Consider the following 134,459-nt stretch of genomic DNA (forward strand, 5'->3'; position numbering starts at 1 on the left):
GTAACATGCAGAGTTGCAGTTGGATGTATCCAGGAGTCTTCTTCAGGACGAAGATACGTACGATGCTTGAATGGGTCCCCTCTGCGTAGTCTGTGTTTTGTGTTTTAATGTTGTTTTATTGTTACTATTGTTTTACAGCATGGATGGGGTTAAACTGCCCCCTCCAGCTAAAATAGTGAGAATGCCTTGTCGGCAGCTAGTGATTATTGACAGATTGAATGTTGACCACGTGTTTGAGAAAGCTCGTGCAGAATGTGGTTGAGGGGTAAACTAGGCAATTAATAGCCAGTTAATCCCTCGACCATAATATAAAAACCAGCAGCTTTTGTTGATCAGGGTTGGGTGTTCAGGGATAAGGAACGAGACAAAGACGTGAGTGAAAAAAAAAAAAAGATATAACCTGCAATTGCTACAATTAGGCTAGTACTTGTTTGTTTGAGTGTGTGTGTCTCGCTGTCAGTTTATTTTGGCCATCATGCCTTTTATTTTGTGTTTTGTTTTGTATAACTCTTTAATTTATAATCACTTTTACTGCGCTTCAACACGCAACAATAGTGTCTGTCTCTTCCTGGTCTGATGTCACCACCAAGCCAGCTGTTCACAGTCCCCATTACAAGTGAAGGCTCAGTGGTTACTTCATGACGAGATGAGAGTCAAGAGAACAAGAGTCCAACAGCCCAAGAGAACAAATTCATGCTTGTTTTGCTTTAAATATGGCACCCAAAGAAGAGTTTACTTTGGTGATCCAATCACTTCTGGGTAAAACAGGATGCTAATCCCTGTCCGAAATCATTAACACAGGTAGTGTCCCCTCCTCCATGGACAGAGAAAACAGAAAAACAGTAACATTTAGTTATATTGACCATAAAATAATGTCAGTTTCATTCTCCTAACTAGATTACTGTTACAAGCATGTTAAACAACTTATACAATAATCAAAGTAAAATAATTAAAGAATTTTCATTTTAAACTTCATTAAAAAACAAGAAACATTTCAGTAAGATTAGTTGCTAAAAGCATTGTAAAACCAAATTTATCAGTTAAGTTTTACGTATTTGTTACGTTTCAATCTCATAGTTTTAGTAAATCTAAAACCTTGAGACTGTTAAACAAGTCAACATTACATCCTCATAAAGGGCTGTTTTTCAATTAACTTTTAGAATAAGGAAATTAGTCATTTTTATTCACTTAAATGTTCCATGTTTCATGGTAACAATTCATTTCATGAGTGAAAGTCGGGCCATATCCACCAGGTGTCGGACTTCTTACCCCTTTATAGGAATATAAATGTCTTTCGGACAGACATTCTTAATTTTATAAAGTACATTCAATTACAACTACAAATTTCTCCCACACTATACAACCGAGACCGACAAACCTCAACTGGGTTTTTTTTTTTTTTTTTTTGCTGCCTTTTAATTCCAGGTGGATTAATTGACCAAATTGATTAACTGATTGTCCAATCAATCAGAGCCCCAGTTTCCTCCACACCAGCCACGTTCTCACATGACTGGAATAAAGGGAAACTAAGTAATACAATGCAGGGATATATATATATATATATATATATATATATATATATATATATATATATATATATATATATATATATATATATATATATATGCACACCACTCACCTTGCCATAGGCCCTTTAAAGTATTTTTCAATAAACTGAAATGATGTGTGATTGAAGGTCGTTGATAGAATGGACATAACCGAATGGGTACACCAGAACAGGATCATACCACAAGAGCTGGAGTAACCTTCACCAACTATATTGTGGTATTGTGGTCAGTAGCAATTATCCTGAGCAGAAACCAAGATTTAGCATTAAATAATTAGCATTGTCATCCAATTTGCAGACAATGCATTTTCAATTTGCATGGATAACATGGATGCCAAACTCTATATTTGGTCCACAACATCAGAACCCAATATAGGAATAATTATAATGGAATGAATGGGTGGAAATCAGTCAAGGGACTAAGACAGATGCGGAATTGCCTGTATATGTTTTCTGTTATTTAGTATGAGCTAATAGCAGGGCAGGAAAGTGGTCAGTAATGATTTGCAGTAGAAGATACACCACACCAAATAACTTTCTGTTTAGATGGTACAAAACCAGAGGAAACTGATAACATACTAGTTCTTCAAGTGGTTTTCATACAATCCCAGGATATGTAACTGATTAAAAATAGGTTATTTTCATTAGTGAGGAAACTACAGAAATAATTATGTATAATAGCATTAATATTATATTAAGTATGAGTACATACTGTAATAAACCTATAAGGAATATCAACTCCTCATGTGACTTTGTTCAAAACAAAACATTATCCATTATGCTTAGAAGTTGCAGCATAATAATGAGCAACTTGACATGAGTATGAAGCATCACAGGTATCGTAACTAATGTATTTTTCTTCTTGTCTAGACTAACGTCAGTCTTGGTAGTACTGGTGACGTTTTAAAAGCCAAAAGTTAAAAGCTTTCCTGTGCCCTCAATAGAGCTTTGTCTTCGCTATCAGCACAGCTGATACACCTGAGAGCGATTCTTAACCTGTGCCCCTGCCACTAGTGGATATATGAAATGCACCAGTAAAAAATACCACAGATAACAGACATGGTAGTTCATCCATCTACTGGAGGCACAGTGTAAACTTGACGTAAACGGATGTCATGACTGAAACAGAAAATGAATACATTAGTTAGCTGTTATTTCTCCTTCCATACCAACAGCTCTTTAATCAATACCGAACATTTTATTAAGCATCCTTATATAAATATTGGTTTCACAAAATTAGAATGGTTGTTACCTTTTTAGCCTATGTTGAAGTGATTTCCTGTAAAAAATACTCTTGGCAAAGTGACATGAAGGTGAAGTCCGTTTCTTACCTTTGGGGAATATAAACAAACACACAACTAATTTACTATTAATACAAAAGGTCTGTGCTCAGATAAAATAGAAAAAAAACACTACAAACTATGGAAGGTTTTAGTAAACAGACACCACGAAATGAGTGTAAACTCAACATGATGAGATATTGCACACCAGAACTGACATGCACAGTGAAGATGAATTCATCTCCTGGGCACTTAGTTTAGTTTTTGATGTTGCATTTTAGTCATTTAGACTTATCTTTACTACTTATGTAAAAACCTAAAGCTCAACGATTAGACATCTCTTTCAAAAATGAAAAACAGATTTCAGTAAAGCCAATTCTCTCATGAATACATTAGTTTCTCACTCCATGAGGAATGTAGACTCAACCCATATGAACCACTGTGGCAGAGTGGTTTACTGCAGACAATCTAGTTTTAGAAATGCCCTCATAGGTCAGGAGGGAGATTTACAGCCAAGATTAATTGTATTTCTGTCACAACCACTTATATAGCCACCTGGTAAGAACTCATTAAATATTTGCACATACATATTGGTCCTAGCAATCTGTTAAACAATAAACACATAGCAGCTATACTCTCAGGGTCAGTTACAGCATACTTGTGGTTTTTTTCACCTCAAACAGAAGTTTGCTTGACACCAGAAAAACAATATCAGTTCGCAAGAAGACTATAACCTTATTCACAGTACTTAAATAATATGTGACCATCACATAGTTTCACAGTGTGCTGATGGTGCATCGTTTAGGGGGTCAGATTTAGTACACTGCAATCTTGACCAAGATTAATCTATTGCTTATTCTAATATGATGACCAACTTTTGTGACACTATAACAGTGGTATAAACCTTAATCCAATCAAATGGATCAAATTCACTTAAACCCCTCCCCCCCCATGTTTTGAGGTTTGAATGCTACCATCTTCCTGCAGTCACATAGTGCTTGTTTGGCGGCAGCGTTATGGTTCTAATAGCATTTCACAGACACCAAATTAGTCCCTGACTTCACAGTGCCTGCCTGTCACTTTATGATAAGTAATGTGAATGTTACCTGAGAACAGATGTAGACAATTGACGCCCAACCCCGGCCTGTTATAGATGTCATACACCTTTATATTTCTATTTCATATTAGTTAATTACAGCTAGGCAGCTAATAGTAGACTTCTACAAATCAGGACACCTTATAATTCCATTAATGTAGTCACTGTATATTGTTGCAGAGCAGAAACTATTAAATTACAACACTGTATATAAATTGTAGGCATCAGCCTTTTTTAATTATCAGGAATTGTTACACATCTAGTCATACGAAATTACTGTACAGTAAGCAATGCCTATAATAGAGGTAAAATAGTCTCTCCTCGCGATATATATATATATATATATATATATATATATATATATATATATATATATATATATATATATATATATATATATATATTCCAACTGCACTGCCACAGAAGTAATTATTGATACTAATCTCTAATGTAATCTTTCCTGAGTTATTTTAATCAACATGTAATCACACTTGTAAAACCTGTTACAGTATGTACTGTATCGAAACACAACCCAATGTTGCATTGAACTAAGCTTTTTTTTGTTTGTTTTGTTTTTGTCAATGCAGTACTTTATTAGGCTTTACTCAAGTCAGAACTGCCTATTCATTGTTTTAATGTAATTAATCAAGCTGCAGTATTTTCAACAGCTACAGTATTTAGCATATCGAACGGATTATGAACAGAGTGAAGAATTTGCCATACAAAACATACGCAATGTTGCATCCACTGGCTGAAAATATCAGCCAGATCCTATGAGCGTACAATAGTTTGTCATTTACTTTTAGCCACTTGTGTTTGTTATACTTTATTCGTTGTGGCCAAGTAGAAATAATGTTGCACCAAAAACCACTAATTGAAACATACAGACGTGAAAACCCCAACTCCTCCTTCTAACGTATTCCGAAAAGATTCTGTAATATCTGCCATGTTCACGTGTCTGCTCTATGCATGAAGTGCATCAATGATTTATATTCGTCTTCCACCAGAAGCTGAGTATTTTTTCCACGTCCTTCCTACCACGTAAGATGGAACAGAGAACAGTACTCAACGTTTTGACGATTCTAGTCTTAGCAGCATTTCCTGCTGTGGATTGCGTGAAAGGAAAAAGAGGACCAAAACTAACAGCTAAGGTTGGTATTATAATGTTCCTGATGTAGAAATGCAGATGAGTAGGTTTAAAGACATTAATAACAACAATGCTGTGGCTAACATGAGCTTATGTGTAGCCATCTCTGGCTCACTTCAACAACAACCCCAAACATGCACGTTCTGCGTGACCTACGCTAAGCATCATGGGAACAGTAGTTCTAGTTGTTAACACATAACAACACATCTTCCTTCCTTTAAAAGAAAACACTTGTCTCTTTGTTTCTAAAGAAAACATGTGCCCAAACAAAATCACACTTGTTTCTTTTTAAACTCAGAATGCAATTTTCCATTACCTATACGTAACTTACTATCCCATTTTTTTTTTTTAAACTTCACCCTTATCTCTTAAGAGGAATAACATTTGCTTAGAACTGTTTATATACATCAGACCTAAACAGCTCTATGGAGATACAGTAGCTTGTATGTTTTTTTTTAGTTTTTTTTCAAATGAGCAGTCCTTCAAGACATATTGTATAAAACACTGTCCATTTGCTACTCAGCAACTTTCAATAAGTCTCTCTGGAGGTCTAATAGTCCTTTTTGGTCTACTGTACTGCTCAGCTTGTGCCCTAACTAAAGCTGTTAACCAATGTCAGTGCTGTTCAGGTGGTTTTGATCAGCCTGTTCACTGTTGGAGTGTTGTGACACTTCTGGAGCATGACTGTCTTGAGTGTCAGTCTCTTTGACTTTTGGTTGGAGTCCCAGGTCTACGTGGTTCCTGCGCAGTGATGTTCCACTCTCAGTTTGGATCTCGTAGGAACGCGATGCAACCTCTCTTTGCACACGTCCTTGCTGCATTCAGGTGCCTGTGAAGTGGTCTTGGAGACGAACTTGACCTCCAGGCTTCAGGAAGGGTAGGTGTTTTGCACTTTTATCGTGATGCTGTTTTTGTTTCTCTTTCTGTTTCTCTTTAGCGTTCCTCACTTTGTGTGCTCCCTTTGGTATCAGCAGGTTCTCGTGCACAGGAAGATTGGTGCATATGCATTGACCCATGAACATCTGGGCTGGAGACAGACCATTCTGTAGTGGCGAACTCCGATAGATCATTAAACTCCTCTGGAAATCCTCGTTTCCATCATGTGCCTTTTTCATCAGACCTTTGACTACTTTGACTGAGCTCTCTGCTAGGCCATTGGACCTTGGATAGTTAGGGCTTGAGGTGGTGTGCAGAAAACCCCATTCCTTGGCAAAAGAAGCGAACTCACCACCCACAAACTGTGGTCCGTTGTTAAAGAACAGTTCACATGGGACCCCATGTTTCGCGAAAAATGTTTTCAGGTACGTGATGACTGCTCTGCTTGTTGTAGATGGTAATGTAGCAACTTCGGGGTAGTTAGAGTAGTAGTCTGTAGCCACAATGTGACTCCTCGCATTACAGTCAAAAAGGTCTACTCCAACTTTGTAGTAAGGTCTTTCAGGTACTGGATGATGTGTGAGGGGCTCAGCTTGCTGCTTGGGTCTGTATGTGAGACATATTTCACATGAAGCTGTAGTCTGGCTGATATCCTGATTCATTCTTGGCCAATACCTGAATTCTCTCGCCCTCCGTTTGCATTTTTCCTCACCCAGGTGTCCTTCATAGACCTTTTGTAGCATCTCTTTGCAGAGTGTTGCTGGAATGATGTATTTATTTCCCTTGAATATTATGTCATTCACGACAGTGAGTTCTGCTCTGCATGTCCAGTAGTCCTTTATTCTCTGTGGACAATCATTTTTCTGTACAGGCCATCCTTTCAGTATCGTCTCTTTGAGCTTGTTCATAGTCTTTTGTTTTGATGTCTCTTGTCTGATCTGCTCACTTCTCTCAGCAGACACCGGCAATTATGTCACAATCATGTCTACATAGGCCTGTATTTCTGCACTTTTCTGTGTGTCTGCCCCTTTATTTTTGTCTACTGCTCAAGAAAGTGTTTCTGTGGCGAACATAAACTTTCCCGGAGTGTAGATCATTTGCACATCATACTTTTGCAGTCTGATGAGCATTTGTTGTATCATCATAGGACAGTCAGTCAGAGGCTTAGACATGATTGCCACCAGTGGTTCATGGTTGGTTTCCACTTCGAAGGCTTGTCCGTAGACATACTGGTGGAACCTTTCACACGCATATGTTCTGGCCAGTAGTTCTTTTTCTATTTGGGCATATCTGGTTTCCGCACTCGTCAAAGCTCTGGATGCATATGCAACAGGTTGACAAGTTTGTTCATGCTGTTGCAATAGCACTGCTCCTAGGCCATATTGTGAAGCGTCTGCAGATATCCTTGTGCTTTCCAGCGGGTCGAAGAACTTTAACACTAGCTTTTCTGTGATTGTCTTTTTCAGTGTTTGGAAGCATTTCTCCTGCTCATGTGACCACATCCACTAATTTTTCTGCTCGAGAAGACATCTGAGAGGTGCTGACTGCACTGACTGCTCTGGCAGCTGCGGTATGAACTTGGCAAGGTAAGTCACCATTCCTAGGAAGCGTCTGACATCATCTTTGTTCCTTGGACATTCCATGTTCTCGATTGCTGTTTTTTTTGGGGGTCTGGCTTAACTCCCTCCTCTGAGACAAAATCTCCCACAAAGGTAAGTTTTTTCACACCAAACTCACATTTTTCTTTGTTTAGTTTCAGATTCACCTTTCGCGTCAAGTCCAACACCTGTCTCACTCATTGATCATGTTCTTCTCTTGTGGACCCCCAAACGATGATATCGTCCATCATGGTCTCAACTCCTGGTATGTGATCAAATATCACGTGGATCATCTTGTGGTAAACCTCGGGTGCTGACAGAATCCCATATGTCAGGCGAAGAAATCTGTATCTGCCTTCAGGTGTGTTGAAAGTGCACAATCTCAAACTTGCCTCGTCTAATTTAATTTGCCAGAATCCAGACGACGCGTCCAGCTTACTGAACCATTTCGCACCAGCAAACTGTGACATGATCTCCTCTCTGGTCGGCAACTTGAAATGCTCTTGTTTTATAGCTTTGTTGAGATCCTTTTGGTCTAGACAAATCCTGAGCTGCCCATTCTTCTTTACAACTATCACCAGCAAGCTGACCCAGTCTGTAGGCTCATCTATTTTCTATATCATTTGCAGTTTTTCCATACGTTCAAGCTCCTCTTTGAGTTTCCCTCTTAATGTGAACTTTCCTGCAGACATGCACAACTGGAGACACTTGGTCATTGATGTGTATTTTGTGTTCACCAGTCAAACATACAAGATCCTGAAATACATCCCTGTACTCACTCAGTAGTGATTCCTGATCATTCTTGGCCTGTGATGTTACTACAAAGACTCTCTTTAACAGTTTGAGCTTTTCACATGTGCTGATTCCCAGGATAGGCTGAACACTGTTCTCCACGATCAGTAGCTGTGTTTTAAACTGCTGCTCCTTATGTTGGAAAGTTGCAATGCAGGCCCCCTTAACTGGCACATTTTCTCTTGTGTAGTCAGTAACCTTGAGTTTCACAGGGTGGATCTTGCTTTTCACTTTCAGTGTCTTGTAGCCATCCATCGTTAGTAGGTTTACCTGTGCTCCAGTGTAAAGCTTGAATGGTATAATAGTCTCATTCACAGTCAATGGCACAATCAACTCAGCTTTCTCAGCATTGCAAATCTCTACAGAATCACCAAAGAATTCCACTGGCTCCACTTCTACTGTGTGAACCTTTGTGTTTGTAACCTCAGCTTTACAGCATTTTGAGAAATGATTCTTTTTCCCACAGTTATTACATGATTTGCCATATGCAGGGCATGACCTGGGTTTGTGACTGCCCGCACATTTTCCACATGATGAATTTGGATATTTCTCTTTTCTTTGCTTTTGCTTGTTAAAGCGTTTAGTGTGCTGCTCCTCTCTCTTTACTGCATGCACGGCTGTCTCGTCCCTGCGAAGCTCCTTCGCTTGCGCTCTGGAGGACTCTGCTGCTCTACACATATAAACTGTTTTTTCCAAAGTTAACTCCTGCTCACATAATAATCTCTCCCTGAGTCCATTATCAGGTATACCACAGATTATTTTGTCTCTTATGAGTGAGTCTTTCAGATTTCCAAATTCACACTTTTTGCTAAGTGCATGCAATTCAGCCAGCTATTGATCAAAAGTAATTCCCTGCTTCTGATCACAAGATCTCTCAAACGTAATGGTCTGTCTTGGAACAAAGTACTCCTTGAACTTAGCCATGAATATATCCATTGTCAAGCAGAAAGCTATTATAAATGTCCAATACATCTTCCCCAACAACACGCAGGAATATCGAAGCTTTCCATTTTTCATAATTTCCCCCCTGCACCACTAGCAGCCAAATATATGTTAAATCTCTACTTAAAACATTTCCAGTTATCAGCTAGGTTGCCAGTCAGTTGCATAGGCGTTGGAGGACTGCGTTTATCCATGACAACATTTCTAGGTACAGCTATTTCTCTTGCTATGGCAAATTGCTCTTAATTGTCACTGTTGTGCATACTTTCCATCACTTTTGTTAGCTAGCATCATACTGTTTTTACTACTCACGCTTCCCTTATGTAGTAGCGATTCTTCTTATCTTCAGCTCTTTTCTTGCGGCATTTTGCAGAGTCCTTTCTTTGTTTGCTTCGTCATTCTCGCCAACCCAGCGCTTCTAACACAATGTTATGTTTGTTCTTTCTTTAAGAATGACAGACCGGGAGTAGGTTTAAAGCCTTTAATAATAACAATGCTGTGGCTAACATGAGCTTCTGTGTAGCAGTCTCCAGCTCACTTCAACAACAACCCCAAACATGCACATTCTGCGTGACCTACGCTAAGCATTATGGGAACAGTAGTTCTAGTTGTTAACACATAACAACACAGTTTCAATCGGTGATTATAAAGTAAGTTTACAACATCAATGATATGGTGCATTAATGTGGTAAACTTATTTTCTAACCGCCCTGTAATACAGATGGTGCTACTACAGAAACCAGACTCAAACATCTAAGACATGCTGATTAATTTATCAATGTACTACTAAGCGTGTACATGGAATAATATTTTGAATCAATCGTAATTAGTAATTATAATTTTAACATTCCAAAATGATGTCATTTTCTATATACTGCACCTGTGATGTGTCAATTATTACCCCCCCTCCCCCCGTAACCCTGTGAAGAAAAAAAAAAACATTAGCCACTCATGTTCTAAATAAAACCTGATGCACATTATTATGCCAGTTATTTATATTACTCAAACAGTATATGTACTTGTTTTTTTATTGTTTCAGGTGTTCTTTGACATCCACGTGGGAGAGTACGAGGTTGGCAGAATAGTTACTGGGTTATTTGGGGAAGTTGTGCCAAAGACAGTGAACAACTTAATTGCCCTTGCAACTGGTGAGGTAGAGTATGAACAGTTGTAAACTGAAAGCTTATGTGTGGTAGTTCATAGCATATACAATAGATTGCTATGGTTTCTGATCATTATTATTTATAATCTCTTCTAACTCTCTGCTTAGCCAATGTATGGATATATTAGTCACATGCAAGCGGCTGCTTTTGTGTTTATTGGTGGAACCTGCTTTGTAAGTAGCAAAGCCACCTTGTGATCCTTTCCGTGCCGCGTTGACTAAATGTATGTTGTTTTAACCAGTATTTCACCTCTATGCCAAGTGATTCCCATATACATAATTGAAACCTCTCCCAATCATTGTTATGATATAAGTAATTATAATAGTATACACTTAGTGAATTAATCCTGGTATTATCCATTTGTCTGCATTAGTTCTGCTGCAATAAATAACTAATTTGGGCCTCATCTGGAAAGGGTCCAATGCAGTCTGAATGTTTAACATCAACAGCTGCTTGTGTTTTTTTTTTCTTCTTTATGTGACGTTTGACTTGAAAGCTGCACTGCACAACCCTACAATTTCTGACAAGATAAAAAAAAAACTAGCTGTGGTTAAAGCACAGTTCAGTTGTGTAGATTAAACATCATACACCCTGTTCACACTTGCGGTTTAGGCCAGCCCAGGGCCGCATTATCTCATGTGTGAACGCTCGAAAAATGAAAAGGCGGTCCTGGGCCGGGTGAAATTTAGACCAGCTTTTTGATGCGGCCTAAAGTACCAATGCCGCCTCAGGGCTGGCCTATCTGCCTGTGTGAACCCAACACAGGCCCTGGGCCGGCCTTAACGCGTCAGTGCAGTGACCTACCTCAAACCACTCCCCTACAAGATCGAGCGTAGTAGGTCAAAACAATATCGGTTTTAAGGGGTAGCAGCTGGGATGATGCAGAAATGAACCCTTAGCAGTCCATTTATTCAGCACTTGTCAGGTGCGTCAGGTCCAATTTATTTTCACACGCGCTGTTTTAAATATTTTTTTCTCCCAAGAGTAAAGCAGGTTTAAAATGTATTGAATCGCAAAAGGACAGTCCTGCATCTCCAACCAAGCCCCACCCCTTGTTCGTTGTATTTTTCACATACCTCTTTATAGACATGCATACTGATAAATCCTTTCCCGATCACTCATTTTATCACCAAACTCCTCAATAATGCGATCCAAGTCAATATCTCTGTGGTGAAAACATGCAAGTTTGTCCGAAAACTCTCGAAAATACTGAGTAGCAGGCCAGAAATAAACCCACCATGGATCTTGGATTTTATGGAACCTATGGCAATCTCCAGCCCAGAAAATAGCAATGGGGAATGCATTGAATACACTGACACTTTTGATGATGATGATGCTGGGTCAGTCATGAATGGTAAGTATTTCTTCATCATACAGCTTTCATTAAAAGATAAAACTTGCGCTCTCACACTCTGTGTATGTGTGTGTGTCTGTGTTTGTGTTCGGTGTATGTGTGTGTGTCTGTGTTTGTGTGTATACACATAAATTTTATATATATATATATATATATATATATATATATATATATATATATATATATATTATATATATATATATATACACACACACACACACACATTTAAGATTGTAGCTAAGATTGTAAATCTCAATATTGATAAATCATGCATATGACATTATACATTCAGTCACCATTAATATAATAATCTGTATTGTGACTAATGTAATGATGTACACATCCTTGTTTGCTGCATTTACACATGATACAACATGATCGCTTCATTCCACAGTAACCGACTGCACTGTCAACACACACCTTTATCGTATTATCTTATGCAATAAGTACAGTACAAACAGTGTTGCAAAAAATAAGATTGCCATATTTACGTCTGCAAATTTCCCAGCTCAATCTCTTATGTTGACTTCCGGGAATGCGGTATTTACATCACTGTTTACATTCCCGACAAGCACTTCGCCGCAATTTAGGCTTTCTTTTCAGCCACATATGTGAACACACTTAGGCCCCCTAAAACCTCATCTGTGAACAGAAATTTTAAGGCTGCCCAGAGACAGCCCAAGGCCGACTCAGTAAGTGTGAACGGGGTGTTACATTCAAACTGTTGAGCAATCTTAACCACACTCGCTTACAATATGCAAAAGAAACCAAAAAAAAAAAACAGACAGCAGTATTTTCCGTGGACACTTCAGCAATGCATATGAGGTCACCTGTGTAACAGTTCAGTTCGGACAATATTTTTCTTGTTTTAATTGTCTACGGCGATCGGGCTGTCTAATTTCATAATTCACCTTTCCTAAGCCTGAATCACTTCATATGGCCCCTGCCATTTAGCACATAGTTTTGATTCTGGTGAGGGAAGCAGCAGCATTACCTTGTCTCCAGGTTGAAAGGTTCGAATTAATGCATTTTGATTGTAATGCTGCTGTTGTCTGTGCTGAGCCGATTTGAGATTGACCTGGGCCAAACGACCAACCAAATCTAGGCGATCACCAAGTAGGAGCACATGTTGTATTTTCCATGATCAGTCAATATCTCCTTGGGGATCCCTGCTCTAGCCATAATCTGCACAAGTTCTTTGGCTATCGCGCGGCACTAGTGGACCTCAATGGAACTGCCTCCAGGTTTCGTGTTGCCTAATCTACCACCACTAATATATGCATATACCCAGAGTCAGAAGGTAGCAAAGGGCCGACTTTGTCCATTGCGATGCGTTCAAAGGGGGTGGAAATAATCGGCAGTGGGACCAAAGGGGCGGGGCGCACTCAACCTGATGCTACTCGCTGGCAGTCTGGGCGAGGTGCCCCACATAAGGGATATCATGCACCAGCCTCATGACCTCCAGCCAACAAGAAGGGGGAACCAATAATTGTGTTACAGGCTGTCCTGTGCCCATGGCAAGGTTTACCCTATACAGTAATTGCCCCACGATAATGAAATGTGGAAATACTAGTGCCCCAGCGCCTTCAACATCCTTACCTTCAACAGACCAGACCTGTCCCTGAGAGTGCACGAGTGAGGGGTTGTTATTTTGGCCCCACACTATGTCCACGCTTGAGTGCCACATGTCTGGTATATTGATAGGGGCAGGAGTAACACCTGCCCTTGATGGCCCAGTAACCTTACCCTCTCGGTCACACTGCATTCCAACCCCTTTTGACTGGCGTTTGTTACCATTATAACAGGCTCCCACCAGCCCCCAGCCTTGTCTCATTAATGCTTCTTCCGATTTCTGCATCCTTCTCTCTATTTGTTTTTCTCAGGCAGAACAGAGGAGAAAACATTTCAGTTTGAAAGGGAAAAATATTACCAATCATTTCACTTTCGGCTTTTTCAGCCACGTTTACGTGTGCGGTCGGGACTGCCATTAATTTCACCAATTCTTTATAGTTTGGCAAGTCTTGACCCAGAATAACTGGATGTGGTAGCCTTTCCGCCACCCCAACTACCAGGCGACGTTTTATCGGACCGATCGATAAATATGCTTTGACTGTGGGGTATGTTGCCATGACTCCATGGATACAGGAGATAGCTATCTGACCTTGTGGCTGCCACAACACACAGCCCAAGAGAGATGCTCTAATTAAGGTCTGACCACTCCCTGTGTCCAGTAATGCATGGGTTTTCACATTTCCCAAAATCACATTAACAGGCCCCTCCCGACCATTTTTCCCCCGCTTACCTACATCGGATGCCATATTGCAGAGGGACACGTCACACTCCATCGCAGATGGGCATAACCTGGCCTGATGGTGGCACCTAAAACAGGTAGGGGGAAAGGAGGGTACAGGGCTTAGGTATCTGTCCCACTGCTGATATGGAAACGGGGCGGGGTAGCACCTCTACCTCAGCTGGGGGCCAACCTTGGTCACCATGGAGGGGAGAAAAAGTTGCCCATTGGGGCCGGTGATCTAGGAGGTTGTTGACCTCGTCCCGGTAGTGGGGTTGGAGGTGCAGAGAGAGGAGGTGATGCTTGGATGTGCTGCGGTGTTGGAGCGGTGAGTAGCCTGGGCTGGGTTGACATCAGAGAATCCACGAAATTCTCCTCAAGTTTCGTTGCCTGGTCCAGGGTGTTGGGGTTGTGGCGCCGTATCCACGCCTGTGTCTCGGCACCGACCACATGGCAAAACTGCATAATGACGATGGTCTCCCCTATCTGCGCACTTGTTTTCAGCGCCAGGGTGAGCCAGTATACCATGTGATCACAGAGCTGTTGCGCCACCACTCTGGGGCGTGTATTCAGGGATCTCTTGTACTCCCTGAGCCTCACACAATGGGTTTCCTCCGTGATGTTAAGACGGTGGAGGATGGCTAGCTTTACCAGGTCATACTGAGCGGCGTCATCATCCATCATAGCCTGGTAAGCTGCCTGTGCCTCTCCAATCAGGTAGGGTCCTAACTGGCTTGCCCAGAACTCTCTGGGCCATGACATACATTTTGTGTGTCCTCGCCTTCGGGGCCACCATGATAGGTCCCACTGATGCTGTGGGCGGTATCGCCAGCCCGACCCTCTCAATCAGCGCTGTGTACCTCTCCTCTCTCCATCTCTCCTCAGACTCCTGTTTGCTGTCCAGCTGCTCAAGCAGCACTGACAGTGTTTGCGTAGACCATCCCACTACTAACACCACGTGTGGCAAAGTGGTGCATAAATACAGGTGAGTGCAGTGCAGAGAGGATTAATCACACAGACAATAAATAACAGGAGCAAGGGTGTTTATTGAAATTATGTCAATGTCCAGAGCCTTATGGCAAACACCTGTAAATAATAAATGATGGAAGTGAGTACAACAGCGTGTATCACTTCAGTTTATAAGAATCCCACGGGTTTAACCCACAACCAAAAGTTCAGTTTAACACACAAACAATAAACACAAAACACAAACACAGTTCTTAGTGATAGTGAATAAGTGCTCTTGGTATCTTACAGTTCTCTGTGAAATGCAGGGGTGAAAGTGATGTCTGGGTTTATGCTGGCTTTCGCTGCATCTCTGGATTGTGCTACTGGTAGTCTGCTAAAAAACAGACAACAGTTAACAAACACTAAGAAACACAAGACAAAAACTCACGCTTCACAATATGGCAACACAGACGCCTTGTAGGTTTAAAACACTAACCATTTACCAAGGAACACATCACTTCCACTACGCCCCCCTATTTATACCCTCGCTCATGACCCCTAGGTTAACGAGCGCATCTGCTCCTCCAATCCTCAGATGCCACACCGTCTCCTGTCCTAGTTATTGAACTTGGGTGCCGTAGCTCAGCCCCCTTCCTAATGACTGACTTCATGTATTTACAGTATAATCGTAAATCTCAAAAAACTTCTCACTTCTAAATCTTTTATAGTCATGTTTGTATTACTTTAGTATAAATACATGTTAATTTGGATTCATATGTTGTTTTTTTCTGACTTTATGTGACTGAAAAGACACACATTTGCCCGTTTTCCCATTGGAAATAGTGATATTTTGAAATATCACTGTCCTGGTCACAAAAGCAAAGTTTGTGGGGAATAATGGCCATTTTCTATACTTTTGAGGCATAAGCAATTAGGAAATAACACTTACTACCCAGGAACAAAAAAATAAATAAAAATTTGTTACACGGTGTACTTAATGATGTGGTTGGAATAAACATGTGGATTGGAACAGAGGAAATCTGAGTCATGTGATTATGAACATATTATATAGTAAGCTTGTTGTGATATGAACACTTGTGATTATGAACAGATTATATAGTAAGCCTGTTGTGATATGAACACTTGTCACTTGGACTTTTTTCATGTAGACTTTCTGCAGTTATGAGGAAACCATGACTTCTGATAACTACATGCCTTGCCTTTGATGCAATGTTTTCTACAGGCTTTGAATCTCACTAGGATCTTTTTGGATTTCTTTAAAATATTCTATGCAAACAATACTTATTTTGTTCATTATTCTTATGACGGTCAGAAAACCTTACAATGCACTCTGGAATACTAGGTATTGAGCTAGTAAAAGTTTTGTAAAATAATTGCACTAATTTGAAATCTTAACAAAGCAAGATGGTGATGAAGAAAAGAAAAAGTAGCATACAGATTTTTAATTTCACCAAGTAGTTCAAATAGCTTAGGTTTGGGACTGTGCCATGAGCATGACTATAAATGGGTACGTCTAACCACATTCTCTCTGGCATTGTTTGTTTCAGGAATGAGCATCTATGCAGTGACATTTCCAGATGAGAACTTCAAGCTGAAGCACTTGGGAGTAGGGTGGGTCAGCATGGCCAATGCAGGCCCAGATACCAATGGTTCCCAGTTCTTCATCACCTCAGCAATAGCACCCTGGTTGGATGGCAAGCATGTTGTGTTTGGGAAGGGCCTTGAAGGAATGGTAAAACATTTATTATATACAGGTGAAACTGGTCTTTTAGTATTAAACCAGTTACTAGAGACAACTTTACTATAGAGCCAAGTGAATCTTCATGGTTCCTCAAGAAGAAGTAATCAGGAAGTATTAGTAAAACTTCCAAATAAGAATTCAGTAGGTTAAAGCATAAAACAATAAGTTAGAGCTCAGTCAGAATGAATGACATTTGCTGTTTGTTCTGACTGGGCGCTCTGGTAGCAGTTAGTACAATAACTTGTACTGTAGGCTAAATGGCATCTCAAATGCAAAATGTATTCTGTCTGGCAAACATTCTACTGAATTGTTTTATTGGATTAAGTTATATTAAATGAACCTATACCTTCTTTCTTTATTTTTCAGTCTGTGATTCATACAATAGAACCTCAAGACACAAACTATAGAAATCAACCCTTCCAGGACTGTGTGATTTTTAACAGTGGTAAGATAGACGTGAAAGAACCATTTGTGATAGAATTTGAAGGCTGGTAAAAAGTAATATTATTATTACTATTATGTGTAGAATTATGCATGATCAAAAGTATAGCTTCACAAACCACTAATATGTTAAGATGCATCAATGTTCAGGACAAAGTTCAAAACTTTTAGATAAAAGGGTTCACATTTCTGACACTAAATCCAGTGCTCTTGGTCTGCTATGATATTTTGTTATGTGGCTCAGTTCTCCGCAGTATTTGATGCAATACCACTGTAATAAAAATATGTTGCACTGTTTGTTCTTTCTGCACTAGCCAGGTATATTAACCTTGCGACTAACCTGTTCAGTAGTAAGAACTTCAATAAAAGGCAATAATTCAAAGTGAGCGATTTGGTGTGAAAGTGTGGTAGCATGAACATAATTATGAAGACTGTATTTTATTTAAAATAGTTAAAACTACTCAATTCCACCAGGAAAACCAGTGCAATATTTTTACGTAGAAACCAATACACACCTTTTATATATTATTGTACCACTTACATAACAATTATATCAAGTTAAGGAATTACACATGGTGTCAATATTTTTTTGTATCATTACCATATCCTGGATTAGCAAGGCTTCACGTGGTCAGGTGTGTTTGATGAAGCATGCAGGAATTACTATTTGGATATCGTGCACCTGTATGTAAAACTAATGTAGAGTTTATACACGCTTTTATATAATTGTATTGAAATTGTTGTGTAAAAGTGTTGATGCTTCTAATGTGTTTTTTTTTTTTTTGTACACAAACGAATACAGTCATTACAACACTTTTTCATTCCACTTAAACTAACAAAGTGTATATTTATAATTGTTGACTGTAAAAAGGGCTATGCTTTTGGTCTGAAATCACACACAGGACAAGGATTTGACCTATTGATATATGGATGAATAAATAAATAAATATCACATCTGTGAACTATATAAACTTTAAAACAAAAAAAAAAAAAAAAACACGTTTTTTAGTTATTACAACCACACATACACTACAGTACTAATATAGACCTCTTCAGTGTTTTACACAGGGTGGTGTTATTACAAATACAAGAATAATTGAGTCTGATAAATGTTGATGGGATAAACAGATACCACCACAGCTAAATAACAAGCTTAGACAAGAGAGAAATAATCATGGTGCACTTTATTAGTATTATACTGTACGTTGATGTCTATATAAATAATCACGGTGCACTTTATTAGAATTATACTGTATGTTGACGTCTATTTAAGCCGGGTGTCAAGTCATGTATACAAACAAGGTCACAAAGTGCTAGAATACCACAGTTATACCTCTAATGCAAGTTATCACAAGTTTGTTAGCTTAACCTTAACATTTTATAATCGCAGGATCATGAGCTGGCTTTCTCTTGATACCAATAACATGCTTCAAGGTGTTTTTTATTGTCTCAAACCAAACAAAGCTGATACAGCTGACATGGATTAGTTAAAGTGGAAGACAATATTTGATCTCCCTTTTTCAGATGTAATTCAGTACTGTAACCTGCATTCTCAGTATAGACGAGTCAGACACATTATCACAGGATACATTTCATTCGACTGGAAACAGCACAGTAACAAAAGTAAAAGAACGGTTCAAGACAACACTTATTCAAAGCGTGTATTTTCATGGGTGTTTTTTCAACCTTAAAAGCAGCAATACATTAGATTTTTTTTTTTTTTAATCACAAAAATAATTTGAATATATAATGTAGAAAAAAAAAACAGATTTAAACATATGTAGACAATGCATACATTTGATAATTTAAATAATTCAACAAACTATTTATTTTTACTTGCTGACTATCCCATCTACAGTACTGTATTTCCTTTTTCAAAGGACACTGCACCAGTCAGAAGTAGGTAAGTATGTATATATACCATATGTATGTTAAACAGAGGATACAATGATGAGCAATGCAATCTCAAAAGAAGTAACGTAGGTGATGATACACAAGTATTTCAATATTTTAAAATGTCAGTTCATCTAGCAACATGTACAACATAGTGCCCATCTAAAAATCCTTAATAGAGAACATTCTCCAATACAGTTGTTTTACACAAATGAAGCCTCTACATGAACAGCTTGTTTATTCACTGATTCCATCGCTAGTAAGTATACTTACATAGTGCATTAATCGGTAATATATCTATACACTACATTTTGCTGGTATTGTAAAACCCCTTTCTGTTATCTTCCGAATCCCTTTTCTCACCAGTTATTTCTGAAAAACTGTCCATTTTGCTTCATTATTGCTTTGTCTACCATGGCTGAATGTGAGGGTAAAACATCCCATGAACGACTCCTTCAATAACTACATTTGGAAAAGTATCTGGAAACAAAGAGACAAGTTAAATGAGTAATTAGTATTGTATACTTTAAAAATAAGCACCAACTCATCCTTGTTTAAAAAAACTCAAAACTCAAAACACACTTTGTCAAGTAAATTTACTTTTGATTTGATAACTGTAAAATAAATACAGATCCATACACCGTGTATAGTTTACACTACTTCTTATACACACTAATGTTTAATATAATATAGCAAAATCTTACACATCCTTATTTGAGGAGGATCTTCCTTAGATAAACAAAACATTTTTAAAATCTTTGTGTTCAATCTCTACTATAACATTTTTTTTTGAAGCTAACCTTTCAGAAATGTAGAATCATAAATGAAAAAAGCGTACGACAGCACAATACAAACATTACGTTCACAATTTTCCCTCGAGTGGTGTAGATACAAAACTGTAGGAGGCTAAAAAACTACAATGGGCTAAAAGGTCAGCTTGAGAAGCGAAACCTCAGCAAAAAAAACAAAACAAAAAAACCCTTTGCGTACCCCACTTGCCATTTTCTTTCTGTGTTGTTTGTACAGTAATAAAAAAAGCCCCAGCAAATTTTTCTTGTAACATTCCAATTTAATTGAAGGATGTAAGGATCCTAAATTGTATTGATGTAGTTATTTAGCCCTAAAATGATGCAGTTAATGGATTCTACTTCAATGTGGTTGTAACCCAGACGCTCTGGGAGTTTTATAGTCAGTACGTCACAGGTGTGCAAAGCCACGTGACAAATCTGCAAGGGGTTTTGGAGGGAGACGTAGCCATTCCAGATTACAACTTCCTGATTCCTAACCGAAGCAGGGGTGGAAATCTGCAGTGAAGTCTGTTCTCCAGAATGTCTGCTAGAGTCACCACTTTTACAACTGTTCATATTTTAACACAAGTTATATATGTGCACTCACGGAAACAGAGACCCCTCCCAAACAAGTGCTGTTATCAACCCTCTCTCAATCTGTCAGATCTGCTGCTTATGTTACCCACTGTAACAGTGATTTTTAACATATATATATTTTATATGTAACATCTCGGGGATGGTCATGTGATGGACAGCTTGTTTACAGAACGGTGTGTGCTACTTCTTGTAACTGTGCTACATCCAAACCCTGTTGATAGTTTTAAAGATATTTTACATATGCTTGTATTCTTTATTTCTGAGTTGTTACTACCAACTGTTATTACATTTATACGTCAGGTGACCCATGTTCAAGCTTGGTATAGTAATAATGTTTAGTTTTCAACAGAAATGTTATTCTTGTGTAAACACAACTAAAAAATAAAGTATAATATGTTCCTTTTTTAATCACTTAAAACATGACTTCTATATCTCACTTAGATTTCTAAAATACTATTAAAGATAAAAACAGGGCAACACAAAATGTAAAGGTAATTCACTAAAAATAAATACATAAATAAAAAGATATTCTCCTACAAGCAGAAAACTAACTTTTTTTTTTAAATTTATATTATAATTTCAAATACACAAGGGGGGCAGTTATATATAAAACAATAACGTTATTGACATGTTACAGAGGACCTGAAAACATGTCAATATCTGAGGCCAGAATTTACATTTAGTTGGTTTATATGGTGAAGGGTGGAACCAGTAAAGAGCTGATAAAGGATGACAGCATTTCATTACCATCGGCTGCAGGCAAGACATATGGATCCCTCAGGAAAAGAAGCACGGGCTGGTGGGACAGTTTACTGGAAAGGTCAAGAACAGGAGAGTCAGCATCACGGAATGGTAAATAGAAAACACCTCCAACTACCTGATATCAAGTGAGGCAAGCAACCTGCTTCATATGAAGCAGTTTTACACAGATCAAAACAACTAACTGCTTGCTAATTCAATTTCACCCATGGCAAAAAATGCCACTGCTCGAAGGTTAGAATGCTGGACGTCAGTGTATAAGGCACCGGCAGTGATTCTCCGCCCCCCAGAAGGCATGTTGTGTGTGCACTGATTTTGGAGAATACCTGCCCAGTCTCAACTCATTCCTATACGTGGCAGGACACTTCCAATAAAATAATAATCGAAATCTAAATGGCAGCGCTATATCCTCATTACTCTTTATCGAGACTTGTACTTTAAATGGCACTGTAGAGCCTTTACTATCAAACTGCAACCTCAAATGATTTATTTGAGGTGCCAGACTTCTATCATAACTTAAAAAAAAAAAATAAATAATTGCCATTGGTTTGACCTTATCAACAGCCTGTATTAATTTGAATGAAGGGCTGCTAGAAATAATATGAAACTTTGAGGGTTACACAGCTATTGGCGTTTTACAGAGTTGCACCAATATGTGCTTTTTATAATTGTTTTATATTGTGCTGCTGAATATTCCTTTTATCAGCAGCAGTATTTTTACAATTGTTGTCCCAATAAACTTTGCAAATTACTGTGCTTTCTGTACTGACGGTGTAAGACAAGGCTATCCAAAGTGAACAGAAAGGACACTCCCTACAGGCACAAAATCAAACTGGTTCATACCCATTCTACATTTCAGGCACATATATCTTTCGCAATCATGTTATAGTAGAAGTTCGTGTGACAAAACATTTTGCTATTGCAGACTTCCAGATCCTTTCCCCCAAGAAATCTTAAAACAGAACATACCTCGATTCTTCCGATTCAGTTTCATCAAGAGATCTGAAAAGGCACAGATTTGTATGTATAGTTAGAACAGTGCTGTTTTCCTTTCTCTTTAGTTTTTACTATATATTTTTTTCAATATATACAATTTAAAAATCTTACCCACAACTCTCTGTTTTTGGTAATGAAGGAAAGTGACGGATATTTAAAAATTCAAGGAATATCTTCGGCAGAACTTCATTCTCCATAATTATTGTCTGTAAAACAAGCACAAATTGTAACAGATGGAAGCAACGGCATGACTGCAATGTTTTGTACCACACAGCATGAGGAACAGAAACATGGTTTAAATTGGCAGGTCTATAACATGTGTTTGATCAGGTCCACTGATTATCTGACTGATTTTCTCCATTCTTACAAGAAACCACTTGCTCTATGCCTCCAGCATTATTTACCAAACATGTCAGAATATGCCCTTTTGTTTGTAGTTACCTTTAGACTGAATGTAATGCATTCTTTGGAGGAACATGTTCACAATTGTGGAAAAGTAATTGACATAAATGCACTTCGTTTGGCTTTGTGTTAATATATAATTGATGAAGAATGTTGAAGTAATCTAATCTTAACCATTAGTAACAAATAACGATACTGTTGTAATTCTACCGACTGAAACAATACAGTAGATTTATGAGAAATTTCATGTAAATGTAACCCATACACACACACACACACACTATGAGCTCTCTTGTCACCGACATAAAATTCTGTTTAAATTGTAACACATTGGCGTTCACCACATTCCAAAACAGCGCCTCAGCAGTGCCAAACAGCAGCAGGGAAACGGCTGTAAAACAGAGGTTTTGGGAAAAGGGTTTAATAAATACTCGAAAAATAAACTGGCTGCCAAAAGCACAATCTGTGATAAAGGGAAAACTATGCTTTTTCACATAAAATGTAGAAAACGTTATTTAAAAGATAAAATAGAAAATTAATTAAATTAAATTAAAACCATTCTGAATAGACATACCAGAGAGATACTTTATATTGCATTGGATAGCTGCACAATTTCTTCTCTCTGTAGATTAAAAAAAAAAAACTAATCTGTAAATGCTGTTGAAACAAACCGTTTTGCTGAAAGGAATTTATGAATTGACAGCATTGCACGGGAGGGGTGGGTTTTCACAGAATCCAACTGGTCTTACTAAGGGAAGTCCTCTGTGTGTATTGATTGCGGTTATTAATTCTAGATGTAGAGGATGTTAACAAGGTCTGCTGCTTGTTAAGCTTGACAGATCAGCTTACAATCTAGTGCTTCTTCAGCCACACCCACCTGTATTCATCATTCATAGAAGTGTTACGTATATCTTAAAACAGGTAGGGTTTCCTCTGTTATGAGGCACAAAGGCAAATAATCTACAATGTTATTTGCTGAACGTAAATAATTTTGAATCCTTGTATAAATGTATGTGTAAATGAAACAAAACCAACTTGATGCAAAAACCGCAGGGCTGAAAAATGTTTTGTCACTGGGGACTAAACTACTCACGTAGCTCTATACTGATTTCACAGAAACTACACAAGGAATAGCTTGTTCACTGTTTTTACAAGGGCCCACTCAAGTTTTACACTAGGGCTTTCCTTCTTAATGGACTCCAAAATAAACACATATATTTTGTAGACAACATGTATAAAGAACTAGCACACATGCTGACCCAAAGTAGGTTACTCAAGTTCAATACAGCCTCAACTAGATGCCAATTCAGTGACGGGGGTGGACGGTAAAGGCATGCCAAGCCCTGCAAAACTTTCTGTTCTTTTAGATGAACCCCTTCCAAATCAGGAAAGGACACACTGCAATCAGAACTGTATCTCCGATGACTGCCAAAATCACCTAGCCTCAACTCAATTGACAGGTGCCTTATGAAATAAACTTTTTCATTTGGTAAAGATGAGTAAATCAATGTTCCTAGATACCCAGGTGTTTTCAACTGTTACATCTACAAAAAGTGGTCTAACTACTCGAAAGTCGAATTTGGATGCTAAAGTTGTGTGTGTTTACCCAGAACGCAAACAGATCAGTAAGTTTAACACCCATTGCACGACTGTTTTAATTAGTAGCAAATACATTTTTGGGGATGTCGCTAACCTAATGAATTTATGTTACATAACACAGTTTGGGAGAACGTGCTAAAAAAACTAGACTACTACTGCAAAATGTTTCAGACACAAGCTTTCCCCCCCTTTTTGGGTTGAGAAAAGTGCACTCCCAGTGGATTGTATTGATTGCTTTCACATGTTTCTGCAGTAGAATTCCATATAATAATTGTCAGAATCTGTTCTCTTCTAGTACTATAAAATAGTCACAAAATTACAAAAGGGACTTGTTCTACCTTAACCTCAGCTAGATGCCATCATGCAGTGGAAAACAGTGCTAAAATATCACAGGATAATGCTGTCTGACAAGGGAGAGGTATAAACAGAGTAATGATTTCCCTTGAGTTTCCCTTCAAGAGAACTGTCACTAAACCCAGCATAAATGGTGACATATCTTCACTGAGGACACTGGAAAATTGAACATTGGCATTCTTTTTAGGTCCAAGCCTGCTCATCAGCCAATTATAGTGGTAATTCAAGAGCTTACTAAAAACCCAGACAAGAAGAGTCTGCTAACGTTCCGAGAGTATGATTGTATATGCCACACAGTTTCAACATGGTGCCTCCAGAGCCTTGAGGACCCCAAACAGATATATAGAAATGCATTTCAAATACAGGAAAGTACTGCGCCGCCTCTTAATAACGATGTCCCCAGCCACTGCTCATTTAACTGTCCTTTTGAAGATATATTAAAGTCAAACAAAAGCCTACTTTAATATTTCAGCCAATCACCACATTTTTCCTCCCCTATATACAATTATATATATTTTTAATTATTATTATTTATTATTAAAATTACAGTAGCTTGCCACACTTTGAACAGCTGTCATTGCTCTTGATAATTCACTAGGGGCATTTAGGTATAAATTAAAGGAGGAGACAGATTTTTTCTTTTCACAGTTATAAGAGATGATCTGTTTATTCATCTTACATTAAAGGAGGTTGTGTTCCACAGTCAACTTTTACAAAATTAGTGTTTCCTTATGGTTGCCTAAACTATATTAATATATATACCACTTTTAGAAAACATTATTGTGTACAAATTACCGACAGAGGTTTACACAACTCCCCTCCTGCAACCCCTCTCTTCCACTAATGTCTGGCTTACTCCAAAAAAAACGGTCTATGACTCCCATAGTTCTATCGTATGTGGCAAATCCAAATGATACAGAGGGGTTTCACCAGCAGTAATATGTTAGGGTTAGGGTTAGGGTTAGGGTTTTTTTTTTTTTTTTTTTTACAAATTAAGCTTTTAATTAAGTGTAACTAAGTAACTAGCTAAATAATGGAGTAAAGAAGTTTCATCACAATTGGTATAGTATTCTAGATTATATATTGACATCAATACGTATCCCTAGCAGGAAATAATCATAAGTTTAGTTTCACTGGGTTAAACACATACACATATGTTTGATTACTACCTCTCTCATAAGGGAAAAAGGTCATGTACCATAAAACAAATGTGAATGCTGGGAGTGTTACTAATACGAAAAAGCAAAAGGTAATATTAAACCTTTCAAAATGTTACCAAATGATAAACCCCCTATCAGAATTATATCGCATGGCACACAAACAATATAACTTACACGCAACACAATGATGCTTCTTCAAGATTTTAAATAAATAAATAAATACTGTTCAGATATGTGTTGTTCTCGCATTAACAAAATAAAGCTTATTCTGTAACCCTCTGGGGAATTGTTTCATCTGTCTCTAGGCACCACACATGATGTCTGCTGCTATACATTCATGTTATTTTACACAGCAAGAAGTTTTCTTGTTGTCTGTCTCACGGATATTTTAGGCAATGGGTCAGAGGGAATTCCCCAAGGCCTTTCTGACATGCCCACTGAAACTAATTGCTAGAATAAGCAGGTGCACAAATCACAGCACAGGACTGCAAGGAGCACTGGGAATTCAGTGCATTTGGGGTTAATGCACTCATTTCAAAGAAATTTTATCAGGTTTGAAATGTACAATAAATACGAGATTCGCAATGGAATAAAACTACAATTGTGCACATGGATTAGCTTGATTTAGAGTACAATATAAATGGTTTAAACAGTATGAATTATGCATGTTTGTTTATGCTGAGCGAATAGTGAGCAATTACTGTATAAAAAGGAGTCTGTAAACTGTAACAATTAAATACAAATATTTATTTTACAAGTTCATACATGCATTCTGTATGATTGTGCATCCTTGTTTTCAGTTTTATCACAACTGGATTAGTTATTCTCAGGATATCAGTAATAAGGGACAGGAGATTTATTATAATCAACACACTACGAGTCACACATGCATGCCTGGTTTAATCCAAAAATATAAACTGAAGAATGTTCTGACAACATGCATTTCTTTTTCTACAGGGACAATTCTTATTAATCCTCCTTGTCCTCCTCCTCGAGCACACCCAGGTCTGTGATGCAGGAGGAAATCAATAGCTGCTGAATGCCATCTGCTTGGGGCAGCAGAACAGCACCAAAAGTGTGAGCCATGCATCTTCCCTTATTGAAAGGTTATTTTTATGCGAGTAAACAATTCATCCTCTCACTACGCTTGATGCTCATTTACCACATTAGGTCGATACATTATGCAAAACAACAAAAAATTGAATCCTAAGAGTAGTTCTGATGCCACTGTGATGGCTAATCAATATTCTCACACTGCTCGGTCAGACAAAGTAGGGAACCATTTATAGCGAGAAATGTAAATGAAGCAAATCACTTTTAAATTCACCGGTTTACTGATTGTTTAACTTCATTTTTTGTTTGGTTTTTTTAACAGGAGGAGTTCTGAAAAAAAAAAAAAAATTCTACCGAGATAACCAATAAATTAACCAGAAATCATGGAATTATGTACAGAAGGAAATGTGTGTGTGTGTGTGTGTGTGTGTGTGTGTGTGTGTGTGTGTGTGTGTGTGTGTGTATATATATATATATATATATATATATATATAGTGCCTATAGAATGTCTACACCCCCTTGAACTTTTGTTATTTTGTGCCTCAGAGTTTCATGCATTAAATGAGGATTTTTTTTTTTTTTTTTTTTCCACTGATCTACACACCATACTCCACACTGTTAAGGGGAAAAAAAAAAATTGAGAAAAAAAAAATTCTATATTAAAGATACAAAACTGAAAGATCATAATTGAATAAGTCTCCACCCCCGAGTTACTACTTGGTGGAAGCACATTTGGCAGCAATTACAGCTGTGAATCTGTTGGGATAGGTCTCTACCAACTTTGCACACCTAGACTTTGCAATATTTAATCATTCTTCTTTACAAAACTGTTCAAGCTCTGTCAAGGCCACTCAAGGACATTTACCTTTTTGTTCCTTAGCCACCCCAGTGTAGCTTTGGCTGTGTGCTTTGGGTCACTGTCATGCTGAAAGGTGAACTTCCGTCCCAGTTTCAGCTTTCTTGCAGAGGGCAGCAGGTTTTTCTCAAGGACTTCTCTGTACTTTGCTCCATTCATTTTCCCGTCTATCCTGACAAGTGCCCCAGTCCCTGCCGTTGTGAAACATCCCCATAACATGATGCTGTCACCACCACGCTTCACAGTGGGGATGGTGTTCTTTGGGTGATGCGCTGTGTTGGGTTTGCGTCAAACATAACGCTTTGCACTTAGGCCAAAAAGTTCCATTTTAGTTTCGTCAGATCACAAAACTTTTTGCCACATGGCTACAGAATCTCCCGAGTGCTTTTTTGCATACTTCAAATGGGATTCAAGGTGGGCTTTCTTGAGTAATGGCTTCCTTCTTGCCACCCTACCATACAGGCCAGATTTGTGGAGTTCTTGGGATATTGTTGTCACATGCACACTTTGACCAGTCTTGACCATAAAAGCATGTAGCTCCTGCAAAGTTGCCATTGGCCTCTTGGTAGCCTCTCTGATCAGTCTCCTTCTTGCCCGGTCATCCAGTTTGGAGGGACGGTCTGATCTAGGCAGGGTCTTGGTGGTGTCATACACCTTCCACTTCTTAATAATCACCTTGACCGTGCTCCAGGGGATATTCAAGGCCTTTGATATTTTTTTTTATACCCATCCCTGATCTGTCCCTTTCAACAACTTTGTCCTGGAGTTCTTTTGAAAGGGCCTTGGTGGTCATGGTTGAGTGTTTGCTTTGAAATGCACTACCCAGCAGAGGGAAGCTACAGGAACTGATGAGTTTATTCTGAAATCATGCGAATCACTACAATTTAACACAGGTGGAGGCCACTTAACTTGGTGTGTGATTTTGAAGGCGATTACCTACACCTGAGCTAATTTAGGATTGCTATTACAAGGGGGCTGGACACTTATCCAACCAAGCTATTTCAGTTTTTATTTTTAATTAATTTTCTACAGAGTTATAGAATACTTTTTTCACCTGAAAGTTGTGGGGTAGGATGCTTAAATAAATGAAAAAAAAAAAAAATTAAAGCATTTTAATTCCAGACTATAAGGCAACAAAAGGTGAAACTTTTGATGAAATGTGGTGTAGACTTTCTATAGGCACTGTGTGTGTTTGTATATATATATATATATATATATATATATATATATATATATATATATATATATATATATATATATATATATATATATATATATATATATAGATATAGAGAGAGAGAGAGAGAGAGAGAGAGAGAGAGAGAGAGAGAGAGAGAGAGAGAGAGAGAGAGAGAGAGAGAGAGAGACCATTTTAAATGTATTGTAAAACTGGGATAAAAGCAATAGCTAATATTTCTCTTTAAAATGCAGGCAACCAGCTAACTGGTTACAAACACAATTTATCCCAAACAGTCACATGCAGGTATACAGTATGTAAAATGCTTACATCTATAGTGCCAGCTGGAAAAACATACTAACTAATGATAAGGAAAGCTTTGAGTTCTTCACGCAGTATATCTGCTTATTTGTAGCGTCCAACACAAATTGACAAAATACAAAAACTACTGTACTGAATTTAAACATACACTACCTGTATATCAGCACCTCGTAAGCTATAAAAAGTTCATACAGTTTCATGATAGTAAAAGCATCTATACGATCTACAAAAGGCAGCAAATATTTTCTAATGTATTTATCTGGAAGGTAACATTAGGAAATATAGTAAAAGTTTATGACTGGATAAACCACTGGCGTTTACATTCTTCACAAACTCTGCTTCAGAACAGCTTTACAAACACGCACATTAAAATGACAGCCAGATTTACAGTGGTGAAAGCATATTCAAAATCAAGATAGTGCTGCAAGTAAAAGTTCATTTTCTATACATATCTGAGAAACTGGTGAAACTATATTCATTAAATCAATGGCATAATTTTAACAAATAATGCATACCATACCAAAAAAAAGTAGTTGCAGTCTTATTATTCACATTTGGGTGTACATTATTCTTTACATTTTCTTTTTTTTTTTTTTTTAATTTCAATTTACCTGTGCCAGTCATATTCCCTTTGGTATTACAGCAACTTATACATAAGCAAAGAATATGTTTTATATGACCATACTATGTCTGTTTAGGGGCATCATAGCTCTGAGTGAAACTATCCAACCTGTAGTAAGGGCATAATAGTAAAGGCAGACATTTCCAGTGCATGCACTATTAGCCACACTGAACCTGTTACAGCTCTAGTGGGAATTGTTTGCCTCTTATTAGATTTTCTACAGCAGTGCCATAAGTGATAAATGTACTGTTGTATTCACTGTCATGTTAATCAATGCTGCCAAAGTTTTGTTGACCTAACAGCAATCCATAAAGTGAGCTGCGTTTTCTGTCTCTCTATGACATCTCAGTCCACAGTGGGGCTATGAAGTCTGAAGCTTCTTCAAAAATGAACAGGGTTTGAAATACTGTCTACAAATTGAAATACTGTCTTTAAACTAGCCAATTGCTGTGATGCCTGTCCAAGAAATTGTCTAAAAACCACAGTTACTCAAATGGATCCAGTTTGATGGTTAAAATACTGGCAAATCGATAACTTCACGGATGATAGAACCTTGTCAAGAAAAGAACATGCAAGTGCCTTCAAAAGGAAACGCTCATTTCCAAAAGTTACTGCTTTCAGACATTAAGCAAGAAACGCGAAGAAAAATAGGTTGGTACAGAACAGCAATGCAAAATGAGGCAACCAGTGAACAGTCCTATAAAACAAATTGCTGCCACACTTTCACAAGCAATAATGGTCTCATGAAATATGAATTGCAATTGATTTTTCTCCTTAAGGTTATTCCCCAGCATGTTTTATGTACCCCATGCATTTATTTGGACAGAAACACTTTTTTTTTTTGCAGCAAGAAGAAAGAAATGTAATCTTTCTGCAATCACAAGTAATTCATTGTGGATTCTCTTCGGTGACACCTTTCTTACCCACCCAGCCAAACCAGGAACGGTTTGATAAAGGCACAGAATAGTACAATTACTGAACCAGGCAACACAACCTGCCCAGCAAATACTGATTAACCTTTTTCATGCCGATGACAAATGAATCGCATCAACTCTGCAAGACTGCATTCATCAATGCCATTCTGCTGTAAATTTCCAATTTTTCTGAAAAATTACATGTTCGTACTAATCAAACAGACCTCACCACTTTAACGTATAATAGACTTTATATTAAGTCATCTCTTAACCTCTTTCCATTCTGGTTAACCTGTGTGGCAGGGACGGGTTAATGTCTCTGCCAGCAATCACAGGTGTGGCCACTCTCCAGTTAGTGTGAATTGGTGCTAATTAGGGAGTGGCCATCTGCATAAAAACAGTCAGAAATCCTCTATCTGGGAGAGGAGTAGGTGAGTGTTCAGTGTTGCTAGGATAGAGATATGTATGTTCAGTGAAGGTGAATCCCCAGCCTGACATCGTGTTTGTGTTTTGTTAAACCTTTAATTTTGGTTCTTTTGCCCTTTTTGTTCATGACTTGTTTTGTTTAAGTGCTAAAACACACATTTAATAAACTGCAGCTGTCTTGCCTTCGAGTCTCTTTCTTGCCGCAACTCTGCTACACTCTCTATTGAGAAGACCAAATAAAATTATATTCGTCCACAATAGGTACCGGTATTTGTTGGTAAATTTCAGTTGTGCTAGGGAAACAAATGGCAAGATCCAAGATTTCTGGAATACATGACAAAATGGAGTAAAAATAGCTCCACGGTCCTGCATTTGCTACACCTGGATTAAGTATGTCTTACAGTATTTGAACAAGGTGGTCATAAAGTCAGTAGGTAAAAAAAAAAAAAAAAAAAACATTTACTGCAGAGCCATTCAACTTGGCAACTGAAAGCACCAAATAATGGACATCAATTTTCTGTTATCACTGCCATGGGTCATAGAGGCCTGCCCCTGACATCATGTGAAAGACTATCTATATATATATATATATATATATATATATATATATATATATATATATATATATATATTATATATATTTTTTTTTTAATTATTATTATTTGCCCAGTTCAAATGTCGCATCACACTTCCTCACCTAGATGACTGAAGATCAACAGGCAACCTTTGTTCCCACTGTCAAGGCAATCGTCTCTTACCTGCCTGGATTTGTGGGGCTCCTGTCCAGTAAGTGTGGCTGAAGTGTGAGGAGTTGCCCTGCTATTTTTCATCCCTAATTTACAGTATGCAGGATTCAAGGGAGCGAGCGTTTAGATATAATTCACCCTGCACTGAACACAAAACTGCCTTTGCTCGATGAGTCACTGGGACCGTCAACTTTCACTGTATTGAATTGTTCTAGTGACGGACTGACTGACTTACACAGCTACTGCAGTGCATGCATGTAAAGGGTCACTGTACAGTCCATGTGCATTTACAGTATATAATAGTAGTGTAGGTATTTAGGTAAGTAAACCATTTCTTGTATAGAAGTATGTCTATTATATTTTGTCCAGATTTGAACACTTTTTTTAACAAAACAGGAGGGGTAAATGACTGAATCATGCAAATATATGCAAGCAACCCCCCCCAATAAATTTTATATATGTTTAATAATAATAATAATAATATATAATTGTTATCTGTCCTAAATTACTCAAAGTGACCCAGTGTACCATGGTGTACAAAGTGAATAATTCAGCTAACAGCACTTTATAAGAATCTACTTCCCAATGCATACTGAGTGAAAGCAAGGACCAGACAGAACACCAATGAAAACATTTCATATCATGCTCTTCCTGCCCAATCACTTTGTCAACTGGTACATCACATCACTTGTGCAGAAATTCAAGAGCGGACATATGCTTTTTAGGATGGAAGATTATTGGTTTTTGGGAATGTCTGGGTACATCAATGTATTCAGTTTCGATCTACTTAGCCAATATTTGTACTCTGTCATTTTCCTGGGTTGTTGCAGTTGCTTAGTGCAATGTAGCACTGAATATCATTTTCCCCACTAACACCCAACAGGCACATTCACCACATATTATTAACCCCCATTTCTTATTAAACTGGTCTGCTACAACAACTACTTTCTTCCTACTGTACAACAAACTGGACCAATAATAATTATGTAACTCCATGGGTTAGGGTGACATGATAAACCACAAGAGCAAAGCAATACTGTAACTTGCAATAAGGAATTCCAGCCTTACACAGAGAGCTGAATGTTTACATTAACTGCGGTTCTGACCCCAATTACCATTCTGAATATAACACTTGGAATAATGGTTCACCTTTAATAATAATAATAATAATAATAATAATAATAATAATAATAATAATAATAATAATTTTAGATCTTTGTGCCCCTGCATAATAAAATAATAAACTGGAACATGGAAAAAGCATATGCAGTGGCTAACTGCACTGTAGTCCTGAGCCACTCCATTAAAGTAATAAGCTTACAGACAATAGTCCAATAGTTTGTATTAGTAGTCGTAGTAGTAGTTTTCCTGACCTTCACATTCAATTCAGAATTAATTGCATGCAATTAATCTACTCCACTATTTGAAAGCTTATTTATCAGATAGGAAAAGGTTGAATTAATGGGGCTTACTAGTTCGGGGTTCTTTTTAATTAGAAACACCACATCGTTTGGCACATTCTCTGCTCTTGCAATTAAGACCAATTTGGATTTTTTTTTTTTTTTTTTTTGTTGTCTACTTGATTAAATTTCGGAAGAGCTAGACAATATTGTGTAACAGTATTGGTCAGAATAAAAAAAAAACAACAAAAAAAAAACAGCCAAATTACTTACTGTGAGAAATGTTAAACAACGATCAATGGCCTTGTTCTTTTACATTTGTTCCACTATATCTAAGCAGTTAACAGGAGAATGCTGCTTCTACACCTATCTTTATACTGCAAGGGTTTCTGCAAACATACTAAATCCACACAAGAAGGAATTATTTTTCTTGATTAAGTACCCCATGTCCCCTGAGGGACAAAACAAAGCAAACAATTAATCTTTTCCTTTTGGTTCTCAGAATCACCGACATTACTTAAGTGCTGGAGCTTGCTGCCTGTAGCAGGTAGCCCACAGTAATTAGACTTGGCCTGAAAATGAATGGTCTCCAGTCAGTTCCTAATCTGCTGAGAGTTTCCACTTGATGGCAAGGTTACACTGGTAATAGCCCCTGCTCTGAAAATATTGTTAAAAATTACTGAACAACCTTCACATAATTAACAAGGTCTGGGGTTGTATATATACAAAGTAATTGGAAAGAACTAGCAGGAGAAATATACATTAATCTCAACTAATAACTAAGTGCTTAATCAAATTAAGCATATGGGGGGGAGGGGGGTGTCACCATTCATGGTTGACTTAGCTGCTAGAACCTCATTTAAAAAAAGGTTTAATTTCTCCTGTGTGTGTTCCCGTTGTTGATAAAACTGCAAACACAAAAGGGTTGTAGAATAAAAATGAATAGCACTTTTCTGTATGTCACGAGAGATTTGACAATGTTCTTAAAACATCCAGTTTGAAATGCAGTGTATTGACTAAATAAAAAGCTAACACAAATAAAATCCAATTCAGTGATTTCTTTCTTCTTTCATAATGCACAGCTGCTGCTTTAAATGATACCAACACATCTATTCTCGCAGATGTTCAGTCTACGTATATTAAAATACAGATTTCTTGCTCAGATTTGGGCAAATACAAATATCAAGTAGTTTTAAAGTGCAAATTATAATTATAAAATATTACTGAAACTAGTACACTAAATGTAGTTAGTTGGAGGTTTTGAAATTAATAAACGAATTATGCTATTTTGGTCTTAAATCTATATGTGAATATATCAGCATTACAAAGCAATGTCCTGTTGTATGGAGCAAATGAATGCTGCTATGAAAACATTTACTTTCTAGTACAGATTTTATATTAAAACATGAAATTTAAAAAAAAATGACTCTTGTACTTAAAGCTGTAAAACAAAACGGATGGAAAGACTTCACAACCAGAAGACATTTTAAACTGACGCGCTACAATGAATTGAAAATGTTTAGTTTCTGTTACTCAGTTTTTCCTTCACCTATTACAGACAAACTTGCCGACAATTAATCTGTGTTTATTGTATTATTAATAATGGTTAAGCAGTGTTGCTCTCAATCAACTTTACTTCAATGCAGGACCACCAGTGCCAGTTCATGAAACTACTGATAAAAAACAGACGCTGCATATTGTCCTACATTCCCTTGCTTGCTCCAAAAACTTGTAGACTCTGGAGAATGTGAACACAGCTGATAGAAACAATGATGGATTTCAGTTATTAGCAGATCAAAAAGATGGATGGTATTCTGCTTTTCCCAATCAACATCATCATCTAGATCTATTTAAAAGATACTGTGTGCGCTAATAAACTTAGTTAAGGCTTTGATAAAAATCGGAGCAGAATAATCTTCAGCATTACACTGCATCTGTATCGATCAATAAAATCACTTGTACCGGTGAAAGCCCTGGTAAGTACTGACAATCCCAGCCATTAATATTATTTAACACAGTGTTCACAGACTAATGAGGAAGCAAAAACAGTCTGTCTTTCTCTAGATTTAGCATGTAATCTCTCCACCACCTCCTTCATTTTAACAAAACCTAAAAGAGGACAAACTGAATGATGGTATTCTATCTCTTGTCTACTCTTCATGGGTAATTGTCTATATATGCACATCCAAAGCAATGTTACATATGTTTGTGTGTGTGTGTGTGTGTGTGTGTGTGTGTGTGTGTGTGTGTGTGTGTATATATATATATATATATATATATATATATATATATATATACTATTATAGATATGTACGTATATGTATATGTACTGTATATAGAGATATATATATATATATATATCTCTAATGTATGTTGTATTATATTTTGACAATTACTGAAATTTTCTTACGATTAAAAGTTGTGGACGAACACCTGCTGAAGACTCATAATATTATTAATATTATATATATATATATATATATATATATATATATATATATATATATATATATATATATATATATATATATACATACATACATACATACATACACACACACACACAAACTATATGCATTTAAAAATTGATCCAGGATTGTTCAGTTTTTTTTATTTTTAAATATATATTTCTTTGCACTATGTGTAATTTTACTTCTGTGTGGTAACTTCCTTTCTTGAAATAAGCACACATTTTACCAGTTACCTGTCACTGCAATCAGTAGCCAAGGAAAATGATATGTCCTCTCTGCCACTTCATCTAAATGTGCACTTACCATATGAAAACTTATTTATTGCATTTTCTAAACAAACAACAATATTCTGTGCAGCTGTTTAATTATAAAAGTAAATAATAATTAGTGCAGACAATAGCATAATGTAACAAATAAAGTGAAAATTAAAAATAAAAAATATAATGCAATATATTTTAAATGTGTGAAGACTGGCTGTTTTGGCGCTCCTAACAGCAAACACTAACCATCACTGGCGGCTCGTTGGAGGAGGCACTGCCTACTCGATCATTTTAAAATAGATCCGTTCTTATTTATATGTAATATGAGGCATACTTATTTTACAGGGAGGTATCCACTCCATCCAAACACCGCTGTACATTCAGAGGAGGCAAATACAATCTTGCCTCATCTACAGTTAAGCACATCTATTAGCCAATCACATTCTTCCATTTCTTCAAGATGGCTACCATGGAACATGTGAAGTAAGGCTGTCTAAAATAATAGCCAAAGGCAGCATGCTTCCCCATCCACTTCTGCCACCCCACACTGATGACCTCAGCCACTGACACTGATGAGAGTGAAAGGAGAGAGGAGCCGGTTGTAACGAAGGATGTAGTACCAGCGAAAGCAAATACAGAAGTTTGATTTATTTAATTTTCAATAAATGTTTTTAATTATAATTAAAAATTAGTGTTTGTTTGTTTTTGGTATTACTTTTTGGGAGCAGGTTTTCCCCATCAGCTACTTTTGCTTCAAGAGATATAGCTGAGTAATGTACCTTGCTCCAGAATTAGAGTTTGTGTGAACTGCTTCTTTTATTAAATAGATACGTTTCGTATGTACAGAACGGTATCTCATTATTGTGTTGGACATTTACTAAGTTTATCAAATGAAGTCGATAGTGTCTGCTTGATTTTTGTCTGCCTTCCTCCTGCTTGAACAACTTTGTTTAGGACATATTTTATGCAAAGTATGCTAAAGTGGCGTGGTCTTGAAATCTAAATGCTTGCAACTAAGATACTATAAAACTTGTAGTACTGCCGTGAAAGGCAAGCACCAGTGAGCAAATGCTCTAAGTTGCAGTCTTTTTTCTTCACTCTGAGAAATTGTGAAATATGGGGTGTACCTTGAGTATACCTTGAGCCATTTTTCAAGATTTCATTTTACCGCATCGTTTTTTATACCACACTCAGGTAGAGAAGATTAATCGATCAATACTTCTTTTTAATTTATCAAAGCCCATAGGTGTGATAAAATATGTAAAACCCTGAGTTTAAACTGTTTCTAAATGCAGCAGCTAGTGATAACAGTCTTTTGGTAGGTTATCCATACACGCTAGACTGATAAGGATATTTTCCCATCGTAAAAGCACAGCAGATTGAAGCATAGTGAAAGCACAGAAAAGCACTGTAAAGCAGAGGAAGATATGGTAAATCATACTAATACATGGAAAATCTTTTTTTTAAGAACCAAAAGGGCTCAAATTTAATTCCTCATTAAAATTACCAGAAATATCGCAATAGTCTACCCAAAAGCCGTCATTAAAATGAGTACACTGAATATTAAAAAAGTTATTTCGTGAAAGTGCTGACAAATTGTGTATGTAATGTTTACTTGTGTCAATAATTAAATAATATTACAATCATTTAAAAGTCTCAAATTAAATGTGGGGTATGTTGCTCTGATTGGGTACAGAGTAAGGCCTCCAGTTATGTACAATAGGTGTGGCTTCTTCTAAAACTGCCTGATATTCAAGTAATATGTGAGGGATAAACAGCAATGAGAGTTGAAGTGGTAAAAACAATTCACTGTTTCTAGTGCTGTTAGGCACAAGATACTGTGGATTATTTTCCTATCGATTCAACATAGTTGTTTCTGCCACTTCTGCCAAAACGTTTCTTCCTTATTGATACTTGTTTGATAATGAGATTCAATTGATTTTTAATTTGATCATTCGATTTGGTTTTTGCTCTTTTGTAACACTTAGATCAAAACAGTCTTTGTCTCTCATACTGTGGGGGTATTATCCTTCCTCCGAGTTTGAAATCCCAGTTACACAGACAAAAGGTGTCTGTGGTAAATGAAGACAGTTACAAGGACTTTAATTTAGATGTAGAACGTGACAGTGGCATTAGAAAAATAAAAATGCGAGAAACAAATGAATGTGAGCCAGGAATGGAAAGTAAAGATATTGATCATTTTGCCAAACCTAAAACAGATGAAGACCTAAATATCATTGCCAGCAATTGGTTTTTGATATGTACTCAGGCAAATTGTAACGCCCATGTACTTGATGGAGATTTACTAAGTGATGATGAAACTGCTGTTGTTGCTAAACCTGTCCAGAAGATAGTGAAATGAGAATTAGAAGGGAGTGTGTATGTGGAAATTAATTTGTAATTATGAAAAAAAAAAATTAATATATATAATTGTATTACTTTGAGCAAAATACTACCATTAACTAATTTTTGAAATTATTTTTGGGAAATAAAATGGTATTCGCTTTTCTGTTGAATTGTTCTTACTTTTTTATTTTATTTTTTTTTTTTAAAGACCCACAGCATACAAGCCAGTCTTCTCTGCATTCGTGGTTATAGATATTTTAACCTCATCTCATTTCATCTCAATGACAGAGGACAGAATCCGTAACGGTAGTGCATCGCTCAACACTGCCCCATTACACATGCACAGGACAACATCTATACACAATATGATGTACTGGAATATTGACAAACCTTTAAAAGGTTGGTTTCTCATACAGTATGCGATTTATATGAAGACACACGATCTTTACCAGCATCATCTCTTCATTTCTTTGCTTTGTATTAGGTACTGTTCTTTAAATACCTAATAGCAATTAACAGAACACTGGAAAGTGAACCGTCACAGAAGCCGTTTCAAGAGCTTAGAATTGTGATACCGTGACAGTGACAGAGATCGGCTATTATCTCCTCACAGTCTTTATGTCAGAATTTGTGGCACCAGTAGTCTGTGCTGTAAAGGTGTAGTGCCCATGATGTGGTAAATCAATACATCTTTCTGAATTCACAGACATCTGTCATGGACAACAAAAAAGGTAATACTGAACACTTTATAAATTAACAAAAGCACTGGAGGAGCAAAGCAGCAGTGAAGACAGTAAAGACCTTAACTGTTTTACAAGAGAGGAGTCAATAATGTATTATTATTATTATTATTATTATTATTATTATTATTATTATTATTATTATTATTATTAATAATAATAATAATAATAATAATAATAATAATAATAATAATAATAATAAATGTATTACAAGGCTGATATTCTGCAATGGATGGAAAACAAACTATTGAATTTAGATATACATTTTGTACGTTTTGTACATACATCTTGACTGTTGATAATAAAGCATAACAGCTCATTATTGGAACTGACATGCTTAATATGCGATATGTTTACTTTTATAATGATGCACAAAGAAAACCTTTTTGTTTTTGTAAGTTGTAACATGAACAACAGCTAACACATACAGCAGGACTAAACCCTGCCATCGAGGGCATGCATTTGTAACAACTGCAAATAGCAGAAAAGATGTTACTTCTTGTACTTTTTCGGAGGGGAACTTAAATACTGAGTATTATACGGACATTTGTATTTTTATGGATTTTGGAAAGTACTGCATTATGAAAGAAATCTCAGACTAAACATTCACTGTGTAAATAATTTCCTGTTTCACTACACACATTCCAGTACATTAATAAAGCAATGGTTTAAAGCACCACTGGGTCCTCAAAAGAGCTCTGCAATATGTCTTCTCACTAAGCAGAGCCGGTACACCAGAGTGTAACATTACCCCGTCCCCCTGAGACACTTTACTGATGTGTTTGAAATCCATGGGGTGCAGGGTGTTTCAGGGGGACATGCAAAGATTACACTTTGGTGTACCAGCTGTACTTAGAGAGAAGACATGTTGGATAGCCCTATAGAGGCCACAAGGGAGGGGGGATTTTGAGTGTAGTGATAGCTGAAACAAAAAATGATATACAGAGGGCACTGAATGATCGTTCGTGGTATATGGTTTTTGTTCTCACAGGAGGACGTCCCAGTAAACCGCGAGCACTGACAGGTGTGAAAGGTTAATGCAAGGACCTCCTCCATAGCAAATAAAAATGGTATACCACTAACAACAACTCAGTATTCTGTTCAAACCAACACAAATACTAATATATATATATATATATATATATATATATATATATATATATATATATATATATATATATATATATATATATATATACACACACACACAGTCGCTGGTAAGGGCCATGGGAATAAACAGGCAATAAGCATGGGTGGCATTGTACTGAGGGTTAAAAATAAATAAATAAAAACACACACACACACACACACACACACACACACACACACACACACACACACACACACACACACACACACACACACACACACACACACAACCTTCTATGTTTGCAATAAATTAAAACATTTTATTTAGTATGTTATACAATTACAGTATCTTCAGACCATTTTAACAAAATTGGAATCCTTTTTTTTTTTTAAACTACAGTACTAGCTCTTTACGCAACAGTATGTCAACTAGTGACTTTTTTTCTCATCTATATGAAACATACATGGTTACTTTTGAGGAACAGTTTATACTTTTAAAAAATTTAAATAAAAAATAAACATTCATTAAGTGTCAAATCACCCAAACAACAATTCCATAAAAACAAAGCATGCGATTTATTTATTTATTTATTTACCGTACTGGTCATTTGAACATTTGTGGCTCAACTGCATGCCTGCTGAATACTATCCCTCATTGAACGATGCCATCTATTTATTTCACAAAGCAAATTAAGTTCAACAGCATTCTTTTTTAAGCAGTTAAAAAAAAAAAGTTGAATATGTACAGGTAAACACTTTTATTAAACGAAAAGTAAAAAAAAAAAAAAAAAAAAAACTATTATGCTGTTTACAAAACCGATGCTTTAGTTTAAGTCAGCCTTCATTTGAGCAAAACTTGCATGTAAAACAAACACGCCTCTTACTGTACTTTTTTTTTGTGTGTGTTTTTAAAATCACTATATTATTTAAGGGATTACTTTACCTGCCAGATTATTTACTTTAATTTAAACAGACTGCTTCAACACAGATTCATTTCAAACCCTGTTTTTTGGCCTCTTCGCAGCCATTTTTCTAGATAGAACCTTGAGCTCAGTCTGTCAGTTTTCAGGAATTTAAATAATACACAGGCAGATCGGTAACTGGCATTTGGCTTAACACGTACTGAAGGAATCGGAGTCCAAATCAAATAAACAATACAGATAGGAAATTATTTCAGACATTTTAAAAGTTGTGTAAAACATGTATTAGTGGTAATATTGTTTGAACTACGGAAACGCAGCTCGATCCTGAATTTCAGCAGTACACCACTGCATTGGAATGTAAGCAAAGACACATTCGAAACTACTTCTGGTAAGCATGCTACTCCACTTATATTATTCCACTTAAGTGTAATAACAAAAATGTATCCCATGGTAGATATACCCACGCTTGTGGAATAAATAAAGTAATTCTAAACAACAAGAATAATCCACTGGTTAAAATAATGGATATTTCAGACCTATAACTAGTTGCTCTTTAAAACAACGCTGTATGAACTCTGAGAGTCATACTGCAGTACATTTCCGTCCCCCTTAAATGATCCAACAAAACTGTCACTTAATGGGAGTGCGTCTGTTGCTAATGGTTGCACTGGAAAGACGACCTAGGAAATTATGTCTACATGCCCGGTAACAGGTGCTCACTTTCAAGAAGATGAAGATATAGTACATACCAGATTACTATTTGTGTAATTTACATTTATCTTATATATCCGATATAGTACACTAGTAGCGATTGTAGTTTAGTTTCTAAACTGTAAAAGGTACATTTCTGGAAGTGGACCACTGAGATAAATACCGTACCCAGCTCATCTTTAAAACATATTTTGCTTTTGAATTCTTGAAGTTAAAAAGCTCTGTACCTGCAGGTATATTTCCAGTCCAAGTCTTCGGTGCTCCAGCACTTTGGGAACCCAGTTTCTCACATGCTTGGAGGGCATTTCAGGTGTTTTTATAAACTTCTTCAGCTATACACACACAAGAAAAACCCAGTCATTATTGTATTTGATCTAACTGTATACTATGTAATAATCTGACTCAAGATAATGTAAATAGCAGGTCAGGGGGGCAAAACAATTATGGAAATCAGGAATAAACTGAGTAGAGACTAACAAATGCCTATCATTGTACTATACTGTATCATTGTCTATTGGTAGTATAACATCCATTATAAACTGATGTTTAATTTCCGATACCAGTTTTGTAGTCAAATTTGGTTGTTTTACATTTCTCCCCCCCTTTGATTTTTGTCTGTGGGTTTTTTCTTTTCTTTTTCTAAACATTATATTAGCCCTTTTAGAGGGTCAAACAACAACCAGCAACTTCAACAGTAGCACTCCAACAGAGCCTGGATTCTGCACTACTCTGTAATATCTCATAATCCACTGTAATACATTGCTTTTACAGTGAACAATAATACCATTTCACCTTCAGTTTCTAAAACACATTTGTAATTTTTGTTGTGTGCATGTGAAAGCAATATATTTGATCGTTCCTTTTTTGTCAAAAGCATTCAAAAAACCATCATCACAGTTGCTGGGGATCATGACAGCCAGTAATGAATTGCTCCAGATGAATGAAGACAAAACCGAGACAATCTGAGTTTCCAGTAGAGCCGCGCTGCTTACAAGATAAATACTCTAAGGGTGCCACTTCAGCTGATGATTAACAATGCCTCTTGCTCTACGGACCTGGTTCCACAACCTTATAGGGCAGCCGGGGGGAGGATAAAACATGGTTACCTTTTTATGTAGTGAGTGGAATTCACTGTAGCGTTTCTCAATGGAGTGCTGTCTTCCACTCGTCAGCACGTCAATTTTAAATACCTGAAGAGGAGATTAAAATAAACATGAGGATTAGGTAGATGAAATCCCATCAGTTCCAGGCAATTACTTTCTGACATGTTAAGTTTGTGACAAAGATATATTTCATCCCTTTAATTACAGTAGCTGATCCCAAAAAAGAGAGTGAAAAAAACCACAGCAGAGGGCTCGGGAGACACTGGGAAGCAACACTGATTAATGGGAGCTGCTATTAAATGCTCTGCTAATAAGTTTGTTCAGCAAATACACAGAACTGCAATTAAGCTTCTTGCTTTCTGTATGGCCTTTATATCACCAGTTTTCATTTGTTGTCAAGACCCTTTATTCACGATAAAAACTCAAAATGTTAAATATATAACACATCGCTTCTTGAAAAACTACTGCTGTACAGTGAATTACTGAAACAACCTCACACACATGCAGCCTGATGACAGAAGTAGTATGTCTTCAGCAAGACAATAAATGCAAAAAGTGCATTCCAGGTTAATTTTGTCTTAACCTGCATATTCATCTCTGCCTGTTATATTATAGCACAGAAGAGAGGAGGCGGAGGTTCCTCTTCTAAACACAATGGGTTTGACAGTTTTTTGCTTCCTCCTATTCTTTCTTGTTCTCTTTGCACCGTTCCGCAGAAGGTTGAAAGGCCACAGTAAGGCTCTCTCCAGATGCACTAATTACTATCCACTGACATGACATTTCTGTGTTTTCAGGGTCACTGGGTCAGGATTCGAGAACAGATGACAAAGAAGACAGTGGAATGACCATAATGCACTGGGCCAACACAGATGAGACCTACTGTAGGCATTTTTATGTTTACGGATTTTACACAAATTTGATGGCTGCTCATGTTGAGAGAGTTGGGGCAATTATAATCCCCATGTATGCTGTACTACAAAAAACACTACTCTACAAAAAATGCACTTGACCTGACAAAGAATGTAGTTTTTTTTTTTTTTTTTTTTTTTTATATATACAGGAGGAATACATTTAATTTATTTTAGGTACATCATGTAGAGCCTTACAAATTCACCTTTATCATTATATGGATAATGAATCCGCACAAAATATACTGCACAGATATGGAAAATCAGGAACTTCTATGCTATCTCCTGTTTTTGGAAAGCTAATACACAATGTAAAATGATACGCACAAACAGTAAAAGCTTTTTTTCAAATACCAATCTAAACATTTCAGCAAGGGTTACTATTTGGACTAATGAACAGCTAAAGTGTAGAAGATCAGTAGTGAGATTATAATTGCATTGAAACGTACCCATCATGTTTCTTGTTAATGAACAATTTATGTTGCCATTATATGTATGTTTGAATAGAATAATAATAAAAAAAAAAAAAACAGTAGGGATAATGCACCTAATATGATTAATTAATTGCTGTGTAATACAATACACACATACACAGTGTCACTGGAACAATTTTTAAAGTGGGAGTGCTGAAAGTCATTGAACTAAAGTGTAACCCTTGTATATGTTGGAAGCCATGCAAAGCCAGGGGTGCTACCGGACCCCCAGCACCCTTAGTGCCAGCGCCCCAGCACGTACAGATAAACTCACATCCCAGGTAATGGGCTAGCTGCTTCCTTTACTGCCAAAACTAAAAAAAATAAGTGTGTGTGTGTGTGTATATATATATATATATATATATATATATATATATATATATATATATATATAGTGACGAATTTGCTGCCGTCTACCAGGATAATGACGTTGTGTGAAGTAGAATTTAGGAATAATTCCAAGCAAAAGCCGTATTTATAATGAAACACGCCGGGGCATGGCTTTATTTGAAAAACAAAACAACTGCACTGATGGTGCAAACAAAACAAAAGAAAGGCCTAAACCCTTTTTGGGTCTAACTAAACACGAAAGGTGTCCCTCTCTAAACGGGGACAGGCTACTCCTGTTTGCCCTGAATTACACACGCCTAAACTTATTTATTTTCTTTCTTACTTTCGTTTCTTTGTATTTCACTAAATCCACTGAGGCTCACAGCAAGTCCTCCTCACATTTCCCTTCCCCATAACTTCTCAACTTTACTACTTTTAACTGCCAGACAATTAGATAATTAAACAATGAAGTTACATTGGTGATCATTCCCAACATCAGTATGTTCCCCAGGTCTTAAAGCCTTCATACAACCTTTCATATATAATACATTTTTTTTGTTTCAACCACACTAAACATTTATTCTCTTAAACCCAAGTTTGTGGTTTAACCTAATAAATCAATCTGTGACAACCAATTGAAATTAATTTGTTAACTATAATTTTACTTTTAAACATATTACATTATCTCCCACTTTGATTACTACCCAGTTGGTTTATGTCGTCTTCAAACTTTATTTATTTATTTTTAAAACATCTCCACAGCCTTAACCCAGATGGAGTGTGCATTCTTTACACCCACGGCCCCACAGCTGCCCAAGTTTGCTCTGGAATGTACACTCCATCACAATATTTTTTTTATATATATATATATATATATATATATATATATATATATATATATATATATATATATATATATATATATGTGTGTGTGTGTGTGTGTGTGTGTGTGTGTGTGTGGTGTGGATGAGGCTATATTTGCATCCCGAGTCATTAAAAAAAAAGGGATAATACTGAAGTAGTGACGTCAAAATGGCATATTCCTCTAGAAGATTATACTTGACCTTTGACCCATATTTGATCCCTGTGCACCCCAACCACTTTCAAACCAAATATTTTATTTTAAATCACTCAACAACACCCACGCTTTGTGGTTTTTAGGCACTTAACAAATCTGTCTCTGTGAAGATTTACAATGATCCTCCACCAACAGGAGCACCAAACAAACAATCAAGACAAATAATCTTCGACTCTGACAGCGACTAAAAAATTAAATAAAAAGCATATGCCACTGAAACCCCTTTTCCTTAAAAATACGTTATTTTTTGCAGTTCACTATCTACCCAGTTTAATTCATGTTCCTGAATTATCAAAAAGAAAATTATAAGATTCTTTAATATTGACTTAATTTACGTTATTATTATTCATTAAATTCACTTGCAATTTGAACCTTAACACCCGTTTATAGTCTTTTTTTTTTATCACAAATAACATCCATGTATTATAAACAACAACAGCTGGGCTTCAGTGAGTTAAAGGAAAATAATTCCATCTTGGGTTTCTGTGACAGTTTATAAACTGCTCGACCACAACCAAAATAAGTTTGTTGGTCTCGACCTCGTCCCCCATTTCTTTCCAAAACCAGCATGCCTGTGGCCATTCCTGTGAGGCAGCTCAGATCTCTGATGCTGCCAGAATCACAATTATTTCCCAATGCTTTTTTTTATTAGTATTGTATGGAGATTTGTTAACATATACATATGCATTTTGGGGAAGTGGTTTATAATGTAGTGGAGTCAATAATAATAATAATAATAACAGAAAACACACACACACACAAGTTAGCAGAGTGGTGAGGCAGGGACCATCCATCAACCCTACCTGGCAATCATTATCAATAAAATGGTCTACAAATGGGGTGAAATTCTACATCAATGGTGGGTAAGAGAAAGCTCAGAGGTCTTTCTGCTTATGAGGCAGGATGTCTCCTCACCAGCTGGTTCTTATATGTCAACTTAATAATTTATAGCAGTAAAAAAAAAAAAAAAAAGAAAGATCTGTGGTCTTTGACTATAGACAATACAAGCCTCTTGATTGAATATCAACAGCTTTTTAAATTGTGGAAAGTTTTAATTGTATATCCTAGGCTCAACGATCTCTACACTGGAAGAGCTTATCCAGAGCCCATGTGTATTTGTATCAGACTGTAATGACACTGGAAAGAAATCCCTGGTTGCTGCACATCCATCTTACTGTTTAGCCCTACTGTACAGTACTGTGCACACCCATTCCTGCTTACTAGGGTCATGTTTCTCCATCAGTCTTAGTCAACAACAACCCACAAAACATTGTGGTGTTTCAACTATAAGCAACACAGTTAGTACACGTGTTGGCAGCTGAAAAGATCATATCTACATATATATCTATATATATATATATATAATATAGATATAATATATATATATATATATATATATATATATATATATATAACAAAACAGGTTGTGTACAGCTATGGCCAAAAGTTTTGCATCTCCGTATAGAATGAACTAATTTTGCTTCAGAAAGTCAAATGAAATCTGCTGAATAATGTTACGATAACATATTGAATTACATACATTACAAAACCTAACACTAAATACTGCACTACTGTTGTGGCTTCCGAATAGTGACTTTTTCTGGTTTGGTGAAAAAGTATTAATCTGTTCTTGAGTTATAGGGATTTGAAATTTTGGCTCTGTGCACGCTCAGTACAGCTCTTGCAATTAGAGGGTTGATCTCAAAAAAGGAATTGGCAACACGGCAAAATATCCTTTTTTGTGAGGGTCTAATCTACTTTTGTCTGAAAAAAAATCTTTGTTCGTGAGGCAGACATTTTATTCAGTAAAATAAATAAATAATAATTTAAAAAACCCTGAAGCTGCCTGAAAATCATGTATCTATTTGTAAACCATGACATGTCTGTATATAATTGGGACTCCATAAGACTGACTCTAAAATTCAGTGCATTTACATGAGCATAAGAATTCCAATATTTTTCAGAAAACTAATTCCGATATCAAAAAAGTCATGTAAACACAGTTTTCGGAAAATGTATCTGACTATTCCGAAAGTCAGTTTTCGGAAAACAGCAACTAGAAATTTCTGAAAACTAACGAAATGTATATCATGTAAGCACACTTTTCGGAAAACTTACTGAAATAATACTGCGCATGTGCACACTCTGACCCTTTTCTCCTGCACGTGGTTTTAGAAAACAGAGAACATAATAGTAATCTGTAGTCAGTCTGCATGCATCCATTTGTCTAGTTAGGAATAAAAGTAATACATTGGTTAAAGTCAGTATGTATTTGTTAATAGCCCATAGTGAAGCAGTATATCTTTTCCAGGTTTAAAATGACTTGATAATTTCAAATAATGTCAGCAAAGAAACTGGTAATATAGAACAGGATGAGCTGTTGGAAAGGCTGGTTGCACATTGTGGGGAATCTGAAGAGAGGTAATCTTTCAATTTAAGACCTGACACTTCGATAAAGCACTTGAGTTATTGGATTGGTCTCTGTTCTGTCGCAGAAATCTCCGGTCTGTTCAAATCATACTAGGCTACAACAGTACAATTTTAATTAGATTTTCTATCGTTAAATCATGTAAACAAAGAAAAGTGATATTTTAAGAAAATCAGTTTTCCGATTCAGTTTTCCAAAAACGTTAGTTTTCAGAAAACGCTTTGTCATGTAAACGAACCGATTGTCTTTTCATTTTTCTTTTCATCTTTTTTTGCGCTTCGTCTGATGAAAAAGGAGCTGTTCTGCTGAAAATAGAAGTGCTCTGGCGAAAAAGGAATTTAAAATGTAGTTTCTTTTGTCATGATGGGTATCTACTTTCATGAGGTTCTTTCGTTCTCACGAAAAAATAAATACTCTGGCAAAAAAGAATGTTGACAGCCACCGCCGAGCCCTCGGGAGAGGCTTGCCACAGACAGAGCACTTCCTGGTGTAGCACCGTGGGGTACCTCCATTACATTTGAATTGCTGATCTCTCAGCCTCTGTTCAAGTTAGAAATACAAGAGACCTTTCATTTTGTTCCTCTGCTCTCCCTCTATTGGAATATGGAACTGGTTTGTTTGGTTTTAACAGTGAAATCTGAACAAAAATACCATTAACAGCTGCCGGGTTTTATTAAACAAATTTAATAATTTTTGCTTCATGAAATCAAATAAAGAAAACGTACCTCAGTCCAAACATACTTGGCAAAACTGAGCCCATCTAATTTTGTTTTACAGAAGCTGTTGATGAGTTGACAGATCTACCTAATGGTGAACTTTTTCAAATTACGCACCCATCAAACAATCTGGTGTAAAATGAAAACCAGACACATGATTTTAAAATTCTTTCTAATCCTACTTCCTGAGAGTCGTGGCTACCATTGACACTTTAACAGTTTTTAGTTAGGAGACACTCAATGACACTTATGGAGACATTTCTAAAGAAAAAAATATTTAAGTGCATTTTCAAACTTATTTTTTTACATTTAAAGCTAAGTAATCGTAGGGTATATTTCATCATAAAGTGAAAACGTTATTCTCTTAATAATCTTCACATTCTCAGCTGTTTAGAAAGGTATAATACTGTAAACTTTCGGTGGATATTTGTCCTAATGCACAAGCCAAAAGTCACGTTGTCAGTCAGACCTAAAACAGGTAGAATGTTCAAGGGTTAAAAGATTAGTTTTTAAACTACATTACCCAAAAGAACGGCGATGACGCTCGTTTAATACGTTTTGGTTTCTTACATGGCCATTGGATAAAGAGAAAATATTGTTTTGTGGGCGTTTCAGTGGGGTGTGCCATCGGTCTCACAGCGCAGTTGAATTAAAAATAATTTTCAAGCAGCGCGGCTTTGTTTGATGGCTTGTGACCATCCATCTTCCTCTTGATCACATTCCGGAGGTTTTCAATGGGGTTCAGGTCTGGAGATTGGGCTGGCCATGACAGGGTCTTGATCTGGTGGTCCTCCATCCACACCTTGGTTGACCTGGTTGTGTGGCATGGAGCATTGTCCTGCTGGAAAAACCAATCCTCAGAGTTGGGGAACATTGTCAGAGCAGAAGGAAGCAAGTTTTCTTCCAGGACAACCTTGTACTTGGCTTGATTCATGCCAAAGCTGCCCGATTCCAGCCTTGCTGAAGCACCCCCAGATCATCACTGATCCTCCACCACATTTCACAGTGGGTGCGAGACATTGTGGCTTGTAGGCCTCTCCAGGTCTCCGTCTAACCATTAGACGACCAGGTGTTGGGCAAAGCTGAAAATTGGACTCATCAGAGAAGATGACCTTACTCCAGTCCTCTATGGTCCAATCCTTATGGTCTTTTGCAAACCTCAGCCTGGCTCTTCTTTGCTTAACATTGATGAAGGGCTTTTTTCTAGCTTTGCAGTACCCATTGATTTCAATTAAGGCGGTCATGCGCAACGGCAGAGGGAAGTGGCACCACAGAGTAAATATTTTCAACTTTCAATCCCACAAACAAAGCCGCGCTGCTTGAATTTTTGCGCCAGGAGTGGCATAAAGTCACCCAACATCAATGTGAAAGACCGGTGGAGAGCATGCCAAGACGCATGAAAGCTGTGCTTGAAAATCAGGGTTATTCCACCAAATACTGATTTCGGAACTCATCCTAAGTTAAAACATTAGTATTGTGTTGTTTAAAAATGAATATGAACTTATTTTCTTTGCTTTATTCGAGGTCTGACAACACTGCATCTTTTTTGTTATTTTGACCAGTTGTCATTTTCTGCAAATAAATGCTCTAAATGACAATATTTTTATTTGGAATTTGGGAGAAATGTTGTCAGTAGTTTATAGAATAAAACAAAAATGTTCATTTTACCCAAACACATACCTATAAATAGTAAAACCAGAGAAACTGATAATTTTGCAGTGGTCTCTTAATTTTTTCCAGAGCTATATATATATATATATATATATATATATATATAGCACCCCTTTACTGTGTGTGACTGAGGGTTTGTGAATTTAAAAGGATACGTGTATTTGTGTACTCCTGTATATATTTTTGCTTTGAGGTTTAGAGTTGTATGTGCAGTTTAGAGTTTTCAGGACCTTGAGTGTCTCCCTAGAAATCTACAGGAGTTTTTGTCAATGTTTTGTCAAAAGAAGAAAAAAAAGTACTTGTCCGCCAGGCAAAGTATAACGGTAAATCTTGTCCCAGACGTTGGGCGATATGAACTGCACACCCCTGTGTGTGTATATTATATGCAGTACTGCAGAACGTGGAATATTTTAGGGCAGGAGATAACTTCGAAACAGCAATGCTTCAAGGGAGACAGGCATTTTAAAATCAAAAACATGTTAGTCTAGACACTAAATTAGGGACAAAATCTGATGCAGCATATACTGTAGTAATACTGACTATTTTGTCTAACAGTTTCATTCAAATCTATTGGTCTTCACAAATTAGAGGATCCTAAATCAAGGCAAAAAAGGCTTAACCACCCCCCCAATATATATATATATATATATAATATATATAATATCTATATATATATATATATAAAATCGATATCATTCTACATATCCCTAAAGCGGAATTTAAAATAGTTTGATACAATTACACCCCTCAGTTACAGCAAAAACTCTCTGATGTTCAATTTCTCTAAAAATACACAAGCATTAATGCACCTCCCTTGTTCCCATCCTATATCCAGCAACCACAACCCCTAACCTTTCCCAAAGTTGCACATGAAATGTCAGCGAGAGACCCTGAGGTATGTTGGAGGCCTAACTGGACAGCACTACGGTATGAATCACTGTCGTTCTAAATGTGGAATCAGCACTTCCAGACCCTTCTTACCTGGACATTTAAAAAGGAAAAAGAGCTGCTCCAAGAGGTTTTGTATTGATTTTTTCCCCCCGAACAAAGAGACTTTCTCAGATACATGATATATCATAATCAGGTAATTTGTACCTTTGCTTCAACAGATGAACACCGGTTTCAACAAAAGATGTTGACTTGCAAAAGTATGCACCACTTTCCCTTTTTTTTTTTTTTTTTAAATATACAGTATATATACATAGTCGTTTTCGTGGAATAAGAAGTTGCAGCTTTCATCAATGTCATTCCTTTATTGCTGATTTTAAATTTGACAAGACAGGCCTAAAGCATAGTGACATCTGCTTTGTATATACTGCAGGGTATACTAAAAACCACAGTTAGAATGTCTATATTTTTAAAAGCAGTTGCTTTAACTTGACATAAAAGATAAAACAACACTGCATATGGTTTTCAGTATTAAACATTGGAAATCCGTGCACATTTAACAATAAAAAATCGATGAGTAACTGTCTCAATTAAACAATAATTGCTAGAACAGAATATAAACAAACAATCTTAACACAGCTTAAGTCCTGTGTTTTGTACTGTATATTTCAACTCATGGTTTTTATTATTTTATTTATTTATTTCTTAATTGAGCTCTAAATAATTCTTGTAAAAGAGGTGTCTGCTACAAAGTTAAGCCCGGCCCTTATAGTTGTTTTTTTTTTTAAATTTATTTCAAGGTATTTCACTTCATTAACACAAATCGCCACTTTCAACCTCCCTTTACTTCCTGGCTCACAGAATGTTTCTTGCCACCAACAAGTCTCTGCTATGTGAGTTTCTCAGTGATCTTTCCAAGTCATCTCCTCTATGAAGTCTTGCATAGCTTTCCCTCTTCCATAAAGGCAGGTGCCATTGTGCATAAGGCCTGCGCTTGCCTCCCTCTCATGGACAGTCCAAAACACTTTTCCCGCTCTCGTTAAACTTGAAATGTTGTCAATATATTGATCGTCTTGCTTTCTAATTCAGTGAAAAATGTAGTTTTCCATTAGTCTCTGCCTTTCAAATTTGCAGTACCGCTTTACTAAGTGTAACTACTAAAGGCAGATTCAAGAAAGCAATTACTGAACTACTGGTTTGTATCTGAAATCTTAATAAGTAGTAAGAAGTTGCTTGGGACACAAAGAATGAAACAATCCTGATACAGTACGTTGTTTGTAGGGAGAAAAAAAAAGCTGTTTGGGTTCATCTCTAATCAATCTATTTCTTATTACTCTAGTGCCTATCCATATTGTAAGTCACTTTAATTTATCCTGCTTTTTTAATGGCTGGTTTATGATACACCTTATGTTATACAGTGTGATCCAAACCTACAGTTCTACCAAGATTAAAAATATATATTATCTATGTAGATGGCACTAGACCAACATATCTGAAATTAGGGTGTCAGCATCTTGGCCTCTAGCTCTCTGTTACAGTACTTGGCTGACAAGAGTTGTGCAACATCCTACTTTACAGTACCAACTGAGACATGCCTTTTCTGTTCTTTAAAATGTCAAGGAAGCTTTATTGTAGGTCAGTGCTGCTTTGTATCTCTGCAAATAAAAGGTAGGCCTAACTGCTAAAACTTTTTAAAAGCAATATTCTTACTGTAGGTTACTACTGTGTATATACTTTGTAAATCAGATTTTCAGACTTTATGCCCTTGTTAAACTAGTCTTTAATTAACACAATGGGTATGAATAACTACATACAGTATCAATCTTCACACGCACTGTTGTATAATGTACAGGCACAGGACTGAAAGGTGAGCTTTAACGTGCAGCAGCAGGAAGGGATCTATTGTAATGCTTCAGAATGGCAGACTAACGAGAACGAGCCAAGACTGAGTGAGACACATCTTTTGGAGGACAGACAAAGGTAGTAAATAGGCAGGAAGCCTCACAATTGACTGTTACCAAGGGAACATGCATATAAAATGTGGCACATAGGCAAGAAAAACAAATTAGCTTATGTTGCGTATACATAGGAGGTATTTCAAAATGTAGCATGCGATAGGTTTAGTATTCAACTTTTGTACTTTAGTAGATTGTGCCCCACGAGTCCAGACTTAAACTTTCTAAGATGGGCCATTCTGTCTATGGTGCAGAATCATGGTTATAAGTTCAGCTGCTTAGGTTCGGTGGGTGAAAAGTGCAGTTTTTATTGAGGTACTTTACTGCTTCCCCTTGCTCTTCATCACATTATTTATGCTATTTTTTGTGAAGTCAAGAATTAAATCTTTTTTTTTTTTTAAATCAGGATCCCGGAAGAGGGATGAACCCAATCTCATAAAATGTATACTTTCTGCGATATGCTGTTATGCCCACATAAAGTAAGCAAAGATGCTCACAAATTACTAACAGGCAAGGTAGAAAGTAAACATGGAGGTACTTCTAAAGCATACAAGATACTGTAAATCCAATTTAATTTTGCAATTTTGCCACCATGTGGGTGGACATTATTAAAAAGAAAGCAGGTCACGGACATGAAACTTAACCTTAAGTGAATCTGAAACTGCAGAGTTCCAGCAAATTAAACGTCAGACAGAAATTCTATACTTTTTTTTTTCTACATTTGTAGTACAGATAAAGATTACAACATTACTCAGTAAGATACCATGAGTCTCATGTGAATACCACTTGACTGTATATAGATACTTGTTTTGGTATACTTTGGTTGATCTGATCTGTGTTATTTCTCAGTGGGTGATACAATACATGTACACAGAGCAGCATATTATATATTATAAGCCACAGTGGAATGAATAAAACCTGGCTAAGTGCAAAACCACCAAACTGAGATAAAAAGATTAAATGACACATAGCAGGGGCGTAGCTAGGAATGGAAATTTGGGTGGACCCCAACTTTGGGTGAATGGGCAAGTACCAAAGGTCTGACATCACAGGAATAGTTTACATTACAAACATGATTTAAATCAATTAAATCTCTGAATACATCAAATATCTCCCTGGGGTCTGAGCAGGGCAAAGTAGCCAAGACTGAAAATGTATGGTACCGAGTGAAGCAAGTCGAACATTTTTTTTGCAGCTTAACAGTAGTTGCATGTATACACTACAAATACAAATGCATACAACCTACAGAGCCACTGTGTACAATAACTGTAAAAACCGTTTCATTTGACAAAAAAGTGCAAACAGAAACTAAAATAAAATAAAACGCTGCATTGCTTTTTTTTCTAAGCTGTATTGTAATCTCTTAGCTATAATGTTACCTCTGTAAATCTCCCTCTGTAAGGGCATCTCTGTCAGGCAAAAACTTAAAATCAGGCTAAACTCCTGCTGCCTTCAAAACTAAAATCTTAGCTGTGCTGAGAATACCTCGTTTCCAGGTAAATACGGCTGCTTTCGTTTTCACTGCATTTTCTCTGGTACAGCTAAACACAGATACTGCGTTGGCTGCAAAAAAAGTAACAGACAAAAACTGATTTTTTAAACCAACCTTGAGTGACAAATCAGCAACATTTTCAAGTTCAGCAAAACTTTTAATTATGTTGACAATCTTATACACGAGAAAAAAGTGAATGGCAAGCCTTAAACAACAAAAATTAAGTTTTTGTATTTCTTTACATTTCTAATACTATGCAGAAATAATTATGAAGATACCTTCAAATTATTAATAAGTTGTAACATCATATGCCACTGATTCGCTAGGTCATTATTATGACTCGAACACCAACCATGAAGTCGGTATTTGTTTGACCCCTTTGCCATAGTAACCAAATGCAAAGCGCTGATAAAAGTATGAATTCACAGTGTGAAAATAAAGCCTATTTTCTCATGATAAATTGAAAGAAGCTGAAAGCAATTTTAAGCTATTTGTCAACATTCGGCCAGCTGTTCACACAAGCCTTTCTACTAAACTCTTAAAAATTAAATTGTGTGCATATTTGTTTTGCCATGTTGACCACCTCACTACTAATAACTTTATTTAAAAATGCACATGAATATAAAATGTCCAGAACTTGTCAACAGATCTGTGCCAACTGTTTAGCAAGCTGTCAATCAAACGTGGCACTGCTACAAGCTGGTCATTGAAATATGATGAGTAAATAGTGTAGGCTTTGAAACACACACACACGGAGTGCAGTATATCAGGTTTGTATCCATGCTTAGATGTCGGTTACTGTAGAACAAGATGATGGCTATTGTAAGGTACATTAAAAACAGAGGGAGCAGGAATCATTGGGTTTTCATTTCCTACACCTTGTGACACCTCCTTATTTTGGGAAGACACAATACAATACAAGGGTCAGCAATACTTTATATTTTTAAAATACTTTAAAACGCAAGATGTTTAAATATCATATTAGCTGTCAAACATACAAGTTTAAGTGATTTCTATATTTTCTGGGGGAGGAGCGGTGGGTAAGCTGTCAGGCTAGTTTCAGACGTGAATTTACATCACTCAATGACACCTGACAGCAGTGAAAGGCCACAGAAAACTGCTTATTGATCACAGCAAAACTATTCAAGGGAGCAGACAAGGTTATATCTGAGGGAGGCAGTAACAGACAGGTGATGACATTATGCTTTGCTGTACCCAAGTGCTTTAAGGAACACAACTTCATTATATCATGCCACTTGTATTTATATCATTTTAAAGACCTTCTGATTGGTTTGTCCATGTGGTGATGACAGCAGTTCTCTTGCACAGAAGACCTATTAACTACTAACCTTACCCATTCCTAATCACTTGCATACTAAAGTGCAAGGGTGTCACATTGCATTTACCAGACATAAGCATTGGTGGCCAGTCAGTTAATGTAATGGTAGCCAACAGTTTTTGAAACTGCCAAGTAATTCCTTTTTTTCAATTGGACTCATTTTCATTGCATTTCTGACCTTTCTGTGTTAAAAGGCATCAAAAACAACTGGGAGCCCTGAATTACAAGGACACTGTCAATTAAGCAGGACCACTCAAGACAATTTTAAGTAACTTCCATTGATATATCTGATTACAACTGGACCTGATGCAGAAAAGTCAGGGAAGCAAAAAATAAATAAATAAAATAAAATGAAAAAAACCTTCTAATGATGATACTCTACATTTCTTTCATGTAGCAAGTCTTAAATTATATAAATAGATAATTATATTTTACAGTGCACTCTGTTTATAAGAATCACATTCGTCCTGGATGATTTGATTCTTATAAGTGGTTGATTCTTAAAAGCAGACCAATAATGAAAGCTTTGTTCCCTGCAGTGTAATGGGTTGACCACTAGATGTCATGAGTTCCCGCATGTACTGGGGACTGAGGACAATACATCAAAACAAGTCTTCGTGGTAAGCAGCTTGTTATATGATCACGATTATGAATTAAAATGACATTACAGTACAGCATTTTACTGTCAGGACAACAACTGTATTTAAGCATCTGGGCTTACTTATTTTCACCTGGGATGCACATCTCAGTTTTTCACTAAGCGGAAATGCAAAGCTCCACAACCCCCGTGCCACAATCCCACTCCCTCTACATACATATCACACAATAACACTGCTGTACTCAGTATGTACTCATTGAATGTGTATTCAGTTTATTGAAACACATTTTCACTAACAGAGAACACAAAAAAATATACCTGCACAATGCAGTGGTGCAGTCACGTTTGATTACAAACAAGGCAGTGTTTCCTGCATCAATGCATGATCCGCGCGGTGTACGTGCCTAATCACACAAGATGTTATCAAATTCAAAAATGTTTTTTATTGGATGTACACGTCATTGCACTTGATCAAGTACTGTATTACATGTAGTCAGTTTACCCTGAACTGATTCTTATAAGCAGAGGTTAATTCTTACAAGCTGATTATTTTACATTGGAAAGTATAGGAATGATTTTGTCCCAGTGGTTTTCATAACTATATGCGGTTGATTCTTACATCAGTGATTCTTAAACAGAGTGCACTGTATTAGAAAATGGATCACAGATTTCATTTCACCTGATTGGTCAATATGAGGTCCCAAATCTCTGGTAAAGGACCTATAAATTTACAGTTCAAACTATGTTTAATCAATCCACTGGAAAATATGTAAATACAGTATTAATGTATTTTACTTTTTTCTGCTTGATGAAAGAAAATCTCTGTTCTAGTACATAACACGCCCTCTGAATGCTGTCTGTCAATGTAGACTAAGTCTGCTTCCTTGCTGTCCTATACGTTCAATCTATCTATATAAATTTAGTATAGCAAATAAAGTTTTAAAAAAAAAAAGTGTGTTTGCTGTCAACGGCAATACAGTAACCACAATAGCAACTAGTCTCCAGTTTGAATGCCAATTAATTTCACAAATATTAGCACCTAAAAGTAGCTTAAATACTGAAATTTACACAAATCTGCACTCAAATCCTTAGTTACCGGCACTTTTATTTATTTAAATGTGTTATAAATTGTTCACAAACCAAGTTAGCTTTTGCGTACAAGCTTGAAGCTACCACAGTTTACATGAAATTCTGAGCAAACTCATGGAATATTGAGGAAAACGTCTGCACTCATTAGCAACAAAAACATAAAAAAAAATAAAAAAAATAAAAAACGCTTTGACTCGGGACATTTAACCGCACAAGGCGGGCCTTACCAGACGACAAAGCCCTCTAACTTTGGGTTATTTTTTTGTTTATATGATGGCACTATATAAACCCACAGTGTCTACTGTAGCAAAAGTGCATGTATGCACTACATGTTTTAATGAGAATTTTTAGACAATAGAGTAGGTAGCATGCAATGAAATGTATAAGAATAACACAAAATATAATAAATAGCAATAAAAATAACAAATAATAAATAAGAATATACTTAAAACTTTGCATGGGTCCCCAGGTGATCAAAAAAAGACACCCAGTCAGAAAATGACTTCATGTTACAACAATATGTAATTTTGTATTTTTTTCTACAGTATAGATGTTCATAGCACACCATTAAAGACACTGAAGTAATCATCATTACACAATCTATACTGTCATTTTTACAGTACTGGCTCACAGCGATTTTGTTTCTTGTGTCTTGCTGAAGGTGTTGAATCGGATGTATTGCCACAGTATACCCTACAATGTGCCGGGAGCATTGGAACACCATGCACAGGAAAAAGACTGAATCAGAGCCAGTTCATACAGTGACACCTGGTTGTCGAAACTACAGACAGTCATACAGTACGGTCTGCTAAATACTAGTAATATTATTTGATAAGGGCATACAGTAGTAGAGTAGGACTATGGTGTTACATTCATACTGTGGCTATAACAAACACTGCAGTACATTCATAATGAGATGTAAGCGATTAAAACGCTCTGTTGTCACATTACTGTCAAGATATTCTCCTAATTGTAATACTGTAGTATTTTTTCCCCCATAGCTCTTGTCTAGCTGATGCCAATAATCAACCCTTCTTTAAACATACTATAGTTGTTTGATGGACGAGCCGTACAAGGTGGATATGAGTGTGTGGTTGTCTGTTACATTGTAATACACTTTTATATTCAAAAGAGCAATTGTGTGTCCAACTGCAATGGAAATGTAACACATGTTTTGTTTAATTAAACATGAAATAGAAAATAGAAAAAAAATGGCAACCCGTTCAAAGCTGTGTGAAAGGATTACCTTTGAATTTGCAATTTGGTGCAGTTACAGTACACACTATGCAACAATTTGCAGGAATAACACATAGAAATGATACAACATTCCAGTGTCTCTCATCAAAACAAGCACTGTTCTCCATACAACTGAACAGAGGTTCTGGTTGTACTTATAAAATAAAATAGGCTACAGCATGGCAGTTCACTGGTACAGCAGCAAGAAACGGCCTTCACATTTAATGGTGCAGATAACACAATATAAAAAGTCAGGCGAAAACATGAAATTGTCTCATGTGCACAATATGGAGATAAAATACAGTTGAGTCATCAGATTTTCATATCAGCCTGTACCCATTGTTTTCTTATAATACCACATGACTCACACAGAGGAAAGCACTGGTGTTGAAATAGCTTGGTGCTCCTGCAAGGCATCTGTTAAACTAGGGTTAAGATCCAGAAAGGCAAAGGGGAAATTATCCTGCATTGTTTCAGGAACAGAAAACTAACAAGGAAGAAAAGAGAGCACTGTTTGCTGGTATGATAAGAGAGAAACCAAATGTACTAAGAATTGCAGATAACAGCGCTTTATCTGCTGGTAGAGCACACTAACTCAGGCACTGTGGCCCCCTGGGGCAACTTCTGTGGTATCTTCTTAGAATGTACTGTAAGCTACAAGGAAAAACAAGAGTCATACAGAAAGTGCCACTTTGGCTCTTTTCTTGCTAAATGACAAAGAAGAAACTGGAACCAAAGGTTGCACTCTATGATACCAGGGGACAACCGTTTGCCACCTCAAATAAATCTCTGGCTTACAGCCAGTCCTCCAGATAAGGTTGTATTTTGGGTGAGTAAAATGCAACATTACTTTGAAGTGATGAGTAAGTTCAATAAATACGTAAATGAACTACACCCTTACGTTTTAACTGCAATGTTACTTTAAACAACTGTACAAAAACGGGCTTACAATAAAAACAAACATTCTTTTTTACTTTATTGACCACAAACAATATGGCTGTAAAACACAGAAACAGAACATCCAACGCTACAGATGGAATATACTTTACAAAAGGCCTGCATGCACATGCTTTTTTTATATTTTTTAAACTGTATCGATATTGCATTAATGCAAACAAAGAAATTATAATATTGTATTTTTACAAACAGAGAATATTGCATTTATATTATATCGATTAACCTTACAAAAATTTGTTTGACAGTTAGGTAAATTAGTAGGTTAGGTTGAGGGGAATGAAGATGGTGCTGAGGAATAATCCAGTCACTTCTTCACCAGGCACAAACACGCATTGCAAGTGTGTGGATTGAACTGGAATGTTTTTTTGGTGTTTTTTTTTTATGTACTTATATATTTTTTATGTTGAAAACCTGGACTTATTGGTCATGTGTTTCTGCCAGTTCCCAGGCTGGCTGCAATTAGCTGTCACTAGCTACCGCATGCCGTTTCACAATTGACCACTGGGATGCCGGAAACCAACGAAGTGGAAGAAGATTGATAACTTGCAAACTTGCATGTTCTTTACACATTAAATTTAAATAGGATACTTAATATTTTTTTCAATGTATAAAATACACAGTATGCAACTTATCTGGAGCGCTGCATATACCAACGTTAACCTGCATTATCCTTTAGTTATTGTTTTAGAAAATACCATTTTACCAACGTGTTAATTAATGCAGTTCATAGTTACAACAGTAAATACAGTTTGCTGTTTGGGTTTGGTGTCCTTAACAAAATATACAAAAGTTTACTGTAGGTTGCCTAGTAAGTACAATGCCTTGTCTAAAATTGTATCTTTAAGCATTGTACTAATTTGAAAGGCAGGACGGAAAGCAACTTATTTCTGTGGGTTTGGTGTCTTGCAATTGCAGTCTGCTCCATCCCCCTCAGTTGTGTTTCAGAATAGTTTACGGCTTTTGAAACTGCCTTTCCTTCGCAATTTTTTTTTGCTAGCTTGAAAAAGTCAGCTGCAGTGTAAATAACACGAGTGTGTCAGTCTTTTTGACAGTTTTAACAGCAGATTACCAATACATTTCCAAACAGCCATTAGAATTTGCTAAATAAACCACTTCACAGAAATCAATTGTTGTCAGCAAAATTCAGAAAATCTATTTTGGAGGCTTGATCACATTACAGGATTCATTAATTAAACAAAGGATCTGTAAAAAGAAAAAAAAATGTGAACAGCAGTTTAGCATCTGCAAAATTATCTTCCTATGGGACTTTAATAAGTTGCATGAGAACCTGTATGCTGTTCCATTTTGTAAACATTTTGTACAGTGTTGACAGTGACAACATTTGTTGCCACATTTTAGCCTTTGTGAATCTAAGACATTACTGTAGCACAGTCAAAGAATTAGGCATCTAGAGCACTTCCTTCTAAAAGGCCATTTATTCAATGCATTATGTTTCAGTTACAAGGGAAATGCTGTATAAAGGCTAATCTGAAATGCAAACCAAACCCTAACTATTATTTTTTGTTTCCACCTCATTGGTTATCTCAACTGCACCAGGGTGGATTTGAGTCACAATGTGTGATTTAAGGCAATCAAAGGTCAAAATGCAAAGTCACTAAAGTGTTAAATTTAACATGTAATAAATTTTGTCACTAAACTACTGTATAATACAGTAAGCATTTTCGTATTTGATATATAATCAAATTCAATGTAAAGCAGATCTGGGGTCCATTACAATTGTAATGGTGTAATTTTTAATGAATTGCAATGACAATGTCATTATAATTATAGCTGAACCTTGGCACACCTGTACAATTGTAACTAGAATTCAAAAGTTTGCAAACGTGTGATCCACCGCATATAGACATCATTTTGATGAATGACACAAATAACAGTTATATGGCATGTTTCTGTATACCCCTGTCAGTTGCTTGGTTAATAAGACTAAGCAGGTTAATGTGTGTAGTGATTTATGTTACTTTTTACTATAACTGTAACCACTGCAGTACAATTCTAACTAATTGTACAAAACAGCATTGCAATTGCAACGTCAGCAAACAATGTTGCTGTAATTGTAATTATAATTTGAACTGACCCCAGGTCGGATGTAAAGTTACACTCTGCCAACTGTTTTTGTTTTTTTTTAAAAACAGTACCTCCTTGTGGGTCCACATTTAAGAGTAAAATGTCCCAAAACTGGTAAACAACAAAAAAAGGGATACATTCTCAGGAATAAGTCGAGATATATACCTAAATTTATACAGTATACCTTTCTTTTCCATGTCTTTACTATCCAAAGGCTCTGGCTCTGTTCTAACCCTGTTACCAACATCACTTTGAAAATGTTTAATTACAGCCTCTGCTGGGGATAGAAACAAGCAAGTTATGATACACTAGACATGTATTAGAATTAATTTAATATGATACAAATAGTTTTTTAAATTTAACAAACAAGTTCTTCCCTATTTCAACTTTTATAAATCTTTATTTTCACATTGTAGCATGTATTTAAGGACTACTGTATTAGTTTGTTTACCCAAATCCATCCTTTAAAATATGCTTTTGTTTTCATAGAATTGTTCTAGCCTACTGTAAAAGTATACTACCTCAAAGCATAGCATTTTTAACTAAAGAGACATGCATAGTTATCAAGAGTGCTGACAATGTCATCACACTGCACGCTACTCCAAGATAACTGACACCACCTACCTGTCTAGCTTCCTTAGAAGAAAAAAAACACACATCAGAAACCATTAGAATTACTGCACATGGATAGTTCCAAAGAAATAACAAATTACAGGGCATGAGTTTGATACCACAGAAAGTGTCTTGGGGCTTCAAGGCTGAGCCCACATTTGCAAGCAAATTATATTGTGGGAGGCTGGCATGCCCTGTGCATGACAAACGGAGGCAATTTCAGCACTGTCGCCGAAGCCGGGCGATATTTGTCTGATGTTGGCAAGGGTTCATTTGTAGAAGTGTAAAGAGTTTTCAGATTTGAAATCACTTGGGGCCCGGAGGCCTTCTCCTGACAAGGCACAAATAATTACTGTACACCATGTTCACTGTACTCTATTATTTTGCTCCTCTTATCTATGGACTTTGGGTACATGTGATTAAGCAAGGTCACTGCATTTTGACCATAAGACAACATAACATTGCTCTTTGGTGATGTGATAAACAAAACAGGACCATGCAGTCGAAACAACATTTTTATCAGTTTTCTCTCCATATATTACAGGAAAATAAAACACCATTGTACCACCGGCAGAAGAGATAGTTATTGCAAAACTAGGACACTCGTTATAAACCAGATAAAGCATGGATCACTGATAGCTTTTAGCAGCTGTTTTTTTTTGATGATCTAGTTTAAAGACAGCAATCTGTCTTGTGTCAGGGCACCTTAGTTACTTCTGTGCCTCTTTACTGTAATAAAGCCAAATGAGCACACTACAAGGCATTATAAAATTGAGGATTATAATATCCTCATTGGTCTTGAGTGCTTAAATAATGTTATTTTGTTTCCTGTTGTTTATCCTAAAGCTATTAGAATCCCAGTGCCCAAGACACATATTTATAGTACTGTAAAACTACTGTATGCTTTGAAAGCTACTGACTCATAACAGACAAGAAAATACTGGCAAAAGTCTGTGTGGTTGAGTGATCATAGTAAATAAATTGAAGTCTGGATAGTTTATTTTTTAATCCCAGCACAATTTTAAATTTTATATATATTTTTCTGCTTACACTTTCTGAAACAGTTACTGAGGTAAAGGAGCAGTAACCTACAATAAACTATGTATGGCGTTAAGACATGGCACAAATCATTTATAAAGTAAATACATGGTGATCAAAAAAAAAAAAAAAAAAAAAAATCACATAACATTTAGGAATCCATCAATGTCAGTTGAAAGACAGTAACATTATCAAAGACTTTGTTATCTCACGCTCTGTCCTGACTTAAAATGCATACATATTTTGTAAAGGAAAGCACAAAATACTTAGCAAAGACATTTAGATTTAATATAGCCAGTGCCACCCATTTGCAAGTTAATTCATGTAAACAAGGCTGACAATGACTTTGTTTACACAGAACACTAAAAATAAGTCACCTTTTTGACACACTGTTTTGGAAGTAGCTTTTGGGTAATTTGGGTTTACATGCAGTTGTCTTTTAAAGAGGAGAAATTTTCCTTCAAAATTTTAACGATTTAATAAATATTAAAATACAGGAGGGTATATTTAAATATTTCTGTCAGTGTTCCAGTTTGGCTTTGCTGGACTACAGACATCATGCAGCTTTCTTAAAACTGGGTTTATAAGAAGTTTTTAGTTTCTGATTAAGAAGTGCATGTTCAGCCTGCCTCATTTGGACAATTGAAACAACAAAAACCCAGACGTACTGTAGCATTACAAAATTTAAAAAAAATAAAAAAAATACTTAAAATGAAAACAATTCGATAAGAGCACTTTGTACTATCCATGCATTATTTGCTAAACAATTTGGATTGCATATGTACATACATATTATACATGTACATATATAATTAGGGCGTCTGATTTTTGTTTTTAACCGATAAAACCCAATAAAATACCCCAGATACAAAAAAAAAATGAAATCAGTGGATAGCCAATAAACGCCAGAAAAACTGTGAAAATGGTTAATCAATTCATTTTGACTTTACCCTTTTCCCATTAAAAAATAAAACCTACTACAAAAATAATAATAAATACATTTCCCAGTGCTGCTGGGCAATGTCCTGCCTTCCTGACTTGTATCTATCATTGATTCGTTCTCAATACTTTAAACCCGCCCCAACTACTGAGTGACAGCACATTACATTTCTATTTGAGACTCTTGCGAGATTTAAAACGAGATTACAATCTGGAATGGAGGCTTGTTAGCGGAATTTAAAAGCCGTATTAGTTACGATATAGAGGATTTAAAACAGAACTGTGGCGGAATGTCAAAAAATGCCTACACACAAAAACTCCAGAAGAACATGCCTGTGACCATAGGGATTTTATTTTGGAAGACCGCAAAGGAAAGAAGGTACAACTTAAGTGTGCAAGTACTGTCGAGTTACTATACTTATTTTGACAGAAAAAAAAACACTCGGGCATTTTGGAAAGTAACTGAAAACGCTAATTTCATACAGTATATCAAAAACAAAAGCCCTGAAAAAACCTGATTTACATAAAGTTCAAAAATAGCTATAACAAGCACCGAAAAAAACAATTAATAAAAACCGAAAAACAGAAGCCGTATATATAATATATACAAGTGTTCCTACAGAACCATAACTTCAGCAACACCCTGGGATCCTTCAAGAAGCTGCTTGATGAGATTCTGGAATCAATAAGCTACTAACAACCAAACGAGAAAGATGGGCTGAATTGCCTCCTCTCGTTCGTAAACTTACTTATGTTCTTATGTTCTAATTCTGATCCTTATAGTCTACGAGAAGAGCTAAAACCCAGTACTTTAAATTAATGACATAAAAAATATCCAGTCAAAATGTTTAGTACAACACATTTTCAAAAGATATATAATAGGCTACCCTACTCGCCCACATTCCCCTCTACAGAATCTACCTGTTAAGCCCCATATTTGTCATTTTGAACAAATGCTTGGAACCAACAATTTTTTTTTTTTTATGTTTTTATTCTTGTGAAACAAACCTTGCTCAAAAAATTAGGTTTAAGAGATTTTACTTCCACTCTATACACCAGGGGTGGGGCACCCTGGTCCTGGAGATCCGGTGTCCCTCCTGGTTTTTGGTCCAACTGTGCCCTAAATACCTAATTAGACCAATAATTGGTTAATAATTGGTCCAATTAAGTAATTTAGGGCACAGTTGGAACAAAAAGCAGGAGGGACACCAGCCCTCCAGGACCAGGGTTCCCCACCCCTGCTATACATGGTCGTTAAAGAATGGTGCTGCGATCTATAGCCCCCATAATATAGGAGACTACTGGAACGTATCCCCAGCTATGCTAATTTACATTTTGGGGTACAGATTTATTTTTTATTTTTTTTAAATAATCTGAAACGTTGAATTGTCTTTTTTTTTTTTTAAATACTGAATGAAGAGTTCTCTAAACCCCTTCTACTGTAGGTTTATTTTTTCCTATTTGGTTAAAGAAGTTTGCCTGGGCTGCTTCCAACATATTCCAGTTTGTAATAAAGAATTGCTTGGCACTTCCTTTAGTTATAATGGAAAGTTAGGACCTATATAAAAATAAAGATATATATTACATTGGTTCTGCCAAGCATCCTCTTTTCCACAAAATGTTAACCATTTCTGCTGTTAATAAAGTCACATTGTACAGCAGGTTTAAATTAGTAAAGCAATGCAACCTGGTGCTGTAACTACTGTTGAATGTCCTAACGCTCTGAAGTGTGGTGATCAGAGAAACTCATGTCGCACAATATTCTGGAAGAGATGCACGATAAAAGATTGACCCTTGTGGTTGTAATGACAGCACAGTATATCAGGTCTGGAACCGAGTCTGGCTACTGTGTACAATGGTTAAGATTGCAGGTGCTATGCTCATGACACAATGTTGTGCCTGCGTTACAACCACCAGCACCACCTGCAACATTTAGTGTCATACCAGCAAGAAGACACAGGCACCCCTAGCCTGACGCTTGGGGTACAGCACCATGCAAGAGGCAGGAAAAAAAAAAGAGAACAAAATAGTACAACAAATAATTTGTGTATGTTCCTTGGCTTGGTGACAACTTCCATAATAGTTGAACATGTCTTTCATATTGTAATACCACCCAATGAAGCAATACTCTTTGCCACAGATTTTGAAATAACCAAAAAGCTATTCTTAACGCTCCTACAGCCCATTATAATGAGGATATTAGCAGTTGCTTCGCATAGACGTGCTTAATCACATGAAACTCCTCTTATATTGAATAGGTGCGGCAGGTTTGAACTCTCCTATTATTTCCAACCCATTATTGTGTTGTAGAATGCTGGTGTGTGGTACTACATAATATTTTATCTTAAACTATTTCCAGTCAACCCTGAAGCTTTCCACTCAATCCAAACTCTGCGACTATACTGATACATGCAATAATTAGCTAACTTGTAAAAGGGCTCTCTTGCAAAAGACACGTAGTAAAACAGGAGTGACTGTTCATTTATTGTACAGAGTACCATTAATTAGCTAGATAAAGTATGCGCGCATATATATATATATATATATATATATATATATATATATATATATATATATATATATATATATATATATATATATACACACACACATACATACATACATACATACATACATAACAGATACAATCTGTGCTTAAATAATGTGTTATTTCTTATATTAGAAGATTGTTAGTTGCCTTGTCTTTAACAGTGCATCTTTAAAGTGCAAAATGTTAAAACAACATTTATTAATAAAAAGTGGTTCCAAGGATGCATTTTCGGCCAAAAATATTATTTTGACTGGTATTCTGACTAACTTTCACAAGACTTAAAAGTTAATGCCTTTGTTAGTGTCTGCTGATGCTGCGAAATCATCAATAAAAATACATCGTGTAAGTATTCTTTTTAGGGTTGTGTTTTGCGTTCAGGAAGTAAAAAAATGCAATATACCCTGGAAAGGGGAAAGAGTTTTTCTAAAAGACTTAAGATTTTGAAATATTTTAAAACTACATTACATCCCGTTGAAATCACTCAAGATAACAAGGGCACAGATTACCTCAGTATACAATAGACACACACACACATGAACTACACCACACTATAATGTACTTTAATGTTGTAAATGTGCTGTATTGAGTGAACGTTAAGTTACTATTTAAACGTGCTAATACGCATTAGAATATGCACCTGATGTGATACAGACTCGCGAGATTCTTAGTCACAACACCACACCCCAGGTAATAGTGTTGGGTTGCAAAATAATAGCCAACAAGATTCCCTTTAAATCCCCGTGGCAATTTAATGTGTTGCTTGTGTCATCGCTTTGGAGAGTATTCACGTTTGTTTATTATTTACGACCTGTTATTTTGTTCTTACCGTATATCCTTTCTCCATGGCACTGTCCTCAAATCTGAAGGACGGGATACGCACCATCAACGAGTGCATATTGCCTGCAAATTCAAAACCTCGAAGCACAGTGTACTTTAGAAGAGCTTGATTTTTTATTTTTTTTAATTAAAAATGGTCGCGTCTTCAGTGTTTCACAGCCAAAAAACAAAAGCAGCGGACCACTCTTAGCTGCAGAAAGCCATTGCGAAAAAACTCTGTTCACGTGGCTAGTCACATGACTGCCACCCAGCTAAGCAGACACATTGCTGGACTTGAGTCATTTTTACTTACTACGTTGAAAATAACTTTAGTGTTTGCACTGATTTTCTATTTTCAGAAATAACACATACACGTGTAAGTTAGGAACAAATAAGGAGGCGCGATTAATATAGTGTTATCTTCTGTGCCGATCAAGTGTATTATAGTGACACCTTTATCAGTTTTTTTTTTTTGTTTGTTTTTTGTTCAATATATAAAACATGGCAATTACCTGATTTTACTATGCTGTCCCTGGTCCCTAATATTATTGACGTACAGTGTGATTATTATTACTTTGAACTGCAACATACAGTATAGATATTGATAATGTTTAGCATTTAAAAAATAAATAAATTAACCTTTAACTAACATTATAAGTCAGGTCAGTTTATAGCCTTCCCCAATAAACTATCTGCCTGGTGTTATTCTCCAGTGGTCTGCATTAGCTGCAATCAGGACCATGTGATCACAGGTCAAGTCATATATTATATATACTGTATATATATTTTTTTATAGATGTAAAATATTTAACAACGTAGTGCACATTTTATTAATTACATTTAAACAACACTGATGTCTTTACAATGTATTTTAAATGGTCATAAAAGAAACAGAATAGTTGATGAAACTGTATAAACTAAACTAAAAACAATCATTTCTATACACAAAACACCTGCAAAATAAACACCCCCATTGGGGGCTTTACATTTATCTACTACAACTTATAGTTGAGTAGAGTCATTAATAATAGTGTACTACACAGTGCACCACGTGGGACAGAGAAAAAACTAACGCTTTTACCATGCAGCTCTTAACGGGTTTCTAGTTTATGGCTACCTTTCAATGCAGAGCCTGAATTTGACAGGTTGTCAATAAAACAGACAGTGCAACAAACTGTTCTACTTTTTGACAGCAATTCAGAGATGTATATGCACAACCATAAACTCTTGACAAGGGATGTCAGCAGTGCAGAATCTGTGCCTGGAAGATTTAAATAGCAGGATTTTAAATGGTACCATATATGAGCCTGTGGAATATGGCAATGGTCTGAAAACCTGCAAGTTTATGGGCTAAAGAACAGTTGCTTGCAGTATACATTCTCATCACCAGAAGCTGGAGAAAATCTCCAGAACAGAAGATAACTACTTCCACCTTCTCACAAATACACAACAGCATTTCAGAATACTTCTTTCAGTGAAGTTAAACAAATCATACACACCAGCTACATCTAGTCATTGTCATTTAAGTCCTGACAGTCAACATTGCAAAAATGAATTTCACCTAGGTAAACTGAAATATTACACCTGTTCTGCACTGTTAATCACCTTATTGCCAGTTGGTATATAAAAAGGCTGAACTGCATGCGTCACAGCAGTTGAGTGGGGTTACTGAAACGTACAAATCCCATCAATTCTAAAGAGCTAACTGCTCTTGAAAGTGGCTATTTCATGGCTTGTGTTAAAGCACTACTGTCTCCTGGTCCAAATGTGAATAATCAGCCTTAGCAAGAAAGCTGCTGGATCATTTTATGAATAACCACAGTGTGGAAAAGACATTTCATAAAATTGTACTTGAAATACCAGGTAAACTCAAACACAGTTGATAAGGTACATTCCTTTATTATTATAATAATCACAAAATTAATGATTTATGTACAGGAATGTTTTATTAAAACTTAAATGAAAGTAGAATTTGCTTCATGATATCCTTCAACACAGATTTTAAAACAACTTTATTTAAACTGAAATCTTCAAAGTTTTGGGCTCTCACATTGCACTAGTGCACTTTAAAAAAAAAAAAAAAAAAAGAGGAAAAAATAATAGACAAAAGTAGTAGTGCTCAATTCAGCACAACACTGCAGCATATCATGCCACAGTCCATGTACATTTTGATTCGAACAGGACATCCAGCTTGTTAATAAAACACCATAGGATAAAAAAGGAGCCACATGTTTAATCTTAAAATATATAGTGGTTGGTTTATTTGGGTGTGTTCTAGATTTCTTTTTTCCGTGCATTTTCTGTAGTGTTGAATTCCGATGTAAACATGATAAATGTCAACAGCATCTTCAGATTTGGAATCACTGTTTTTTCAGGCTATGGCTTTGGCTTCAGGCAGGAATGCCTCCCAATATTTTATCAGCTGTAGAAATAAAAACATTTAGAAGTTTAATAGAGCGAGGACAAGTCAAACTTTGCCAAGATTCTTACACCATGTTCTGTCTGTCGTCAAACTCCTACCTGCGCTTCACATTTATATAAAAATTGCAGGTCAAGAATGATAATCACTTTTTAAAAGTCTTCTCTCAGTGGATGACATGTCTTGGGTCTGTGCCAATTAATTTTGAGCAAATTCACATTTTATCTGACAGCACTGGTGTGCCCCAAGCAGATTTCACACAGCTCATGGAAACAATAAAAGAGAGAAAAAACAGCTCTTCATCTCATTCAATGAAAGACAGTGAAAAAGAGACTTTAGTCAAAACATTTGTCACTGAATTTTAGTTTCCTTTAGTATTTCTAAATTCAGTAGTTATGGACAAAAGAAAAAGCAAGGCCAAAATGGGCTTCAGTCCAATACATTTGTAGAGGACACCAAGGCCTGTAAACTTAAGTCAAGGCAAAAGTGTAGGATGGTGTGCAATTTTGCTAAGGATTCATATATTAAAGTTTAACTTAATAACTATTTTTTTGTTCAGAAAACGTTGTTTTTTGGCAAAAGCTACCTGTACTGTATATTTAATTGCATTCACTATGCTGTGTGGCTACTGGCTTGAGGGTGACTTTCATGCCCACAGGGTCAGAAAAGACGTTTTTTGGCAAACAGCGTCACTGTTCGGAGGAACACAGTTGTCATCACCCACACCACACAGACAGCAATTCAGTGCTTGGCAGACACAGGGTAGCAGATAATGATAAATACAGTAATGCAATGTAGAAAAGTATTTCCTACCGTATTTGTTTTGTTGGGTCAAAAAAAAAAAAAAAATTAAAATAAATGGGACAATGCAATTGAACCATTATTGAAGTGAATTACAGTTAAATATGCATCGCCGCCTATTTTCTTTTTTTCCAGGACTTTTCTCAGATGGCATTATTACGCATGGTAGAAATCCATGCGCTTGCAAGGGTAGTTGCATTGATGCAACCGTGTAATCGTGTTATTGTTTGGATACAAACACTTCCTAATTTGGTGCATGCAGGTGTCTGTTGTCTCTGTAACAAAAAGGTCACTGTAGCCATAACTGCCATAGATAGACTTTCACTTTGATGGGTATTATGGCAATTTCCACCCTTAATTTCGATCCTTGTAGTAATAACGCAAATGATTCCCCCCTATGTAGATTAAACCATTTTCTAAAAATATTCCTTAACTTTATCATAATATTTAACCCATAATAATACCCAGATTTCATATAATAAGTAAAAATAAAGGGGCTTTGTTAACACATTTAAAAATAAATAAACAAATAAAAGGAAACTTTTTAAAACGTGTTTATAAACTGTTAACTACAGTAATTTACCAATATGTTAACACATGTGTCATTGTTTTTGAATGCTTAATTATTTAATATGAAGCGCCTTGTTTATCATTTTTCAGGGCAACCCCCTCCTCCCTTTAATGATTCTTATCTCTGACTCAATGAAATGGGTTTAAGTTTGCTTAGGCAAATAAAACTTGGAGAATACAATCTATAACAAAACTGACATTTGTTAACATGTGAGCAGGCTACAGAAGTTCTTTACAGTTCATAATTAAACAATGCATAAAAATAAAGCATTACCAAAACATCTTTTTTTTTTTTAAATATCTGTTAACCAGGTGAAGATGTTTCTTTAGTTTTAGTTCCTTTAGTTCTTTAGTTCCATTTTTATTCTGCTGGTTATTATTGAACAGTATTATGATTACTGCTTTCTACAAGCATCCTTGGCTCTAGCACCTCCTGGGCGATACAAGACAGGCCAGTGAAAAGCTGCAATGCATATTGCTTTACTGGTATTCAGGTTAGACAGTGTTACATGAAAAAGCCCTGAAACTGATAACACAGATTCTCCAATAACGTAACTTTGGTGTTTCTTAATTGAATGTATTAATGCTAATAAGTTGCTCTATAAAAGTAACCCTGGGGGACTGGAATATAGAAATAAGTGGCAGTGTTTAGATTCACCATATGTCCTGCATATTCTGTTAAGAATTCAAGTACCAATCAAAAGGTATCAATATACAAAAAAAAAAAAAAAAAAAAAAAAAAAACACAACATGCAACATTATGTATTATGTTTTTTTTTTTTTTTTCACCTTTCCCTTCTCATTTCTTTGTGTTTTCAATTACATTGAGTGGCTTGGGGTTCTGTTGATCCAATACTGGGTTATAATAATTACTCTCCATGTGTCTTCATCTGCCAGTGAAAATATTCTGGAAAATTCTAACTGCTTATAACTGAACATACTCCCTCATTCTGTTCAAATGACCTTTCAACATGGATAGTGCCACCTACTCATCATGTCACATGGTTTCAATGGAAAGAGGAAGTCTGTTCAATGCTATACAGTTAGAATTCTCCAGACAAGCTCAGTTCAAAGCCAGGTAAAGACAGATACATGCACAACATTAAGATACTTGCTCTTTAAATAAATAAATACATATAGAGGAATTTAACAAACATAAATAAAACATACCTGTTGCTGTGTCTGCACTAAGGACTCTAGGTACTTAATGATAACAGCTTTGAAGTCCCTCACTCTTTCTTTCTGTTGGTAGAGAAGGGCAATGTTTGAGCAGGTTACGTAAAGGAAAGAGATTAAATCTGGCAGAAACAGATGACAATTAATAGAATAAGGCGTTTACAAAAAAAAAAAGTTCCAAAATTCTGAACATGCCTCAAATCTTCCCACTTCTTTGCGGATAGTTTTGGAGATCTGTTCAAAGTCTCTCTCTCCTTGCTGGACTTTTCCCTCCCACTGAAGAAAAATGAAGAACAGAAACAAAGATACGATCTTTAGGTCAGCTAAACTGTGACGTTCATATTGGGTAAACTGCACATCAATTTTATCTACACAAGCTAGACTTATTATTAATAAAAAAATGTGTATGGAATCTTACAAAATGACTAGAACCTCACCACAAAACAAAGCATCTAAAACACAGAGATGAGCTGGAAACCAGGGTAGAAGAGGTAGCTTTGAGGTGGTACCCATTCATCAGTCTTTCTACATACTCCAAAACTGATTAATGCTGTTCCTGCTCCACAAGCAAGTGGCAAAATCCATGTCATAAAACACAGCACTGGCAATTTAACAACATTTGCAGTTTAATAAAAAGGCAGCCCTGTTCCAAACAGTTTTGACACCCCAACACCATTTAAATAAAGTTGATCTGAAAACACACAATTGAAATTGACCCACTCGAAACCTCAACAGAAGGCTGCGGTGATTGCAGCCATGTTCAAGAATCTCAAACTATTTCAGTCTGTTGGTGGGAATGAAAGAAAAACCTCATGTTCATATGAATATCTGGCTGTTGTAAAAGAAGACAGCAGTCTAGAAAAGTAAAATGAATATCAAACTATACTTTATTCATATTATCGTGAATAGAGACTGCAGTGATGTTTTCTTAATAGGTATAAATGCATTTAAATCAAAGCTTAAAACACATCTTTACGCGGAGGCCTTTTTGTAGATTGGGATGGCCTATTTTAGAGTTTTGTTTATATATTTGTTTATATGTTTTTGGTTGTTTTTGATACTTTACTGTACATTATATTATTGTGAAGCATTTTGGGATGCCTTGGCATGAATGGCGCTATGCAAAATAAATTTGATTGATTGACAGGTATTTTACTGCTATGCATTTATTTACCTTCATACTGTGTTCAATTGTGCGGTGTTTGTTTATATGATTAAGCTAGTTTAATACACATAAAAAACACATCACATTTTTTATTAGCATCTATCAGACAAAAGGCCACAATCTCAATTGTTCTTTGACAAACAGTCAAATTTAATGACTTGAGTTTTGAAACTAGAATATATAGAGAGAGAGAGCGAGAGAGAGAGATATATATATATATATATATATATATATATATATATATATATATATATATATATATATATTGGGCAAAACTACAAGAGAAAGCTGACTCTGCAGAAGGTCGTGTCAGTTTCCAGATAGTGACTGCTCAGCTCCTTGATTAATGCACTATTGAGGCAGCACACTGATGTCTCATGGGTGGTAACCAGGCAGAGAAAGGTAAACAAGATGATGTGTGAAAAGATGATCAAACCAAAAACAAGCAGTGAAGTATTAGTATAAAATATGCACTTTCTTAAACTCGAGACACTCAGAAGTACATCAATGCTTTGTATGACGTACAGCGAGAGGAACACAACCATTATTGCTAATGATTCATGAACCAAAAAGAAAACCAAACTCGGGTTTGTCCTACCTCTTCAATTTCCTTTGTGAAGCATGGCAGAGAAAATGCATAAATTATGGCAAGGCTGAAAATGTCTTATGCTAAAAAAAAAATTAAATTTAAAAAAGTGAAAGTTTTAAAAAATTGACCTTGTATGGGACAAGCTAGATTTTGCAAATTTTGAATCCACATTCACAAAATATATTTTTAAAGTGCACCAAGAAATGGGGTGAAAGCATTTAAACTACCATTGAAATAAGTGCTCATGGGTTGATGTGTATTCTATGGATTTTAACAAATTAGATTAGTATATTAGTGTAAAGGAAGTATAGGTAACATTACCGCTCCTCTTTTCATACCAGGGTGCAGACTAATTGATGTTATCAAATACACTACTCTCTTCCCCTTCCACCTCTATATAATCATATTTTACACAGAGGGTAAGAAGGTACATTTTGCACTGTAAAGCAGGGGCCCAAGGGAACCTGTAACCGAGCCAAGAATGAGCTGTGCCACACTGTGGAGCCTAGACTTCTCCCTATAAAGAGGTAGAATTGCCTGGTTCTAATAATCCACCAACCGATGCCACAGACTTGCCTCTGTGATCTCATCCTTTGCTTGTTGCAGTTTGTCTGGTTTGTTTGCGAACTGTAGCTTGGATTCTGCCTCCCGCTTCTTCTGTAGCATGGCTTGAGCGTCCTGCCATTTCTGCCAGGTCTTCATTCTCTGATCAAACACGCCCTACAGGGAGAAAAAACTAACATATGACAAACTATACACTTGACCAACTGATAACTCATACAATACCATTTTAAAGTGACATATTCACTTTTTGTTTGAATTTGCCAGTTTCAGTGTTTTCTTTCCTTTTTCATATAAAGAAAACTTCTATGAATAAGTCCAAAATCAGACTGAAGTTCACATAAAGTTTTACATAAATGCTATAGAACAGTGGTTATCAATCTGTGGTCCGCCAGCTCCCTTCAGGTGGTCTGTGGAAAGGTTACATAATTATGGAAAGGAAGCGGCAGCATAGTTTACAGATCCCATTGCAAACCCAAAATTCGAGACCTTAACTCAGCTACAGAAGCAGGAAGAAAATGCATATATGGAGAATATCTTCAACTTAAAACAAAGGTCGAAACTCTCCGTCATATATAGTTTTGGAGGGTCTAAAATGTATTCTTTACTAGGGAGTTTTTGTGTATTGCGCTCACATGCACTCAAAACAGCAGCTTGTAAAGTAAGTGTTGCATTAGCATACATCTGTAGTTGGGTTGGAGGTTTTCAACATTTCTATTTATTGTAATTAATTAAAATGAACGAAGCCTCCATGCTGGTCTCAATCACTCTGTAAACAAAGTGTACATAACCCTTTTTTTTTCCCCCCAACTGAGATTTTCCTAGGCTAATTTTTGTAGGCTAATTCTAGCCATTCTACAATCATGCCTCCAAAAAGATCAAAGATGATGAAAGGAATGTCACTCATTTTTAAAAACTTTAAAAGGCCTCTTAAAATAATATGTTTATTTATTGCGAGTTTAATATGTTACGTATTGATAATGTATTACTTGAACTGTGCTTCGGCAAAAATAAATTCCGCCGTGCATTGTAATATTTAACTGCAGGGTAAAAAATCGTTAACAGCCAATCAGCATGCAGCATCCAAACATTCTGTTTTATAAATAAAGATTATAGCTGGAGATTCGTAGCTCCAACTGTCCTGGTACCTCATGGATGTATTATAACTAATTCACATGAATACATTTCTGCTGTAATTATCAATTTAAAAATAAAACAGTCTGTTTTTTTCCTCCCTCTCTCTAAATTCGTGTTATGAAAAGTAAACTAGAACCATTCTTTAAAACTCTTCAAATAGCTTTGCTCACAGAAACAGGCCCACATATCGCATTAAAACAACGAAAGGTAAGTCTACGGTTACTCTTGTTGTTATAGTGATTTTTGTTTGCTTATTTTGTGGTCCGACGAGATTAAAAAAAAAGTCCAGGTGGTCCGTGAACAAAACAGTTTGTGAACCACTGCTATGGAAGACACACTTCAGAATAGGTCTCTCAGTACTATGTCAAATACCTTAATATGGGCAAATAAATTCTACCTTACATAAAAAATATTTAAAAATAAAATACAATAATATTAATGCAACTGCTACAGATTTCATTAAAAACAAACATTTAAACCTGAGTTCTTTCACCCGCAAGAGTACCTACAAAATAGTGAAAATGTCATCTGAAACTACTTACTCATTAAATAGAAAGATCATGTTTATGTAGCTTATGAAGAAGCATATTTATGTCATAATGTCTCATACTGATGGATGCAAAAATTGTTTAAAAAGTTCAAAATTATGAACCAACGCATTACTTCATACTAAAACCTATTCATGTTTCACATGTATTTTATCCTTTAAAGGCCATTTATCCTGCCACAAATTACAAGTTTGAGTTATTTTACCCTTTTTTTGTGGTTATGAAGTGTGAAAAAATGAATACCTTTACAGCTGTAAGGAGACGGACATAATCACTGAGCAGCTCAGCAAAAAGGTAAAAGTCTGCGTAGGCTTGCTCCTGATGGAGCTGGTCTATCTTCTCCTCCACCTCTGCCAGCTGGGTTAGAGCTCTCGAGAGGGCAGTGTGGTCCTCAGAGTTTCCAAGCATGGCGGCACTCTTTGCAAAGGCAGCTGTGTTCACGGAGAGCTCTAAAAGAAAAAGAGTGCTTCAGCACCAAATACAGCTGCCAGTGGTCAGCATTCGTTTTGGAATGCACATTATACGGTGTATTAGCGGTGCAGTTGAAAAAAATTAAATTTATTGCAAAAGAAAAAAAAAAAAAGAAATGCCAATTTATCTAAAACCACTTCTACAAACAAAAACAAAAAAAATAAAGACTTACATTAAAAAAAGTTTGCCTAAAAAAAAAAAAAACAACAAAATAAAATAAAACGCCTTTCTTCAGCTAAACCTGCACAGCATCGCAGTACTCTATTTTACACGCTCAATCCAGGTAATATTAAGGATGTCAATACGCAGAAGACTTACAAGCTGCTTGGCTATAAAACAGCTGTAAACCTTGATTATGCAGTTTGAAACCTCATCAATCACGCACCACATGCTGAAAAAAAAGCAATTATTTTTAAGGAAGAAATTTCTAAAATACTTGTGTGTGTATATTTTATTATATATATATATATATATCAGTAAGACATTGCAGAGTCTATGTCTTCATTAACATAAAATTACAATAATCCCTTAACATCAGGGATTATCAGATTATGGATCAGTTTGGTCATTACTGCCCAAAACTCTTCATAACCTTGTGTCAGGGATTATTACTTAAGCGTTACCACAAAATGAATCCTGACAAGTGAAGGTGAAGCCAAATTCCAGAGATAAGAAGAAAAAAAAGGGATATGCTCTTGTTCTACTAAATACAAACCTTTTCTATGACAGACCAGAGACTCAACACTTGTGTGCAGTTTCCTCAGCTGCTGGTCCAGGTTTTCAAACTGTTGCTGCTTTTCCTCAAACCACTGTTGAACAAAAAAATTGAGTTCATTTAGCGGAACAAGCCATTACAAACCACGTTTCTCATTTTAAATTAATAAATAAATACATTTACCATGTATACATTTGTGACCTACTACTGTAGATAGACTCTCTCTCCCCTACCTCTACCCTACCCTACCCAACCCCTCCTACTCCTCCACATCCACTCAGCAAATTACTATATCTTTTTGTTCTGGCAAAACCTGAAAATGCAATTGGAGAGGCTCATTAATTCATCTCATTATTCAAATCCAAAAATCAGCCCTTACTGCATCCGATTCATTCATCTTGATTGTCATTTTGTTGACAGCCTCGGCAGCCTTGTTTACCATCCTCAATATTCCTGCTCCACTCAGCGCCTGGGTGCTAACTGCTCTTGGCAGCTGGAATCAAATGACAAATAAGGGCAAACAAACTGGTTAACAGGCTGGAGGTTTAGCCGGACACCAGAGGGAGAAAGGAAAGAAAATAGGATTTGGGTTTTCTCCACTCTCACACATTTCTCATTTTGTAGGTTTACTTCTCAAATTCTCAGGAGGGAAAACATACATATATAGGCTTTCAATTGATTGTGTTTTTTTGTTGTTGTTCTTTTTGCCCTCAGCCACCCCTTTCTATTAAGATTGAACAAAAACCGCCGTTTGTCAAAAAAAGCTTGGAAAAAGGAAACTTGCTGGCCACTTAAGCACATGGCAAGGCAAGCTTTTACAATTAGCAATCTGTTGCCGCAGCAATAAAAGAGCTACCTTCAAGAAAGGTGGTGGAATTTGAATGCTAATTAAAATTATTTATAATTATATTTAATAGGAGAACATAATACTCCTGGTTTATAGAGAAAAGTGAATTAAGAGAAAGGTAGTGAGATCATTGTTATGTGTAACAGAATATAATGAACATTTGTTCATGGATCTTTAACTCATGGTGTACAAACTTTTCTAAAATTGGCTCCGATTTATGCTAGCACCCAATTGTGGCTACACTGAAGCATGATGGGTACAGTACAATCGTAAGAGGTACACAAAAATACAAAATGTTGTAACTAAAGATCCCAGCAACTCATTTTTTATTGTACTTTGTATATTGAAAAAAATAACGATTTACCCTAGCATTATTTAAGGTATTAGTAGCCTGAATATACCAGTTAAAAGAAAATACCTCTGAGCTTTCTAAGAACTGCATGACATCAGGATCGTGTAACAAAGTTGGGTGCTTTACTGTCCTCTCCAGGTACCTGGAAAATTGTAAAATAGCAAGGATGTCATTAGTAACACACAAGTCATGCAAAAAGCTATCTATATGAAAAAGTTGATCACTGTGGACTACATCCATTGTATGTGATTGTAAAAATGACAGACTTCCTTATATCCCACATATTCTGATACTCTCAACACTGTGTGCTAAAATAGGTCCTTACCAAGGTCACTGGAAGTAGTTTTCTGCATGTGTGTTACTTTTTTCGTTTTTAAAGACCAATATGTTTTTGCAAGAACTCTTGGTTGTAGAACATTTAAAATCATTATTAGCTCCTGATTTTTTATTTCTTAAATGTGATTTTTTTTTCTTTTCTTGACCTATAAAATTACAGCTATGGTATCAAATTAAAAGTCTACATATTCACAATAAAGGCATGTATGATCTACCACACAACAATAACTAGTACCTGTTCTGGAAAGTTGATATGAATCTTAATAGTTATGTGGAGGTGGACACATATTTCTGGATACATAGATTCCATTTTATATCAGAGGTGTCACCATATGTCAAGTAAAAAGCACACGTATTGTTATTTAGTATAATGGATCAGATGCCAACATCTGGTGCTTACCCAAAAACACAAAAAACCCAACTTGTAAGCACTTCTCAATTTTATACAAACATGGCGTTTATTGCAAAGGATATACTTCTCTTTTCAAAAAAGTAGGCTCTGTCTTTATTCACTATGAATAGGCCTATTTATTTATTTAAAATTTGCATAATTTATTTCCAAAAATGTAAAACCATAGTATACCATACAATGAGTCGTACTGTATATATATATATATATATATATATATATATATATATATATATATATATATATATATATATATATATATATATACACACAGTGCCTTGCAAAAGTATTCAGACCCCTGACCAATTCTCTCATATTACCGAATTACAAATGGTACATTGAAATTTCGTTCTGTTTAATATTTTATTTTTAAACACTGAAACTCAAAATCAATTATTGTAAGGTGACATTGGTTTTATGTTGGGAAATATTTAAGAAAAATAAAAAAACTGAAATATCTTGCTTGCATAAGTATCCAACCTCTGTGCTGTGGAAGCTCCCAGTTTGCACCGATGAAAGAAATTGCCCTAACGAGGACACAATTACCTTACCATTGGCCTCCACCTGTGAACCATTAAAGTTGCTGTCACATTTTCTGGATAAAAACCCCACTGTTGAAGGATCATTGGTAAGGCTGTGAATCTGAAGGATAATGAAGACCAAAGAGCATTCTACAGAAGTTAGAGATAAAGTAATACAAATGCATGGATTAGGCAAAGGGTACAAAATAATATCCAAGTGTTTGGATATCCCAGTGAGCACAGTTGGATCAATAAATCAGGAACTGGAAGCTGCATCACACCACCCAGGCACTGCCAAGAAAAGGCCGTCTCTCAAAACTCAGCGCTCAAACAAGAAGGAAACTTGTGAGAGAAGCCACAGAGAGGCCAACAATCACTTTGAAGGAGCTACAGAGTTCAGTGGCTGGGAGTGGAGTAATGGTGCACCAGTCAACCATATCAAGAGCTCTGCATAACACTGGCCTGTATAGGAGGGTGGCAAGAAAGAAGCAGTTACTCAAAAAGTACCATCTGAATGCACGTCTGGAGTTTGCCAGAAAGCAAGAGAGTGACCCAGCTGCGATGTGGGAAAAGGTTTTGTGGTCAGATGAGACCAAGATAGAGCTTTCTGGCCAAAACTCAAAGCGCTATGTGTGGTGCAAACCTAACACTGCCCATGCCTCAAGACACACCATCCCTACAGTGAAGTATGGTGGTGGCAGCATCATACTGTGGGGATGCTTCTCATCAGCAGGGACTGGGCATCTTGTTACAATTGATGGAAGAATGGAGGGAACAAAATACAGGAAAATACTGCAAGAGAATCTGCTTCAGTCCACTAAAAAAATGAAGCTTGGGAGAAAATTCACCTTTCAGCAGGACAATGATCCCAAGCACAAGGCCAAAACAACATTGGAGTGGCTCAAGAACAAAAAGGTGAATGTCCTACAGTGGTCCAGTCAAAGTCCCGATCTCAATCCCACTGAGAATCTGTGGCACTATTTGAAAATTGCGGTCCACAAGCGTCATCCAACCAACCTGGAGCAAATCTGCCAAGAAGAATGGGCCAAAATCACTCCGATACTGTGTGCAAAGCTGGTACAAACTTACCCCAAAAGACTTAAAGCTGTTACTGCAGTGAAAAGTGGCTCTACCAAATATATATTTCAGATATTTCAGTTTTTTATTTTTCTTAAAATATTTCCCAACATAAAGCCAATGTCACCTTACAATAATTGATTTTAAGTTTAAGTGTTTTAAAATAAAATATCGAACAGAACAAAATTTCAATGTACCATTTGCAATTCAGTAATATTAGAGAATTGGTCAGGGGTCTGAATACTTTTGCAAGGCACTGTATGTATGTGTGTGTGTGTAATATATATATATATATATATATATATATATATATATATATATATATATATATATATATATATATATATATATATACACACACACACACACACAAAAGACTTCAGACTTTAACCATGGAAATAAGATTATAATCTTAAAAGAAAAAAGAAAGACGGCATCCTCAAATTTAAAAGATTTTTGTTGTATTTTGCCTGGAGTGGACTCAAACAACACTGACCTTCAAGTCAATCAATAGGATTCGAAAAAGGGCAGAGAAATGTCAAACCCTCACTTAACTTTAATTTTTATTCAATGCATCAGAATGCACAAAACAAAGAATACTAGGGTGGATCACAACCAGACAAAATACCATTCATGTCTCAAATTGCTGTCAGACTGCTGACTGATTTTCCTGTGCCCACTAAAAACTGCTGCTGCTCTAAAGCTCTCTCAGATGAGAAACCCACCGAGTTCAGTAATAATCATTCATCTAATATTTTGTTGCTTAACCTTTTAACTGTAAAAGACCACAACAAGAGTGCTCTTTATAGTGAACCTTTTGCATGCAATTGAGCTGGACTGCAGTAAACCTTCCCCACTTGCATCTAATGTACACTCTATAGGCAATGAAGAGGTCTAACCCCCAGCACAGGGAATAATCCATATATTGCAGTACTGTAGGGCATTATTAGGCTTATTCCCTGTGGACATTTTTGCACAAAGGGAAATTGGGAACTGTACTTGCACCTCTTGTTAAGCATTAAGCACGGCAGATTTCCACTTCGCTACCCTGTTACTTGCCCACTGTTAATCAAGTTGTTCATGCACTTTAACTCCATTTGTGATAAAAACACACAGTAAAACTTTGTTGTGTTTTTTTTTTTCTGTCATAAAGGTAAATCGGTATGAAAATCAACTGCATCCTGCACAGTGCGTGTACACAGATGTTACATTGTAAATTTGCTAATTACACTAAAACCTTGACTATCCTAATAAACACTTCCACCTCTGATATTGACCTTATATTTTCAAAGGTAAAGGAGTTATATTCCCTTCCAATTCATGAATACAATGTTTGTTACATGTAGAAGTCATTGATATTAAGACTAATGGCAAGCTCAATATTTCTGAGGTGACGGTACATCAAAAAATGTTGGGCTTACCAGCAGTTTTCATGAAATAGCCCATATGACATTGGAGCATTGACCCACCTCATAAACAGTATGTATTGTCATAGAGCCACATACTGAAAATGCAGACTTAAAACACCATTGTGAAATAAATATAATATACCATTTTCAACATGTTAACCATGCCATATTATACCTTTCCAAGGCTGCTCTTCGTTTTTCTACAAATTCTGTAGATGACGAGTCTTCTTTGCCAACTTTGACCTTTGTCATGCCTGTAAATATGTATATCACATTTGTTTCATGTATAAAGTTATCAAGAGAAATATCATTACATCAGTTTCTAGTTGACATACATGCAAGACATAAGTAGCTAGTCAGTAACTGTTCTGACTAGCCAGAATGTCATGTACACTACGAACACCCCCCCCAAAAGCCCTTCAATACAATCCCCAATGACACTGTTTTTTGTCCATTGTAGATATGAAATTCGACATGAAGATACAGTATATTCTTTTAGAATTGCTGTTTTTTTTTTTTTTTTTTTGTTGTTTCCTGGTTAAACTGATCATTTATATTTGTGTATGGAAAAAATCCAGCAGAGAGTTTTCCATATATTTATTGAAAAACAGATCCAATTATATAATTGTATAGTTTATTTGATTACATGATATTAAATAGCAGATCTAAATTATGTTCATATAGTTTTTTGTTATGTTTTTATTATGTCTTAATCGCACACTAGTACATCCTAAGTACACTACTGTTAGTTTGTTGCAATTTACTAAATCATAATGATAGTTGTTTATTATTATTATTATTAACCAAAAATAAAGTGAAACAAAATCCACCTTACCTACAATGCTCTTTTCTGGCGCAGGGGGAACTATGTAACCTATATGCATGTACTTAGTGGATAGTTTACTATGCAAGCCCAAAAAGTCGCTAAACCGTCTCTTCACTGAAAACTCATTCTCACTGAAAATCGTCAGGGAAGTCTGCATGGGAAAACATAGGTAAAAAAATAATGTCTATTTGCTATGACTTATTTATTTTTCAATTTGAATTAAATCAAAATACAGCATATTACTGTGGCTTGGCAGCAACAAACAAGATGTATAAAAGAGAATCTGTGGTTACCTTTGTTGTTACTTTGTATGCCATATAGGCATTCATTCCGTCCCCTTGAAAAGAAAAAAAAAACAGAAAGTGTAATATTATTCAGCAGTGTTTGCTGTTGCAATCACATAATGATCAACTTCCTATGGTAACTCACCAACTTTTTCTGGGTCGGATACAACAATCTCCATATCAAATGAGTCTCCATTAGCCTCCTCTTCCAGCTGCAAGAAAAAAAAAAAATACAATTTTTTTTTTTTTTTAAATGATTCAATATATATTTTTAACATTATTTAATATACTAAATGTGAGAAGTCGCTCCATAAACTATATATAGCCTTTATCTGTGGATGTTTGGCTTTGGGAGTGCGATAGGGCCCAGATAATATCTGGAAAATTATTGGAGGAAATATAATTCGTAATAACTGGGGAGCAGTAAACTCTGAAATAAAATTACAACCAACCATTCTACTGTACAGAAGAGTGTTTATATTGTTGGCAATTTTGAACATGAAAACCCCAATTTTGTCCCAGCACTTAAAGACACACCTCAAGTTTCTCTTTGTATCAGTGCTTGCACTATTGAGATGCAGCTGTGCTGGCCCTGTGGGCACAACGTGAAAAAACTAAATTAAAAACTAAAACTAAAAACTCAAAAACGCACACTTCACAGCCCATTGACTGTTCTCTTGAAACAGCAGCACCAGAAAACTGTGTTTAGTGTGCACGCTACCTCTTCTTTGGACCTCTCAAACATAGCAGGAACAGAAATAGTTTTTGGTTCTACTCTTGGTGTTACAAGTGCAGTTGGCGTCACTGGGGTGATGGCAGGAGACTGTTCATCTGAGAGGATGGGTTCCCTTTCTGGACTATCAAGAGACACTTCTTCTGTTGCTTCTGAGGACATACAAAAGTGAAAGAGTAAGAACAAAGCAACAACAAAGCCTGTGCAGCACCAGGGGACCAACACAGGAGCCCGACTATGGTGATACTAACCTGCTTGTTTTACACTTGGTTGTACAGATAGCAACTGAACTACGCAATTGGCAAAAAAATCAGACTGGAGAGGGTACAAAATGAGAGAAGACTATAAAGCCAACAGCCTTCTATTTACTAATACATTCATATTGCCCTTTTAGACAAAGGGAAAATGTGCCTGTTCTGAAAATTCTACGAGAATGCATTATTATTATTATTATTATTATTATTATTATTATTATTATTATTATTATTATTATTATTATTATTAATATATTTTTGTGTGAACAAAAACAAAGCACCCAAAGTAACAATGTAAATGTCACCTCTGATATTTGGAAAAAGTGTGTCAAAATGCCCAATGTGTTTTACCATGTTAATATGAAATCACTGGTATAGCCGGTTCTGGAAATTCTACTAGAGAGGAAGCCGCGCGGTATAGTATATATGTATTTATGTATTATTATTAGTATACCTAAGTAGAGATGACAGACGATATGTAGAGAGTAAACCACTACACCCTCACTAAAACTTTCTATAGCAGGTAACGGAGGTCGAAAAAAACACAGGCCCACGAGCCAACCCGAACAGAGGTAACGGGCAACGGTGTCACCCTCTGATATTTGTTAATTAAAATTTGTTTAGTTTCTTACTACATTTTTTTTTCCCTCATGCAGACACATTTTATGAAATCATGCTGTTAGTAAATGGCATATCTTGTATGCTATCAATTTAGCACTGTCCAAGTTTCTATGGTTTATAAACAATGCATGGCCAGTTTGTGTAGGCCACAGCACTTGAACACACAATAACTAAAACTGTGATCAAGGTTAAAAAATATGAAAAGTTCATAAAAATAAAACAATACAATCAAATTGAGAGAGTGAAAGGTAACAACTGGCAGAGGATAGTTACAGTGTGTATACATATGTTTTTGCTCAAAGGAGCCAACTTCTCAAGGTTCTGGTATGTTTAACATACCTTTGTCAAGGGAAAATGTTTGAAAACAAACAGTGGAGAGACTTAGGTTTTTGATGTCACGGTAACTACACTGACTTCTCTATTTAAATCTATGAATATGCCTGTGATGTAATTTGATACATAGCTAATTATGTAACAATATACTACTCCTATCTATTTAAACCATCAGGCATCATGATATTGAGTTTATTTATCCATCTATTTTCCTTTATTTAAGCAATAATTTCCTGGCCTGGAGGTCATTAGCGCTATTATAAACAAACAGTCTTTATGGTGTTAACAGCAATAACATTAAGACTTATAACCTTTGATTTATTTTTTCTATATGTCCTGTCGTTCTCCCGTGCTGCTGCAGCGGTTCTTCGACGGTATAATTCCGCCGTGAACAGCGAAGGGAACTACTTTTTTCTTAACAAAAAAAAAAAAGATAAAAAATAAAAAAATACAGTTTAAATTTATTTAAGACACGGAAAACATTTAAGACTGTTGTGTTTCGTCTTCTTTGAAACAAAAAGTTACAGTTTTAAATAGGTAAACATAAACTGATTCTATAACAGTATTATGAAACAATTTTTTTTTTTAAACTATTTCAAAGTTGAATTGCAGGTTTCCTGTGAAAGTGCAGTTTTGAAACACAGTGGGTATGTTTGTTCATGGCTGAGATTTCTGATGGTGAAGCAAAACATTGGGCTTCAGTTTTTTAATGTGCTTTTGCAGGTTTGCAAAACTGGTATTGACGACTGGTGGACATCAATAACTGCAGGAGTTAAGACATTAGAAAGATGTGAAGACCATTCTCTTTGGATAGAGATGGAGCTGGTAATTTTAGGACTCGTTTTTGTGACCTGTTGTAGCCATTATTTAATGGGTTTGTTGTGGTTCTGACAGTTATACTCTACGGTCTTTTTGGCAGATTGATACCTTACTGTACTTTATCAGTGTGGACATTCTGAGGGCATTTCCTGGCCATTAATGCCCTCTACAGCAACCAATCAGTAGACATCATTCCCGTTCTATTCATCTGACAGGTTTATAATCTTCTACATAGTACATTATCTAATTTAATTTCTTCCAAAACTACAGATTCTAGGTCAGTCATGTTATGTCAACTATCTGTTATGTTACTTGTATGTTAATTACTTGTATGTTAATTTTTCTCTGGAAGTGTGTGTGTAATTATATATATATATATATATATCTATATATATATATTATATATATATAGATATATATATATATATATATATAGATATAATTTATTAGTGGCAGAGAGCGGATCCCTGCTTGAAAGGAATGTGTTGGGGGTTGGCAGGGAAAGGATTAACTTTTGTTCCTGCCAGAGAAATGTAGGGGTGTAATTATTTTTGTTTAATTAATTGTCACGTGCCTGTAGCAGGTATTTAAAACAGGATCAAAAAATTTAAAAAGAAAAAAAAAAAAGTAGTGTGTAAACCTTTTTGTCTTGTGTTGTAACGTGTATGTTTGGTGACTGGTAAACAACCTAGCTGTCCGGTTTGTTAGTTTAGGGACGGTGCAAAGTTTAGTACGAATTTTGAGTTTTTGTTTTGTTTTTCTATTTCTGTAATTAATGAAATGGCACAAAAGTGCTTTTAAAAAATATATTTCTGTCTTCTTAAAAAGGGCATAAAAAGGGCAATCGAACCTTGAAAATCCTAGTCAAGATTCGGTCAATGACTGACAAATAACCATTTCGCGATTTGAGCATTGACAAACTATCAAAGAACAAAATTAAAGGTTATTTCAGTCTTTGAGCAAATTATTATTATTATTATTATTATTATTATTATTATTATTATTATTATAATAAATTGTGAAATGTAAAATAGCAAACAAGCAAAGAACGAAACGCAAGAGAGACAGCTCTTCGATCTTTGAGTAAAGCCATATAATCAAACCGCGAAATGTCTAATTACCCGCAAAGAGATCCTCCCGGTCATCGTCTAATGAGATCTCGGCAGGCTGAGGCCCATTAGAGTTTGAGCAGATGTCTTCAGCAGGAAGGCTAGCTGGTTCAGGAGATGTTGGACTAGACTGTAAAACACAAGAACATAAATCAGCCAGATGGAGAACAGCACAGGTGTTTTCCTGGAGCTACTACAGCAGAAAAACACCAACCTCTCTACGTTATTGCCTGGATAAGCAGAACTGAACAACTGCTTTATGGAAAGCTCAATAAAGCATCTAGATTGTTTTCTTCATGTGAAATAATCTCAGTGGGAAAGAGATAACTGGAAAGGAGGCAAGGTTAAGTTTCAGCTGTATCCATTTCCTGTGCTCAGGAGGATAACAATGGAGACAGGATATGTTTCAATCATGTCGTGTATGCACGTGTTTTCAAGAACGGGTCTGTGGATCTCGAATATAATGAATGGTATAGAGATATATTGCTGGTACATTGAACTTAACTACAAAAAATTATTTAACTACACAACTTTACCAGGTTAGATTTTTTTTCTAAAAATACAAGTATGTTGATGTTTCCAGGGCTGTGTTCAACAGTTTGTTCGCAAGCCAGGAATTCAGAGGCAGTTTTAAACCTTCGAAGGTTCATCAGGCGGCAGTCATGCACCGTTTGTTTGTTGTTTTTTTTCTCTGTTAAAAGAAACCATCTGACAATGTGTGAATACTATAAATCACACATTAAATGTCACTCACATGAAAATTAAATCTTTTGATTTGTATAACGCTGTGGCAATGTTGCCCTGCCCCTGTGTATTTCTGGGTTGTATGTTACGTGTTGTGTGTTAATGTTGGGGTATAGTCATTGGTACACGGGATGTAATATGGGTTATGAGCACAAGTGTTTAAAAGGCGTATTTATATTTAGGCACGAGGACTGCACAGCACTTTACGTGCAGGTAAAATGTAGTAATATGTGAGCACAGGGAATTGCACTTTTATTAATTCACGTGCAGTTGTACCGAGACTCCAATTGAATGATTGATTAGCAATCGAGTCTCGGTACAGCTGCATAAAAGCAGCATGTTTTCACTTACTCTGGGTTGTGTGTTCGGTGAGTAGAGAATGGGATTGGAGACGGAGGTAATAGTAATAAATATAATAATTTCAGCTCACCGTGTTTGTCTGTGTAGTCCATTTTGTTTGTCTCTTTATTTTGGCTAAAGTGCCCTGTCCTGTGTTTTGTTTGTCTTGCAACCTTTTATTTCCTGCTCTGTTTAATTATTAAATTTTGAACGAAAACAATCGCTCAGCTTCACCAAACTCCACCTCTCTGTTTATTCTGTGTCGGTTGCTGGTTCTGGTCTGACGTCACCCACTACAGCCATCTTTGTGACAAATGCATATTACTTAAACAAAAGTTGTATTAAAATCTATTACCAAATCATATTACATAGCAACTCTACATGGCGCCACTGCCATGTATGGAGCAGGGCAAATTATCCAAAGCATTGGAGGAGGTACCTATAGCGATTGCAGTGCTTCAGCAAAATATGTACTGCATACCTAGTGTACAATACATTGTAAGATAAGTGCTATGATAGAATATGTCTAAAACATACAAAATATATGCTAACACTAATAATTTTAATTTAGCAATGTCCGCCTCTCCTCCTCCAGCTTGTGTTATCCAGAGGCAAACCTTCAATTTCTTCATTCACCATCTGAACAACAAAGCGTTGTATAACGTAAGCGATATTGAAAGAAATGTCTCGAAACCCCTATGCTGTTTGGAAAAAATGTATGCAAACTGTGAAAGTGACTGCTGATGTATCATGGAGGCACAACCAATCTCTGGGGTCACTTGATAAGCGTAGCTCCTATTATTACTATTATTATTTTTAGTAGTAGTAAAACGCGGCTGTGAATCATAACCTGCTTGGAATGGTGATTGTTTAGTACAGCTTTGTTTTGCCTAAACCCGCTGCAGTTGGTGCTGCTGCAATGCAAGCTTATTGTATACAAGTATATCTCAAGCAGCATCAACTATGTGTACATGAATTTTTATTTAAATTACAAAAACATGGCTACTGTTCTATATAAAGTATTTTTAAACTACAAGTGAATGCTGTAGTCCATTATTTGGCTTTCCTGTAAAATAATAGTATTTTCAATCAACCATAAACTAGTAGCTATGGCAACGTCACCTATAAATTATGCAAATTAGTGCCATCAAAGGTTCGAACCTTTCTTCGGTAACATGTTCCGACTCTTCAAAGGTCAAAATGTACCCTTCATTGCAGCCCTAGATGTTTCAAAGCTTCAAATAGAGTGGCTGCAAAGTACCTGTACACCTGTCAAAAACAATTTTAGCTTTTTTTGGCGATATGAGACAGTTCCTCTTATGACCAACATACAGTTTCATATTCTTTTACATTTACTGTACAATGCAAGAGTTCTCTAATACTGAGTAGATCTGGCACATGCATCTATCACAAATTTGGCCAAACAGCTTAGCACACATAACTGGCCATCATTTTGTTCCAGACACCTGTAAATTATGCCTCGTTTCCACTGCTTGGTGCTACAGGCTTCGGCTGCCCACGGCTAACTGCCAAAATCTAGAGCTTTATTCCTAAACCTGGCCAACCTCTGAAATTCTTGTTGTGAGTCAAAGGTCACTGGGTAATTGTGGGATAGTACTGTGTTTTGTTTTAAAGAAACTAGTGGTAGCAATACATTTAACCATGGGCTCATTACAAATAAAAAAATAAATCTGGTCAAGCCAAACAAACAGCCAGGTTTTGTTTTTGTGTTTATCTTGAAAATAAAATAAAATGCACTGCAACTGTGTTCAAGCCTGGGCTTTGAGGAGACCCAGGTAACACTTCACTCACTTTGGATCACAATGATGTTTCAAGTTATACTGGCGACCCAGAAGTTTCTTGGAAGCAGGCAACAATTGTGTTTTCATACTGTTCTCGTACATCTCTGAATCCATATGTCCCCTTGATGAAATGCAGTTGACCTATCCCCTTCTCTGCATTTAAACTCCAGGCAAGGACTTCACCATGGACTGCAGACCATCAAGGCAGTATTCCTCACCTGCCTCTCGTCACACCAAGTCCATTTAAATTCTGAATTCTATGACCACAACATACTTTTTATGCTTTTCTGTTCTTCTGCACCACTTGGACAATTTAAGTGAGTTCTGGCATTGGTCTTCCTAGGGCAGCCCTTCCAAACACCATTTACAACAAGGCCTGATTTCTGAACAGTGTATCATTAATTAGATGGTTCAATAAGATTGATTTTGTTCAAATAGTGTCGTCATCATATCCACTGTACAATACTTTTGGTGGCCAGTATATAATTTAGTTGGTTAACTTACAGTAAGAGCACCTACATTACATGCTGCACATTAGTTATGAATTGCTAGTTCTGTACCATTAGCAGTTTATATTACCACCAACCCTTCCCCCTCCCCCTCCCCCAAAACTTAACACTGGTTGGTGTTCTGTTTAAAGTTTAGCTTAGGTAAACAACTGACTGGGGACACTAAATAGTTTTAATAAATATATATTTTTCAGTTATGCAATTTGAACAATGACACACTCTCTATTAGAAACTGAGTCTTCTATTTAAAGCAAATATAGCATTGCTAATGTGCCTTAACCTTGTTCTGGATGAATCTCTCATAAGGGAATGCAAGCAGGAGTAGAAAGTAGGTTATATGTTGGCAGCACAGTAGACAGGATACCGAGATACAGTAAACTAATATATGACCTTGTTATTAATAAAAAATAATAACAAGGTCAATCATTATTAACAGCAAGGTCAATATTTAATTATTATTTCTACAAAGTTTCTCCAACTGAATCACTTTTAACATGTACCGTATGACTTAAGCTTCTTGCTACCAATTTGCCACTTGTAAATGTGATCATGAGTAAATAAAAACAGTAAAATACCTAGTAGGTTTATCTCTAATAAAGATCCTGTTGCTCTTTACCTAGGATGGAGCAACGTCACAATAAGCATTCTCGATTAACTGTGTGTCACTACCATTTTAATTACTATGTCCTACTGCTTTCTTCTTGTTTAAATTTGGTCAAGTAAAAACACCACTGCAGAGTAGCTACTAACTAAAGAATCAAAGGTCAGGCTGGTTAATCTGTGTCTACGCCCCAAGTGCTGCTTTTAAGACCACTGCAAACCTCAGACTCAGCAAAGGCAAAAGACCATTAGACATTATATATTTTATAAACCACTCACAAGACTATCACATGACTCTAGCAGTGGACAAGGTTAAATCCGAATTCCTTCTTTCTCAGAAGAAAAACAATGTGGTATAGAAACAGCCACACCTTACACCCATTACTTTACGGAGGTACTAGGTGACCTGACAACTGCTGCATTACAACTCTGTCTGTACAGTCGACAAAACACGATCAACAGATTGCTGTTCTCAGTGATACAGTGAAGAAATGCAACAGGCACAAACTACATAGCAATTGGGGATGGCCGTTTTGGTCTTTCCAGAAGTTCGCAGATTTGGCGTGAGAGAAACGTGTACAGTAAACCAGGGAAGTGTGTCGCTAGATCACAGTTTTGTCCTTTTAATACCTGAAAACTTTTTTTTTTTTTTTTTTAAATAAATGCCTTATTTGAAACAGGGAGGTCTCCAACCCCACAATTAATTCCACAAATGACTAGTACACACACACACATCATACCCATATATATATTATATATATATATATATATATATATATATATATATATATATATATATATATATATATATATACACACACACACACACACACATATATATACGCTTATTGCTTAATTGTATAAGCAGCTTTAAAACTTGATAACTTGCTGTCAACATGACGAAGCCAATGCATCAAATACTTTAATCTACTTATTGTTAATAATGTAATTTCGCTCCTATTCAATCTGTAATTCTGATTGAATCTGATCTGCATAGTAACTGTCGATTACGGCGTTGACAACAACCACAGATCAATGAAAAACAAATAAAAACGTTGCAAATACAGCCAATAGGAGGGGGTTTGAATGGTTTGTTCTGGGATAGTTAAAGCACAGTTAAAACCGGGATCTGCTGACTTGTGTTTAGGATAGGCTTGTTGTTCAAAGTTTTTAGGTTATATATCATCTTCACCAAACCTCTATATACAGTACGTTGTATACAAAATAAGCATTTGATTTCCCTAGACTCGTTTGGTGTAACCCTTCGCAAGCAGGAAGTGAAAATAACCCTTCACTGACACCCCTATCCCATCTCACACATGCGTACTAATCGTAACTCACAACAGTTTATTGTTGATATCTCAGTGTTATGCAAAGACAATTCTAAAAGTCAATGTTATTCTGTGCAATACGTTTTCCCAATATGTTTTAAATTTAAAGTTGCAAGTTTGAATTAAGTGTACTCTACTTTTAACAAAGTGGTCCCGGTCTTGTGTTCATTTACCGGTTTGCAAGAAACATACATACAAAGCTACGTTTTTGCAATCTCACCTCCAGCGTTGAGGCGGTGCTGATGAAGAGGTCCTCCCCGTCTTCCAGTTCCCTGAAATCGGTTTGTTCTGCATCTCCGAGCGGTGGAGGTTCCCTCTCCGTCGCCATCTTCTTCCAGCAATAACAAATGAACCAAAAAACAATCGGGAGAAACGGTGAGATTCAGAAGGACCCGGAAGAGTCATGTGATCAGCTGGAACCGCTTGGTCTTGTGACGCTGTGACTGATGACCTGCACTGGAAGAGTGTATCCAGATATTTTCAAATACATTGTTTCTTCTTATCCCGAGTTTAGTCAGTACTAAAAAAAAAAGTCTAAAGTTTGAATGGGGCATTCTACTCACGACCTGCTGCTGCTGCTGTGACATTGTTTTTGGTTTAAACTGTAAACTATAACCACCCCCCCCCCCCCCCCCCCCCCCCCCCCCCCCCCCCACACAAAAAAAACAAAAAACGCTACATCAAAGTTTCAAAATTTCTATGGTGTCATTTTCGTGACTTAAAAATAGGCAATTGACAGAACAGAACAGAAAACTGTTAATAAAGTCATTATTGCAGTTGTTATTTAATCATAGTGATATTAAACAGTATAAATAAACTTATTTGTGGGAAGTTGCAAACAATTCTGGCTACACACAGTATCACTTACAGATCGGCGGTTTCCCACATATATTTCTCTAATTAGTGAACAGATAGTCTGAATGTTCCTAGGTACCAAGCTTGAGTATACAAATGTGTTTGTTATGCTGGAGTTTCATAGAAGTATTTTGTGATTGTATTTTCAATGTTCTTTTACAATGCTCTGCTGTATTTTGTTTCCATGATACACCACAGTAAACTTAAGGCTCCTTCTCCTTCTCCTTTTCATTTCTGATAGGTGTGTTGGTAATAATAAGGAAATAAAAATGATGGTGGTTATTGAAATAGTTAACTTTCAAGTTATAATCAAGCCATATGGTTGATGATTCATACAATCCTTTAGTGTTTAAATAACATTACACCATCGATCTCCATGAGTAATTCTATTTTTTACACACCAGATTACATTTCCACATGGACATACGGTAAAACACATCTAGCCTCTAATATTTTATTTAGAGTTTCCTAAATGTGACCTACATTTCTGTATTTTTAATGTCCAGTAGCTTGAAACAAAGGTTAATGGTTAAAACTTTAATAAAGGTTTTCACAATTGTTTTAGAATGATAAACTTTTTTCTTTTTTTTTATCATGCATTGTGATAAATGCATATGAAAGTTATCCTTTAAATTTGAGTCACAAATAGATTCTATGTGTCTAACATTTTTGTTTTCTACTGTATAAGTAATATTATCATAGTCATACTTAGTTTCTATGATTGGTTAAAAAAGGAAAAAATGGTTTGGTCCGTGTAACGCTTATCAATTTCATTTTAGAGTGATTCCTGAAATCGTTCTATTTTTTCATTTACAATTTGAAAAATGATTTTTTTTTAAAAAAAAAAATTTTTAATCACTGTTTTGAAATTACATCTTTCATTTTGTTACTCATACTAAAATAATGGAAAACCAAACAATGGTATGACTTTAAAATGCTTGCCAGTTGTTTAATGAACGGTTCATAATCGGGATGTACCATTAATGCGGGAAGTGGGCGGGAAGGGGAAAGGGAAGGGGACGGGGGACGGGGGATCACGGATACGGCACACCTGCCAAGGCAAATTATTCAAACTGGGCCGTGGTTCTGTGAATTCCCTATGATTCTTGATTTCTCAGTTGCAGCCCGTGTTCTACCCATTTACCAGCCGACTAAGAGATAACTGCTGACTTACTGAATTTAGCTGGTCACATCATTCAACTCATTTATATAATCGTGTCTCATGCTATACATTTGGATTGAAAAGGTACTGATCAGTAGATAACGGTAGAATAACATACATTTATACAAGATGGAGGAATTCACAAAGCAGATTACTCCAAATGTCATTAACACTTCTTATTTGAAAGGACTACATTTACAAAACTTTAAATAAATAACTGGGGGATTTATTTCAAGGACTTACAGGGAAGGAATAAAAGTAAAGACTACAAGGCTTTGTGAATACCCCATGATGTATCCCCCAGTGAATATAGATATATAAATATATATATATATATATATATATATATATATATATATATATATATATATATATATATATTATATATATAATATTCATATTGGTCAAAAAGTAATATACAGTAACAGTAAATGTCAGTGCATTTCATCCACAATGTTGCCATGTCATTTACAAAGTCCAGGTGATATAAGTTAATCCACTCATTTGTAAATCCTTTTTACATGTTTCTGCTTTCCTTTGGAAATGATGTATTATTTGAATTCCTTCATATGGGTTTGTTTATTTCCGGGGCAGAGTAACAGAATCGTTTAAAAGGACTGAACAGATGAAGAAGTTGAACCGGCCTTCTGTTCTAAGCAGTCTTCATGGGTATCTGTAAAAGGCAATTTTACATCAAATAAACAATTTTGAAACAAAACACATATATACTGACGCTAAGACCTAATGGGAAGTGTTTACTGCTGTAATCCCATCTTTTTTTCTGGGTGGCCTACCTTGATGAAATTATACAGTTATAATACACTGCCTGCCACCTGTTATTCCCTATTGCAGTGATTCTCAACCCTGGTCCTGGGGGAACAATGCCCTGCTGGTTTTTGTTCCAACCAAGCACTCAATTATATAATTAAACCATAACTGACCTAATAAGTTGCCTTAACTAAGCTTTTTAATTATTTTAAACAGATGGAGATTTCACTTTCGGTATAAAATTATACAATGAACATAAATTCTTAAACTTTTTTAGAAGATACTCTATTTAAAAAGCTCAGATTAGGCAAATTATTAGCTCAATTAAGGGTTCGATTATGTGATTGAGTGCTTGGTTGGAACAAAACCAGCAGGGCAGTGTTCCCCCAGGACCAGGGTTGAGAACCACTATTATATATATGGTAGTACTCGGTATATCACTTCCTGTTATGGTGCAACGCGGTTCCTCCTGAACCTGTGTGCGTGTGAACCAATATAAACTCTTTTTTTTTTTTTTTTGTTCATTGTACCCTACCCTTCTGGCACGTTCTGCCAATACACCTAGCTAAACAAGTACACATAAATACATTGCAGTTTACCTCACATTACTGACAGAAAGGTACTCATAATATATTTAGAAAATGACAGCTTATGACAAATCTTCTGCAAATGCAGACATTTGTAGGGATATTGTTTGGGATAATACGTGCTGTGCTTCCAAAAACCCAAATCACCAGCTGATCCATTTCAATTTTATTTATAGAATATATGTAACCCCTCGGAGACGATTCCAAATGAAACTCGCTGATACCCCGTTGTGTGTGCTTTGTCCTCAGTGTGCCATGAGCACCTTTTTTCACATGATTTGGGAATGTCCAGATGTGGCTGTATTCTGGGATTGGGAAAATCATTCCTTATTCTCTTTTTAGTCCTTTTGTTAAATGATGTTTCATCACTTGATCTGTCTCTACAGCAAAAGCGGATTTGGTTGGCTGACATTACTGCTGCTAAGAAAATGTTAGTCTTGTGCCAGCGGCCTCCGCATTCCCTGCCCGGGAGTCAGTAGACCCGTGCATTCCTTGACATTATTTATATGGCTCTTTCTAACACTTGGGTTCATGGGGCCGGGGAGGGGTTGTACAAGCCTGGGGAACAACCACAGATACCATTAAATTGCTGATAAACCAGTCCTCAGCTGTCACTGTCTTTTTTGGGTCCTTTGCGGAGATGGGGGGGGGAGGGCAGGAGGGAGGTCGCCACCTGGGGAGAGGGGGAGGGACAGGGAGGGGGGTTGGATTTATTGTACTGTTTTCCCCCATTTTCAAAGAAAAGTGTTACCTCAAAAAACAAAATGACAGCTTATCCTTGCACACGTTTATCTTGCTGCTTACTGCACTGAACAAACTAGTGTCATTTGTCATACTAAAAAGTAAAACATTTTGATTGCTAACAGATGTAATTGTTTATTAGACATTTATGAACCCTCCCTCACTATAGGACCACTTGGGCACCTGTTATGTACTTCTGTATAATGAGGGATTTTTTTTTTATTACAAAAATAGAAAAAAAAAAACATATTTAGACCCACTTGACATACAACATACAAGTACTAAACAACAAGCCTTATGTGCATTTTCTATGACCTAATGTCAATGCATCTTAAAATTAAAAATTAAAAAAGACCTGTGCTGTTATGTTATATAAATAGTGCCTTCAGAGTCCTTTATCTGAAGAATCATTATGATGAAATTGGATGCTAGAACTGTTAAAACATTAAGAATTGTACTGTTTCCAAATAAATCTTATATAAACTGAATATATTTTGCAGTCTTATTCATGCTTACTTTTCCATGAGTGTGACTTGAAGCTGACCTCAGATGATGCTTGTATGGGTGGAAGTGCATATGCTGGATAACCTGTGAAACAAAGTTTGAGCATTCCTGTTGGGGTTATTCCAATACAGTTTGAGTGTGTGACTTACAAAATACAGAAAAAGGAATTATTGTTGTTCAAGAAATGTCAAACATATTGCACATTAACTTGTTTTCCCATGAATAAAACATGCATGTTATTATACTTATTTGTAAAATAACTTGCCCTGTAAAGCAAATTATTTTACAATCAATGGACAAAGACTACTTTTATGCATTTTGGCTGATGGCAGATTTTATTTGACATCATGTAAGCAAATAAACTACTAAATGATATACAAAATGATAACTACAAAACGATATATCTCAAAAGATTCACTTTATATAAAGAAATGCTCCTGGAAATAAGTAACCTTAAAAAAGTGATACTGACCTTTGCATATGCCAGTAAAAATCTCATGAATTAATAGTTGTTCATTCCAACTTAATTTTTATATAGAAACCTTAACTCTTATATGGGCGAAATGCAGAAAAATAGCTTCCTTTGGTATTGATAAATATGCAAAAGCCATACAGAAATGTGTAGTATTTCAGTGTAAATTCATCCTGTGTAACACCTTGCCCACTGCATTCTACATTCCGTATTTATGTTATTGTGAACATTGATCTGTAACCCTCTTACAGTATGCTGCTATGATGCCCTATCAGCCACCTGTCACTTTCAAGCACACATAGATTGATCAGTGGTTGGCTTCTGGGTGTTAACCATTCCTTAATGATGCTTGACACAGTGGTTGTTAATTTCAGTGTACAATAGCATCTGCAGTCTGGGATACGGAAACTAGCTAGGTGCATGATCAGGCACACAGTTCAGGTGTCTGATAAACATAACAAGCTCATTACAAAAGAGATGTTCAAATTGTAAACATCACACACTGTTGGAAAACATGGATTGAGAATTGATTAGGGGTTTGCTACGCATGTGGACTAGCAGAGCTATACTGGTGTTCTTTTCTGAAAAGAGACTAATATTGCAGATAGCAGACTGTTTGGTTCAAATTGCATGTACTGCTAACCACTGATAGAGACGCTGCGTCTACAAACTGCCCAACAATGACTGCAAGCTAATGAGATAACAATGCTGTGGAGTAGAAGGGAACAGGCTCTAGACTTCAGAGAAATCAAAAGAGATAATCCCACTGGCATCAAAGGGGGTCGCAAGGAGATAACAAAAGGCAGATGTATGGACCTTTTGTCTCCAGAGTTCAGAGGTTGTCACACTAGACCACACACACAGACACACACACGTTAACACTCACACAATAAATTAAATTACCTTGACCATTGGTTAATGTCAGAGAAAGGGGAGGTGGACCATCTATACAGAAGGGTATTTAATGTCACGCAAAACATTGTAATTTTGAGTGTTGTTTGTCCTGTACCTGGGACCAGACTCCCTGCATATTTCAATAAACCTGGCAACTGATTGAAGAAAAGGACTCTGTGCATTTTCTTGAATCTACCTACTCACCATCTATTTTTGTAAGTTACTTCACACACAAATGATAATAAAACAGTGTCATTTAGAAATTTGACTAGGAATTGTAGGAATTTAAACCCATCCTTAACTTGTTAAAGTTCTTAAATAGCATCACAAAAAGTATGCTTTATTTAATAAGATGCAGTGACAAAATTGTCCAAAAGCAGACATTGGATACAAGCTGACATTACACTGGTAATACAGTGTGTTAATGTATTTTCATATATTTGGTAAAAAATGATTGTAGTTTCAATTTACCTCTCATTTGGCAGTATAAAGGTCAGATACTGGATGGGCAAGGAGACTACATTAGCTCTTACTATAAGTGGATGTTTCCTTCAAGACAGACTTCAGGCCACCCTTCAGATGCAATTTTCAATGAACTTCACTATCTCTAAATGTGTTGAAAATGAGACAGTAGCATTAATATCATTGGTTGTAGGTGCTGCCTGTTATGGCGCAGCATTTTGATTGGGCGCACCTTTCCAAGTGAACCTCTGATTGGATGATGAACACCTGGTTTCAAAGTACAGGGTATGGTATAAGTTGTAAAGTACGTCTTAACAATCTCAGACTTGTAGAGCAGCTTGAGGAATGAGAGCTAACACATTAACACTTTGTGCTCCCCCTGCTCTGTAAATCCAGTAACGCTAATCCAGCAACCACAATAAAAACATAACACAGAACACCCATTATCAAAGCTGTTGGATATAATGACATGCATTCATAACAACTAGAAGCTGCATTTACCTTCAGGAGTTGGTCTGGGTGCAGATGGTGCAAAATCGCTTGTGTAAAGGTTAGGAGGGGCTGGGCACCTAACAGGGGGTCCAGACATTTGTTTTGTTTTCCCTGCTTCTGTTTAAAATTGTAAAAATGCAAATAATTAATTAAGATAATAACACACAGGAAATTATTCTCAGAAAAGAAAATCAGGTCACGTCAGTCTGACCGTAGGCTTCTAAATATGTAATAGTGTACTTACTTGCTAGCCATTAACTGTCAAATGAACTACTGTTCACTAGCTTTAGTATGTGGCATTATTGTTACCACTTCACAGGCCCTGTTTTGAGGCACAGGGAAAGTTTCAAAGTAGAACACAATCATTTTACTTGTATAAACCAATCAGAAAAATTATGCAGAATAATAATGCTGCTCCTTCCTGCAACAAGTAACGCATTTTCTTGCTAGTTTTATACTACTAGAATTTGTCTTCACTTTTGCACTTGCATCAAAACAGGGCTGTGTTGTTGTTTTTAATTTAACATTTAATTTAATTTCTTTAACTTAAATTCCAGTTGCTGTGGAGTTGAAGGTTAAATGTGGAGCTGAAGGATGAATGCATTATATAGTCATCTCAGTCTGGCAACACTTGTTCTGACAAAACATCTAAACACAAACAGGCTGAGATTAAAACATAGTGTTATGGCTTATAGAAGCACAACATGACAAACACTGTCATAAATATACTTTCATCATGCTATGCTACATTTAAAAACAATATAACTTAATGGTATTGCAGTTTTAGTTTGTTTTGTTATTATCTCTAAAGCTGCTATAAGGATAATAATTCAAATGTAACCCTACCCGTAGACACACACACAGCAGAATTTTTTTTTTTTTTAAAAATCAGACAATTTGAAGACATAATGAAAGTCCCCTGATACAAGAGGTGTAAAATGTGATGTTATACAGTACATAATCAGTAAAGTAAAATCCCTTACCTATGCAGTGGTGATAATTTTGATGTTTCATTGTGAAGTAGCTTCTAGTTGTATTCTTTATAGGTCTTACTTCCGATAGAATTGTCTTCTGGGATAATTTGTAACTAAAATAGAACAGTATTTGTTATACAATAAAACAATAACTAAATCCCAAACTCAGCTAAATCCAGAGATGCTGCAGGATATTTTACATGACCTATACATTCTTACAAAATGATGTTTCTAATGGTTTAATAATTGCACTACACTTGATACTGAGTTCAACACCAAATAAGAAATAATTAAATAGAAAGAACCTGGAGCATGTGGTTCAGGGTTCATGGTCAATTCCCAAAGCTTATATCCCCTTGTGGAAGCCCTCCCAGTGTACCGATGAGGGGAATATTTGGTGGCCGGAAGAGGACTAAATTCCTCCCTGAAAAAATATGCGGGAATATGGCTGGAGACGCAAATTGAAAAAATTATTAAATGATTAATTAGGCTCCAGCCACAGGTGTTAGTTTGGCATTAGTGGTGAGAATTAATGTTGGTGAAGGTGAGCTGTGCGGTGAATAAATACATAAAAAGGGTTTAGGGGAGTCTGTGAAGCCATGTTTTATTGTGTGAAAGCGATGGCTCGGTCTAAAACCATAGTATTTTAAAAGTATATATTACTTTTGTTTAAACTGTTTGTTTTGGCCATTGTGACTGTTTGTTTTGTTATGTTTATTATTTTATTATTAAAGTGAGCAAAAGCGCTTCAAACTTGCTAGTTCTGTCTCTGAGTCTAGCTTCCTGCAAGTTAAGATCTGGGTGAAGCCACCCTGTCACGGTTGGTGTCAGTGTCGGACAACCATCTCAAGCTGCACGCCCGGAGTGCCCCGCTCCCCTGCCAGCTATATGTCAGGAGGGCAGCTGGGACGCCTACCTCACTGCCCCCTACAGGAGGAAGAAAAGCTGTCTGAGTGCCCCGCACTGTTATCAGCATTGCCACTGGCAGCGTTGCCACTGCTGGAGTGCCCCGTGCTGTTGTCAGCATTGCCGCTGCCCGCGTTGCCACTTACAATTGCTTATTCTAATATATACGTATAAAGGGAATATAATTTAATTTGCCTGTCCTGTTTATTACCAGGGGTGTTGTTGAGGAAACTGCACTCTCTGCAGATCCAGTTCCAGTATTTTGGGTATATTAGAAGAAGTTATTTTTGCTGATGACTGAACAGGTCGAGGTTGTGCCATCACCAAGTCCCACACTCCTTGAGATCCTGCAGCCACGGGCAACGGACAATCAGATGGTAGATGATGGATACCTTCATGAAAACTTGCTGTGAAGCAGTCCATATGCTGAAAGTAAAAAATATTTTTAAATACATAAATAAATAAATGTAATTCTGCATATCCTGCACTGACAAACGCTGCGTGTTATTTAGCTAATCAGGAATATACAATGCACGCCAACCTCAAAGAAGGCACACTAACTAGAAATGCATCAGCAATGTATATGAGAAATACTTTGCCTGTGATCATTGTTAGAAAACTATATAAACTGCATTTGTAGTTTGGAAAACATTCATTTTTCATATTACTTTTTTGTGTGCTAGGCAACCAGCTTTTCAAATGTATAATTAATGGTTTTTTTTTAACCCAATGCAATTGTCTTGGATGTACAGCAGTAATCACTTGAGTATACTGTATTTTTTACAAAATATATTGTATACATGTGCTGTACCTGCAATAAAGGACTTTCTGCTGTAGGTTCAGCTGCGTGTTCAGTAGGAGCAAAGGATGGTGCAGGCACATGTAGCACTGTTCCTAGTTTAGGACATGTACTGACTTTAAATTGTCCTTTCATTGTAGAAGGCCTGAAAGATATATATAACAGGGATGGAAATATGGTTAGGTTATATATATAAGGTTCTTTCATGTAGTTTAGCCAGGACATCGAGAGCTCTAAATTCACTCCTTTACAATTTAAAGGTAATATTGCCACTCTCAATGGCATTTTTCAATTGACCTTGTTGTTAACCATTCTTTCCTTTCCAATCTGGTCAACAAAACCTTGCAGTCCACTGCTTAATAATCACCAAAGAAGGCCAAGTAAACATACAGCATTTGATTTTTTTTCTTATGCACTTACCTCCCCTGCCATGAGAGTGCAGGCTTTATTAAAAACAAGCCTGATTTCTCCTCAATATTAATCAATGTGCTCATCAACATTCTGGCAAGATTCATCCTCTGCTCTGAAAAATCCAGTTCTTTCCTGTTCCATGTTTCCTTTTTCTAGTCAACAAATAATTCTGATTAGTTATTGTTGTTGATCTTGTAATGGTTTTAGTGCATTCTGTCTTCTAAATACAATGTATTCTTCCTAAATATTTCAAAGTTAATTAAGAAATCTTTTTCAAATTATTTTACCCCCAATTTTCTCCTCAATTTGGAATGTCCAATAATTTTTACACCCAGGAACTCAAGAGCAGATGTCAGCAAGCTAAGGTGTTTGCTTTTGAGCTCACTAGACGTCTGGCCAGCAGGGTTCGCTGTAGCGCAATGAGGAGAAACAGTCCCTGACAGTTTTGCCTCTCTAACCCATGGGAGAGCCAGAGTCAATGCGACGCTCCCTTCGGAATCCCCAACGAAGACCGGCCACTTCGCACAGCCGGGACGCGATCCTATGCTGTATGACTTACCCTGCACACCATGCAGCTGTGCTTTTACTAGGTGAGCCACTCCAGGACTCGGCTCAGTGCTTTTTAGGGCCACTTACAGTATACCATTGTTCTGCAGCAAACAATATGATAATACATATGATGCTTATAAGGTGGTAGGCATACATTATTTCTCCAATGTTTGTATTAGTGGTAGAGATGGGTACCTAACTTCCTAAGAGGCTATAAAAGCAGAAAAACAGATCCAGAGATGCATGATATGTCTTTTTTTGCAATTAATTTAATGCTAGACTACCAGCTGTTAGCTTGAAATGGTGTGAAAATGTACCCCGGTAACTTTCTGAATGGGAATCCGGTTCCACATTTTCTACCATTTCCTATCCCTAGTTGATATGTACTGATTCTATCCCCAGATATACTTTCCCCAGTGTCATTTTTATTTAAAAAAGACTTGGGTGGCTGGTTTTCAAACATGACTGCATTATAAAAAAAAATAAATAAAAACTGACTGTTCATACGTATTGACGGCCAAAGCAATGCGAGAAAGGAGGGGGAGAGGGGAATTACCCTCCTGTGAAGCATCTCTATTCTTCTGAGAGTCTCTGATTCATCTGGTGCAGCAGCAGCAGCTCTCTTTCTCAGGTTACTGGGGTTTTTCTTGGCTTCACATAAGGCAACATGCTGTGTGTACTGCTTCACAAGCTGGCTGAATCTCTCTCTCTGAAGTCTGGAATACTCCCCCATTGCCTGAGAAGCAATCTGTTGAGAAACACGATTATCCATGTTATACAAACACAATCTGTTTTCAATAAGATATCCATATAAAAAAACTCAAAAAGAGTACTGGCCCTGAATGTCGAGTAATGTAAGTAATAAAATCTTCTGGGAAAGAATTTATTGAGAAAATAATAGAGTGCACTTTCGAGTCATTAAGAGGGCAACATTCACCACTGTGTTTCTTTGGTGGATCCATATTTTATCTGATGAAACATTATGCTTGGTTACCTATCCACTTAATTAAACATTTTGACAATTTGTATGGGAATGAAATAGAAACTATTGTAGTTTTCAGTATTTGCAGGCCAAGAACATGGCTAGCATTTATTTGGTTTTATTGACTGTTCTAGCCTATAGAGCAGGGGTGTCCAACCCTTTAGGTTTGACACATTTTGTGTTAGTTTTGTTTTTTATTCCTGAACAAATCTTCTATTCTATGTAGCCCACCAATAATTTCAAAATGACTCTCCCTAATATGCATTTTGTTATTTTATTGTCTTACCTCATAGCTCTCCTGAGGAATCCTACCAGCTGCCAGGCTTTTCTTCAAAACCTGTGTGTTTCGCTTCATGTCTAATCTTGTAAATAAAATCACAGAGTCTTGACCTTTCTTGCTTGAATTAAATTGTATGTTTCCTTCCTCCTTGGCAGATAATTTAATTGTATTCAGCTCCTTAACCAAATAAATACAAATCAAATAAGTTACTTTCCAACAACTGAAATGTATATTTTCAGGAGTGCATGTTACAGTTGTTTAATAATTTCCTTTGCACATACTTTTTGTAAGAAGTCAACACGTTGTTTCATATCTGACAGTAAATGGTGGCTTCTTTGGTCTTTTTCCTGACAAAGTTGGGATTTTATATTGAGCTCTGTTTGCCTGAAACAAACCGAAAATGTAATTTCAGTTCAATTTAAATTCAGTTGATAAATTGGAATTCACCTTGATTGTTTTCTCCCAGTGTTTTTGTTTGCAAATGTGACATGACACCAAGCCATGATCATACACATTCAATAAATTACCAGTGTGACTAGCTCTGTTAAAAACCATCTCACTATTAAAGCCACTATCTGTCAGGAGATATCTGTCACTGTTAGTATCAGCTCTCTACTAGGACCATTTCATTTGCTTTAGATGTGGTATACAGACATTCAATACAAATAAATAACACAAAATCAGATGCAATTCTTAAACTACTTACATCTGTAGTATTTGGTTCTGCAGCTCTGACTTTGTTGGACTCTCCAAGGCAGCATCAGCAGTGCTTAGCCCATTGACTGGCAAGGAGTCGAGGCTGGTTTGCTCCAGCACAGAGTTAATGTAGCTCATGCTTCTTCGCTCGTGAGACGTACCATCATAGGATGATGTAGCACCTTCTTTCTTACTCATGTTCAACAATAAACTAAATGCTTGGGGTATTAAAGTAAACAATGCAAATTAGTGCAAGCATAATAATGTAATATGACAGTTGAATAATATGAAAAGGTTGCATGTTTTTTTTATTATTATTCATTGCAAGAAGTTGAAAAGGGATGTGCACAAAGATGACCACAATATGGCAGCCATATTAATTCATTGGTTAAAGTGAACAGGTAATTCAATTTGAACCACCAGTTGTGAGAAAAACTCACAGAGCAGTACCCATCATATACGTTGTCATTAGAGAAAAAATGCTTTTTTTTCCTAATTGATCTTCACAAGCCTAGGTTTCTAAGTTCAAAATATAATCTTCAATGTTTTTAAAATATGAATGAACATCCCATAAAATCACCAACAACGAATGAAAAATAAACTACAGAGAGAGCATCACTAAATTGTTATTTTAAGTAATTAAGCATGCTTGATCTAGTTTTAACCCTAATGGAATCACTGTGACAGAAATGTTTAATTAATTACAAGGTCAGAGCCCTGCACCTTTGTCTTTCTGCCTTTCAAATGTAATAGATGAGGTGTGATTACAGTCAGCAGCTAGCATTTGGGGAGTATTTTGGCAGATTCTCCCCTTCTCTGCGATGGAACTATAGCTTTATACCATCCAACACTCCTACCTGTCAGAGCTTCATTGAGGATGCACTGGCTACTGCTGGCCAGGGAACAAACGTGCTCCAACATATCCACATCTGGACTGTATTGCAGTACTGCAATATCATTAAAGCGCTGGGCACCAATAAACATTTCTGAAATGATTAGAAAACTAAATAAATTATTAAGATTTAAAGTGTCACTGGCATAACAATCTTCCTAAATTCGACACAAAAAAGTTGTAATATTTGTATACATTATTATTTAAATATAATGTTCTGACAATGTAATTGCAACTGATAGATGGCTTAGCTAATGGCTTTCAGCAAGTTTAAATTCAATAGGTGCATTAACCATATCGTATCGTATTATGGAAGTGTCTGAAGAGCTGATGGTGACTTTATCAACGTCTAGACATTTTGTATATATGAATGTCTGAAACACTGAACAGTGTATTCCACATGCAACTTGTGATCCCTACATTGAATTTTATTGCATGTGACTTGATGTCTATAATTATTCATGCCATAAAACCTGATTAAAAAGACTAAAAAGGGACAGATGACAGATGCCAAAACCAGCTGTCTTTTAATGTTACTTAGGGTTGCAGTCTATAAAAAAATACTGTATATGTTAAAACCTAATTAGGCAAAGGTACACATGCAGCTATCGACCCCAACAGTAAAGTATGAAACCCAGATCAACAAGCAAAGGAGAACACATCTACATGGAAGCTACTATAAATCAAGGTCAAGGAACACAAATTCTATCCCTCTTCATTAATTAGAAGATTCTGTAACTTTCTGTTTACAAATCAACCCGATTGCATGCAACTTGATGTCTATAACTATTCAAAAACAAGAATGAAAAGGGACAGATGACCAAATGCAGCTATCTTTTTATGTAATATAATAAAATTCATCAAACTTTCCAAACAAGTAGTATGTTTGTGTTTAAAGTAGGTTTTTTTTTTATATATTGGGAGGCTCACAATTATAATATTCTGTGCTTGTTCACTCAAAACACAATACCTACGTGGCACGGCCATATGTCCCAATACAAGACAAGCTCTAATTCATGCTGTTAGGATCTATGTAAGCACTGCTGATTCCAATAAAAAAAGGTATGCAACAGGTAACATAAACTGCCTTGTGCAACTACAACAACGCAATATAGTAATAAAATATATAGTATAATAGCAATATAAAAAAAAGTATAGCAGGCTTTACAAAATACAGTGACACATTTAAAATGCCCTGGATACTGTACTTCTACAGTATACTTTATGCCAAACATAAAATAAAATGAGATAAACAACTGATACATACCTTTGTCCAAAAACATTTTGATAATTGCATCTTTAAAATGTAAAATGTGTGCATGTAGTTTTCTGAATTCAATATTCATCTTATGTTGTCTAATTCTACTTAGTTTATTTACAACGATTGGTAAGTCTTGTTCCATCAGAAGTGCATCCGGTCCATCAGCTTTAGAAAGAAAGATTACATTAGGAATATAACCCAACATTCAACTTCTGGAAAACATTTAACTAGTAGATGACAGATCTACAGCTACAGCCAAATGAATAGAATAGAATTAACTACTTTTGCTTCATAAAGTCAAATGAAACTTGCCAAATAATGTTACATTAACATATTGAATTACATATCGCTGTGTAGTTTTCCATAAACTGATAAAAATTTGATATTCCAAAAGCTAACATGAAAAACTGTACTTCTATATCATTTTGTAGTTTATTTGCTTACATGATGTTAAACAAAAGATCAAAATTATATATATATATATATATATATATATATATATATATATATATATATATATATATATATATATATATATATATATTTTTTTTTTTTTTTTTTTTTTTTCATACCAAGGTGAGCCAGAGCCTAACCCAAGGGCGCAAGGCAGGACTACACTCTGGACGGGACGCCAGTCCATCGCAGGGCACCACACACACACACACACACACACACACACACACACACACACACACACACACACACACACACACACACACACACACACACACACACACACACACACACACACACACACACACACACACACACACACACACACACACACACACACACACACACACACACACACACACACACACTCACGTAGAGGGCAATTTAGAATGACCAATCAACCAGAGCAGCATGTCTTTGGACAGAGGGAGGAAACCGGAGTACCCAGAGAAAACCCACACGAACACGGGGAGAACATGCAAACTCCACACAGACAGACCCTAGGCTGGAATCAAATATATATGATGCCTTAATCGTATAATTCAAGGTAATGAAAATCTTTTGGCCATACAGCACACAGCTTTATTATGTGTACAAAGCACTGTTTAATTCCAATATACATCTTCAGACCCAGACATTTTCATTACATGACTAGCACAAAAGATATTTTCCTGTAGTGTAAAATGTGTGCCGTGTTTTATTTTAGTTATCAAACTTGAAATAAGCCCGTATTTTAATTAAATCAATTTTGAAAAACATCTTTGAATACATATTTTTCTGTATGAGTAGGTAAAAAGCCAGGAATGCAAATTACAGTTTTTCTTTGTATATTATTGTTTAATAAAATTAATAAAATGGGGTTTAGAATGCTAATTATGCAAGAGATTAAAAAAAAAAACAAAGTTCAAGTTTGTCAAAAACCATCATCTGTATTTAACCACAAATCACACACACACACACACACACACACACATACATATATATATATATATATATATATATATATATATATATATATATATATATATATATATATATATATATATATAATTTCCTCTAGCAGTGTCACGAAATGTCTACGTCTTCTGATGCTATGATTGAATAGATAAACATACTTTGAGATGCAGAAAACAATAGTGAATGTTCCCGTAGCAGACCTTCAACTGGACCCTCAAATGTTCCAGTTGATTCTGATGCCATGAATCCAGCTTCATCATCAATGAGAACATCCAGAACTGTATGATCACTAAGGTCACCTGTGTCAGACTGAAATTGACAAATAAACTGGAATCGATAACTGTTACCAGGGTTAATACAAGTGAAATTATTAGTCAATAACCAGGGGTCAGCCAGCAAGCGGAGATACAGCCTAGCCCTGCTGAAGTCTATGATCTGTGATTCAGAGGAATAGAAGGGTTCTACTTCAAAGCAATCAACTCAAGCAATGTACCTGTGTACAGTAAGACAGAAGGCCTGACTTCCCGCTGTGGACAAAATGCTCACACCATACATTTATTATGGAATGTGCAATTTCCATGCAATTTGCACTAAGTGGAAAACATAGGCCAGGTTGTCTATTTCAGCTGCACACCATCTGCAATACAATGGCTGTTGGCTGTACCCCTTTTCACACTAGACACTTTTTCTCAACAAAGACACTTAGTTGTAAACTGTGCACTTCAATTTTAATGAACTTTTTTTTTATTAGAAAATGTATTCATAAAAAGAATGATAGTTCTCTTAGTATGATCACTGTTTTTTTAAACTGCTTAACACTAGAACTACCAGAGCGGTCTTTTTGGCACATCACATTTTTTAAATGCATTTTTCTCCACAGATTTGGCAGCTAGGCACCTGTGCTTTTTTGACTTTATATATATATATATATATATATATATATATATATATATATATATATATAGCTGTAAAATACTTATTTTCTATTTAAAAATACTTTTTTGAGTTAAAATTAATAGGCCAATACAACACAGGACTGCACAGCAATAGGCATGATTACACTGAAAAATAAAAAAAAAGGTTACTGAATAATAGTGTATCAAACCAGCTACTGCAAGACTGGAGACAGAAATTACTGTTCAAGAGCCAACAGAGTCGAACTCAGACACAAAATAAAAGGGTAAACAAAACACTTGCATCAAACAGTCAAGCAAACAAATCTCGGGCACTATTCTCTATTCCTTCACAGTGTCGTAAGCTCCCGCGGCATGTCAAAAGTCATCTCTGAGCTGCTAAAACCATTCTATTTTATAGCCCCAGCAATGCAATCATAAGTCCCATTCCACCACCACCCCCAAGTCTCTTGTCAGCGTTCACGTTGTAACAGGTTTCCCTCACGTGTAACAAGCAGGCTGAAAAAAAGTGTCGCAGACAATACCCTGAAGGAAAACAAACAGTAACCTCAAATCATCTGATTTGCAAAGAAATTATGGGAAAATACAAGTGAGGAACTCAGAATTAAAGGTAAGCACTATGTTTGGTATGTTAAAATAAACATTTTAACTGTTTTGAGTACATTTACACAGAACAGTTTTGTAGCGTGCAACGCTTCAATAGTTTTATACGCATTTTAATGTAAGGTAAAAGGCCGCTACGGTAGTTCTAGGTATGTGTGTACGCCCGGTAGTTCCAGTGTTAATGCTTCATGTGGAGGTATTTATCTTGCGTTTACAATGACAGGAACACTTTGCTGTCATTCTTTTCTAAAGAATGAAGGCATCAGTTTGCTTTGATTTTCCAACTAAAATCTTTCCCCATAATTAAAATGAATAAGCCCCAGTTTCCTACTTATTCATTAGTTCTTCATTTTCCATTCTTCCCCAAGCCTCACCTCAAACCTTGCATATGTGTATATAAAAGTGATCCTAAAATAGTTCATCAATGAGTAATAGTTAAACTGCAATGATTAAGATGTTAGGGAACCAGCAATGATAATAAAAATATATAAAAAAAATACTCCTCTGCCCTATGGTGCACAGCCATTTATCTTAAGAGTAATATGGATTCTTTGTAGCAAGTCCTTAGATAACAGAACCGTTACTGGTTGTAGTTATAGGTGAATTTAATAGGCCTCCAGACATCTTGTATCTGTATGCAATACACAGAACATCCAGGCCAGCTCTTTGCAAGTTACTTTGTGTTTCAGGTTTTATACAATTAGGACATACTGCAAATTGACGAAACTAGGTTTTACAATAGTAGTTTATGTTTATATATATATATATATATATATATATATATATATATATATATATATATATATATATATATATATATATATATATAACATTTTTATAGAATTACATTGTGTTCTTTATGAGAGATTTGGAGGCTCATGCCAGTCATTTATTTATTGTTAGGCACAGCAGGAACTTGGTTCTTAAAAGGTCCAGGGAAGGTTGCCCACTTCTGAGACAGTAATTTGGTCTCAGTTCTCTTCCAGTCCAAAGGAACACTGCTCAGTGTGTCAATTAGTTTTACTTTAGAACAGTTTTGTGGTTTATCCTGAAGTGAACCTCAGAGAATAGGCTATAAAGCTTTCATGTCGATTATGGACCCAATTCTCAGAAGCACTGTATTAGACATTATCTCATTGATTTAAGTCTCTCTGGTGAATAGGTTTCTTCTTCTTTTTCATGTGGTGAACTTTATTTTGCTCAATATACATTGCAAGATTTTACATTCTCAGTATTGTTCATTATTTTGATAGACAGATCAGCTCTCCCTATTAAACAAGGAAGATAGTGTATACTGTAGAATAACCCTCATGGAACCCTGGTACTAGCAGCTTCATATTGTACATGAACAAGCCACTTTCTATTCTGTAAATACACTTAAACTGGATGTATAAGGCTGTAATCCCATCTGACACACTATTTACAGTAAGTAAGAACACCATGGTCAAGAACATTTAGGATAAGAGTATGGTATTGTGTATCGTATTAACCCCATTGACAGGGACAGGCAGAATATGTCTTGGACACAGGACATACAAATGTGAAAAATATACTGATCTCAGCTGTTGTCTAATGTGGCAATTATTGATGCTTGCTCTTCCTTTCCTTTTCGGGTAGCAGAAAATTATGATTTAAAGAATGTTCATTACTTTGACAGCATGTGTTGATTGCATTGATTCATCATCTGCTAAAGAGTGAACACTGGCCTCATCCTGGGAACTCTGTTACACAGTCATTGATCAAATTAGTTGTGATATCTAGCTTACACTATGCACTTCATTACTGCAGGCTGTTAACATTGCATCATCTTTGACTTGTTTTAACATCTCAAGCACAGTATCCACAAGTAAAAAGAAATATACCGATTTGTTTCACCTTTCATAAAACATTACAGAATTTCATAAGAGTAACGAATGATGTGATGGTATGGTTTAAATCTATGGTGATTCAAGTCTGTCACATGCTCTTACCTGTTCACTGTGCTCTTGCAAGGAATGTTTTTTAAAGTACAAAACGGCAGTCTGAGCCTCTGTTAGCTGCCCCAGAAGCGACTCTCTTTCCTGCATAAAATTACATTATTATCAGAAGTCCTATAACTGGAATATGTCTTGTATTGTATAAGCATACAACTCAAGAAAATGAATTATTATAGCTCAGAGTCAATAGATTTTGCATATACAGTATTAAAGGCAGTCATTAACATAAAGTATGGGGGAATGTGAAATGTTCCCATTTAAAATAACCTGTGTAATTGCAAAGAACCATTTCACAATAAACGTGTTAATCATGGCAAATGTGGACTGGTTCTTTCAACATATTTTCAATGCTTTGCAAATATATTCATAGTCATTTTAGCACCTGCTTTATTCTTCTTTGCAGATAATAACTTACACAAGGTATTAGAAATGTCACATTCCTTTCACTTGGGTAATGTTAGAAATAATTTATAACAGGTGACCCAGTTCTGACCTGACAATTTAGAAAAATAACACAGACATAAACCTAATTACTCTAAGTCCAGATTTAGATGCACTTATCAATTTATTATATCTCAGTTAGTCTTACTTAATATCCAACATGTCAAAATGATTAGATACACTGGAGTTAAATGAACATTTAATACATAAAATCATGACAAAGCTCAGTTTACATCAGAATCCCATTTAGACCCATTATTTATTTGAAATACATAAAAAAAAAAAAAAAAAAAAAAAAAAAAAAAAAAGAAAAGTATGAATTATTCCAGCTGTTTAAACTGTATGGTGAATTTTACATTTCAGGGGAAAAACAACATCCTAATATTTTTTAAAATAATATTTTTATGATGGATATCAACAATATATTATTTTACTGTACTGGGTGAAACTGCAGTGTTATTGATTTCCACTGTAGTTAATATTTTCAGCTTAATGTATGTCACTTGTAAAATACTATGTTAACAACAATGTAAATTATTGTCCTGCATTATTAATATTTGTGTTCTACATTGCGAAGTACTTTTTTTCAAAAAAAAAAAAAATAAATAAATAAACATTTAGTTTTACTAATTTATTTCAACAGTTAACACCAGCTATAAATATAATATAGCTAAAATATAAGCATAAATTATACTCTGAACACTTGAACTCTTATTACGATGATTCATGGTTTAGATGTTGAAAGAATGAAAGGTTACAAACACAGTGCAATTGGTACTCCTGCAGAACATTTATCCACTTTCCCAGAGTCCTGGGAGTCTCATTACACTGTGCTGTACAAATGACAGCAAACCTCAGTATGAATAACAATCATACTGAAGGGTTCTTGTATGATTTTAATGACTTAACATTTTTGAAATATAATCCCTAATATTGGCATTTTGGTAGGTGTATTAATTGTTTGCCATGTGTGTTTAAAACTGTGTAAGTGGTGAACAATATATCTTTTTTTTTTTATTTACAGTGCAAGATCTACTCACCTGAGTCCAGTGTAACAGCTTTGTTTCCAGTTCATCTTGAAGACAGCTTACAGTCTGGTTGAATCTTTCCTTCAGTGTAGAAACCTCTTTCTCTAATTCATCTATCTTACGAATAGCCTTAAGAACAATAGAGACAAACTTTAATCTGCATAAATACTTAATCAAAAGACATCCATTTGTGACATTAATCCTTTAACATACAAAGCATTGGCTATGATCACAATATTGATAATGGGTTAAAGGGTATAAATTCAATGTAAAATGCAAGATTAATTTACTAGCATGTGTGCTAGACTCAACAGTCAGACATTTTATAACTCATGACCACTTTGTATACATTTAAAGACGTCTATGAAAAGCCATATTTTAAATGATCTATTATTTTAAATAAATATATTTTGGTAATATTTTTGAATATCTTGCAAAAAAGAAAACATTATATTGGAATTATTGATGTTTATCTCTATCCTATAGGCCTGAAAGTAGCATTCATCTGAAGGAATGCTCAACTTAAAAAAAGAAAGATTTTTTATAAAAACATTACCAAGGGGCACACAACAGTTTAAGGGATATCCACATGCAACAACGGTTGGTAAAAGTAAAATGGTAGTGTTTATAGAACAACAAAATATGAAGTTTGAAAAAATGCGGTCAGGAAATGGTCTCATTAATTCAGAAACATAAAGTCACATGACCACCTGTCAGCCACATTGGGCCAGAGGTCAACAACATGTTCACAAGTTCATATTCTAAAGCATTATACCACACTTATGTGTGAACATCTGCATCTGGCATCATTAAAAACCTGTCTTTGGAACACACATGTTTTTTTGTTGTTGTTATTCTCATTTGCATATTGCCAAGTTTTATTTATTCAAATTGACAAATGCCCCAATACAAAAATCCAGTGTCCTGTAAAATAATACATGTAACCATTTAAAACTAAAGCATTTGATAGGTTGTACTTTCTATTGTCAGTGTACATATGGTTAAAAAAAGGACAAAATTATTCCATATATTCTCACAAGTGCACCTTTCAGAACTGTAAAACCCTTAATTACTGCCTCCTAGCCAGTGATTATAGAGGGATTTGAAAAGGTCTTTGGGAGAAAGTAGTTGGGATTTGTTACCAGGGCTTGTTCGTCTCTCAGATCAATACTGTGCTCCAGGAAAGCGTCTTGAACAGTCTCCAGAGTGCTCATTCTCTTACAGACGAAATTTTCACTGCCCCCTGTGGGCAGCCGCTCTTGTACTGCACTCTGTTCGGAGCTCACTTGAGTAACAAGAAGTGTATGTTTTTCAGTGCCTATGAAAGGAATAGATGTTTGTTAAGGGCCGTTTTAAAAAGAAACTATTAAGAAAATTGGCCTTGAACTGAAATGTATTCCTGTATTACAGCGTGTGAAGCTTGGAGACATAACAGATAATAAATGGGTCCTATTCACCAAGCTTAACCAAGTGTTATCCTATATAAAGACTATTATATACATTTGTAGGCTTTTGAACCTAAGGATACCAAAAAAATTCTAGAACAGTTTCAATGTATTTCAAATTTTGCATGAGTTGGACTTTAGGACAGGAAGTGCTTTGAGAAAAAAAGTATATAAAATTAACCATATATATATATATATATATATATATATATATATATACACACACACACACACACACACACACATTTATCTCATGTATATCTATATATATATATATATATGTGTATATATATATATATATATATATATATATATATATATTCACTACCTGGGGGGGGTAACACAGTTGAAATGAATGCTGCATCTTCCCTGTTCACAGGTAGCACGACTCCCAATGTCTTGTTCTCCATGAATCCTCCTCTAGGCAACAGTTGTCCATCCTTTTAAAGTTAAGTAGATATTAGTTCACATATTTGCAGTACTTTAAAGAGAAACTTGGTATGGGTAGGAAATATCAACAAGTGTTCTTTTTGCATTATTTTCTGTTTTAGTCATTAAATCTTGATATTTAAAAAGTCAGAAGATTAAAGCAACCCTGTGCCTTCAAAATACCTCCCAGAATCATATCTAAACTATGAACATCGGACACACCTGAGTGTAACCATTGACAGATAAAGGTTAAAAGTACCATACCCGGGTTTTTGGTTCTGCAGACAGTGTGTGGTTCTGAAAGGCTGTGCCTAACAGTGCCTAACAGAACACAGTAACAGTTTTTCTTCAATTCTCAATGGCTTGTTATCCTAAACACCACCCTCCTAGCTTGCATCAAACTGAAACACGGAATCGTATTGCACGTCTTATGTACCATCCCTGTGGTGCAATCATGTGACTTTTTGGTTTCAGGCTGAACGAGTTAGGTAACCAAGAAAAGGTCTGAGAGTCTAAGCTTGCGGGGTCATTAAAAATAATGGTTTGGACTAACTTGCTGGTGCTCACACTGCACCTGATGATCTAAGACATTAATAGTGTATTGTATACCAGAAGAATCCTTATGATAACAAAAGGGACAGTGGTAGTGTAAAAAATGTTATGGAAGATTACCACCTCAGTATATTTAGACTGATCTTTCATATAAACAATCAATAAATACGATTATATATAGTATTATATCTTAGAGATATATTTCAGTGCCACCTTTCTGGCCCCTGGGCAAATTAGTCTGCCTGTTTTGCACACTGGTTAAGACATTTGCTGGTCAAAGGTTCACTTCCAGCCTCCGCCATGTTACACGTATACAATGATTAAGCCAGACAAATTAGCATGTTCTGAATATTAAAAATATAGAGAATGAAAAACGGTAAGTACATTTTAAAGGTGAAAAGTATTCATTCAGCAACATATCTGTGAACATAGGTATGTCTTGGAATGGAATTTAGACATGAGTTCAAGTTTGACAGGTTTCTCGATTTGCCTTTTTCAGGGGGCTGTGACAGGCTTGAAAGGCCTCCTCAGAGACCTACGATTTCTTAGTCCTTCCAAGGGCAGTATTAACAGTTTCTGGAAATGTTAAAAAAAACTCCTCAAAAGAAGTCTTTATCATACTGTTCATTCAATCGGATCAAATGTACCTTTTACATAAACGTATGAATATGGCTGTATCTTTTACACAGGGAAATGTGAAACCTACAAAGTGATAACAATACATATTTGTTAAGATTTATTGGACATATTTGGTTATATTTATGCATTTTAATGTTGACAGGCTGGATATTCCAACTAAATGCATATTTGTAAGTAAAGGGCATTTTTAAAAAAGTAGCATTTTAGATTACAGGGCCTCAATAGCCAAATAAAAACATTGTAATAACTGAGTAATTACAAATGGAAACGACCCTGTGATTAACATCTTGTTACCTGAAGTAATTACATTGTAACACTACAACACAGGTTATTTCTTATAATCACACACATGCTAGGTAATGTTGATAGTTGCCAAGTTATTACATGGTTATGTGTGCCCCATAATCAAACCTGCTACCATTATATTAATAGTAAACCTTGAGGATCTGAATGAACACATTGGAAGCTGCTCAACAAGTAAGTTAGTTCAGCAATATAACATAAAAACAGAATATGATCAGAAAACAGTCTACATACTAAATGGACCTGGTCTCAACAGTATACATTTACCTTCTCAGAATCAGTTAGTAACTGCAAACCTCTTGGTCCTTCTTTTGACGAATGGTTGGTTTCTTCATCAGTGAGGAGATTAGCCTGGCCAGCATGAGCTGCTACAGAGTACTGGCATCCATTCTAAAACAAATTGTTTGTTTTAGCATTTCCAAAATGCACATCTTACTTTAACTGGTATTTATTACACCGCTATAAAAGTGTTACAGTTAACAGTGTAGTGTGTAACTCTGTTACTCTTATTTCTTTTGCACCCTCCAGCACCCTCTAGTGGCTACTATATCCAACGCTCATCGCCCGGAACTAAAAGGTAATATGCAGTAACGTTTTTACGTATATTTCATAAATAATTTTATAACTTCTGTATTTTTCTCACTTTATATGTCTTAAAATGACATCATAAAGCTTAGCAAGCTTTTTTAGCAGAATTTTCTATTTTTGAGCGTGTTAAGTGTACCATTACTGAATGTGTCTGTGACCATAAGGATTTTGTTGTGGAAGACAACAAAGGAAAGAAGGTACAACTATGTGAGCAAGTACTGTCAAGTTTCTATTATTGTGACAGAAAAAAAAAACACTGAAGCATTTTGGAAAGTAAGCGAAAACAATAATTTCATACAGCATATAAAAAGCGAAAGCCCCCCAAAAAATGATTGACATAGAAACATATAAAATAGCTCAAAATAAGCATCGAAAAATGAAATTAATAAAAAACGAATAACAGAATCCCTAATTATAATCCACACTCAGACAATTATGCATGCTCAGACTATTAAAAAAATAAATAAACCACAGTCCTTTGGCTCGCATGGTCTGTAATGTCATCAGAAATCACACTGATGTGAACAAAAATGTTTATTTAACAGTTGATTTGTAATGCTTTCACAATGAGCTACATAACTGTATTACAAAAATAATTCTGAAGCACACTGTAAAAGATTATACCACCAGGACACAACTTGTAGGAAGGAACAGAAAGTATAGTTCTAAGTAGTTTCTTATTAGTTAAATACATTAAAGTTGTTTTATTTCTCTTGGAAAACTTGCTTAAAGCATGTACTACAAAATAGGGCCTATTTTTTAATTCCACTGTAATGCTACAGACCATAAAACTTAACCTGTTTTTTTCTTTTTTTTAAATCACTTCCAAAAAACACTTAAAAAAAGATTGCTTTTCTACAACGAATTCTCAACTGAGCAACAAACTTTTTTTTTTATTTTGACTGGTTATTTTTACAGTTTTATTGCTCAAACTGACCTATGTACCGCAACAAAGTTAATTGAAAATGCCTTTGAAAGAAAATTCACTGCGCTGCCCATCATAACTGATCCTTTAGTGTTGTCATACCATAGGGTAGGCAGAGTAAACAATCATTTTAAGAACATCACAACATCCAATGACTTACCTTCTCCAGAATATCCTTTGAGTCAACACATTCACCAATAGCTGGGCATTCATAAAAAGACACTTTCTTCACTCTACCCTTCATTGGGTTTTACAAAATGTGTAAAAAGTAGCTGCAAATCTTAGTGAACATGATTAAGAAACATTGTTGTGAAAAGGAGGTGATAAAATAATGCATGCTGTGATTTAATCCTTGAAGAAATGAGGCTTCTATTGAATAAATAACCAGTTTAGAAAATCGCAGTTTCCATGGCAGCAAATCACAAGCAGAAAGAAAAAAGCCCTGAACTGAAGGGTGATGGTTTATTGCTATATATTTCTCTCTCTCGTATAAAAGACCCATTCACTAAATGACTAAATGATTTTGGTACTTAATCAAACAGCTGTTAAAGAGTTGTTACTTTCTTAGACTTAATTTGTGCAAAAGGGATATGTATTTGTATTTTATCATCAATAGAAAAAAACACAACTACAGTTAGTAATCTGATTCTAGTTTTAGTTTGGTTTTCACAAGAGGAGTTAATGCAAAAGTTAAAGTAACAGAAACATTTCAGACATCATTAACAAACTGTACAAAGATATGTGTTAAAATGTTTTAATTGTCGCTATTGGCCAGGTTACTGTCTTTTTAATGGTAAACCTTCCGATTTCATCTTTAATTACAAAAACATTTGGCAACATGGCATAAAAGTGAAACCACTTTAGGAACTGTGAAACTATTATGCATGAAGCTGTCACTGTCACTCATTAATATTGAAAAAAAAATGACTGGGATTTATGGACTGCAAATAGCAGTGAGAATTTCTCACCCTATTACAACAGCACTCAAAATGTTATTATTTTGTTGCAGTGAAAGAATAAATTCTTAATTTATCTTTTGTTTCTCAGGTTTTCTCTATTCCTCAGACACTTATTTCTTGAAGGGGTCACACAAGGGGATGTGCATTAGTCACAATGACTGGCTGCTAAAAACAGACTTAGAAATAGGAGTTGCTAGAGAATGGAGGCAATTGGTGAAACATTTAACGTTTTTTGTTTTAGAAGTTTAATTGTGTAACAACTGTTTTATTAAGCCACAAAATGTGTAATTTTAAAAAAGTGTACTGTGTTTTACTCTGTGAATTATATTTGTAAATCTTATTTGTTTTACTTTTTCAAAACAACAACCTGCATATACTTTGTGAATACTTTTTTTTTAAATACCTACGTTTCCACCATGATGAAAGCAAGCGTTTAAAAGGTTAACCGAGTACTATCAAACAGAGAAAGAAAACATTTCTCTTGTCAAACAAAATAAATGGGTCTGCCTTACACTATCAGTCTTCTGAAGATGTACAAAATTGAGTTTGCAGTATTGCACCTTACTGGAATAAGGGTAACTTGAAGAAAACTGTACCCACATCTGTCTTGCTTCAAACTGAATGTCAACTGTAAAAGTCATTTGCCAGGGAAGTAAAGGGGTCTTGCCAGAATGTTTTAAACCCTCAACCTAAACTGTCGCTTAGACGCCTTGACAGCTTGAGAACTTGACACATGCATTTCCCCTCTGGGGGCCTTTTCCTCTGTACTCTGCAAGCTGATCACGGCTGCTGAGCCATGACGCCACAGCACTCATCTGACCTGACATAATGAGCAGCTATTTACAGCAAACAAGGTAGATGAAAGAACATAGACCTAAATGATGCTCTAGTGTAAGGAGGATTCCACTGGGGTTCGAACGATCCAGTCAATCTTCAAGGCTTTCTGGGACTGGTTATTTCTCTCCCTTAGGACACCCAGCTGATGCTTGGCTATAAGCCACCCACAGATCAATAGAATAGGTTATAGAAGCAATCGCGTGACAATAAATAAAAAGTAACTCCAGATAACAACATGAAACCTACAGCTCGGTAGAAATAAATTGCGGCATAATGTTGAACCTTCAAACTGTGCAAGGTTAAGGTAATGTGGATCTGTGAAACTCTGTCAGGAAAGTGCAAATGCTAAATGGGAACAAAATATAAAAGGGGGTTGCGTGATGCTTGAGTAAAATCATTATCTGAACACAGAGTTGTTTCTCTAAGTGTGGAATGTGTTTTATTTGCCCTTGCTACTAAATCTATATTTCACCTTTATTGTTGAAAGATCATTAGTGAATCACTCCTGAATATCCTTTATCAGTGAAGCCTGTAGTGCATGGCATAAGGTTTTCCATTAGTGTTTTTTACAATGATGAGTCACTGGATGGTAAAGCCTAGTTATATAAAGTATGTCTGTTTTACTTCAGAAATGTAGAGTAGCTACTAAATTTAAAGATGTAATCCTCAATATAGTTAAAACACACACACACACACACACACACACACACACACATATATATATATATATATATATATATATATATATATATATATATATATATATATATATATATATATGAATTAAAAGTTAAAAGCCAATATTGAAAACATACATTCTGAGCACTTGTATTGTAAAGTTATAGTATGAAATTTGATTATTATTTTGCTGTATCAATGGACTCATCTCACAGTGAATGACGTGATAGATGTATCTACTTTTTGTCAAGTTTGAACAAAAAATGCATGTGAAAATTAGATGTATTTCTTCTAAAAAATGTAGAGCAAATGCTGCTTGAAAATTAAAAGAATTTGATTTAAAAAAAAAAACTAAACAAACTAAATTTTTTACTTCTTAATAAATGCTGCTTTTAGAGGGTTTTTGCAAACCTATGGCACCGAAATGGAAGGCTGTGTCACCAATAGACTTCAAGATTTATGTTCTAATCTGGTTGCTGCCAGAATATCCAAAAGTCACTTCCATTTACAGCTGTTGTGCTTTGTATAAGTGAAATGGGTTCCTGTCTTTGCCCAGTTCACAGTGGATAGCAATACAAATGGACATAGACAAATGGCTTTGTTCAGTTGTTTAGCTCAGAATTCAGAGTATGAGGTGGAGTGTTTACAGAAATACGGGGGACAATGAAGAGAAATGTCTTTTATTACCACTTCTTGTGGTCCATTTTGTCCAGACTGAAATTCACCCAGCCAGCCTAGTTCCACTGCCATCAAACACTTAAACAAGAACAATGAACAACATCACATTTAGTTTTCTGACTGGTAAGATTTCACCTTCAGCATACTATCATAAATCTCAAATCATGTAATCTGCCTTGTAATTTATTATAAGGAAGAAGATGGTAAATGTGTGTGTGTGTGTGTGTGTGTGTGTGTGTGTGTGTGTGTGTGGGGGGGGGGGGGGGGGGGGGGGGGGTCCATAGTATAATACAACATTTAAGAAACAATTCACACCAAAGTGTGAGTTGTTGATAGTGATGCAGTGCTGAGCAACCACCTAGCTGTGTGATAATTTCACAACAACGCACACCTTAAAGTCTTGCTGAGAACATAAAACTTCCCACTTGATAAGAATAACCTCAGTACTGTAGGAAAACAAAAGCATACTCTGGGGCCTAAGAGATCCACCCAGTGTTGGAATCTTTTTCAGCCAATCAGAGTGCTCTGAAATAGCTGTGGTATCTCTTTTTAATTTAGAAACAATGAAATAGAGGGATGTTTGAAGAAACTATTCCTTTTCCTTTAAATCACTAATTTGCCTTGGTTTCCACAAATACAGACACAGGCCTTTGTAGCACTAACCACATGTCCCTCAACTGGTCACAGCTTATGTCTTAATAACACAGTGTATTACTGTCAGTCGTTCAACAAGCACTCTATACCTGGTGTGTACAAACGTGGTGGAGAAATAAATTACCTTAAAGTCGAAAAGCAAACAGGTAGCAGTATAATTGTCTGAAACCATTTTTGCATGTTCACTTGTTGCAAAAATGTTTTTCTTCAGAAAATGATGTTTCTTGTTTACAGGAACTGCAGCTATTTGTGTGTGTGTGTGTGTGTGTGTGTGTGTGTGTGTGTGCAGAGAAACATTGTATGCTAAAGCTAAATCATCACAGTTTCAAAAAAAGGTTGTAGTAATCAGTATCCATCATCTTATGCTCTTCTTCACCATTACATCAATTAATGCAATTGAGGAAAAAAATGTCACAGACCTGGCAGGAACCTTTTCACATCCTTTCAGGGAGAAGTTTACTTCCAGCTTTTTCTCTTGCATTAGCTCCTGTCATCCTCGAAACAACAGAGCCCAGTGGTGTCAATTATATTTGATTGACTGAGTAAAGCAAACACAAATAAGCGAAAACAATGGACACAAAAATCTATATACGACTCCCCTTGTCAGAGCGAGAACTCGTCTTCTCCATTTTCATGCTGCACAGTGCTCCTGCTGTTACATGCTTAAATGTTTCCTTCAGCCCCCAAACTATTACCAATTAAGTTACCAGGGTCTTCAAAGGTGTGAAACGGCTCCCTGGGCAATTGGTTCTAACTGCTGTTCAATAAATGAGGTTTAATTTATCAGTTTAACTTCACTTTCAAAAAACTAATGTCTCTAGGTACTATATGCTATTTGCCCTGTGAGGGGGAACACCACAAATAGCTCTATAACGTTCTTATGAGAAAGAGAAGGCAAGAGCCGATATTATCAATGACTGCTAAATATGGCAACTACTTAGAATACATGGACAATATTTATTTTTCACTTTCCTCAGAAAAAAATGAAAAATAAAAACAGATGGATTCCAGCAGTCACACTTTTAATTGCTTTATCTTCACTAAAATATAAACACTTTTCATATTAAGTAAAGACTAAAAGATAACCTCTTCCATATATAATTAATAGCATTATTTCAAAACACAAGAACACTAGGACAATGATCTTACAATAATACTTTGGTTAAGTATCTTTACAAATATCTGATTGTGTCTTTTATTACTATTTTCAAACAAATGATATTCTCTATTTTGGCATCCCCAATACCAGGATTAAATCAGCAAAAGAGCTTTGTATACATCACCTTATTTTGGGGGGTTTAAAAATGAAAGACCAATTGTCTTGTTAGGCTGACAAAACAAATGCTCTGGCCACGCAAAACAACGATGTCTTTGGTCAGTAGGAAGGAGCAGCAATGAAGGTATAGGGGAGGTGTGGAGCAATCAGAGAGAGATTGGGGAACTGTGGTTGATGTGAAGTATCATTGTACAGGCTGTATAGCACCACCTGCCTTTAGTGTCTTTGTCTGGCATATCAATTTAGAGAGAGAGAGAGAGAGAGAGAGAGAGAGAGAGAGAGAGAGAGAGAGAGAGAGAGAGAGAGAGATTTGATTCTGTAGCTACTGCTTTTTCTCACCTTAACTCTCAAGCTGTATGCCAGTCTCTCAGTCTTTAGCAAGGGGGAGGCAGATATCCTTATCAATGTGGTAGTTGTACAGTTATGGTCAAAGTACTGAGTCTTGATATCATATTAAATGAGAAGTTTGTGTATTTAATTGAATAAACTATTAATACTCTGTGACACGTAGCACATACTCATAAGCTGAACATAAAATATTTCTCTGTTATGTGAAAATAAGCTAAGTTGGGAAATAAACCTTCCACTTCCGTTAACAACCAGGGATAGGATACTATATTTTAAAACAACCGATTGGCACACAGGACCTTTATTTTATATTTTCCTCTAATGTCATCCAAAACTATTAAACAAGCAACAGTGCTGAATTAAGAAATGTTAGCTTTGAGTCTTGAGGCTTGGGTTCTTTGGGAGCAAGCTAGGGCTCTGCCTATCTTTCTTTCCCATCAATTGATATCTATTTCCTACTTAAAGCACCATTTCTTCCCCTTTCGCTCCCTAGTGATCTCAGTTTTCTTTGAGTGTAAACACACGTGCATCTCTTTTTAGCTATGGCTGAACTTTCTTTGTCACCCGACTCCGATGGCAGCTTTATTTCGTTTCCGACCTGTCCTGATGAAGCTGCAGGTCCTTCTGTTCCTCGGGATCCGGGTCCAGCAGCCTGCCCTTCAGTAGTTGCCATGCAACAACCACGTCGCTCCAGATGTCCTCGTCAGCGTGCTCAAGCCCTGCCATGTATGTTCTACAAAGACTGGCCGACCGCCAAGCTGCTTAAAGCTCTTTTCGACAAAGGCATCAACATCCCAGGCAGCAGAGCCAGTCTTTCCACGTAGCCTGCTTGCCAAGTCTCGTCAGTCAGCTTACAGCACTGCTCCAAGCAGGCCCCCTTTCCCTGCTCCGAACATCGCTCTGTCCCCGCCAGCAGTCGATCCCATTCTCAATCTGCACAATTCCATTTTTAATGTCATGAAAGGTCTCATATAACCTATCGCTGATTCCATCCAATCCATAAACACCAGTCTCGACGTCCTTGAAACCAAACTAACACTAGACCATCACCAGCCGCCATTACCTCTTTCATTTCAGCTTCAGCTTCCACGTCTGCTCTGGCTCTGCCTGCTTCTGTCCCCGCAGTCAATGTTCCACAATACAGCCTTGCCTCACCAGTTGCTTCAGGTTCCCATGCAGTCACTTCTCTGCAACACCATTCTCTATCTCCTCACACCACATGCCAAATTATCGAAGGTAAAGATGTCAATTTAGTTTCTATACTGATAGCAACGTCAGAGTTTTTTAGATCATTGCGTTGTCGACTGTGGGAATGTCTCAGTAACCTTCGAATCCAATGGTCACCATTTTCATCCTTCTGCGCTAAAAACAATATCCAACCTATCCCATTCAATCAAGACTGGATTATTTCATTTTTAGTTCACACCCGGGACTCTCTTCTCCTCGCTCCTGCTACCATCAGTACTGCTTTCTCTCAGTGCCCTCCCCGACTCTTCTATCCATACCTGCAGTTTGTATGACACTACACGGAATCACCAGAAGCTTTCTCCCCATCTCGGCTACCCATATCAACAGACCTATTATTTTCATTAATTTCAATTCTCCGCAATGGCTGTTTTTCTCCCTTCAACGATCTAGCCATGGAAGTTTTGTGTCTCACCACATTCTTTGACTTCCTCAGATGGTCAGAGTTTACAATCTCATCAAATACCAGCTTTCTCTCCTTCTACATTCCTCAAAAACTGATCAGCTTCATCAAGAATGGTTCATTCAAATATCAAAAATCATTTCTCCAATATGTCCCTACTCCTCCAAACTCAAGTACATTTACTACAAGAGTCTTTTCCTTCCAGCAGACCCTCTCTTCATCAATTTTTTCCGAACAATCATAAGACATTGGTTCACTACTCACCTAGCCTCCCTCACATCCAAGGCAGGACTCTCTCCCCACACCCACACCCCTCACTCTTTCAGAATCGAAGCTGCCACGTCTGCCGCCAAAGCAAACGTCAATCACTGTCAATCACTCATCAAAATGTCAATCACTTATCAAAATCATGGGTTGCTGGTCTTCTTTAGCCGTCAATGCATATATTTGTTCTTCTGTCTCTGATATCTCAGCATCTCAGTAATCCATCGCTAGCATGCCCAGAGTGGGGGCTACCTAACCACCGGGCCCACCAGAGGTTTTCCCCTTATTAGAAGGGTTTTGTCCTCTCCACTGAGCAGCAGGTAAACACATAGCCATTCCACTAACCATCCCCTGTTTGTCTTGTATGTCTTTTCTATCTTGTGTATATGTCATGCATTGATATGTGCTCTTTTGTTTGTCTCATGCTGCAGAATTCTGCGGAGAGCTGGGGGTGCATTCTTTGGGGGTTAGTGATCACACTTTCCCACCTCGGGTCAGGCTTTAGCCACCCTCACCGCTCAAAGGGAGGTCCTCACTGCATTAGTCAGAGGGGACCCCGGCCACACGCTTTTCTTTCGCAACTCACGCATTTTATCTTACCTCAATCGAGAGGTTATTCTACTTTCAATCTATACTCATTACGTGGCCCGCTATATGCTTCCAGAGCTTGAGTCCTAAACTAACTTTCTTACTTCCCTCTAGGTTCCCTGTGGGTGCTTCTCCGCACCTAGTTTTGGAGGCCTGTGCCTCACCTCATCAGAGGGCTGCACCAGACCAGTCAGGGAGTCCATTCTGTTTATTTCCTTTCAGATTCTTAATCGCACCTAGGACCAGGTTCCTTGCCCAACGGCGCCTATTGTGTGTTTTCTGTCCATACCTCTCAATCACAAAACCTCAAAACAGCTTGATCACGAGCTGCTCTTTTCAATCTCAAGTTGCACAAGCACCTCAAATCTATTATCAGGCTTCTCAATTGCTTTCACTGCCCTAGCTCGTGTCCCGCGAAATACTAAAACAAACAAAAATTTAGTGACAAATGTTTTGACAAGAAGTCTTTTTCAATGTCTTTAAATAAAATGCGCAAATAAAACAATTGTCAAAATACACACCAGAGACTTTTTAACATTTACTGTTGAAATGTAGCAAGTCTGGTACATTTTTCAAGAAAACCACAGAATGAACGTTCTGTAGTGTTTCGTTTTGAAGTACTATGCCACTAATGCTTTTTTCCCATTGTAGACAGACATAAAAAAGGTTACGCAAACAATGCCTGGTTTTATTCAGACATGACTTTACCATGGGGTGAACTTCAATTAATTACTGGATTCTATTTTTGGAGAAAGACAACTCCTGACATTTTGCAAGTAACAACCATAGGCTTGCCACAATAATAAAAGCAATGTAATACAACTTACGTTATCTTAGCTAGTAAGACACATGTGCAGTTAATGTCAAGTTTAATGGTCTGTTTTTGAATATGAGCTGGTCAGATAAACTGCCTACATTAGATGCCAAACAATAAGCAGATTCTCACCCTCAAATACATGTAGTAAGAAGCCAACTTCAAAATTACAATTTTGGCTGCTGATTTAACAGACTCCCTTTAATACTGAATACTGGTTTAACTGGTATAAAATAAAATAAAAAATAAAAGGTTACTAGTTTATTATATCCCCTGTGTGGGACATCTGTACATATGTATATCCTGCTTACATTTCCACATACATAGAGAACCACTTAGCCAGTTGTAACAAAACTAGGTAACAACATTTTTCAACACAAAAAATTGAGAATTCTTGAAGCTGGGGAGGTGCCTGCCTGTTTGTCTGTATATCTGTACGTATACCACACATTTGTACTTATACTGTAACTGGAGAATCTTGGTAAAAAGAGTATCATTATACAAGGATAAAAAGAAAAAAAAAAAAAGAAAATGCAAGTTGGCTGTGAATGAATAAATTCTCCTATCTAACTCAACATTTCCTATATTCATGTTTGTTTATACAAAATTCTTAATGTTACTGCAATTGTAATAAAAATAGATATACCTGTATGTCTGGTTAATCTAAAAATAGATATACCTGTACGTCTGGTTAAACAAAACAAAAAGTTTTCTTAAAAAATGTTGAATTAAGGAGGCAGTGTGGTCCAGTGGTTAAAGTCCAGGGCTTATCACCAGAAGGTCACCAGTTCAAATCCTGCCACTGACTCACTTCCTGTGTGACTCTGAGCCAAGTACTTAACCTCCTTGTGCACCTTCCTGTGGATGAGATGTTAAATCAGTGTCCTATTGTAAGTGACTCTGCATATAATGCACAGTTCACAGCCTACCTCTGTAAAGCGATTTGTGATGGTAGTCCACTATGAAAGGTGCTATATAAAGATATTATTATAACAGTGAGGGGCAGGATTTCAATATTCATACAATTGGAAAAATGACTATCATGCACAGCCACCCAATCATTTTTTTTTTTAACCTGACAGGTTTTTATAGTTTTCCAAAAGGGCATGACCTTTATACCTTGCACATCAAATCCTGGTCTTATTATTCCTAACTAACAAGAAGCTTTTTTTTTTTTTAAAAAAAAAGAAGACACACAGTGACAGACAGAAACAAAATTCTTTCTGCCCCTAAAATGAAAATATAAGTGCACATGTATCTTATAAACTACACCATATGAAAAAGAAAACCTGATTGGGTACTATATGCAGTCGTACCATGTATAACGGCTAAACTGTTTTCAAAGGTTCAAATTATTAACTTTTCAAACAGAATGTATGTGCGTACCAGAGGTATAATAATCTACAAGGCATATTTTTCCTAAATGACTTCCACAACAACCTTGTTGGTCATTTACAACGACCATCTTTCAAGTAAAGGTCACATACACCATTACCAACCTGGCCTGTGTATACTACTATAAAAAATGCTTTTGAAGACAGTCGGATACTAATTACATTGATTCTTAGTAAAAAAAAAAAAAAAAAAAAAAAACAGACGTTTACAATGACTGCTTTGCTTGAGTCCCTGAGGTCAACAAAGAAAAAAATAATGAAATCTTTTCCACAGGCTACAGTTTGGTGAAATAAATTAAGATAATGATTTATGTTTACTGTTTTAGTCAATTCTGATAGAGACTACTGAGACAAAATGACAAACTGCCTGAGCAGTAAACTTAAATCATGTCAGACAATCTTTAGTTTTTTCTTACTCTAATTGCTCCCACTGTTCATTTATCTTCCCTGGCAATCTTTAGAAGAAAAAGCAGTCCAATCAGTATGTGTGCAAACAACCAGAGATAAAAAGTTTAGCCTAATTTGTCACACTAAATTGTAATGCCCCTTGTTAACAAATGTTTACAAGTGCAGAAAACGAACCTGAACGCACACACACTGGGCTGTGGTCCGTTGCTGTTGACAACAGAATTGTTCAGTTGTTCTTCAGTTCACAAGTGCAGCCCAACAGAAGCATATGAATGACTGAAGCACTGCTCTATGGCTCTAGTTACCAGAATATGTTTTTAATACATTGTTTCTGGTTATTCTGTATACCATATACATATTTCATTAAATGTATGTCAATTCATTGTGGGCTGGAGTTTGATTTGCATTGCTTTTAGGCAGACAAGACCATTAATGAATTCTGGAAGATAGAGGTCCTGCTTTGCAAAGGACATTGCACACTATTAATTTCAATAGGGATTTAGTCAGGACCCAAAAATCAAGCATGGAGCCGGAATATAAGGATATTCACCATTTTTCTTGGACCACTTGAAATAATCTTAACTATAAGTTGCATGGTATCTCATTACCTTAGGCTGTCCTGCTTCTGTTCCTCTTTCAGACAGCTCAGACCATTCAATTGTCATCTCTGCAGGAAATACTTTTGTTTCATCTTTGAATAAAAATAAAAGCAATTAATAAGAACAATTTGACTTCTTCTAGTTGGTATTCATATTCCATACCTTCTAGGAGCCAATGACTCCTTTAAAAAAAAAAAAAAAAAACATTTGAAGAGTGCAGTTTTCATGTTTTGTTTAAATACATATTTAATATATTTTACTCACAGTTTGTCTAAATTGGAGAGTAAATTACTCAATGACCAAAAACCTTATCTGGAGTTGATATATTATATATATATATATATATATATATATATATATATATATATATATATATATATATATATATATATATATATATATATAGAGAATCAGTGGTTGAAGATTCTGGTTGGTTAAAACCTCATCAGAAGAGCAAAAATAGATTGAACTATTGCTATAGCAGTATAAAGCATTCCAACTCTCTCCAAACACAGAATATTGTATTTACATTATATAAATTTACCTTCCAAAAATTCAGTTGACAAACTGGTAGGTTAGGTTGAGTGGGACGAAGATGGCGTCGAGAAATCCAGAATCCAAAACCAAATATCCAGTCACACCAGTCAGAAACACGCATTGCAGGTGAGTGGAATCACCTTTTAGTTTTTAAAATGTTTTTATTATTGAAAACCCAGACTTACTGATCAATTGTTTCTGGCAAGCCGTCCCGTCATTTCTCTAGCTACAGCATGTAATATATTCACAACTGACCATTGAGACGCTGGGACCAACTAAGTACAAGATCAAGACATTTGATAACATGTGAACACAAGCTGTCCAACAACATTGCTCTGCGTACTCGTTACGCATTAAATGCAAATATCATGCGTAATTCACAGTTTTTGTAATATGTGTATGATGTAGGGGTGCACTAGAGCAGAGGTGTTGAGCATAGTTTACAAGGACAAGATTAGTCTCACAACACATGTTACGAGATTCAAAATCTGATTTTCAAATGAGATGTTGAGTGGAGACACAGGGGACATATTCAGTCTGTGCATTGTACTTCACAGATCAGGAAAAAGCACAATTTCTGTACAGGGAAGGGGGGTGGGGGGGGGGTTCTCATCTAAGTCGCCACCTTCTGTCGATGCAACGGTTTTAGGAAAATAGACTGGATAAGGATTCTTCAATCACTTTTTTTTATGTCCTACAAAACAAAAGCCACTTGTCAACAAAGGCTAATTAAAATAATCTAGTTTGGATGGCACAAAACATGTAAATTGTGTTTTTAGTTTAAACAGAAATGAAAAACCCCATATATGTACAATGCTTTTGTATTGCGTTGAGAATGGGAACACTTCTCACATTTGCAAGACTAGATTACTGCTTAAGTCTCATAACCCCTGCTCCAAAACAACTAACATCAGTGGCTAGAGCCTGTATTTGTTGAGTGCTTCAAAATGGCAACCCTTATAGACAAAACTCGATAGGGCAATAGATCACAATAATAACATTTGCAATAAACAATAGCAGGAGAAAGCAGCCGTCTATAAAAATTCCACAAGGAATTTCCCTATCCATAATTTTTCTTTAAATTTGAGAAAATGTGTCACTAGTACCCATTACCTTCGATAGCACCAATTAATTTCCACAACTTTTAGTGGCATGTTTCTGAGTAAAAACCTTAGATAATACCCCAAACACATGATTAATGACAGAACTCATTGGATTTGTATAGGCTTTCAGATATTTTAAAGAGTCCCAGCGCAGCCAATCAAGTGATAAAAATGAAATACTCACATTCCATGCTGAAAAGTGTAAAAAAAGGAGGACGACAGTCTGATTGCGCTACCACAGACAGGTCATTTGTGATTTTATTATAGCGGTTTTCCTGATGATAGATTACCAGATTTTTTTTTTTTTTAATCCTATAGAAAAAAGCCAAGCCGTGTTTGCAGTGTTGCACTCAAGAGCATATCAACTGTAACTATAATACAAAATATTACATTTTAACAGGAATGTTGCATTCAGAATAGCATTTTTAAAAAGAAATTTGATTATAGTATTTTTGTAACTATAAACATTTCATCAGAAGTTTGTGGGTGTTTCTTGATGATATGATATTGTTATATCTCGATCATAAGTCTCTCTCTTAAGCATTTCACGCTTAGGGTCTTTACCATGAAAATGTCTTAAAGCATCACAGCACGGAGTTCAGTGTTTTGTTTTGTCTGTCTGTCTGGTATCTTTGACAGGACTCTTACAACCTCTGGGGTATATATACGGGTGGGAAGACGAATGGGCATGAAATGTTTGCAATAGTAAGTAAAAGATGTACGATTCTAAAGTTTCAGTTTTTTAATTTTAAGTTTCCCTTCAGATAATTAAAATAAATATACAGTACTGTGCAAATGTTTTAGGCAGGTGTGAAAAAATGCTGTAAAGTAAGAATGCTTTCAAAAATAGACATGTTAATAGTTTATATTTATCAATTAACTAAATGCAAAGTGAGTGAACAGAAGAAAAATCTACATCAAATCCATATTTGGTGTGACCAGCCTTTGCCTTCAAAACAGCATCAATTCTTCTAGGTACACTTGCACAAAGTCAGGGATTTTGTAGGCATATAGTCAGGTGTATGATTAAACAATTATACCAAACAGATGCTAATGATCATCAATTCAATATGTAGGTTGAAACACAATCATTAACTGAAACAGAAACAGCTGTGTAGGAGGAATAAAACTGGGTGAGGAACAGCCAAACTCAGCTAACAAGGTGAGGTTGCTGAAGACAGTTTACTGTCAAAAGTCATACACCATTGCAAGACTGAGCACAGCAACAAGACATAAAATAGTTATACTGCATCAGCAAGGTCTCTCCCAGGCAGAAATTTCAAGGCAGACAGGGGTTTCCAGATGTGCTGTCCAAGCTCTTTTGAAGAAGCACAAAGAAACGGGCAACGTTGAGGACCGTACACGCCGTGGTCAGCCAAGGAAACTTACTGCAGCAGATGAAAGACACATCATGCTTACTTCCCTTCGCACTCGGAAGATGTCCAGCAATGCCATCAGCTCAGAACTGTCAGAAAACAGTGGGACCCTGGTACACCCATCTACTGTCCGAAGAAGTCTGGTCAGAAGTGGCCTTCATGGAAGACTTGCGGCCAAAAAGCCATACCTCCGACGTGGAAACAAGGCCAAGCGACTCAACTATGCACGAAAACACAGGAACTGGGGTGCAGAAAAATGGCAGCAGGTGCTCTGGACTGATGAGTCAAAATTTGAAATATTTGGCTGTAGCAGAAGGCAGTTTGTTCACCGAAGGGCTGGAGAGCGGTACTCGAATGAGTGTCTGCAGGCAACAGTGAAGCATGGTGGAGGTTCCTTGCAAGTTTGGGGCTGCATTTCTGCAAATGGAGTTGGGGATTTGGTCAGAATTAATGGTCTCCTCAATGCTGAGAAGTACAGGCAGATACTTATTCATCATGCAATACCATCAGGGAGGCATCTGATTGGCCCCAAATTTATTCTGCAGCATGACAACGACCCCAAACATACAGCGAAAGTCATTAAGAACTATCTTCAGCATAAAGAAGAACAAGGAGTCCTGGAAGTGATGGTATGGCCCCCACAGAGCCCTGATCTCAACATCATCAAGTCTGTCTGGGATTACATGAAGAGAGAGAAGCAATTGAGGCTGCTTAAATCCACAGAAGAACTGTGGTTAGTTCTCCAAGATGTTTGGGCCAACTTACCTGCTCAGTTCCTTCAAAAACTGTG

At 36.2% G+C, this 134,459-nt stretch overlaps 4 protein-coding genes across 7 annotated transcripts; 1 reads left to right on the forward strand and 3 right to left on the reverse strand.

Moving 5' to 3' along the window:
* The first annotated feature begins 4,726 nt into the window (after window positions 1-4,726).
* Window positions 4,727-17,835, forward strand: LOC121327038 (peptidyl-prolyl cis-trans isomerase C-like). The gene is made up of 4 exons (XM_041270816.1): window positions 4,727-5,094; window positions 10,338-10,446; window positions 16,622-16,806; window positions 17,182-17,835. The coding sequence occupies exons 1-4, from the start codon at window positions 4,990-4,992 to the stop codon at window positions 17,308-17,310; spliced, it is 528 nt and encodes a 175-aa protein (XP_041126750.1). The 5' UTR covers window positions 4,727-4,989; the 3' UTR covers window positions 17,311-17,835.
* Window positions 17,836-18,425: 590 nt separating this feature from the next.
* On the reverse strand, window positions 18,426-68,401 carry LOC121302505 (sorting nexin-24-like). The gene is made up of 7 exons (XM_041232521.1): window positions 68,172-68,401; window positions 42,966-43,049; window positions 42,087-42,191; window positions 22,401-22,495; window positions 22,263-22,295; window positions 21,282-21,346; window positions 18,426-19,629 (listed from the first exon to the last, which is right to left on the reverse strand). The coding sequence occupies exons 1-7, from the start codon at window positions 68,238-68,240 to the stop codon at window positions 19,559-19,561; spliced, it is 522 nt and encodes a 173-aa protein (XP_041088455.1). The 5' UTR covers window positions 68,241-68,401; the 3' UTR covers window positions 18,426-19,558.
* A 1,643-nt stretch (window positions 68,402-70,044) lies between these two features.
* LOC121302515 (sorting nexin-2) lies at window positions 70,045-93,968 on the reverse strand. 2 transcript variants are annotated; one of them, XM_041232531.1, is made up of 16 exons: window positions 93,789-93,968; window positions 88,256-88,373; window positions 85,096-85,259; window positions 84,520-84,586; window positions 84,384-84,427; window positions 84,100-84,241; window positions 83,440-83,518; window positions 79,579-79,654; window positions 78,693-78,806; window positions 78,314-78,407; window positions 77,371-77,576; window positions 75,458-75,601; window positions 74,891-74,902; window positions 73,323-73,403; window positions 73,122-73,193; window positions 70,045-70,583 (listed from the first exon to the last, which is right to left on the reverse strand). In XM_041232531.1, exons 1-16 carry the CDS (start codon window positions 93,894-93,896, stop codon window positions 70,533-70,535), a joined length of 1,572 nt encoding a protein of 523 aa, XP_041088465.1. In that variant the 5' UTR covers window positions 93,897-93,968; the 3' UTR covers window positions 70,045-70,532. The 2 variants fall into 2 exon arrangements, with proteins under 2 accessions (XP_041088465.1, XP_041088466.1); XM_041232532.1 differs by lacking the exon at window positions 74,891-74,902 and having other exon boundaries at window positions 93,789-93,966.
* Window positions 93,969-96,005: 2,037 nt separating this feature from the next.
* Window positions 96,006-119,871, reverse strand: LOC121328450. 3 transcript variants are annotated; one of them, XM_041273130.1, is made up of 21 exons: window positions 119,669-119,871; window positions 118,263-118,385; window positions 116,401-116,512; window positions 115,770-115,945; window positions 114,640-114,756; window positions 113,153-113,242; window positions 109,824-109,974; window positions 108,262-108,420; window positions 106,960-107,088; window positions 106,113-106,320; window positions 105,688-105,790; window positions 105,413-105,583; window positions 104,701-104,892; window positions 103,605-103,747; window positions 103,197-103,329; window positions 102,597-102,811; window positions 101,489-101,592; window positions 100,515-100,622; window positions 98,198-98,269; window positions 97,520-97,613; window positions 96,171-96,258 (listed from the first exon to the last, which is right to left on the reverse strand). In XM_041273130.1, the coding sequence occupies exons 1-20, from the start codon at window positions 119,750-119,752 to the stop codon at window positions 97,552-97,554; spliced, it is 2,652 nt and encodes an 883-aa protein (XP_041129064.1). In that variant the 5' UTR covers window positions 119,753-119,871; the 3' UTR covers window positions 96,171-96,258; window positions 97,520-97,551. The 3 variants fall into 3 exon arrangements, with proteins under 3 accessions (XP_041129072.1, XP_041129057.1, XP_041129064.1); XM_041273138.1 differs by lacking the exon at window positions 97,520-97,613 and having other exon boundaries at window positions 96,006-96,258; window positions 109,866-109,974; XM_041273123.1 differs by lacking the exon at window positions 97,520-97,613 and having other exon boundaries at window positions 96,006-96,258.
* Window positions 119,872-134,459: the final 14,588 nt, after the last annotated feature.

Source organism: Polyodon spathula, chromosome 2 (genome assembly GCF_017654505.1).
Source record: "Polyodon spathula isolate WHYD16114869_AA chromosome 2, ASM1765450v1, whole genome shotgun sequence".
Lineage (NCBI taxonomy): Eukaryota > Metazoa > Chordata > Actinopteri > Acipenseriformes > Polyodontidae > Polyodon > Polyodon spathula.

Bases quoted from the DNA above. Each gene is read 5' to 3' on its own strand.
- LOC121302515 (XM_041232531.1), bottom strand. From the start codon at position 93,896: ATGGCGACGGAGAGGGAACCTCCACCGCTCGGAGATGCAGAACAAACC. The intron at 84,242-84,383 runs GTAACCACAGAT...TTTCCCATGCAG, and splicing joins CATACAAAGTAACAACAAAG to ACTTCCCTGACGATTTTCAG. The intron at 79,655-83,439 runs GTATAATATGGC...ACAATTTTCCAG, and splicing joins CGAAGAGCAGCCTTGGAAAG to GTACCTGGAGAGGACAGTAA.
- LOC121328450 (XM_041273123.1), bottom strand. From the start codon at position 119,752: ATGAAGGGTAGAGTGAAGAAAGTGTCTTTTTATGAATGCCCAGCTATT. The intron at 106,321-106,959 runs GTAGGAGTGTTG...TAATACCCCAAG, and splicing joins CCTCAATGAAGCTCTGACAG to CATTTAGTTTATTGTTGAAC. The intron at 105,584-105,687 runs GTATGTGCAAAG...TATTTGGTTAAG, and splicing joins GTGTTGACTTCTTACAAAAA to GAGCTGAATACAATTAAATT.
- LOC121327038 (XM_041270816.1), top strand. From the start codon at position 4,990: ATGGAACAGAGAACAGTACTCAACGTTTTGACGATTCTAGTCTTAGCA. The intron at 10,447-16,621 runs GTGAGGTAGAGT...TGTTTGTTTCAG, and splicing joins CTTAATTGCCCTTGCAACTG to GAATGAGCATCTATGCAGTG. The intron at 16,807-17,181 runs GTAAAACATTTA...TTTATTTTTCAG, and splicing joins GGAAGGGCCTTGAAGGAATG to TCTGTGATTCATACAATAGA.
- LOC121302505 (XM_041232521.1), bottom strand. From the start codon at position 68,240: ATGCACTCGTTGATGGTGCGTATCCCGTCCTTCAGATTTGAGGACAGT. The intron at 22,496-42,086 runs GTACAGAGCTTT...CTTGTTTTACAG, and splicing joins GACTGGAAATATACCTGCAG to ACAATAATTATGGAGAATGA. The intron at 19,630-21,281 runs GTAATGAAATGC...CTTTGTTTCCAG, and splicing joins TGTCTTGCCTGCAGCCGATG to ATACTTTTCCAAATGTAGTT.